Source organism: Maylandia zebra, linkage group LG13, assembly GCF_041146795.1.
Source record: "Maylandia zebra isolate NMK-2024a linkage group LG13, Mzebra_GT3a, whole genome shotgun sequence".
Taxonomy (NCBI): Eukaryota; Metazoa; Chordata; class Actinopteri; order Cichliformes; family Cichlidae; genus Maylandia; species Maylandia zebra.
This window is the reverse complement of record NC_135179.1, coordinates 14,597,593-14,716,310: the sequence shown is the minus strand read 5'-3', so window position 1 is coordinate 14,716,310 and position 118,718 is coordinate 14,597,593. Positions and strand designations below refer to the sequence as shown.

Sequence of the window (118,718 nt, the reverse complement as noted above, 5' to 3'; positions counted from 1 at the left end):
ATTTTTCTACTACAGAATGTGATCATTTCTTGCTCACCATAGTAGCTGCTTAATTGAGCTGGATGTGCGTCAATGATTTCACTTAGAGGGGATCATCAAGATTCAGACAAGCACCTGGTCTTTTATGTGCCTGTAGAAGGCTGGCAGGAAAAACGATTACCGGCCTCATTTGTTCTCTATAGACATTTGTGACCTTTCCAATTGGCACATCCTCTTACGAATATGACAGCTTTTCTTTCCCAAAACCAGGAGTGATCTTGCATTTAATATGCACATAAATTGCATTTTTGCCTATTGGGGAGCTTACATATACTGTAAAGTCAGTATGGTGGGGCTTTTTGACACTGGATGTGTCAGTTAACGATGAAAGTTTCTGGGAGTCCCATGGTGCACTCCTTTCAGCTCTGATGCTATTGTTATCCAATCAAAAGATTTCTAGTTGTACATGCACATGCTTATATACATAATTTACGGTCCATACATATAAATAACTGCAAAAGTTAATGTTCAGTGTGATGAATATATAAGAATAAGTACTAGCAAGCAGTTTGAATACAGATTTGAAGAAAAGACTGACTGAGAGTCATATGAGCAGAGACAGAAATGCACTTTTAGAGCTTTCTTTGCACTTTAAAATCCACTGAAAACTGCTAAACAGGAAGCTGCAGAAATACAAGTAACGAAGAAAAATACACACATGTGAGATACAAAGAAAATACAGCTTTTACAGTCCATACAAAAGAAAAAAAAATGGCAGCGTTTGTGCAGTGTGGCTAGATTGTATCATAAAATACATTTTTGCTGAAGAGTTTTGGACAGAAGCAAAGGGAGTGATTACCAAAATCCTTGTTTACCTGAATGGATCACCTTTCAGAGAAACTGTTAGGATGTGCAATCACTGAAAAATATCGGTGCAGAACGAGCTGACAGGATGATCAAAATGAAAAGCTCCAATATTGAGTGGATGTGTGATTTGGAAGTGTTATCATCCTCCGCAGGGGCCATGGGATTTACAGTAAATGTTGCCGTTTTTTAATGATCATAAGCTTTACAGTGTCATTCCACTTGTGTTGTGTTTATCAACTAAATAGCATTAGGTATTACTGCTTTTATTCTCAAATGCATTTAGTTCATTTTGACTCAGAATCATAGATTACAATTTTTTCATCTCCTATTAAGCTTGTTCTTGAAGTGCACACACTCAGGATTTTTCGGTCATGAAAAAATAGGCTTTAAATATTATTAGAAACTTTGATTAAAAAAGTAAAACATTAAAATTCATCAGATCTTCATATTTGACCTTAAAATAGAAGAAGTGAATGGCATCACAGCCAAGAAAATGTGGTGTGAGGCTGACCTACAGAGCACAGCTGACAAGTCAAATTACAAGCATGATACGAAAAACTATGGCTTGATGAAATGCTTTCTTTTTTTTCCCCACAGCACAAAAGAAAAGAATTCAATTTGAGCAGGTTAGAGCGAGGGATTCATCTTTCCGAATGTGAACAGAGAGAGAAAATGCAGAGGAATACATTTCAGGCACATTTTTGTCTCTCTGGGAGTGTTAATGCTGTGTGTTGTTGCCACTGTTTGTTGTACGGTGCCTGAGCTGATCAGGGTCTGCTGCCTCACAGATATCTCTGGTGACAGCGTTGTGAAGACTGTGTCTCAGATGCCCACGTGTACTCTCATACACAAATAAAGGAAAGCCCACACATTGAGTACAAACACGGAAAATGACTTCATGGAAACAAGGACACACACGCGCGGACACACAAAAATCTCACATGCTGTATTTCAGTATTTAGACTCCTTTTTCTTCTTCTTCTAGTTGCCATGCTTTTGCACGATGGATTCTGCTTCAAGATTTAATCCCAAGACTTCTTTAGTCATTTTATCCTAGGGCTCTTCTGTCCATCACTGCTTTCATGTCTTCAACCAAACTGGAGCCCAGTCTAAAACCGGGCCTTAGTAATGATGACCAGCGGCACACCAACCATCTGTAATGTGTCCTCTCCTCCCTTTAGGGAGCCGGAGAAGGATCTGCTGTCAGTCTGGCAGGGAAAACATCTGTTCCCATTAAATTACTGTGGCCCTGCCATGCAAGTTATCTCTACTGCACTCCATTTTACTGCCTGAGTCCTGCGCCTGTCGACAAGGGGATAAAACAAGATTAGTTAAATGACTGGGAACTGGGGAAGTAGTAAGGGACAGAGGGGGGAAAGGAGAGAAAACACGGGAGATGTCTCTTCCCTTGTCATAAGCTCTCTTACCAATTAGAAACTGGGGACTGTCCTCGAGTGAAGTGAAGGAGGGATATAATCGCCTCATCTATCAGCTAACTTGTTACCACATGGCCTAAACTCATTAAAGGAGTAACACAGCGAGTGGCCTCTGAGAAGAAGCTTTGATGTTTTACACACATATAGATGTTCAGACATTTGCAAACGCTGCACTGCTGCTCAGTTTCACAGCTTTGTGTTTTTGCTTTTAAATCTGTTGTAGTAGCGATGAGGCTGCTGCTGTTCCTGCTGCCGTGTTTTAGTACTGTACGACTGATGGAAAATGAGTCAGTCACTCGTGAGAACTTGCACCTAAGTATGTGGCAGATAACCATAACAGGCAATATTACCTCTCTAAAGCTGTGGCACATCCAGTTTTTTATTTTGTTTAAAAGGACACATACATAAACAGAGGAGAATCGTTTGGACAGTTTGTTCACTCAGCATGAATTAAATATAGCAAGGAGAGGTTTGTGTGTGTGTGTGTGTGTGTGTGTGTGTGTGTGCTCTCAGTGACTAACCTTTGTATCGCATTTCATTGTAGTTTTGACATTTTCATCTGACAGTTTTAAAAAGGCAGAACTGTCCTGATGTTTATGCATCTGTAACATATTCTGCTTGATGTGAAGCGAAGCAGAATATTTTTTGGATATGCTTTTGTTGTTATGTAAATCTATATCCTGTGTCTTCACACACACACCGGGTAGTCAACAAACACAGATGTGAGCCAAATTAAAGGCTGCTGTCAGCTACTAATGTAATAAACCTGCTTGAAACCTGAACTAAATATTTCTGCTGTCATAAAAGATTACTGTTCGTTGTTTAATAACAAGAAATATCACTACATGACACAGACAGTGGTATACTTTTTGGTGGAAGATTTCCTTTCCCCCCCACAGCTCTCAATTTAATCAGCAGTTAAGAAATTGGACAGAACAATGCTGTTTGTTTTTTTTTGTTTGTTTGTTTGTTTGTTTTTTGTCATGTGAAACAGCAACGGGAATATTGACAAGGGGAAACTAGAGTGCAACATAATAAAGTATAAAACTACAGTGCTATTTGAAATTAAAACTCAGCGACAGCAAATGCTGCAAACAACTGCATGTAAAACTGTGCTTTTTTTAGCTGTGAGGAGACGCCTTCAAATCAAGGAACATCAACAAAATGAAAAGACAGACAGACAGACAGACAGACAGACAGACAGACAGATAGACAGATAGACAGATAGATAGATAGATAGATAGATAGATAGACAGATAGACAGATAGATAGATAGATAGATAGATAGATAGATAGACAGATAGATAGATAGATAGATAGACCATCTCAGTTCATGGTTTAAGTGACTGTGAATGTGACTTGTTGAAATCAGGCAGGCTGGACTTAGTATTTCAGAATATATTGATCTACTGGGATTTTTCTGCATAACCATCTCCGGGCATATCTGCATGCACAACAGGCATAACTTGATGCAGATGGGCTACAGCAGCAGAAGGCCATGCCAACTGCCACTCCTTTCAACTAAAAAAAGGAAATAAGTTCACGCAGGCTTACCAAAACTGTACAGCAGAAGATTTGAAAATGTTTCCTGGTCTGATAAGTCTTGATTTCTGCTGTGACCTGTCACAGCAGAAATAGGGTCACACTTTTGCATTACATTGAAAGCTTGGAGCCATCCTGCCTTGTAACAGTTCAGGCTTGTGGTGGTGGTGTGGTGTGCAGAATATTTTCCTGGCATGCTTTGGGCCACTGAGTACCAGCTGAGCATCGTTTAGATTGCCACATAATGTCTAAGCATTGATTCTGACCTCTGTGACCACTCGCCTTCTGATAAAGTTTACACTGCTGAACCTTCTGGTAAAACCACAGAACCCTAATGTTTGTTTGCAGATTCAAGCCAACCCTAATATCTTAACAGTGACTATCTTCAATTCATATTTATCACCAGATTACCAGCACACAATTTAAATGTTTCACTAAGCAAGAGAACAACATCTTCGGCAAAATCTTTCTCATATAGCTAAGTTGGAATGAGGTATTTCATAATAATTAATAAACCTTATAATTATTCAGCGAAGCTCGGCGGGTGTCATAAAGCTAATAATAAAAACCAGCAGTGGCCATCATCTTTCACCCACACGGTTTAATTCTTAGCACTGTCTAAGTCTGATTAAAGCACTGCAGTTCATTGCTATGCTTTTCAATACAATAACTGGGAGCTGTGATAAACAACTTTTTTAATTGCAAATGCCTGGAGTGTGACCAGTGTCAGAAGTTTGCATTTTGTATTAGCATGCATTTCCACTGCAGCATTGCTCGCCTCACCTAACAGATGGCGAAATGTATGCCTGGGCTATTCAAGACATGAAATGCTGCTTAATTAATTTAATAATAGGCTGTTTGGTTTACTTTTTCCATGTTTTTTCTCTTTCTTTCTCATGGATTTGTTTGAACAGTAGCTTTCTTTGCTACATGGGCTGCATTCAACATAGTCTTTTATGAATGTGAGCACAAGCATCACTAAATATTCATTATGTAATCATTATTACCATCTTCAACATCCAATACATCACAAGCTATCCCTTCTCGTGAGCCCATAATTGGGGTCTGCAGTCTAGTGGGCTCTGGGAGACTCTCTGTCTCCAATTGGTTGATTGGTCTTTGGTGTCTTTGGTGCTGAATATTGATCATCAATGATCAATTACCCTTTAAATGTGAAGCAAAATGAATGTGCAAAGACAAAGAAGAAGAGGCTCAATCTTTCTATTGAGTTTTAATCACTGTGACAAAATACTGTTTTGCCCCCATTTCCATGTGTGAATAAATCAATGATATAAAAAGAGAGAAGGCAATCAGTCTCTTTTCTCACCCTGTCTCCCTCTTTCTCTCACTCGTCTCCGTCTCTTCCTTATAAATTGACTGGCCTATGACTCCTTCCATCACTGAGATTCATTTTATAGTATACTTTTACAAGAAAGATATCTTGGCTTGTAATAGGACAAATATAGATTTTATAAGTTTGCAGTGTATATGGGTGGAAGCATCCTCCCTGCTGTGATAAACACCATTTTGTAATATGCATTTCACCTTGAAAATGTTTTGCTGCATCATCACTGTACCATAAACAACAATTTGAAGCAGCCTTATCATTCCACTTCATAAAAAATACAAAAACTGAAAATAAAACATTGGGTATCTTGATAACAAAGCCCCATCCTGCTTTCAGCTTTCATGAATATATGTATTGAGGGAAAAAAAAGACAAAAACTGTTGTGTAATACAAGGACATTATGAAATTGCCTTCACAGCAAACTAACAAATGGCTTCAGGCCCTTTATGCCACACAGTGCGATGCAGGACATTCATCTGGCACACATGCATATGTAAGCATAGATTTTAAAGCATGTGCACACAGACCGTCCATGCAAAAACTCTGTCTCATTCCTGTTCTCATTTCAACAGGATGCCGCAGAGGAAAACAAAAAGAGAGACTCATAACCTCTGCTGTGGCTAGTCTTTGTAAATTGTTCCCTTTAAATTATTCACCACCAACATATTTGTCAGCCAGATCCTGGTCTGCTGTAGAGGCTTTTAAATATTGAAAAGATTTCACATCTAATAACAGCGGTGCACGAGCTCAACTCCAAAAAGTAACTATTAGGCAATCCGTGACTTATACACAGGTTTTGTCAGCAAAGCTCTAACAACAGAAGAGGATCCCGCTGCATATGTCAGCATCACACCCAGTCACACCCAGTGCAGCATTAGAAGTGGTAAACAGCGTGAGAGCTTCCCATTGAATCTACCTCCCACTCAGATTCTCTCTGCTTGGGTTTCTGACATTACACTGGTGGGAAACAGGGGGGTGGGGGTTAGAGACACTGTGCCCCCGCACTCAAGAGACCCATGAGTTCAGGACTGGCTCTAATTGTGGTTGCAGACTGGTGGAGGTTTTGACCTTTACTGATTTATTTACACACAAACATCTCTCATCGAGATGTGGATGGTCATCTTCCCGGTGAGAAAAGATCCTCTCATAACTAAAGGCCTTTTTTTCCTTTCTTTCTTTTTTTTTTTACGAGCTAATATAACAAGCACTGAGACACGCATGCCAGCATTTGCATGCTCTAGCGTACACACAGAAACTCAGGCTTACAAATGCGCACACACTGGAGCAGATTCTGAGCAAAGTCATTTGATGTATATATATATTTTTTACAGGCCATAGTTAAGATGAATTAATTAAATGGACTAGTTTGGGGTTACATTTACATTTTTTCTCAAAGGAACATATTCCTCAGGACATAATCTTTGCATTTTATTCAGGGATAACGATAACATCACTTCTTGCACAAACCCCAGTGAATATATTCAAGGTTGCAGGGAGGTCGTTAAGTAACGCTGTCTATTGGTCTGATGCAATCCCCTCAAACAGGAATTTCAACTTTTTTTTTACTTTAAGTCATTTTGTTTATTGTTCAAGTTGACTTCAGGATGAGGATGAGGCCTAACTGTCCTCTCCACAGAATTTTAATTAGAGGCATCCATTATGTTATCTCATCCGTACCCATGGATAAAACCTTAACTGATAATATCTATTATTAAGAATACAGTGCTCACTTTATCTTTATCTATATTTAAATTTAGTTTAAAATTTAGTTTAACTATAAAAAAGTAGATGTAAGCAACACAGACAAGTTTATGTCAGTCCTATATACCTGCTCATTACCAAAACAAATATTAGATAACCTTTATTGAGAGGAGTAGGCCTGCATGGAGCTCACTGAAGCAGGACTAAACATAAAGAAAAAGAACAACAACATTTTATGCTGTGTGTATTAGAAACATTACAAAAGCAAATGGCTGCAGCTTACTTTAAATAGTCAATACAAGTCAAACATTGCTATTTACTCTGCTCCTGTTGAAATGCAGTGGAAAATTCATTCTCCTTTGACATCCTTGCCGAGGTCAACTTTTTCAGCCTAAACCAAAATTCAGTAATGTATTGGTGATTGAAACTTACTGGAACATAACATTGCAAAATAGTGCAACTTGTAAATTTAGCTATTATATAAAATTCAGTTTTGTATTGTAACGCAAAACAATATTCCCAGAAATGGAAAATACAACTCAAACATAGCTAATAGCCACATTAGCGTTGTCAAGAGTTGACTAGATCCTTTTAAGAGTCAGAAAACTGTTAGTGAAGCATTCTTCTGTGTAACGTCTAGCGTCCCTCATCATGTCCTCTCTGTCTTTGATTTGAAGTTTTAAAAGGTTCGGTGTAAAACATGACCTGACACTTCTGATTAATATCATGTACGTATTGCAATTATCCTGTATTTAGCTGCTGAATCGTCATTAAAGAGCGTGTGCCTAATTTAAAAGTTTAGTAAGAGACATGCCATGATGACAAATTGAATATTGGTCATGCAAGGAACAATGTAATTGGATCCGGCAGATATTTTGCAAAAAATGATTAATTCATGAAACTGCGGCTTATAATGAGATGCAAAGAAACACCATCTTATGCCGATAAAGGCCTGCAAAAGTCTAATTACACAAACACAACAACGAGGCTCAGAACATTAACTGGATCTTTGTGTCTGCCATCTAGAATTCTTTGCAATCGGTTAAATTAATATTTTATCTTTGGTGATCTGACTTGTGAAATATTATACTGATCCCAGAAATAAGTCAGAGGACACAAACTGTAATCTGCAAAGCCTCGGCGCAGTTTGGCAGCAGAAATGGAAACAATGTCTCAGCGTGTTACCTGTACAATAGAAAAGTTGTTCATAGAAATTGGATTTTAATGACGTGGCTTCCACTTTATTTTGTGTACTGAAATTGGAATTTTACAAACAATGATGAGTCATCTTGCACTGTGGTGCACAGAGAACAACCTGCTGCTCAGTATCAACAAACCTAAGGAAAATGGAAAAAAAAGGAGTCTAAGACACTCCTGTTTACATCAATATTAGGTTGACCAATTTATATCAATATCACACAGATGATGTCATGGCCCACCCAGTACAGAAAGCTTACAAATAACTGTTTAATAAAATTATAGAAGACCAGATTTGTATTAGATAGAAAGCATTATAACTGCTGGAGTGTAACAGGTGATGAAAAGTATCCAGAACCACCATCTACCATCTGGAAAACAAGAGTATCTGCTGCCATACCAGGAGACTGTGGAGTGGTTTCTTTCCTCAGGCTGTGAGATTACTGAACTCATCTTCCACAGTTTAGCATTGAAAAATAACTGTGTAGTGCAGTAACTGATAAGATACAATAGTCTGAGAACATTTTGCTAAATGCTGAAATGACAAGCAGGAGCCAGTAGATATCTTACGGTTTGTATTCTCAAAAGACTTTGCAGCACTGTATTATACTGTGATTTCCTGTATGCCTTCACATTGTGTCTACAAGTTTAATATCTGAGCCATGAATGGAAATTAAATAATAGCCCCTTTCATTGGTTTTAAAATCTCCACTGGCAAAACCCTTGATTCATCACTGCTTTGGCTGTTGCAAAAGTTGTACTCAAAATCATTTAAAATGCATTCTTGATAACTCTGTCTGTTCCGATGAGACAAAACCAGAGCAGATGAAAATTAACAGGCAATACACTGAGGATTTCTCCAGCATTGCTCACCCACCATGTGTGGATCAGCCACAGGGGACAAAGTGAACAGCAATAAAAGAAGATGAGTGAGGGATCTGGATAAGTCACCCAGGATCACCCCATTATATGAGCTATTCCTTTTTAAACCCTCATCAGCATACCAGGGATTTCCAGTGGAGCTTTACCACAGCTCAGACAAGACGACAATCTCCCAGGAGAAAAAAGTGATTTTTTTTTCACTGCCACATGATGCAGCTGCCACTTATCAGCTCATGAAAAAAGAGGCTTTTTCGTTTATAAGATTTAAGAAATACCAGAGGCAACACCTAACATTTAGGTCATATCTACACTTGATTCCTTTTATGTACAGCAAGTGATCTTTAATGTAATTTGCAGGCAACTGTTTATCTGCAAATCCTGAAACGGTGTTGGTGTGTACAGAGGAGAGGCCGAGTGTACAGTGGATATGGAAGACAAAACAGTATAAAGCTGCCTGTTGAGGGAGAAAACGATTCTGTCTCAGACTCACTAAAATCTGCAGAGATTTGACCATACTTTCCTTCCTCTGTTCGGATTGTAAGCCATTTTCCAAAATGCGTGAACACTTAAGTGAAAGCTGTCTCCTCCCAGCCTCAACTTATCCTCCCAATTCCCTTCAACTACAATATGTGCTTTATTAATCACAAGGCTGTAGCATGGATTGCTTGTTCTAGTTAGATGTCATTCCTTCGGTCAACTGGTGTAAACAAGACACACACACCCCTTAAAAAAAAAGCACCTAGCTGTGCAAAATGCAGCACTCATGGAGAATTGAAAGCTATAAGGAGCATTGCAACTTGTTTACTTCAGGTCTTAGAAAAAGTTTTGCTTGGTAAGTTCATCCAGCATCCAGGATTTCTGGCCGAGCAGGGTTTGCATCTGAATACCTGACTGTTCTTGCTAAATATTTTAGGTGTTCACTTTGAAGAGAGAGGAGCTGATGACCAGACAAAAGTCCTTGCCACATGCTTGAGGTGAGATGAACTTTAGACATCTAACACAAAAGAAAAGAGGCACTTAAATATTGATCGGCCTTCTTGAGAGGAAAAGGATGTGGTTGACAGCAGTCAGCAGAACAAAACCCACAGATAAATGTTGCATGCTTCCTTTAATCACGTCAAAAATAATGAAATAATGCTAGCCATCAGTGGAGGGACGTCACTGCAGTTAAGTAACTTAAGAACTGGTCTATTCCCAAGTCTCTGAAGGAGAAGTACTGCTCTGCTGTCTTTAGTTGCACTTATAAGTTCATGAGAAGTCCAGATGTTGATCAGTACATGTTCTGGCAACTGGCCATTGATGCATCTAAGCATAAGGAATTTGTGCTGTCATGTTTCATTTGTTTTCCAGAGCAGCCACTGTCAGCATGGATGAAGGTTTGATGTCCTCAGATGGAAACTTGACAGGGATGCCAAAAAACTTTTTTTCCTCCTACAACTGACCATCTGTTTAAGCATGCCACCTGGCTAAAGCTTTCAAATTGAAATGTTGGAATACGATGGGAGACTTACTGCTTTATTTGGAACGACCTTTATTTGGAACAATGGGGTTGGATTCAAACAGAAGTACACAAAAGAATGCTTTTCTTTTCTGCTTTTCTAGCCAGCAATTACCAGCTGAAAATCACAACAGGAGTTGGCAGACTTTATCAGCTGACTTACCAATTAAGTTCCTAGCTGAAAAAGCTGAATGTCCAGCTGGTAATGGTAAAGTGTGGATGTGGTAGTCATGAATGGGCCATTTCATTACACATTCTAATTCTACAAACTAATGTAATTAGTTTGTTTTGTCTTTCCTGGATTAATAGCAGCTATACTGTACGGAATAATGGCTCAGTCAACCGACTTCAGGTGGTCACAGGCCTGGTCTCTGTCTTCAAAGCAACCATTTCTAAGGCAACAAATTGCAAGTTAAATGTTAAATGTTCACTTTGTTGGACAAGCAAAATATGTCAGATTAGAGCACAGTTTAATCCATTCCTCACACTTTTGCTGTTGTGTTTCTGATTTTGTTTGCTAAAAACAGACACTATGCTTGAAGTATCACTCTTACGTCACTCTTGCATGAGCAGAATTACAAAGCTTGACAAGTCGGCTCAGCTTACATTGGTTAAGCTATGATTGGACAATTCCTCCTCAGGGCAGCGATTTACTGAACATTCAGTTGCTTACTAGAATAATCTCTTTTTCCCCCTCTGGCAACTACAAGTTTCAATCAGTGTTCCACAGTACACTTTATATTACTAATTCATTTGTCTGAATTGTAAGTGTACAAATTAGACTCTCTGAGCCATTTTAGTTGCTCAACTCTACAGTATGTATATTGAGGGAAAAGCACGAGGGGTAATTGAAGCACAGTGGGCTAAACCACAGACTTTCAGAGCAGGAGTAAGGTACAGTGGAGAACCTTTATTAATTCTCTGTCAGGTAAACAGACCGCAGCGGCGAGACCTGGGTGCAGAGGTAGATGTCATTCTGACAAGCAGCACAGGGAGGAACAGAGCAGCACTGCTGGGATCAAGAAGCACCTGCTGCTCTCAGAAGAGCTCTTCAGCAGCACGGAAATATTGAGAAGGAAAAAAAACAAAACAATAAACTTGTTATACCGTGAACAAACAATTCTGGCTTAGCATTTGAGTAGCGCTCCTAATAATGGCTTGAAATGTGTTTCCAATTCTGTCTCTACTGAGACCATAATCACATTATGCGTAACATTTTCGCCTCTGAATACAACTGGCCCTCTTACCTGCACAGTGGGACATCACGATGTGTGCGGCTCAGTTTGCAAATACCAACCCCGCTCCTCTCTTTCAACCTCTCAAACATGGGTGGCACACACACACACACACACACACACACACACACACACACACACACACACACACACACACACATCCACGAAAAAACATTTCAAACTGTTACACAAACTATGTAATTGTGAAGTTTTACTTATCAACTTGCAGAGTACAAGTTGAGCCGTTCTACCAGATACATCAATTATATAGAAAAAGTTCAGTCAAATGTTACCTGAGAAACCACACAACAGCCACACACTAGCAAAGCAGAGACCTCACACTTAAACATGGGTCACTTCTGAAATTACAACTTACTGAGGCAATCAGAGTTCTTTCCCCAAATTGTGATTTTCCAAGTGCTATATGTGTTCCTTATGCTTTCTGGACACACCATCTAAGTGGGCTAAGTCCTATCAATTCCTCAGTCTCATCAACTAGAACCACTTCTTTTTAACTCAGCCAGTGGCATTGCACATGCATCACGGCTTCCATACAAATTAAAGTAGGACGCCTGCCAGACTCGTGCCTGTAGAATCCCTAAATGTTACATTAGCACTTCTATCAACTCTGCCATTCTAAAGAAAGAAACAATGTAAGCAAAGGCAAATAATGAAAGCGGGATAATAGAGATAATTATCCAGATTGCATGGTAAAAGATAATTGCTTTTTTATAGTGCTCAAATAATCTAGTTATATTTTACAATAACCATTTTCCTGCAAACCTTTGTAGTGTAGACATGAAAAACAAAGCATGTTCCTCTCGCGCACTCAAGCTATTCATGACATTATTATAGTATTGTTGTACTCCACTGATGGAAGGATTTATATTTTGTGGGGGGTTTTGTTTTTTTTAGGTATGGGCACAGTGGGACTGTGGTTAGCACTGTTGCCTCGCAGCACGAAGGGTTTCCATGTTCTGTGTGTGTGTGTGTGTGTGTGTGTGTGTGTGTGTGTGTGTGTGTGTGTGTGTGTGTGTGTGTGTGTGTGTGTGGCTTTTCTTCAGGCACTCCAACCTTCAAGCACAGTCCTAAGCAGAGCTAGTTATATTAAACAGTGATTCTAAAATTGGCCATAGGTGAATGGTTGTCTGTCTCCCTATATTAGACTAGCCACCTGTGCAGGGTGTGGGTCTAGCCCAGCAGGGCCTTAAATTGGATAAGCAGGATGGATGGACGGATGGATGAACATGGATAAATGGATGGATATTTTCTGGGCCGTAATTGCAATATCTTCAAAGGCTTACTAATAAACTTATTTACAAAAGAACCAAGAGAAATTGGACTGGAAAAGAGGTGCACTGAGGATAATGGAAATTGGAATTATATTCATATTAGATGAATCTACATTTCATTACTTACTGCCAATATGCAGTGCCAGTGCAGGGAAAGGGCGCCTGACTTTCATGCAGTGAGAGCACACATACCACACACCTGAATTTAATATTTAATTTTATAACTTTAACTTCAATACTTCTTAGACCCTTAAAAGGACAGTTCACTTTAAAAACTCCCATGGGCTGTATGGTTATTTAAAAAATACATTATTTTGGCATTTGTTCATAGTAGAGTCATCTTTCTCTTCTATTTGTATATTATTTCACTTACACTGACATAGTATATGATTATTTTAATAAGACATGTTAAGGAGACATATCTACTTTGACTAAAAGCTCTTGCAGCAATTGATGTCAAACACCTTTCAGTGTAAATTAGAGAAATTACAGAATACATGTTAGGTCATTCCTTCAAGTCACATGATAAAAAGACCGATTTCAGATTTAAATCACCAACATATTCACACCAAAGACAGCCCAGATTACAGATATCTACTCACAATCTACCCTAATAAAGCTAAACATACATTGTAAAGTCAAAATCTTTTCACTGATACCACTAAAAGAGAAGATTTGTAGATTAAGATTCTACAAGAGGGGAAAACCTGGTAATAGCGGTCATTAATCAGTGTAATGTTTTTTTCATAAGACACCAAAATGCCTGATCCAGACTGAAGTTTTTCAAAAACATTGTTATATCTAAGTAAAAAAAGAAAACTGGAAGTAAGTTGAAAACTTGCATTGTTATTATTAGTGTGACTTCAGCAAACATGGGTAGCAAAACAATAAGACAAAATGAGGGCCTGAAATGCACTGCAAACCTCTGGTTAATGGACCCTCATGCTCCATGAATGATTGTCTTTGATAGTGGAGAACACTATTACACACTCTCTGTTTCCATTCTTCAACACAAAGAGCAGGGGAAAGGTTGAGCAGTGTGAGAATGAGAAAGAAGAAAAGTCATTGGTTCTTGCTTTAATGCTCTTTGTTCCAGTGCATTTTAAAATTAAATGTAATGGCATGCATTTTACAGTGCGTTGTTCATTTTCCACTTTGCTTCTTTATAATACATCAAGTATTTTCCTAGGTATGTTTTTTTTTAATGGCTGCTGCTGTGTACATTTTTTTTTCACTAAGCCACATAAAGTAATACATTTAATGATTCAACTCAGACTCTCTGTGATGGATTTTTTGCATCTCAGCAGAAAAAAAGAAACACAAAATACTGTTAAAAAATACACACACATGGCCCCAGTTTTCTTCAGTCTATGCTCAGACCCAGTGCATGGACTAGCATGGACTATCTTGAATCAGTGGAGAGTAATGCACCTATAATGCCCCTGTCACGCACCTCTGCCTATGGAGTGGAGTGGAGAGATTGCAAGATGTCTTTAGGTTCTCTGGTTGTTTGGGAAGATGCTAAAAGCATCAGTCATGTGGAATTGCATTAAATCTGGATTCTCTATTAATGTTTTTGTTTTGTTTTTTTTAGAGAACTAGGGGAAAGAATGGGTATACAAAAATACAAAGTGCACTCAGAGATGGAATTTAGGTCTAAAAAGCCCAAACTGGAGCAGATTATGATGCCTATCATCTTACTAGTGTGCTCTGAAGACATTTTTCATTGAAGTAAATACATGTCCCACAAAATCCCCCTGTATTTTGATTTACAGAGGATTTGGGGAGTTCTAAAGGGATTATTCTCCATTAGCAAGTCCTCCCAGGTAAAGAGACTTAAAGAGAGGGAGAGAGAGAGCGAGAGAGAGAGAGAGAGAGAGAGAGAGAGAGAGAGAGAGAGATCTACATTTGACAGGGCTTAAGTGTTTAAGTGTTTGCATTCACTGTATCCAAGACAGTTATGAATTCACTTTTAAGGTCTTATTCATAATATGCAGCTAATGCTCAGATTAAGTTTCTGCTTAAATCATTTTATCTTCATACATGACAAAATGTTTATAAAATGTGCCTGATGCTAATCGTATACTAGCTATTATACCTTAAAATATACTTAACAGAAACTTGTGTAAAAACACCTAAAATATTAAGATGACCTTAAGCAAGCATCTTGTTGATAAATGTTGATAGGTTAAATCATGATATATGTTCATTAATGCTGAAATTGTGCAGTACTAAAACTGCACTACAAGGACACCCTCTTACTACTGTGTCTTACTAATTGTTATCAGAAAGATTACATGTTTGGTAGTGTTTGCGTGTGTGCATGCCTGTGTGCTGTTCTGTCTGTGAAGACAATAGCCCAAAATGTTTTGAATGCATTCTTAAAAACATTTTAGTGGTATGGAGAAGGGTTGTATTAAAGGTCCATAAAAATTTGGCTCATGTCCACCAAGGTCTTCAACGTAATGATTTATTGGTCGAAAAATGACAGAAAGCCTTATAACTTAGAGAGTAGGATTTTTAGAAGTATGGGTATTCTGTCAACAGAAAAATGTCACATTTGACCTCTGACCTCTCCTTCAAGGTTAATTGCTTGATCTGAAGTCCGAAGCGATGATAGCTAAAAGGAGCTATTTAAAACTATGATTCTTACTGCTGTTGTTTGTATTAACAACATGTAGGCATAAAGGGAATGGGATGTATGGTAATTCTCACTTTCATGTTAGTTTGACCTCTTTTTCAGGGTCAAAATTTCTTAAAATTTCTTTCATCTTTAAAACAACGCATTAAATTTAACTGCCTAGAATTATAGTTTGTCATATTTGACCTCTGAGCTCACTTTTATATTTCAAATCTTTTCTGTCAAGTTCTTTCAAAAATGCGTTATAACCCTAAAGGAAAGTATTGTCGGGAGAAAGAGAACGAGCTGTTCAGTCAGCAATACACTGCAGTATAATATATAATAAGCTCAAGTTATTCAAGTCCAGTTATTCATAAATCAATATTATCAATATTATCCATTACTCCTACATAATTTTTGTGTAATTAAAGTAAATATTTGTCATGCTACCCTCATTTGATATTTACTGCTGTACAAAAGACTTAAATTATATTTAAAGAAAATAAAGGGAAAAAAGCAACATATAGAAAATCCAATACAGTTCTGCCTAGGCAGAGATTTGTGATATCTGAGAGCATCTTGCTACATTTGTATTCTACTGCTAACTGCATATTTGGGGAAGCACAGTTGCCTGGATTGTGTTTTTCATTAAAATAATTTTCAAGTGAGGTGGGGGGGTAGCAAATGTACGGAGCACAGGGCTTTAATACTGGAGATCAGAAGTCACAGTTTCCTAGAGTTTTGATTTCGTCAAAAAAGAAAAGATTATGGAAGAAGACTGAATACTAAGTCCACAAGTATTCCCTGAAGTGCTGAGTGCCAAAAGATATTAACTCACACTGGATACTTTGAGTGGATTTTATCAGCGAAAAATGAGTTTGTTGAACATAATAAATTAATTTAGTTCCAGATCTCAATCCAATAGAGCACCTATGGCATGTGATGGATATTTGCATCACAGATGTGCAGCCGACAAATCTGCAGCCACTGCATACATGTCATGTTAATGTGGACCAAAATCCTGGCCTCCTCCCAGACCTCAATATTATTGAAGTAGTGTAGCACCATCTTGACTGAGAAAGAAACTAAAGACAGCCAACATCATAAGAAGAGCCTTGAATGTCCTTCAAGAAGCCTGGAATGCTTTCTGAAGAGTACTTAAAGAAATTACAGAAAATCTTGCCTAAAAGAGTTCAGACTTTGTTGAAAAGGGATTTACCCAAATATGGACTTTACAGTAAATTCATCAGAACTGTATGAATTCTGTTTTTGCATATGTTTCAATAAATGCCTGCACCTGTTTCCCATTTCCCAAACAAATATAAAGAAATGAGGGGTGGCTTGAGATTTTTGCTGCAGTTCTGTAGTTAAAGGTGGGTACAAGCAAGGGGTACTTAATAAAGTGTGAGTGCATCTAAATAAAGTTTCTAGGAAAATGTGACACAGCAGCATTATTTACTGTTTATGCCCCATAAACTTGGCTAGCAGGTAGCTCACATTTGGCTTCTCAACGTCAAGGTTTAAAATATGCATATTATACACAGTACGCTGCCCTACACAGCCGCATACAGAGTATACATTCCTGGAGGCTTTTCCACATAATACAAGATCCACTTCAAATATCAGCTTAAAAATTGGAAGTTTGGACTTTGGGGGAAGTTCAGCCCAAATATCCCCAATTCATAATTGCTGTGTATAAACATAATCTCCATATCAATGACATTCAAATAACTTTCATGCTGGATTCATTGCAATCACTAAAGGCTTGTGGGACGTTTGTCATATGTGCAGCTCTCCAAATAGTCCCTTTGTAATATTAGCCACAGGGAGAGGCTGGTGGTTATAATGAAGCAAGCACTTTGATGGCAGTTTAAAGATGTCAATGATGCAGGCGAGGCAGTGGTTTCTGAGTAGTATAGTCAGTTGAAAGCACAGACACTTAACACAACTCACATGTTAATCACCTAAAGTTAGTGCCAGTTAGTTCTACTCTGTCACGCCTGATGGGTTAATAAGAAAAAAAGAGCTGAATCTAGAATAAAAATAACACAGAGCGCACTCATATTTCAAGGATAACGTTTAAACCGGAGCATAAAGAGTTTTTGGCAGCAAGCATTTAGTTAGAGAAAAAGAGTGAAGAATATACAGCCACAGGTTGCATTTGCAAGTGATGTTCATTTCCCTCATCAGCAAAAAGACATTAGGTCCTTGAACTGATGATGTACCTTATTTCAGCTCAAATGCTGATGAGTTAAAAGTGTGCATAGCGAGCATTAACATACCTGCAATTCACAGCATCTTAGTTGTAAAGTGTGAAATGTTCTTAATTTTAAACCGTTTATTGTTGTGCATTTTTAATTGGATGTGTCATTGTTTATTACAGCCAGCTGCTTAGAAAAGGCAACCGACTCCCCTTCAAAACTGAAAAGAAGATCATTTCAAAACACAGGTGGCGTTTGGAATATGAATGTTTAGTTTAATTCAGCCTCATACAATTCTCATCATGAGCTTCGTTTCTGAAATGAATGAAGCGGCCTTTTAATGTGAGAATTCAGCAGTCCTGCGTTTAGAGCGATAAGGTTTTCCTCGAAAAATAAAATAACTTGTTAAAATTAGACACCAAGTGACTGCATTTTGGCTGGACTGGTTAAATGTGGTATAATGCTCTGCCAGCACATTAAAAGATAAAGGCTTATGATATACAGCCGAGGCTTGCCTGGCCCTGGTTTTTAATAAGGGCTGACTATGAGCTGCTAAGATCTGTGGCTGTGCATTTCCTCTGGGACTGTGTTGTGCATCGACCCTATGCGCTGCCTCTGCATACACCAGTGACTGAGTCCTGCTTCCTTTTTCCTCCTCGCCAAGCATTAAATGTTCAGCGCTTGGTTGCATTACAGTTTATGGGATGGAGCACAATAATTACTGAAATTAGAAAATGAAAGCATTTCTCTTTATCATTTTTGAAAAGCATCAAATGAGCCACACATTGTTAGCTTTTTTTTTTTAACATTATTGTGCTATATTAGCCATTATTTTTGACTGCAGCTTATTGCAGCCGGATATACTCAACTTGCTCAATATACGCTACATGTTATGCTTCTGTTTTGCTATTCAGAACTAGGCCATGTATTTTTCAAAATAACTGATTAATATTTTTTTTTACTAATACCATTTTTGTCTTTCTTTCTTTCTTTCTTTCTTTCTTTTTTACTATTCCCCAGATTTGTTCATACATGTTTTTTAACTGATGGCAAATCAAGATTTCAGTGACTATGAAGAGCTTAAAGTGATTCTGTTGTGCAGTCTCCACTGAAATCTCATTGAAGGCTTGGCTTGTCAGCCCATTTAAACCTGTTTGGACATTCTAGAATTTACTTCATCACTTGATAAATAAGAGAGGCTTAGCTTGCCTGAAGGGGGGACTGCTCCCTGTGCTGCATAATGTCAGGTACATCATGTCTTTTTAATGATAACACTTGTTTGCAAAACCGTGATGCTGACCATCATTAACCCAATTCTGTATTAGTCTGTGTATTTGGATGTGTTGTGTTTGCATTTATTGCACCTGCAATAAATAGTGGTCAAATTGCAAGAGGATTTTAGAGAAAAGCAGCCTCACTTTGTCTCTAATGGACAGCAGCCTTGCTCCACTGCTTTTCCAAATAAATCAAAGGAGCTTTGCATTTCAAAACATTTCAGGTTTGGCTGTTTGTATTAATTAGCAAGCATTTTAAAACTTACTTTCCTTTCATATGACATACATGTTTGTTTTTTTCAGGAAATACAAGAAGTATAGAAAGTAAGGAGCCCTGTAAGGGACATCGGAGTAAAAAAAGATCGAAAATGTACTTTTGCGAGATCCTGAGTTACTTTTGCGCAAAAGTCCATGCACTTCCAGGTCAGTACTGAGACCTTGGAAACAACTATAGTGATGGAAGACACACAACCATGCAATTTTTATTTGGAGCTTGGCCTACACTATAAAGACATTAAATCAGTTCTTAGCAGGAGACACGTTTTTTATATAAGTGAGAGATATCTGAAGAAAGTTCTTAGTTTAAGGGGACACCATCATCGTGAGGCGTACTCTGACCTCTTTGTTGACTTGATTAGCAACCAGCTGCAGACTCTGGACAGCTAGAAGTACGATTTCCAGGATCTTGCAAAACCTTTGCAGGATCTCACAAAAGTAACTCAGGATCTCATTTAGTTCATCTTTTCTTTCCACCTTGAATGTATCTGACAGGGCTCTGTAATAATGTACATGTCATCTTTACATTCATAGGATCCATTGTGCTGTTAAATTCGAGTAAAGATCAGTGTTGGTCATTAAGATATTTTTAAAATTAATTTAAAAAATATTAAAAGGTTTGATCTGAAATACTTTTTTCATTCTCTATGAAGTATATGAGGGATGTGACCTTTAGAGGTAGGAGGTACAATGGTGAAAAAAATTTGGTTCATGCCACAGCGGCCATAAATTAGTAGTAAAACTGGTACTTCCCGACATCCTTTCCATGTTTCCATAATGTTTGATCCAACAGTTTTATTATTTTTTAGAAAATAGAAAAAAATTGTTTTAGTGGTTGATTGTCATGCTTGATTAACTTCTTACTTCTTACTTCTCAGATAAGTTTGGGTATAAAAATGTGAATTCAGTTTGTTATTTGTCTGACAAATCAATCAACAACCAACAATATAATATGATTATGATATAATATTTCTTTTTGCTTTAAATTAGTTTGAAAGATTTCCAAAAAATTTGCTTTTTCTTGATTTTATGGCAGGTGTTCTAATAAATTTGAAAAGCACCGTGTTCATCTAAAAATGACAGGCTAAAGGGAAAAACATATGCTTTCAATCATATGAATAAAACATGTGGTAGTGTTTCTATCTTAAAGACATTGTTGTCGAGTGTGTAGTGCCTTTTCATGCATCATTATCGTCTGCACTTGTCAGTGTGATACTGATGTCATTTATGTTCTGTTCTGCTCCACTTTAGAGTCTGTTTTAAAGAAACTTACCAGCAGCTTTCACCTACAGGGTTTATTATTTCTTTATGACTGCTGCTCAAGCTCTGGCCCTTTGATCCCGCTCGCACATCTGAAAGTTTGTGTCTCTGCAGGATCAATAAAAGGTGCAGTGAAAGCTGCACTTTAGCAGCTAGGAGAGTGGACGGCAGAAGTGTCTGTCGAAATTGAAAATAGCAGATGTAGGATGAGAGAGAAAACAGAGACGCTTTTTCAAAACTCCAGACACCGACTTCATCAGCCTCCGTTCTGTCTCACCTGGAACATCTTTGGCGTACAGGATGAAAAAAGAAAAGATTGACAGATGAATGAAGAAACTTCAAATTCATCTTGAACATTTTTAAACAATTTTATGAGTGATCACATTCATAATTCACAATAATTGTTGCAATAAAACTGCTGTGTTTGCTTACGTGTATCAAATTCTTGTTATTTCAATATAAGCACACTGATGAGAATAAGATTTTGAGTATGCTTACAATTTATGCAATGTCAAGACGCAGCCCAATCAATATTGTTTTTTTCCACTGAGCTTTTTTTTTTTTTAAATTACTCATGACTTCTCCTGTTTTCTTTGAATATAAATCTCCCACTTTGCCAGAGAGTAAAAGAGTCCAACATGTGGTGAGCTGATCTAACAATCTTGCAGCCCCAGCAAGACCTAAGGGTTTGACATGAATAAAAAGCATATTTAAAAGATGACATTACATTCAAACACAGCAGAACTAGAATCAATTTATTATTCAGGAATGTTTCTGAATATACCTGATATCAGCTTATTTGTGCTTTAAGTTTCTTGCCATAAGCTTAAAGCAAAACTAAAAAAAATATACAAAATTACATAAAATATCTGAAAATGTATTAATATGGTACAATTATTGTCATGACCCTGTGCCTTCTCGGCTGACTCTGTATGGCTACAAGTGTTTTTGTTGTGCTGCATCTCCCTCTCTCCCCTTCCGCGCACTGCGCTCTACCGGGGCAGAGTCATGACGGCTCCAGCCCCTGGCTCGGACACCTGCAGACAATCATCTCACTCACTTCTTAAGGCGGCTGCTGAGAGTGCTTCCTCGCTGGATTATTGTGTAACACTCGTCAGTGTCATCACCTATCTGAGCCTTTTTCCGAGTTTCTGTCGTGCTACTACTTACCTGCCTTTCCTCTCTGTGCCAGATTTCTCGCCAGCCTGAGGACCGCCGTTCGGTGACCTAAAGACCGGAGCCCGAGCTACCTGAGCTTCAGTGGATTGTGTATATAGCCGTTCCCTTCCCGTGCCTGTGTTCCCCGGAGACCCTCTTCCTGTGCCCCCTCACTTGTATATACCCGCACCTGGTGTCTACGTGTAAATAAAATTGTGAACCTTAGTGACGGTCTGCCTCTGAGTCTCTCCTGAGCCTGACAATTATGGTTAAACACTGGCTTTGTTGATACAGATTCATTAATAAAGTAACAAAAAAATAGAGGAACTATATTTGTTGTATCCTTTGTCAGCTGATTAAGTGGGTTCTATTTAGCCATGGCAAACACTGCGCCTAAAGCTACTGGTGCTTTATAGCCAAATATTTTTCTTTCAGGGTCTGACCTTTTTAATTTATTATTACTGAAATAATACATTTGAAATTACACTGTATTAAATTACTGGAAATTCTCATTAAATCATGTGCAAATGAGATGAGAGCCCAAATATATATTATAAATATAAATCTAATTTAGGGTGGGCCATGCTGACATGATAGCTGCACACATCCATGATGCAAATCTCTAATTCCACCACAATCCAAAGGTGCTCCACATTAATGATCCTGCTTGAAGCTGCCATCAGAAGACTCATATATTTTGGTTATAAAGGGATGGAAATGGTCAGCAATAACATTCGGATAAACTATGGTCATGGAAAATACTCGGCTGGTCCTAAGCCGCCCAAAACACGCTAAGAAAATATCCTCCGCACTATTACACAATCATCAGTACTCTGAACCGTTGATGCAAGGCAGGATGGATCCTTACACCATACTCTTACCCCACGATCCACATGTCACAGCAGAAACTGAGAGAGTCAACAGAACACGCAACATTTTTCTCTTCTCCTAAATCAGATGTTAAATAATTATATAAAAATAAACTTAATCTGATGCCTACGCATGTCAGCAGATATGTGTACACATAGTAACACACTTCTACAGTGCCTATAGCTTTGCCTGTCTGCCTTTTTTAAAACCCCTCATGTATTACACAGGAACACGTTGTATAATTCAGATGTTTTCTTGAAGGGAAAGTCCTTGAAGTTAAAATGAGTGATTTATGAGCCAAAATACAGTCTTTGGGTCTTGTCAGATGCTTTAAAGTATTATTAGGTTCTTGATTCTCTAAGAGCTCTTCCTATCTTTCCTTTGGTGTGCCAGAGGAAGAATTGATCTATACAAAAAAATCATTAAGTTTGACGAACTAATTTGAGTGTTCTGGGAAAGGGCATGCTTTCATCTTAGGGTCTGAAGTGTTGTGTTGTCAGGTCCTATAAATTATGAAGGAACACTATGTCCCCTGAAACATATGCAGAATTAATTACTACAATGTTTAAGGAAAATTGAAAAGGCAATGCTAGCCACCAGATGTGTGAAGCAAATGTAACACTTCTTCTTCAGATATTGTGACTTCAAATGAACGATTACTGGTGCTGACATCTCTCTGTTTATGCAACACATTGTATCATGCATCAAAAAGTAAACATACTCATACATGCGCACTGTAAACAAGCCCATTAGCCTACATCTTCACATCAGCTCTGTGATGATGTGAAAGAGGTAAAATGTTTAACACTGCCACAGTCTTCATTTAGGATGCAAGACGCGTGCCAACATTTGCTAATTACCACTTTACATAAGCTCCAGCTCAGCTGATTGGGTTGTCAGCTGAGCTCATATAATGTCATAAACCAAATTCATACACAAGTTAAAAGTCTTACTTGATGACTGTTTCAGATAAGGGAGCATCAAATGATTGCACTGTATAAGGGCTGCATATGTGCACCACACTGCGTATCATGGGAATCTATCAGGAACGGCTCAAAACCACAAATGGTGGTGCAAGGAGAACATCGGGGCACTTTGAGTTATATGAGTTAGGAGATTTACAAGTACACCAATTTGTCCAACTGCTGAGATATTTTACTTTGCACCAGGCAACATTTAAATCCATGGTTCCAACATACTATCCTTAAAACTGCTTCCTACTTGGAATTTTGTCATTTTCATTGGCAGGTACCTTGAACCGTTTTTGCCATGAAGCTTTAAAGCAACATCAGTGAAACGGTGAAACCAAATATGTCAAGAAGATATTCAATCCCTGCTTTGAGGAACGAGTCTGAGGGGGAAATTTGGGGACACTGTGTGCTTTCTTTTTCTTTTTTTGTTTTTAGTGTCTATCTGCTGAACTGGATCCAAGAAGCTTGGCCTGCATCGCATTATCATTGTGAAGGCAGTCTCTTTTAGCCATTAACTCCATTCTGGATATAGTATTTAGTCTCTGTGTGTGGGTTTATGTGTGCACACACATGTATGGCATATGACTGACTGAACAGTGAGGTGATTTGCAGCCAAAAAAAGGAGCTGCAGTGATACTTTCTGGTAAGCTGTGGTTTGTTGGACTTGGAAAGAGTGTCCCTGGCTTAGACGCAGGATCAGACTGTTGTACAATTGATCTGTTTGACTGGAAATCCAAAACCTCAGCAGTAAAACATAGTCACAGTACACCGGAGCAGTGCACTCTTGGACAATGTTGGGGTCTTTATTTAACAAAAAAGCAGAGAAAGTAAGGCATTACTTATTTGCTCGCAGCAAAAATCTATTTCTTTCACTACTAATTACATTTATATTGCATTACTCTGCATCATGTAATCGCCAGGTAATGACAGAGTATAAACAAATGCATATGCCTGCATTTATATTCTGAAGAAATCATGCACAAGATTTTTGCACGTCAATATTTTTCCACATTTTTCACAATTTGCTGTAACTGCTATTTTATCTCACACACAAAGACAGCTACTGTATTTATCATAAAGGATAGGGTTGTTTTCTAGGAAAGCGGGTGTCCTGCACCTTCTCACAAAAGGAAGGCCATTAACCAGGATGACCTCAAAATGAACTAGTAACCTAGTTTGTGTAGCATAAACTATGACAGCAAATAAGAGCAATGCACATTCGTCTTGGAATGCATGTTGAGAAGTCATCTTTGAAGAAGCTACCAGCTGGGATTTATAGAAAAGCTGGTGCAGGGGGAATAACTATTCTTTGGACATTTCAAAACACAGATTATCACAACCACAGAGTTGTATAGTGTGAAATTGCTGAGTGGTGTAGTGGGAAGGATTCAGCACCTGAATAAAAAAACAACAACAACACAAAAAAACCCTCAAAAGTGTTACTGTAAAATCATGAGACATATGCCTTCTACTCTTATAAAGTCTATGACAATAAAGCGTTAGTTGCTTTGATAAAAGTGCTCTCGTGTTTTGAGACATATCAAACAACACTGAAGTGCAAGCTTTTAAAACTCAGCATAATGTAGTGTTGGTCTATATTTGCTGGCTTTTCCACTTGAAAAGTCATCAACTGAACTAAAAATATGTCTATAAAAATATGTCTATATTCTGTAACATATTTTAGGGTGTCACAAGCAAGAATGTTAATGCTACGCAGCTATATAAAACCAAAACAATGTAATAGGCAAAAACTCAAACACGCTACACTTGTCTTCGTTCTTCATCTCATCACAAATGAGAGTTTTCAGCTAGCTTATTTTCTTGTCTATTTATCCAGAATATCAGATGGGCTTAATGAAAAAACAACCAAACAAATCACAAATGTTTCACCGAGGCCAACTTTCAAATTAAAACATTCAGCTGGCACCTATCCAACAATAGATCAAAAACACAGAAGCTTCATTTTTGGCTTGTGTTTGGAAATCAACACCTGCATCACTGACAGTGATAAACCCACCTTACAAAAAGCTCAACAAAATAAAACTTCTTTACTTGCACTTCCAGCTGTCTTTCTCCTTTTCATCCCTCAGTACACTACTTCCAATGTTCAATTTGCTGGCTGTCTGCATTTGACACAAACGGCAGCCTTGAACTGCAAAAGAAAACAGGGACAGCAGGTCATATCTTGTTGAGCCAGTGTGTAAAACATTGATACTTTTGAAGTAAAAGACACACAAATGCCACTTTATTTACGTATCTTGATTTTTCGTGATATCACACATGTAACTCAATTTTTCTAAGGTCTCTATGTCACCAGGAAATACACCAGTAGATGCAGTTCTCTGTGTTAACTGTTAGAATCAAAGTTCTGGCCACATTACTCTACCGTGACATTTAGTACATCCCATAAGGGGCTATCACAGTCAACAACAGAACCCCAAAAGACAAAAGGTCAAATGGTTAAATGAATTCACATTGCTATCATCTACTGTTCTCTTGTTTGTAAGCACTCACTTGCCTAATGTCACTATTCAGTATCGCAGTAGAAAATGTGTGTTTTCTGTAGTGGCGTCGCAGTTTGAACGACATTTAAGATATCAAGAGAAACAATAAAGAAAAAATGATGTTAGCGCCCAGTGTCGATTCGGGGAACATGCAGCCTCTCTACTTTTAAGATTAGGTTTAAAACTTTCCTTTTTGAAAAAGCTTATAGTTAGGCCTGGATCAGGTGACGGTGGATCCTTTCTTAGTAATGCTGCAATAGGCGTTATCTGCTGGGGGCTTCCCGTATTGCACAAGAAGATTGTTTCTTCTTTGCTCACCTGTTTTCACTGTGTTAATACACCGCTTTGCATTTAATCATTAGTTATTATTAAAATCTGGCTATCTGACATATTGTGTCCTTAGTCCTCCCCTAAGCCAGTAGTGGCAGATGGCTGACCTTCCCTAAGCCTGGTTCTGCCAGAGGTGTCTTCCTGTTAAAAGGGAATTTTTCCTTCCCTGTGTTTCCAGGTGTTTGCTCACAGGGGATCATCTAAGTTTGGGGTTTTCTCTCCATTACTGCAAGGCCTTTACCTTAAAATATAAAGTGCCTTGCAGCAACTGTTGTTGCGATTTAGCACTATATAAATAACGCTGAATTAATTTCCGACACTACAGATGCTTTCAGACATATATGAATTGAGGCTTAATTTATAATCCTTCCATAAACCCAGCTGTCAATGGGAGAAAAGTAGCATACACAGTGTAGAGGTCACCAGTCCATTAGAGGCCCAAAGCAGTTTTATTCATCACAACTGCAAAGTGTAGCAAAGACAAAAACTGTAATAAAAGCAATAATACTTTGTCTATTTTGGTTGTGGAATAAATACAGATTTTAACATCTGTGAAAGGGGGGGGGGGGGGGGGGGGGGAACCCTTTCACGGCACTGTGACATAATGTATAATTTCAGTTTTTACTGACCACGCAAAGTGCTTTAGACTACAAGCCAAATGCAACCATAACCATTCATTCACAGATTACTTTATTCTATTTACTTGAAAGACTTTATGTACCACATCCATGACCGGTTTAGAATCATCATAGCACCTGGAGGAAACTCTCCGAGGCATAAACGGTACTGCATATGTGATGGTTTCACCTGCCAGGGTGGTGTTTGCCTTCCATGATGAAAAAGCTTGAGAGAATTTTTAGGTCACATGCCTCATATAGCTCATGATGTATTTGCCTGTCTGATTTTATTAATACGCCAGCATTTCCACCTTGGTGAAGCGTAAAAATTTACCCTTCCATCATGGGGTTAGGAGTCATTTGTTTAGACAAGTTGTGATCTTTTTAAATTTCTGTCCCAAATGTGTGATGTTGCAGCAGGAAGATAATTCAGTGGAGGAAAGTAAACATTTTACATCTGTATAAAAAATACAGCTTAACAACAACAAAAAAGAAATGCACTAGCTTTGCATAGTTACTTTGACATACACCAGGGCATAGACATGCGCACCTTCTTCATTTAAGCACAAACTAAACAATTCAAAATGCAACACTCAGCTTCATTGTGAAACACTTGCCAGTGGTTGTGTGCATATCCCTGCAGCCTCAGCCAAGAGAAAGCCCATTTATCAGGCTGCTATTTATCAGGCTGCTAATCAACCTGATAACCTGCAGCTGTGCCTGCTGCCTGCCTGAGCCAACCTTCACTCTTTACCCCCAGCCAGTGTTATACCAGAGCCCTCTGCTACACTGTCATAATTCTCACTCTCGAGATTACAAAGTGAATCTTTAGACAACCCCAAAGACTTTTGTTATTTCACCAAAGCAAACAAAGTGTGAATGATAGAGAGATAGATGGAGATAAAGAAAAGAGCAGTTTTCAGATCATTGCTACAGGATAAATCAAGTCAGGTACCACTGACTTACGGTGGTACCTGACAGACATGAGCGCGACAGATAAATATGAAGCAACACCAGCTTGGATGTAGCCCAGTTTAACAAGATCTGCGTCAGGTCTCCGTAGCCTGTATGTTGGAATGTCGTACGGACTGGAGAAGTGTAGTTGGATGACAACGAAGAGAGGGAAGGTAGTCAGAACTACCTGACTACTTAATCATAGAACTACCAGAAGGCAATATTGACATTTACAAGTACCTGGGGATCCCACAGGCAAATGGGAACCATGAAGAGGCCGCTAGGAAAGCTGCAACCACACAGTGCCTGCTGAGGGTCAGGCAAGTCTTGAGGAGTCAGCTGGTAATAACAAGATCTGGGCTATCAACACCTACGCCCTGCTCGTGATCAGGTACCCTGCTGGAATAATGACATCAAGACCAGGAAGCTTCTGACCATGCTTGAAGGGTTTCACGCCATGTCCAGCACCCTGAGGTGTATGCTAAGCGGAAAGAAGGACGCCAAGGACTGGTGAGTGTCAGCACCACAGTCCAGGATGAAACAACAAACATCCACAAAATACATCAGGGAGATGGCCCCAACCAATCACAGGCAGCAGAAACCCAAGAAAGAGGAGGAACCTTCATGGAAGGATAGGCCCCTGTACCACCGGCAGATAAAGGAAGTGGCTGACATCCAGAAGTCCTACCAGTGGCTGGACAAAGCTGGACTGAAAGACAGCACAGAGGCACTAATCATGGCAGCACGGGAACAAGCTCTGAGCTTGAGCCTTGGGGTCTATCACACCAGGCAAGACCCCAGGCAGGCTGTGTAAAGATGACCCTGAACCAATCCAGCACATAACAGAAGGGTGCAAGATGCTAGCAGGCAGGGCATACATGAAACACCATCACCAAGTGGCCAGGATAGTATACAGAAACATCTGTACCGAGTATGGCCTGGAAGTCCCAAGGTCAAAAGGGTAAACGTGGGATGGTCGAGAATGACGGCGCTAAGATCCAGATACAGACGGACTAAATGGTGGTGGCTAACCAACCGGACAAGGTGGTGGTAGACAAGCAGAAGAAGATGGCGGTAGTGATCGATGTAGCGATACCGAATGACAGCAACATAAGGAAGAAGGAACGCAAGAAGCTTGAGAAGAGAGGGCTTCTGCTGTGTGTATCCACCGATTTTGCTGCTGCAATTTGCCTTTTAGGTATGTGTAAATGTTGGAGTCAGGTATAGATTTTATGTGTATAATGAGTTTGTCATCTGAGGCTGCACATTAAATAGTATGTTCAGCCATGTTGGGAAAATATACTTTTGCATGAATTATGAATACGAGTTCTGTAATTGATCCTTCTTAGTGAGATCAACAGCATTTCAAATAACCACAATTTACAGAGGTATGCAGAAGAGGATCTCTGTATGCACAACATGTCAAACTTTGTAGGAGATGGACAACAGCAGCAGAAGACCACAGCGTGTGTCAGTGCTGTCAGCAATAATTTGCACAGACTTAGAAAAACATTGCCTGGTCAGATGAGTCTGAAATTCCACTAAAGCTTTTGGATGGTAGTGAAATCATCAAAGGACATCATGGACATACAGCTGACAAATCTACTGCAACTCTGTAATGCTGCCATGTCAATATTAGAGATGGCACGATACCACTTTTTTATGTCCGATACCGATATCATAAATTTGGATATCGGCCAATACCAATATGAATCCGATATAGTGTGTTTTTTAATCAATAAAACTGTTTTTTTAATATCTTGCTGCATTTTGTATAAGTTCATACTCAAGTTTAAAAACAAAAAAACACTAAAGCTATTCTGTTATACCTGTATGCAAAAAATACACTGCACCCAAAATATTTCATAGTTCAGCAATACTGATCAATCTAATAAACTTAAACCTACTCCATCCTCCCTATTCTGATATTTTAAAGAGTAAGCAACCTAACTAATAGGGTTGCAAACTCCCAGCAAAAAAAAAAAAAAAATAGGGAACCACCCCCCACCTCATGATGCTTAATCGACGTAATCAACTTTAATTTGATGCAAGGTGAAAAAAAATGCACAGAACTCAATTATTTTTCAAGAATAATTAAATAGATTCAACATCTTTCTTCAACAGAACTGCAGACTGCACAGATGGTACCTTCCCAAAGGAAAAAGTACTATAGCTTACTAGGGTATATTAGACTTAATAGTTACTATATACAGTAATGGACTACTATACATTTTACATCAGATTAAAACTTTGGGTGTAAGATTCAGTGTCAGGGCTCTGTGTGCGGGCAGGCAGAGATGAGGATCCAAATGCAGGACTCGGAAAATGGAATGTAACTCAAAAAACCTCAGCTTTATTGCTGGCAGGAAAACAAACATGAAGTGAGGACGGAACACTGAGACCAAGAACACACAGGCATAAACTGATGGTACGACGCGACACTGAGCATGGGAAAACACAGGGCTTATCTACACAGGGTAGTAACGGGGAAATCGGCAACAGGAGGGAGACACAGCTGGGAGAGATCAGGGCTAACGAGACAGGGGGAACAAAGCTGCACATACTAACATCAGACAGGAACAAGAACCTTCAAAGTAAAACAGGAAACAAAACACACTTTACTAAGACACAGACAGACTTGACACTGACCAAAGGCTACTAAATGATAATCATAATCACAACAGTATCAGATCATAAATCATAATATAGAAAAACAGCAAGATAACTGAAACACCAAGTACCAGAGAAACATAAAGGAAAATCCATGATGCAAAAGTACCAAAACATAATGAACTCAAAATACTGGGTCCAACGGACCCAGAACCGTGACATTCAGATAATTATTTATTAAAAGCTAGATATTCTAAATGAGAATAAGAAAGAAAAGTATGTCTTTGTGCCCCCCTTTTCCCTGTTCATGCCCTATCGGCCCCCCTGGCTAAACTTTGCTAGATCCGCCCCTGCACAGTTACCAGTTGTCAGCTTCATAGAAAAGGATCCTGGTGTAGAAAGTAATATTAAATAAATTCTAACAACAGATTATCAAGCTGCTGTTCAGCCGCTGGTTTCCTCTTTCTGGCACGAAGTGGGCGATAAACAAGAGAGACGGACTCGCGACAGAAAAGCCGATCATTAATCAGTTTCATGATTGAAGTAGCAGCAAGAGAGGGAAGGAGAGAGAGGCAGTCGCTCCATATATCGGTTGTTAAGCTTAATGCTGGAATGCTTTACAAACATTCAGAGATGAACTTACACACTTGCTTTACTTCTCTCTGGGATAACTTTCTCGGAGATAAAATGCTGGTTTGGTAGTGAGGCTCCAGATGCTCAACCAGACCGCTGACAGGTCTTGCACGCCACAGCCGCTCAATCACGTGACGCATACTGCTCCGACGTGCTACGGTTATGAGCCGAGTTATGCCATGTCGCAAGTTTTGTGAGCTGCTTTTGTGATATTTAATGGATCGGATTACATTTTTTATTTCTCTCCAATATCCGATCCAGTAATTTAGGTCAGTATCGGACCGATACCGATACGTAATATCGGATCGGTCAATCTCTAGTCAATATGGTCCAGAATCTCTGATGAATGTTTCCCGCACCTCGTTGTTTCTATGTCATGAAGAATTACAGCAATTCTGAAGGCAAAAAATAATAATTTATGTTATATATTTGGCCCATATTAACTTTATTAAAGGAAAAGGGCTAAGCTAGGTATATGTGTGCATTGTGAATGTGTGAAATTTTAAAGATAACTTTTAAAATATGTACTGTGCTCTAGTGGCTACTGTCAAGCTCAGCAGTGCCTGCAGAGCCACAAAGGTGTTTCCCGATTTTCTGGTTTATTACAGAGTCTTATTCACAGGAGACTATTTGAATCACCACAGCAGGGCAAGCACAGGTGTTGCTAATAAGATTAACAATGCCTCTGTTGTATTCAAGCCTCCCAGTAAGTCACATCAGCGTGGCAGTAAGCAAACATGAACAATACCAAGACCTGGGAACAGAGAGAGCTCACTGTAAATCTGCCACCATTAATTTAATATTTACAATACAAAAAGTGTTAGAAAGTGGTGAGCTCACCAGACCTTTGTAGCTGTAATCCCCATATCTCAGCTTGAGGACTGTTGCTTGAGGTTTCATTAGCTCATTCCATAACATGCAAACTTTCAACCAAATTATTGTGGGGTGACAGGTTCCAAAAGGAAGAAGAATGCACCGAAGAAAAACAACGTACTTGCATAAATTAAGTCAAGGTTACTAGTGGGAGCACAAGTCAACTTGTGTTTGTGTATGTACAAATATACGTTCATGAAAATGTCAGCTTCTAACTAATTCAGTGCATATTTTACCCAGTAAAGGCAGAAAAAAGTCAAAGTAGTGAATAATAACAGAGTTGAATTTCATTAGTGGCTTCAACAATGCACTAGCACAAATACAATTAACCCTGTGCTATCCACACAAGTCACTTCATTACAAAGTAATTGAGAACCAGTCCAAGAAAGCTTTTTGCACACACTTTCATTAATTTTTATAGTTGTAAGCTAGAAACAAAAGTCATCAGGGAAAGGCCAGTTAAGCTGGACAAAAACCTCTTTGAGAGATTTATTAGAGTTTTATTGTTGCATGAGTATATCATGATGTGCCTAGTGTATGAGTGCACTCTCACAAAACAATGAGATGTCATTCAGTACTGATAAACACTTTTGCATTGGAGAATAATGGGTCTTTTCACTGTGTCAAGTTGCTTATAGTGTCTATTGTGCTTTTTAAATATATCAATGGTTTCAGATGTTGTTTTTGCATTGCAGTGGATATCAATTAATATTCAAGGCATCCTGTTCGGAGTACACATCCATCATGGTCCACATGCAGGCATTTTGCTGAAGTCCCTATGGATTCATTGTCCTTCTAAGTACCCTTGGGTGCAGTCAAAAACAATATGGCAATCATCATTTCTGCATTAGCATTCTGATGCTGAGAAACATATCAGTGGCTGTATTCATCGCAGTATAGGCCATCTGGTGCCTCACACAGAAGAAGCATCATGCTAATATACAAGAAATCAGTCAATCAACAAACTCATATACCCATATAATGGCACAACATAGGCAAATAAGCCCACCAAAACCAAAGTGAATAGTGCTGCTGTTAGAAAACGTGATTTTTTTTCACACATCTAAAACTTACTAAATCCATCTTAGCGCTTTCCTAATCTGAAATAAACTTTAAAGACATGCTTACAGGGAATTGTATTGTAATTCACCATGTATAAAATATTAACATAGACCTGTCTTAGTGTATCTGACAAGGTAAAAGCGAATGGGATGTCCTAAAAGACACAGTTGTACCATTCTGGAGTATCAAAGACTAAAATGCATGATTAATGCCTGTCAGAACAAAGTGCTCACAGAAAGGTGCAATGGACTGTTAATACAGTGTGCTTAGGCGTAAAACTTTCCCAATGGTTGTGTGGAAGGCATTTTACGAATGAACTGGATTACAAACTTTAGACAATTTTAAAAAAAAGTTGTTTTTGTTTGAAAGGTCATAACCGTTAAAATATTATTAAATCTGATTCTTACAAGTTGCAGTAACTGTCAAATCTTACTTACATTTCATTACTACCATTATGCACAGTGTAACCATGTCCACTATGTGCAGACTGGATGGCCTGGCTGAATTTGGTATAAAGTAATACATTTAACAGTGAAGCAGCTCTTATACTGTTTTGATTTTTATTTCAAAGAAATATGTCTTTATTTGGTCTTGCTACTCAGGGCCTGTGTGACTGCGGTAAATGCTATTAGTGTTAATCCACGTCAAAAATACTTGATTTGAAGGGGTTTTTAAGTCCGCCTCCCATTTGGCATATAATGATAACAAGTACCTTCAATCTTGCTGCAACTGTACAAAAAAAAAAAAAAAAACGCTAGGAAAACGGAACTGTAATGAGATGACTGACGGATAGTGTAATCCAGGCCGGTTGTCCTAACAAAAAAGGTTAATAGCTTAAGTGTTTGAAGCTCTTAAGGGGAGAAAAACTGACCTGCCACAGACTGTCTGGGGCAGCCCACAGCCTAACTCAATTTCCTTGCAGGTGATCAGAATAGGATTGGATCAAGTTAACCTGATGCAGGTCAAGAGAAGAGCCAGCATCTGGAAGCAGAGGTGGGTCATGACATTAGAGCCAGCCTATATGGCAAACCAGAATTGTTTGGGTCTTCTTTTGAAATGCAATTACTGTTTTGAATCAAAATTACTGATCCCTGATATTCCAGCTCTTTGTTCACCATGAGTGAGTCTGCAGAAAGCGTCCAATAAAAAGAAGGCCTTTAGTGGTCAGAATGACTCTTCATACAGTGAGAGAGTGTGGTGATTAAGAAGAGAAATGATAAGGGGCTAATGTCCTGCTAGACATTAGCCCTCTTTAGAATTAGCACATATATATTGCAGCACACTGTAGAAGAGATATTTTGTTCTTAATGATTATTGGAGTCCCCCATTGTCTGCAGTTTTTAATGATATTTTACCTTTCTTGACAAATTCTGTCACAACTGAGGACATGATGACATTTCTAATTTACTGAAAGATATAAAACCTTTGATTGCTGAATAGTTCACTGCATATATCTAATACCAGACTGTGAGCCTGCGTGCCTTAAAGGTATGACACTGCACTGCAGTATTTAACTTTTTTCCCCCAATGAATTCGCAAGGACAGTCAAAAAGAAATAAAAGCAAATACATCTGCAAACCAAGTGAGCATTTGCAATCTGACTCTGGAAATTGCTGGAAATGTTTTTGCACGCTACCACTGTTGAAGAAAAACATAACACCCATCCACAGTAAGCAATATTGCTCCCCTCTGTTTGATAGTTTTGCAGCTAATAGGATTATGCAAGAAGAGGCTGCATGTGATGGAAAGGTGGGGAGACTTCCACGATTTATAAGCCTGACAGGGACAATTAAGAGGGCACGCTCACTGGGCTATTACTCAACATGCACAAAATGAAAACACTGCCTTTCATTTACATCAATGAAGCCATGAGGAGAGCAAGTGGAAGTGTAGCTGGAAAGAAATACTCTTTGTTTCAAACTAGGGAGCCCATTAAAAGCAAGCGAGCCTCTGCATTTATGTTTTGAATGATAAATTCAAGCATTTTTGTCACAGACATAGCACTTTTCCCTTGTGTAGTATCCTAATAATTGTCTCTTGACACAGATTGAATGCTGCAACATGCTACAAGTATAGATGGCTGCATTTCTGTTGCTCTTTATTATCTGAATGTGTGTAACTGTCATGTGGTAGAGTGGACTACAAGTGATAGAATGATACTTAACATGACAAAATACAGGATTGTATTGTTGTCTTTACACAGCACAGATCCTGAGATTGGGCATGGGTAAAGGCTTTCAATGTCAATACAAAATAAAGAGAATGATAATGTCAGTTTTACAGCAACAGACGAAAATAACACGAGGTGATCAGTATCCACACCGATTTGTTTAAGAGGAGCCTGTATCCACATCCATTATCATCCTTCCTATATAACCTATCCTGGCACTTCCATGTAAGAAATTGCAGGTAGATAAAAGTATACAAACAGGACAGCACAGCAAGAGGCAATTAGAGCAGCTGCAGCATCTCTAGGATGGCCTGATGGGTCACGTGTGAGTGCAGCAACGAGGGACTTCAAGAATCTCCCATCCCCACATCTGCTGAATAAATGAAGAGATCTCTCCAAAAAGCACAATATTCGTTGACAACTGATCAGGGTGGTGGAGAGGCATGCATATATATGTCTTTGCTCGTGGAATAGATAGAAAGGTGGGTAGCGTGCAGCTCACTATGACAGGCTGTGTTAACAGTATGCACACAGACTGAGGCATAAACATTAGGGTGATCAGAGCAAAATTAAAATTTTTATACACTATCTGGAGAAAATGGATGTCTCACCCATACTGTTTTTCTTTAATCCCACTCCCACAGCCCCTGCAGGATTTGGGGCTATTACCACCCGCTCTTGCAAAAACACCATCCGTTCCCCTTGATCCTGTCTAGATTTTCACCACTGCTATTTTTGATAGTTTTGTATAAAAGCAATCCAACAAGAAATACCGTTTATATGTAGCCTTTATGAATTTCTTTAATCTGAGACAATCATGGTTCAGTTACTCAAATGTTTAGCAAGCCAGTTTTATAATATATAAGGAAAATGGATGTATTGCTTTGACAACCAGGCAAGTTGCATTTAAATGCATGTCTGTCCAGACTCATATAGTGAAGACCCTGCAGGGATTTAATAGGTGGGCATCAAAGATTAATGACACAGTCATGTGAAGTGCATTTACCATTTCCCCTTTTCTTTTCCTAGGTATTGTGGCAGAATAATGGAAAAGTATTGATGATATTCAAGAAAAGTTAACCCTCACTCAGTCAATTTATTGGTGGGATTTTCTGATACGTGGCCTACTTATTTATATTTATTTCTTTTAAGTCAAGTCAGCTTTGTTTGTTTAGACATCAAGTGCCGGCCAAAGTGCTAAACAGAAGGCCAATGTAGACACAATAAAAGAAAGAATTTTAATAAATGAGATCATACACATACATATACATATATGCACATATATACGTTATCTAATAAGATAAAAAAACAAATCAAAAGAAGTAAGACAGAATTGCCCCCAAAAAGTGGCCTAAAAGTAAATAAATAAACATTTATTTATTTATTTTGTGTTATTGCTTTCAGGTTCATGTGAACGTGGTAGCGGGTCATGAAACATTCTGTGTAGTCTTGTTGCCGTGCATGTGTGTTGTTATCATTCTGCTCAAGTAACAAATTGTTTCCCATGTAATACTTAGAAAATCAATAATATGTTATTTTCACATTTTTGTACAGTCAGCCATGCTAACGCCTTCTTTTATGAATAGCACTTTTGGTTTGTGGGCTGGGATTGGGGTTAATTGAGTTGCATGTACACTGTACTATAGAAGGATGAAAAGCACCTAGAGAGGTGGAATTATGCTTGGAGCGAACAGGGATGAAAGTAGGTAGAGAATATATGTGCCGGAAAATACAGGACAACTGAATTTTGCCAACAGGCGAAGCCATCTACAGCAAATGGGGGTGTGAGAAAGAGAGAAAAGACATGGTGGCACGGATGGAGACTAACTGATGAATTACAGTTTTTGCTCGTTGCTTGAACACTATAAACCCATGCTTAGACTAAAGTAACACAACTTGAAGCTTTTGTTACCATACCCCAAACACATGTACCCATACCTTAAACAAAAGTGCTGCTTTGCACTCTGGTTGCAATTATGCAACACACTTACTCCTTTATGCAACACACATGGTCCTGCATACTACACTCTATTTCATACATAAGACACTTCGTTCAAAAATGAAATTTCAGGGTGCCATTTGGAAAACACATGTATCCAAAATACAAAACACATCGGGTAATTGCAACCACTCAAATATACACCTGAAGGCACTTACTTGCAAAACTGAACACCAATTAGCCAACCACAAAAAGCCCTCAGTTTAGCCAATTCAAGAACTTTGCAAGCATGGATGGAGGGAGAGCAAGAGGAAGAGGAGGAGGAGGTCAAAGAGGCCATGCACGGACCCATATTTCTGATGATATAAGAGCAACTTTGGTGGACCATGTCATCAACCACGGCCTGACTATGAGGGAAGCTGGGCAGAGAGTCCACCCACATCTAAGCCGCTTCACAGTGGCATCTGTAATAAGAAAATTCCGACTAGAAAACAGGTCTGTCTTCATCTCACTGCCTTCTACTCTACTCAGATGGTTTTCATAGTACTGTTCTACAGTTACCATATCAAGTGTACAGGGTATTGCAGGGTGCTAATGCTCCTTTTGCAGCCAAAGTGGTAGTTTCTGTGAAACATACCATGATTACTTATATTGAAGTACAGTGTTGTACAGTGGATGATACAGTATATACAGTGAAGTACTGTAAGAAAAATAAGCAAACCGATGACAATATGTGGTTGTATTTCTCTAGAATGACTCGAAGACCTTCTGGGGGAGGACGCCAACGCCTGTTCACACAACGGCAGGAACTTGCTGTTGTGGACCTAGTGAGGGCAGACAATGCCATCCGTCTCCACCAGCTACGACGGAAAATACTTGCAGACAGGCGAGTGTTCAGCAACATAGACCATGTGAGCATCACCACCATCAGACGCATCTTGGGTAAACACAGCATCACCATGAAGCAGCTCTACAGAGTCCCATTCGAGAGGAACAGTGACAGGGTCAAAGGACTTCGAGCTGAATATGTACGGGTACGTGTAACTGTCCCTTACATTTACAATAGAGTATTGGTGAAGTCCAGTAGCAGCTGAATATGTACCATATCAGTACCACATGGATCCATTCTGAGAGCTACACAGGTACCTGTGTGATGGGGTGAGGGTGCTGTATGTGTAGCACTGTAGTACAGTGATATGTTCCCCTTTTTTTCAGAGAATCTTGGCCATGGATGGAGCTGCACAGCCTCATGAATACATTTTCATTGATGAAGCTGGATTCGACCTGAGCAAAACAAGACGACGGGGTCGTAATGTAATTGGCCAAAGGGCAATTGTGCACGTCCCAGGGCAGCGCGGGGGAAACATCACATTATGTGCCGCCATATGCCTTCGAGGGCTTCTGCACCATCATGCAATACTGGGTCCATACAATAGCCAACACATACTCACATTTCTAGATGCTCTCCATGATATAGTTGTACAGAACAGACCAGATCAGCCCAGGTTTGTGGTGATATGGGATAATGTCAGTTTCCATCGGGCTGCTCTGGTCCAGGCCTGGTTCTCCAACCAAAGTCAACTTGAAGTGGTATGCTTGCCCCCTTACTCACCATTTTTAAACCCTATAGAGGAATTTTTTTCGGCTTGGAGATGGCGTGTATATGACCGCCAACTACATGCCTGCATGCCTCTTCTGCAGGCAATGGAACAGGCCTGCGGCGACATTCAGGTGACAGCAATCCATGGATGATTTTGACATGCAAGAGGATATTTTCCCCGGTGCCCAGCGGGAGAAGACATTGCTTGCGATGTTGATGAGGTCCTGTGGCCAGACCCCAACAGACGGCGGGATCCATGAGCCCACGTATGCACAATTGTCATGATTTTTTGTTTACAGTATAGTGTTTTTTCTATTACTGTATTATGGGGGTTTTTTTGTTTTGGTTTTTTTTGCTTTATCTGAATTCATGGTACTGCAATGTACAATATTGAGTAGGTCTATTTGCTTTTTTGGTTGTTTGCAAATGTGTCTCCTGAAAATATGCCTTCTGAATGAACAATGGAAATCAAAGACTGCAGTGCTTTATATAAAGTAGACTAGTGTGTTCCTCCTGCTCTGTAAGTGTTTGCATATGATGCAAGTATGTGTCATTTTGTCAACAGAGTTACATTTTGACAAAGGAATGTTAGGTTTTGATAGCAGAGTTTAGGTTTTGAGAGTAGAGTTTCAATTTGGTGCAGATGTGAATGGTATATTTCCCAGTGTTGTGTCATGTTTACTTGTGTTTAGGGTTTTGGCACAATGAGCAAAGTTTTGCAAAATGTGTTCAGGCAACGGGCAAAAACTGTAAAACAGAAGGGCTCCAGCAAGAGTGAAAAGGGAGACAATAGTGAGATCAGCTATGTATACAAGTACTGCTAATGAAAAGGCATGAGCCACAGCTACAGGCAGGGCAGTGAAAGATGCTCAGATTTGTGTTGGGAATGACAAAGATGGACAGAAACAGGAATCAGTATTGCACACCTTGGACTGCTAAGGGAAGAAGTAAGAGAGGTGAGCTTGATTTGGGTTCTGGGCATACTTTTAAAAGGATGTTGAAGGCCAGGCTACCAGTAAATTGAAGAATGGGAATGTCAAAGAGGAGGGAAGACATTTAAATTTTTTGATTCACAGAAGATGCAGAGGACAAGCTAGAAATAGAAGTGGATAATCCTCTGTGGTCACCCCCTAAAGATGTTTAACAGCTCTGAACATCCATGCTACTGTGACCTGACATGACCAGCAAACCTAAGAAATACAGGATCACACAGCCTGTGATAGACTCTCTTACTTTACAGCACTTGAAAGCTTTTCCTCTACCCCTGCGTCTGATTGGACCAACACACTCTTGTTGATCTTTAAATAGATTTGAAGCTTGATTCCTTCCCCAGCCTTATTTCCTCAGAAATAAGTGAAACATGTACAACCTCCAAACACCCCATTACACGGCAGTAGCTGAGGTCATGTAACCACCTGAAAAGGTCAGAGTTTCTGCATCCACTTAATTTTACAACCACAAGAGGTGCCTCACTGCCCAAACCCTGACCTTTTCCCAAATCTAACCAATTTTATTTTCAGTGCCTGAAGCGCCAAACAACAACTGAGAACGAAAGTATTAAAATGAGCTGAATACTGAAGTCAGCCATATTAAAAACTATGATCCAACACAGTGCATGTCCTAGAGTCCTAGAGTTTGATCCACTTTGTCGCTACATCCTCTTCTGTTGTTGCTGCACATTAAGCAGGGAATTTGCGTACCCATCACAACAAAGTTCCATGACAATGTCAATGAAAAATTCACTTTTTATTGGCATTATTTACCTGGTGCGAACATCTAATTTTAACACATTACTTTCCACTTTTCACCTCTTCACACAGCATTATATTGTGATGGTTTGTTAAAAGTGTCATTTCATGTATTTCTTTGAGATCAGTTGAGCTTTCCAATGCTGGACTGTTTCCAACCATTTCTGCAACATTTTCTTTAACCAGGAATCTGACATTTATACCTCCATCATGCAGTGATGGGTCTTCAGTTGTCAGGAGCCACAGTTTGAACCCCTCTCTCTTTGTCTGTCTTTTATTATTTGTTACACAGCTATTTCTGTTCCTTGTGCTGGGGAAAACAGACTCGCTGAATGTGTGCACCATTATCCCTGGATTTAAATTATATCTCTCCCTACCTCTAATGACCAGCTTTTTACATTGCCTTTGAGTTCTGCCATTATCTGCATTATTTCCAAATCCATGCAAGCATTGTTAACGGGAGCAGTTAGTAGGAATCACTGGCATTTGCTGTGCTGTACCTGCCACAAGCTGAGCCTAGCCATTATCTGTTTGGTAGCTTTCTCTCCTCAGAGGCCTTTCACATACTCTTACATTTTAACAGTATGCAATCAAATTATCTCCATGCTGCCCAGTTTTTTTCACTGGGGCATATTAATAATCACTTATTTTGATTTGAATGTCCAGCATTTATTTTCTCAAAGCAAGATTTTCCCATCTAAATAAACAGATTTGATCAATCAGACCACTACATTTGGCAACAAGTGTGCTCATAGTTCAAAATGTGCATCAGTACTGAATATAGTCTTAGAATCAAGCTGGCGTGTCTTTGTTTGATTCTCAGTGTTTGTGGTACTTCCTGTTTTATTTTGGTAGTCCTTGTCACATGTGCATTTTGTTCAGTTTTGCTTCCCCTGACTTGTTATGTCTAATTTGTTCCTGTTGTGTTCCCATGTGGTTCCACTTCTCTAATCTCCCCTCAGTGTATATACTGTCTCTGTTTTCCTCTGCCCTTTGCCAAAATGTTTGTTTATCTATGCTTGTGTTTTCTTCGGGTTTCATGGGCTCTGTTACTAGCTTTTCTCAGTTTATGTTCTCTGTTATGTTTTCTTTGTCAAATAATTGAAAAATTAAAAATCAGCCTTATTAAATGGCTCACTTTCCACCTCCCAGCTTCACTGAGTCTGCACACCTTGTAGATTATGACACATCATTGCATGATGCCTGATTTTGACTTCATTTTTTTCGCAGTGCGTTTTTTGAGGAATTTTCTGCAAGAACAGTTTGGGATGTCATGCTGCTTTTATGGAACAAGCTACATACTCATAGTGTTTATACATACGTAGTGCAGTATCAAAGACTAAAAAGCCTTTATACTTAAATATCTGTGTGGCCTCACTGTCACTGACTAAAAGTGAGACAAAAAGAATGTAGTTCTCAATCATCAGTGCTCAGCAGAGATGGGCAGTAACGCGTTACTGTAATCTGATTACTTTTTTCAAGTAACGAGTAAAGTAAGGGATTACTATTGCAAAAACGGTAATTAGATTACCGTTACTTCCCGTAGGAACGCTGCGTTACTGCGTTACTAAAACCGTGATTTCTTTGCGAGAATGTCTCACGACAGTGACAACAGCTGTGTGCAGATCAACAATGGATCACATATCGATTGTGGGAGAGAGTATGAGCGTGCAGCATTTAAAGCGTGGAAGTACTGACCTTACTTTGAGTTTGATTCCATAAAAAGTGACAAAAACATTAGCGTCCATCGTGCATGGGAAGAAAACTTCTTTTTACAGCGAAAAAAACCCCTAAACTTCCAAGCAAGCACCGAGTGCGCAACGGCGTAATGCACAACTGACCGCGGCACACCTGCACCAAGGTAAACCTCCGCCTACCCCTAGTCCTGCTTTACAGGTGAAAATAGAGCAACAAGACCGCTGAGTCTTTGACTTTATTTTTTTTCTGCTGCGTTTTACTTGCATCTATTTGAAAGAGTGAGTGTAAACACAAAAAATATTTTATTTTATGTGCTGGAATGTGTAGAAAATAGGTTTAAATGTTAAACTAATTTATTCAAGTCAGAGAATGTTGCATATAATTACATTTTTGCTTGATGCATAGAGTTAAAAGATTAAAACTGATAAAACAAGTTAAAAAAAAAGAGACTTTTCCATTTGATTACATTTTGTATGATGGATTATGCAGAAAAAGTAGAATTGGGCTGAAAGATCTATCGCTTTATCACCTATTCAGGTTGTAAATCGTGTTTTTAAAAAGTAACTAAGTAACTAAGTAATTAATTACTTTTGAAAATAAGTAATCAGTAAAGTAACGGGATTACTTTTTTGGGGAAGTAATCAGTAATTAGTTACTGATTACTTTTTTCAAGTAACTTGACCAACACTGGTGCTCAGTGATCATCAGGTAAAGATGTTTTGAACATAAACAGTGTAAAAGATGAGTGTAGCTACTGTGACATCATACATTGTTTTCTGAAGTCTTGTTTTGAAACTTTGAGATGAGTGTTTCCTCCATTGCAATCTTGATTGCTAAAAAATCCCCACTGTCACAAGGAGGAACGGGTATGACTGTGAAACCACATGCTTTTTGGCTAATGACTTGTGATTGACAACATGTTAGCCAATATGCATGTGGTTCAAAATGACTCACAGAGCCTAAATACAGAATAGAAAATCATCTGTCTGATAAAAACGATACTGAGGTGCATTATTGACAATATCATGAACTTTTCTGTTGGTAAGTGCAGCTGTTTTTGCAGCTGCCTGTATTAATGGTAAAAACGCATATATAGTTTGACAGAATTATTTGTCATATTTAAATGAAAAGTAACTACTTATAAGGCATACTATGTATGTTGTTACGACCCTCTCACACTCATGAAAGCCATGGCCTGCTTTTTGGTTGGCCTGGGAGGATCGTCAGCTAATGTCTTGCAGGCTATCAAAGCTGGCCCAGGTGATCTGCTCAGTCTCTCTTCCACTCCATCTGAAATCAACCTATTGGTAAACTCTGTGTCTTGGTTAGGTTACGTTTAAATTACTTTATATTTGAGTAAACATGTTTTGTGAACACCTTTCTTATCACCTGCTCTGAGCCAGTTTTGTGACAATGCAGCTGGTCTCTAACCATATACATAAAACATGATTAGGCTTAATGACAATGGTTACCGCGGGCAGGGTATTTAAGATGGATGGGTTCCACAAACTGGTGCCCGCTCCTGTGTTTTTTTTTTTAATGGATTAATTCTAAGTAACCAAGTTCTAATCGACAGATTAAAAGCAATACAAAACACCATTCAATAATCAAACTAGCAATCAACCAACAAGTTTTTAAAAAGCCACATATTAAAATAAAAAAAAACAGTAGTTCCTCCAATTTATAAAAAAAATAAGGGTTTCTCATTAGTACACATCAGCTTAAAGTACTGCTATCATCACTGCAGTGAACATTGACAAAGTTTTTTTTCATCATATGCTTTGTGTAAATACATGTTTCCTAAGTCCACATGTTGCACAAGCTCACCTGTTTGACTCCAAAGTGACATTTTGATGTGTTACCAGGTACAACCCACAATCTTCCTGCTCTCCGATTATAGAACTTTGTGATAAAATCCTTTCATTGCTGAAATAGAACTCTTTACAGCTGACTTTCATGAAGTTTGAAACTTGTGTCACCCATGTTGTCTGTTATGTTACATTGTGAAGCTTAGCTGAAATACCTTTTAGCAGCACTTTAGTGCTTTTTCAAATTGATTTCTCAGCATTCACAAAAATCCTCAACACCTGAAAAGTGTTTACTGTTCTCCTGTTTGATGTGCAGCCAGTGTCTAATGTTTTATATGTAACTCATAATTGCAAATACAGCATTGTATACATGTGGGGGCAGAGGAAAGACGTAAAGGCTGGGGAATACGTTGCTGTTATGGTTATATAATTGGAAACCTCCTGCTGCTTGTGCAAAAAAGCCAATTTACTTGTGACCCGTGTCACACAGCCACAATTACCTCCATCCAATTAGAGACAGATCTTTAGCTCAGCCTACAGCAAGTACTTTCAATTTTCTTTGCCAGGAATACTACATTTTGTTTTCAGATCTCTTTTCATAAGGATTGTGCCTTCCATAAAAATCATGGTTCCTGCCCCTAAAAATTAAATTGTTGAGGATTTTGCTGTGTCACAGCAGCAGGAAGGAAAATGTGGACGTGTGTGTGTGTGTGTGTGTGTGTGTGTGTGTGTGTGTGTGTGTGTGTGTGTGTGTGTGTGTGTGTACTGACTGTCTGGAAATGACTGACAATGAATGATATTTTTTCCCTGATTTGTTCTTTTTTTTTTTATCTGTTTTTTTTTTTATTGCTTCTTCTTTTTTTTTTTTTGCTTTTTTTTGCTTTGTAATTGCCAGATAGTGCAGCAGAATTTCTCAATGTGTAATATTGTTTAAAGCGAAGGCTATTGAGCCACCAGTCAATGGGCATTTCGATACAACATCGAAACATTCAATATATGTCCAGTCTGCAGAGAGATCAGAAGTGGGTGTTGAAGAGCACAGTGTGTAAACCCAGTGATGAGTAAGCACTTCCACTATTGCTCCTGACACATCTGACAGCTTCTCTCCACTAATACCGAGCTGCAGCTTCATCTCAAGGGTGTATGAATTGAGACAGATTATTTGGGGAGTGATTCAGAACTGTCATTATTAAGTCCTCAATGCAATATGGTGCGATTCTATGGGGCCGTTTTGAACAAGACAAACCACTCATTCTAATGCCTCTCGTCCAAGCGGCATTTCCAGAAGGGATGTAAAGACCATGACCACAGAAACCAAAGAATGCAGAAAGATAAGGTTTGAAAAAAATGATGAAATTGCAAGAGAGTTAGAAAAATGATAGGGAAAGTAGTTTCAACCCAGGAAGAGCTGATACATTCATGAATCACTGTGATTAGAATTTCTATTCTGCTACTGCAGCCATTACAGCAATTTCTCTTTTCCACATAATTTGTGTTTGTAGATATTTGTATTCATCGTGGCTCCATGGACTCTACACTTCACATTACAAAAGCCACCTGGTTTGAACCGGAAGGAGACACAAACCCAGCCTGGACTGGCTAGCATATTCCTTTTGCCAGTCTCAAAAAAGGATAAATGCATCAGCATAAAATCTGCACCAAATCTGCATCTTCTGCATCTTGGAAATAGGACAGCAGCCAAAATCCTAATGTGTATTCAGTGACTGCAAATAATATTATTAGCAGTTACTGGTATTTAATATCTTATTGCATATAATAATATATACACAGTTTGTGTGTTATGTGTTTGATTAGGGTTAGGGTTAGCCAAGTAGTGTATATTGTTAGAGGTGAGCAAAATTAATAAATAAACCATTGTAAAGTCCTCGGAAGTGATGGGAACATCACTGCAGTGTGCTGTGCTCGATGCTCATTAGCTGACTATAAGTAATCACACAGCATATCAGATTTCTAGTAGAAACAGATGGCCACGCGGTGATCTGAATATTATTATCGTTGTGTTACTGTGGATGTATCAGAAGAGGTTTTTTTTCATTTTATACACAAAATTAGAGAAAAAACTGTTTCAAGCAACACAGATGTTTAGCTTATTATCCATTACACTACCTTCAGTCTGATTGGTGCCAGATTCCTTCTGCAGCATGACAACAAGCCGAAATATACATACAATATTAAGTCGTAAAGAACTGTCCTCGGCTACAAGAAGAAAAGGAACAGATGGTATTGTTCCCTTGATCTTACATCATTGCATCAGTCTGGGATTACATTAAGATACAGAAGCAACTGTGACAGGAGAAATAGTAAGAAGAGAAGAAACAGTACATTCTTAGCAAGTTCTCATAGATGCGTGTAATACTTAGCAGAACTTCTGCCACATTTTAATTTAATATAGGATCTATTTCTGCAGTTTCTGTGTAATAAGCAGAAACAGAGCTGGAAATTGCAAAACTGCCTGTTTCTATTTAATAACATAACCTATTAAAGCAAACTTAAAAAGTGTGTGATTATTACCTGGAAACACTTGTGGTAGTTTCTGTGTAATAAGCAGGAAACAGAGCTGCAAAATGCAAAGCTACCCGCTTCCATTTAATAAAGTCCTGAGCAAGTTTTCAAGGATCCAGACTTTCATGTAACTTTTAAAGGATCTTGAGTGAACTGTAGTTCTCTGGGATTTCTGAGCATCTTTCAAAGATTTTCCCTGGACATTGATGGCTTTTCACTCATTTTCAGTATCTGACCATTTTTTGTTGTTGTTTTTTTTTTTTTCTTGGCCTATCTCAGTGTCTGTGAAGAAAATAGAGACGTGGAGGACAAAAGTGCCAGGCGTAAAAACAAAAAAGTGCATATTTACAACAGATGAACAATATCTGAAAGTCATTAAGTAGCAAAATAACAACAATAACAACAACATCCAGCAAGACACGACACAGGACCTCAAAGCTGCATGAGGTCCCTTCAGCTGATCCATCTACTGTTTGCTGAAGTCTCATTAGAAATGTTAGATATGGTTGCAGTGGAAGGCTGGCTGTCAAGTAAGGCTGGCAGAAACTCACTGGCAATAGGTGTCATGGAGTGATGAATCCAAATTTAAAAGCTTAGGTTGAAATCATGGTCAGGATGTACTGAAGAGGTCAGGAGTGTTGGGACATTTGTAAAACATTGTCATGGTTCGGGGCTGCATTTCAGTCAGTGGTATTGGAGGTCTAATTAAAACTGATGGAATAATTAACGCAGACAAGTACAGTCTGATTTTGACCCATCACACAATACCATTGTGAAACTATTTGCTTGGCTATCATTTTTAAGCATGACAATGACCCCAAACATGTTGCCAATGGAGTGAAATATGTGGAAAAGATTACAGAATGGAGTCTGTCTTGGGGTGAGAGGCAGTGTCCACCCTGGACAAGTCACCAGTCTGTCACAGGGCTAACACATAGACAGACAACAATTCGCACTCACACCTATGAGCAATTTAGTGTTTCCAATTAACCTATCCCCCCTAACTGCATGTCTTTGGATTGGGGAGGAAGCTGGAGTCCACAGCGAGAGCCCACGCAAACACAGGGAGAACATGCAAACACTCAGAAAGATGGTGGAATTGAACTCAGGACCTTTATGCTGTGAGGCAACAGTGCTAACCACCGTGTCACCAGTATATATGTGATATGTATTTTGTTAATGTAAAATGCCCAAAAGCCAGAACGGTATTTCTAATTTGAATACTTTGCCACTGAAGTCTGACCAATATTCCATCAACATAGTCTTTATGCTTGGTGCACTAAATGACCAGTAGTGTTAGTTACCACTGAGATAGGATATGAGCTCAAACGGAAAAACTGATGAGTAACAGTGATTTAATTTGAATGGGCAGAAATGACATCTTCATGCATGAGGGAACTTCAAAGCCATATTTGGTGAGTCACAAATGATGGCAGGAATGATGAAGTGTGGTTTCCTGGAGATCTTATATTAGCAAGATAAATCAAAGCTGTAGCTTCATGTGTGATTAATATTTTTTTCATCTACCCTATTAAATATTGTTCGAAGCACCACACAGAGCATATCTTTTTAGACTAATTCCACATAATATGTTCTGTTCATCTGTGCTATTCTGAGAAGCTTTTTTTTTTTTGATGAGATAAAACCACCGCAAAACTAATGCATATCTGAAAATATCTGATTAGTCGCAACAATATGGGCTACCATGGAAACAAAAAAATCTTCCAGTCTAAAGTAGCGCAGAGTGGAAAGACATGAACCCAAGCACATCCAGCATCACTGGAGCTCAGAGATCATTTCTCACTTTGAAGTGCGCTGTCGACCAGTGCCTGCAGTTGCTGTTGACACAGACTGGAAGCAAACAAAATCTGGGCCATTATGTATTTAATGATGGAAGAGGACATACCCAAGAGACCACAACTGTTACTCTCTAGGCTCTGTGGACAGCAGGCTGTTAGAACTACTGCACAGACAAAAAATAATAATTTGACAATTTTAAGATCTTGACGTGCAGATACTGAAGTGGCTGATATAAATAAAAGTGTACCTAGAAATGAGCGTGATTAAGCTGCAGCGCTCTAGATTTTTTTCACACAAAATTCTGATGAATTTTCTTTACAGAAATTTTCTTTACAGGAAATGTAAAGACTAAGAAGTTTATTCTTAGTAGTAAATCTAAGAAGGAATATACATTTATGTATTGTAGGGCAGATGGATCAGATAGTAGAAGTATGACTCTAGGCAGTTAGTCAGTCAATCAAGATCACTTATTTGTAACAGGAAATCAAGGACCGTGTTGGGGATCATTAATCATGAATTGCAATTCTCTAACTTTTCCTCATTACCAGTAGGTCAAATGCTTAAATAAAAGGTCTTGCAAAATTTGATGCACGTATTAAGGTGTCCCAAAGGAAACATAATGACTTTAGTGAGAAATGCTATCACAGCAAACTTTTTTGTTTTTGATGTAGGGCGCCAACAGCGAATCAAAACCCGACTATACATCCCTGTAAATATTTCTTGTAAAAACTCCCCCAAAACATCATAGAATAAAAATGTACAATGTACCATACAATACTGAAACCAACTTATAAAGCTGTGCAAACTTCTTTGCTTCTGACAATGGGAGTAATTACAAAAGCACTGTGGTTAGGATGCATGCATCCAGTAAGGAGAAGCCACACTGTTTGTCCTTACCGTCGATCGCATCCAGCCTGTAAATTACTGCCATCTCGTGGCTGCAGTTGGCTATTGACTCTGGAAGCAGGATTAACTCTGCCTCCGAATTCACTGAAATCTGCAGTCTTGACTTCATGGACAGGATAAAAATTACTAAATCTCTCTCTAACTCTCTCTAACAAAGAGTTATCTCTAACAAACAACCTGTCTAACAGTACATCTTAAATAGCTATTTTTCTAGGTATTTTCAAAGTGTTTTACTTCTACTTCTACTTTAAATGAATGGTTATAAAAACACTCGTTATTGACAACTAATGGGAAAACATTTAGATGACAACTGAATACTTACCGTTGTCTTGTTGATGGTGGTGGTAGTAGTGGTGGTGGGGGGTCTGTGAAAGTCACCACACATCACTGCTATGTTGCTAATCTTGCTCCTTTTGTCAACTCTGGCAAAACAGTCGTTTCTGGTTGATACATTTCTACCAATCTGCCAGCAGTAATGTAAAATGCAGAGCAATAGAAACATTTTCCCAGCAATTGTAGCATTATTCAGCATTGGGTAAATTTGTTTTGCAAAGGCTTGAAAGTAATGGCTATTACTGTATACATAAAAGTCACTTATTCCAGCGCTGACTGCATCATTGAGGATATCAGTTGCAAATTGCTAATTGTCCTAAAACTAAAAGGGACATTGTAAAACACCAAAAAAAAGATGCTGAAGAGAGCTGTCTGTGTCTTCCAATTGTTGATCCAACAAAAGCATGCTGGTCTAAGTCTCCAGTGACAGATTATGTGTGTTTGAATACGGTCTCAGGAGACCTGGGCACACAGTGAATATGCAAATAAATCTACAGACAACCAATTACGCTGAAAACTTTTCAAACAACTCTTCAAACCACAAGGAAGAGACATGTTGCAACTTGAAAAACACAAAGAGAGTAAGAAGTGAGAGAGTGAGAGTCACAGTATGAAGATATTTTGACAATGTATGAGTTTACATTCAACACTAGATTATAATGGCAACACTTTAAAACACAATGATAAATAATATAAAATAGGTACCCAGTAATCATCTATCCAATGGAAAAATGATGGGTTATGTAACATTTCTATATTACATTGATTAGTTGTGTGTTTACATGCCTGTGTTGGATAATGGAAATGAGTTAAGCAGAATTAGCGTTGGCTTCTCTGTGGGAGTTTTTTACAGATAGTAAAGCCAATTTTCCAGTGACATTAATAGTGATTAATAGTGCTGTGTTGTCAACGCTGTTTGATCGGACACAAGTGGAGAGGCAGTTTGGTGGGAAGATTCCTAAAAAAGAGCCAGAGTCAACACAAAGACATGCTATTTGTTTAACAAGAACTATAGAAGGAGACTGACCAGCAGCTGGATGAGTAGAATAGAAAATGAACAGAAATAGAATAGAAATATCCTTTGATGTCCCTCATTAGGGAAATTCAGGTGCGTGGAGCATGCAGATTCACACAAAAATAAAAATAAAAAGGAAAAAAATGTACAGTTATTAAAAATAGCATACTCGGATCCAAAGAAATGTGTAACTGAGTAAGAATCTTTTTTAAATGTGCAAAAAGTGGTGTATATTTGTGCTTTATAAACAATGACAGACTATTTACAGAAAATGGAAAAACTGTGCAAATGACAGCAGGGATGCAAACAACTTTTTGTGTTTGTTGGGAGCAGTGATGGTTATAAAGTCTAACAGCTGCTGGGAGGAAAGACCTGCGATAACACTCCTTTGTACACCTAGAATACAGCAGTCTGTCACGGAAGATGCACTCCACTTCTGCAACAGCTTTATGCATGGGTTGGGGACATTGTTCAAGAGTGATGTGATTTTTGCCAAAGTTCCTCTACCACCTCCTATAACCTGCACTGGGTTGAGGGGGAATCCTAGCACAGAGCTGGGCTTCCTGATGAGCTTATCCATCTGCTTCCTCTCAGGTGTAGATAAGCTGCTATGCATTAATTAGGGGAGTCTGCATAAACTTTCATGGTAAATTAAAAAATTAAAATGGACTCCAGAAGACCAAAAAGGTGGCTTGCGATATCAGGAAGCACAACTCTATCAGCAGGTCCTATAAGTCCTGATGAGCCCCAGCTGACATGCTGTTTGGGAGATGCTCTGACACAGTAGTCTAGCAATTACACTCTTGTTTAACTGTATAGGTGCTTGACACTTGTCCATTTCCAGTGCTTCCAACATTAAGTTCTAGTGCTCATCCAATGCAGTTTCATGAATGTAATAAATGTTGTTCACCTCACCTGTCAGTGTTTTTTAATGTTGTAGATGATCGGTATAATCACCATGCTCAATATTTTTATATCTGAAGCAAAAATGCTGTTCTCTTCAGCTTCCCAACAGTGCCAAAAACTGTTTTCCTCAGGTGCTGAGAAGATGTGAGAAAGTCCTTGTTTATTCATGTTTCCAGCTATCTCTAGTGATCTTACTTGTTCGGATCCCCATGAGTTTTCTGCATACAGTAGGAAAATCCTTATGAATAATTTAGATAAAAGATAAAAATGTATGTTTACTGCTTTGGCTGCTTCATATGCTAATCCAAACATTTCTATTTCACCTAGGGATCTTCTGTGGATCTGAGAGAGGCGTTTGACAGTGCATACTCCCCTCACCTTTGAGATGTTGGAGAGCTCGACAGAGACCAGGAAATCGAATGGAAGAAACAGAGCAATGTTTGTGTCTCAGCCTCAACATTACACCTCAATCTTTTATGTAAAATCTGCTGTTTTCCATTTCATACGCTTTCCCTTTCCAAGCCTTGATTTAAATTGGGCATGGCCACTTTAAAATCTTTGCATTTACTGTACAGTGGCCCAGAGGCTCAAGCTGTCCTCTGGGATCCAAACCTAATGAATGGTTAAGCTGACAGTCATCAGCAAGTAGCGAGCACTTTTTTGCATAAATCTGGGCACTCCCCTCACAGCCTTTGGCATGTCAATAAACGGAGTAGTAGAGGAGGAAGGATTGTGGCAAGCGGTGGAGGGGGGGATTTTTTTGTACTTGTCAACTCTGTCTTGTTCCACTCATTAAGTACAGTGAGATTAAGCTGGTGTTGAGACTGAGGGGGAGCTGTGGTTCATGGCAGGTTGAATTGGCATGCATGCAGTGGGCTCAGTCAGAAGCTCATCATAGGTCTATGAACAGGCAGGGCTGGGAGGAAAACAGACAATTAAATCAATAATTCGGCAGTCAGGAGATCACTGCACTGGCTGCTGCTCCCTGTCAGCCTTTACGAAGAAAAAGTAATATGAAGAAGACTTTCTTCTCCTCATATTCAAGTTGCTTATATAAGCTAAGAATGATGAAACCTTTGTCCTGTGTCAGGAACCTCCTATGACATCTGTTTCCCAACTTCAACCTTTAACTCTGAAATAATCAAAGCATATGTAACAAGCTGTGCTTTAAAGGACGAAATTCACTTTAAGACACATCATAGTTTGAAAACTCCTCCTTCATCACTAAATAAAAATCATAGAACTTACTCTAAAATTTGCAGTTAAAGTGGAGTGTACACTGACAAAAATTTAGTCTATGACAAAACTGACTCTCAGTTGGGGTTTTATCATTTTATGTTAACCAGCAGTATTAGAAGCTGTGGAGCCCCTCGAGATTCAGCTTCTTTTTCACAGCCCAAAGTTGCCCAATCATATTGAAATATGGGGAAATTTGAGGTGAACGCGACATCTTAAAGTCTTTGTTACGTTGTTCCAGCCGTTATATGTAACAGCATGCAGTTGTGACACCACTGGATTCAAGTATCTGTCTGTGCCCTGTTGGGAATGAGAATAGACTGTTGTCGTTTCTCTGAGGCCAACTTTTGATGCTTTGGAGCCAGCGGGTGGGTGCTTTTGATCATGGACATTGCCTTTGTTGCCCTTATGCTTCTGGTCACTGAAGTCTAGTCTATGCTTTGTGTTTTGTCGTGGACTGCAGAATGAAACTGGGACAACCCAGCACCTCTGTGAATCTGTTGTTGACAGATAAGAATTGATTATGCAGAAAATAAGCCTAAAAGTTTTTGCACAGTACTGTTGGCATCCAGTAAACGTAGACATAGAAATAACTGTCCTGGCACAAGCTTGGCTAATAGAGGCCACTTCAGGTTTTCTCTCAATGGAATTTTCGTTTCATTGCTTTTTAAATGTTTGATATTCTTTACCAGCAAAAGCGTTATAGATCTTTTACAATTTTATCTGTATCCTGCAGCATTTCACCACTTAACTTTGGCAAAACTTCTATTTACAACATTTTTTGGAATACCAGTCAACAACTAAATAGAAGAAGAAGAAGAAGAAGAAGAAGAAGAAGAAGAAGAAGAAGAAGAAGAAGAAGAAGAAGAAGACTGGTACAGTGTCTGCAGGTTTCAGCGACTGTTAAAAGAGACTTTACTTAAGCATGAAGCAAGAAGCAGGAAGAGGTAAAAACAAAACTAAAACATGTATATAAATCATAACAAGATGATAATAATAGGATCATATATACATGAAGAGTATTTTTTGTGTTTTGGCTTTGATCAGTTTGGACAGCTTTGATGTAACTTCCTCCCCCTTTAAAGCAGAAACCCTTTTTCTCCAGAAACAACATTTAATCTTTTTTCATATTTATGTGTTTTCTCTGTTAGAAAACAGGATACAATATATTATTAATCCTCTTAACTTAAAAAAAAAGTAGAATAATGTGAGAAACTTAAGAAGTCTGGAAAATCAATATTTCTCTTTCTCCAGTGTGGTATTTTTCTATCTGTGCCTCTCTATTACTCCCTCCCGTCATTTCATTTTCTGTGTTGTCTCGGATTCTCATTAACACCGCTGCCCTGTTGGCTCTTCGCCTCCCCGATCGCCCCTTTGTGAAGCTACATAGCCACTTCTTTGCTTGATTCAGCCCATCTCACCACCTTTCATAAACAATGTGTCAGATGTATGAAAGTAATGGGGGGGTAGGAGACATCCAATTAAAAGCACAATGCATTATTATTTCACAGCTCCCCGTCTCTGCCATCTGCAAAAGCCCTTCATATTATATAACAGCTCCGTGTCAAGAGAGCCAGCCTGTGGAGGACAAGTTGAGGGGGTCTTCACCGATGATGCAGCTCGCCAACTCTGGACTTTCCTCAGCAGCTTGCGTACTACCCCTCACTCCTCCCCCTTCTTCCCTTTGCCATATCCACCCACCCATCCACCCACCAGCCCACCCTCTCCCTGCCTTTCTTACGCACACATACACACATACACTCAATCACGAATGCACAGGGATTGCAGCAGCAGCAGCAGCAGCAGCAGCACTGCGAGATGGAGATCTCCGCTGCGTGTGTGAGTGCCTGTTCCCGGTGAGTGCAGGGACAAGAGCAAACGAGTGTCAGTGATGCTTGAATGAGGTGTATGAGGGAGAAGAGGGGGAGAGATCGGTGTAAAAGCCAGGAGGGGGGTGTCAGTGAGGACCCGATCAGGTTTTGAGGCAATGTCTGTCTGCTTCTTTCCCTCTTCTATCCCTATAACCTGAATCTTTGCCGGATGTGCCACAACTACTCCAGCTGTCACTGCACCGGCTGCCTCTCTCTCAGCACTCCCGCAGCCTGTGAGAGCTGCTCCAGTGGCTGGACGGTACCCTGGCACCCACTGAGTACATGGATGAGCAGTGGATCTACAGGGGATCTGTGCTATCTTGTCCTTTGCACCTTTGATCTGTTTCTCAAGGTAAGAGTTACTTCTTTTTTTCTTTCTTTTTTTTTGAGTTGCACACACATTCACAGGTATTGTGATAAAAGTGGGTGATTCATTTAGTCTGCCTTTTAAAAATGTTACTAAATCAAAATGTCAAAGGCATGCACGTATTCTGATAGAAATTGGTTAAAGTCCTTGTGTTGCATGCATGTGTATATCCCTGCATGCATTAGATATGGATAAATTAGGGAGGGGGCATTTCTGCATCCAAGCATTTCAAGGTTTTATGACTAATCAGGAGAACACGTCAAAGGTTTTTCTCCACATCTGAAAATGAAGATGAATAGTGATGTAATTCGACTTTGATTAATGTACTTATCATTATGCATATCTTTGCAGCCTCTGACAGACATGCAGTATTTATCCAGTGAGGCATAGGCTGATTATCGAGATTGCTGTACTTGGGAATTGTCTGGGCTTGATAGTGAGGAATATTGATGAGCGCTCACTAATAGACTAGTGTAAAGACTATTGCATATTGTCCTGTCAGAATGATGATCATTTACGAGAAAGCACCTATTGTAAGTAATGCGAACTATGTAAGAAATTCATATGCGGCGACTGATGTCCTCCTCAAGGCTGAATTTGATGAAAGGTGGATTCAGCCTTATCATGACTAAGGACATGTGTGATCTCGGAGTCTCTTGGGGTACTGCATCACATCCAGAGCTGCACTTGTATTTGGTGTCAGCCGTAGCCGCCCCCCCTCTCTCTCTATCCCTCTATTTTCTACACGTCAGTCCTTGACTACCAGAATTCACAGGAAACGTAGATATGGCACGGCTTTAAGGCACCCCGCACAGAAGCAGCTTGTCTATTTAACCATCGTTTTCACTTGTTGTCTTGTACATGACACCTGAGTTAATCATCAGGTTTACCTGAGTAAACACGTATGCCCAAATCCCAGCCAGTTATTAATCAGTGAACTCATTAGGGAGATGTACTATAGATTTAACTGTCAAAGGAAAAGATGGACTTTGCCATTCCTTCATACAAGAAGAAGCCCACCCTGGCAGTAGAGCATGTGATTGCCAAAAAAAAAGACCTTCTTCATGTCACCCTCTTCAAACTTCCTCTTCCCAAGGATCCATTTCACAGCCCGTGCTCTCAGAGATAAAGGGATGGGAGCTTTTTTTAAAAAACGCTATTCGTCTATAACAGAAAGTGCTTCACAGTGATAAATTTTTGAAGCCAATAAAGTCATAAAGCAAACTTTTACAGGTGTAGCCTGCAGCCAGTATAGATACAGATAGCTGGACGACAGCAGGAATGAGATGGTGTGCGTGTGTGATGCTCTCAAAACGGGCTGGGATGTCTTTCAAAAACTGAGGACGAGACTATATATTCCACCAAAGCGGCCTACAATGTTGCTGGAAGAAGAGGACTATTGAGAAAGCATTACTCGAGCGTGGACCAACTAAAGGCAAAACCTGTACACAGCCTAAAGGACTATCAAAGGGAAAGACTGCGAGGTGACATCTCGCCCTTTACATTGTGCTTATTAAGGCAAAGCTGGTGCAATGTCATTCTCTTTAATTTATGCTAATAGTGAGTAAAAATTCCTCATTTAAAGTGGATGCATTGCACAGTAACGACGCACACAGTATAATACACAGTGAATGATGAGCACAGCAAAATCCCATCTTATAACAAAAACAGGGGATTTACTTTGCAGTACTCCAGTGTTTTAGAAGTCATTAGTAAAATCACAAGCCATAGCATCAAAGAGCATTCACTGTTTATGTTGCGTTCAGTAAATTCATGTTTGAAGAGTAGGAGGCTACGATAGTTACTCAACCATTAATGAGAGTGGCCAGACAGTATTCTCATATGTAAATATCCCACAGATGCACTTCAGTAATTATTGTGTTGATGCAGGCTGACAAGGATGTAAGGCGATCCGAGCAAAGCCGTCTCTTTCTCTCTGCTTTGCGTTGGGGCATAAATCATGAGTCAGCAGTATTGCAGGCCTACTATTGCACTGAAAAATGGATCCAAACACCTATCAACATTCTTCATTAACAGTCATGTTTCTACCGCATTGTGATCACGATAATCAATCATGTTAGTGTAGCTAAAGGTGAGTTTTGTTTTGAGTTTTTTTTTTCTCATACATGCAGTATTTTAGGTTGAAGAACTGAAGGGCAATTGGAACAGACAACATGGTCTGCCAGGGTACATAAGGAGATTTCAGAGGATTACTTTTGCAATTTTAGAGTCAATGCATTATTCATAATCCTTTGGATAGCTGAGGCCAAATCAGGGAAGGACCTCAGGTCATTAGCAGAGATAGCTTGCTTTGAGGAGGACGAGAAAGAAGATGACGAGGAAAAGGAGATTCTCTTTCAGCTGTTTGAATATATCCATGTGTGACAACAGTCTCTCTCTCAGCAGGGCTTTCGTCTCGCTTTCACTCTGCGTATCTGACTTCCAACAATAATAAGTCACTGAAGAGCTTTTCTAGAGTCCCTTTATGTGAATTACCATTTAACTCCTTAGCATGCCTTACATGACTGCATAAGAAATTGTATGCACTTATAAGAGACTTCCTGCAGATGTGATTACCTTTTCAGCTGTGTGAGATTGGTATTTCTGAGTGTGAAATAGCATGAGCCCATGTGAAACAGCTGTGAACAAATGCTTTTTTTTTTCCCGTAGAAATGCCTCTGACAAACATCTCGCGCTCGAATCAAAGTGCATACTAAGCTATGTTTCAGAACAAATACCAGCGTCCAATAAAATTCATCTGCTCCATACTCCAAAACAACTGTGCGTAAATTCATGACACAGCAGACCATATTGTTTTTGTGCAATGAGACTGAGCTCGTTGCCTGCTTTTATTTATTTATTTTTGCCTTTCTTTTTCCTCGTTTGGCACCGAAAGCGTCGCACTGACTAAAGTGACGCTAAGAGCTGTTGGCATGTATTGTTTTCTAGCATTGACAGGAAGCAAGATGAAACATAGTGTCCTCTAAATATATTCCATTTCACCAACAGTTAGAGCTGAGGGTTAGGTTAAAGTGGACACTCAGCAAGGTGAAGCACATGGCACAAGTCCCAAGAAATAAGCCCTCGTGCTTTGTGTTATCAGTCTCTCTCTGCTTTGGTGTTCATCTGTGTGTATGCGCCTCTTAGGATTCTGGCAAAGGCCTCTCTTTGAAAGGTGACAACAAGGCCAAAATACACTAACACTCACACACACACTCTGTCTCTCGTTCTTTCACTCACAGACAAGTGAATGAAAGTCAAGCACACACATATAGATGTTTAAGTAGATCTATATTCTATATACAAATGCCCATGTACATGCAAATAAAATACAGGAGCGACTTACATGGAAAACTCTTTCCATCGTTAGAAAGTATGTGTGCTAGTCATATTACACTGAGTTATTCAATCTTTTGTAATTACTTTTTTGGTCATTATGTCACTGTAACTCCACATGAACTGTAGTTGTAGATCAGCTGCGAATGGGAAATGAACAATAATCCAATCTACCCATGCTTTTTGTTTTACAAATTTCTTGGGAGTAGTGAAACTGACAGTAAGGAAATGTCTCTTCAGTATAAATTTCCCCACCACAACAATCACATTGATAGATTTACAATGTCGCTAAATGATAAAACATGATTACTTTCCGAGAAGCTGCAACACCATGAATAGCTGGCTTTTGTGTGGTAATAAATGATTCATTGGAGTTTATTTATCGCGTGCTGTCTTGTCATATAAAAATGATTAACCAGCTCATTCTGATGTTTCCTTTCAGCCATATCAGACATCATTTCATTTCCTTGTGCTGCTTGATATATTTCATGTTCTAGATGTGAAATGTGTTTCATCACAGATGAGTCAGAAAATGTGTCATTTTTACTTGATCATATTGGTCTTATTTGGTCTTATTTGCACAGAGATTGGCATTAAGAGTAGTATTTATTTGGTTGTTTGTTTGTTTTTTAATTCAGTTTGAGCTCCTCTGTGTGATCAAGACAGGTTACGATGTATCGCAGCATGAGGTTACGCAATTGAAAGTTAAATATCGATCTGCCTACAGTGCCGGTGCATCATTTGTGTGGTAGCAGGTAGATGAGATGCATCTTATGAATTAATGATTAATTACACTCTTTCAGTGTCACTTTACAGATACGAGATGTAAATATTTATTTTGAGGAACTGCAAAAACAAAAAACAAAAAAAAACCCTGAAACCACATAAAAATGCAGATCGAAAGCTGGAAACCAATCATTTCAGTTCAGGTTATTAAACTGTTGCATAAACCTATGTAATATTACCAATATGCTAACACAGCCAGTTAGGAAATATGCACTTTATAGCACTCTATAGTGTGCTATAGGATCACACTTAATATAGGTGATTTTCATTCAGAAATATGCTCAAGTAATATAATTGAATCTAAATTTGTGATAAACAGCAATCTGTAAACATTAAAATCTGAAGGTCAGTTCACACGGACGACTCACATGAAAGAGATTTCCGATACGATCGCAGAGCATCTCTAGGCTCTGACCTCGTCACTCCGCTTGGCACAGCAGCAACCAGGGAGTGACGATAATAAATTTCTCCCTACAGAGTTTAGACTCAGACCTGCAGGTGGATACAGGTGGAGGAGCCTAACGCTAGCTATTAATGCAGAGTTTAATATGTGTGGGCCACAGCTGCTGTGTCACCATTGCTTCTGGTATCAACCTCAGACCACAAGAGGAATATATATAAGCCCTGGGCTAAGCACCAACCACTCTGTGACCATTCCTTAACAAAACACCCCCAACTGTTGTGGGGAGAATGTTATCAAGCAACATAAAAGCAGCAGCTCACAATGACATGTTGTATGAAATGTTATATAGCGTGGATAGCGGGAGGAGTGTGTGCATGGATGTACGGTAAGCATAAGGCTGGCAACGAGTGCGGCTGAGTGCATCGGTGCAAAGCAGAGAACAGCCGTTTAGATGTAATTATGATATGAAGAACAGTAAAACAAGCTGTCATGCAAACCCATTTGTTTGTATTGGAATGCCTTCCCAATAGGAATAAAAATATGATAATTGTATTTGCAAACAAAAAAAATAAAAAGATGAGCATCTCAATGTGAGTCTCATGTTTATATTTATTTCAAATACTTTTTCAAGGAACTAGCAGCAGATTTCACTTGAAACACCCCATATAAAAGTATTTCCATTTCACTGCTACATAAATCAGTGACATATAAAAGGGGTGTCATGCATTTGTAAAGCAAAAGGCAAAAGATAAAAAAATAAGAGCAGCAATTCAAAGTTATCATTCCCAAGTGAATCTATGGCGCAGCAGTAGCAGACAGCAGCCTCGGCAATCCTATAGGCTGACGCTGATATGAAGCAAACAAAACCTAAACACATTAATGATGCTTACTTAAAATGTATTTCATAGCCTTCACATTAGCCTAACTACCAGATATTTTGGTTACTGATCTAAGTCAGTGATCTGGCATCTAAACTGCGGTAAGACATCAAGTTAACAGAAAAACTGTGCTTTTAGCTTGAGGTGTATATTTAGGCTGACAACTGATATAATGAAGAGGCAATAAACAGAGTATTGAATGATGGCAGCAGCAACAAGGAGAGCAGTGTGAACACAATTATTATTCTAAAAAGGTCTCTTGAAGCAAATTATCAAACAGTTGGCAGGGGACCGTGCTTATGAAATGCTACTGTCATGGCTGCAAGTGTTAGCATGAGGTGTGATTAAGAAACATTAACACAACGGAACGAGAGTTTAATCGAGCTTCAGTCGTGATGGTGCAAAACTAAATGGCACGTGCAAAGTAAATGTTATTTTGTATCCTAAATGAGTTTGATTTTAGATTCTGGATCAGTTTTGGATGAGCACCGCTGGCCTGTTCGATTTTTCAACAGCACTGTTGTGTTTGGAAACATAATATTAAAAATGTTATTAAAAGAACAAAAAGTACCATTTTTGAGTCATCAGATACAGATGAAATATGATCATCTTTGTTCTTATTTTTACAGATTTCCTCCATGTTTAACACATTTATGTTGCAGATTGGTGCATCACCTGTACAGCATGGCAGCGGGTAGATGAGCTGCATCTTATGAATTAAGCACTTTGATTGTTATTTATTATGCTGAGAAATACAGACACTACAAGTGCAAACTTTACAGAAAAATTGTCAGGAAATATGTACTTTTTAACACTGTATTATAGTTCTTCTCTATATATTTGGCTGGTTCTCATTGTATTTATTTAAAGATATCAAGCCGTTTGTACATGTATTGAATCATGCATGAATCACTGGAGTCTTTTTCAAGTTGTCCTTATTAGTTACAGTTAAAATACGCTTATCTAATTTTTTCTATTATTAAAAAAATAAATAGCAAAAATAAATATTTTAATCTCAGTTTTGGGTTACTTTAATGGAGGTTTACAAGTTATATTCCAAAAAAGGAGAAAGGCATTAGGCCATCTGCCACAGTATCTTATCAAAGTCATCGCATGTGAAAAATTGTCTCCTCTAGATTAACACACACTCTCTCTTTTTCTGTTTTGGCTGTTTCAGGAAATATGGTGAGCAAAGAGGACACCAAATGCGTTGTTCTCTCAAATTCAGATGAATCGGATTCAGAAACAGTTCCCTCACACAGCATTGACGCACAGTCCGGCTCCGAATCTGGCAAACAGCAGGTGAAAAAAAGAAACAAGGCTTTACAAGTGCGTTTTAAGGATATCTGCGAAGCTCAGAAAGAGCATCGTGCCAGACGCTCCAGGTCCATTTCCTGTAAAGTTACCCACAGAAAGTACATGACAATGCCTGCCCGGCGATCTATTCCTAACGTGACCAAGAGTACTGGTGTCCAGACTTCACCAGATCTTACAAAACGGTACAAGACTTTCCCATTTGAAAGGAAAAAAGGACACACCTTTAAACATGCTGCTTTGGTGGAAGAGTACAGAGGACAAAACAATGGATTTTTGAGTGACATAAAAGCAGTAGGAGATGATGGACAACCTACTGGGGAGTCATCTAAGTACAAGGGTAAGATTGTGGGGCAGACAAAAGCACTGCTTCACCACACTGATGACAGCAGTGATACAGAGGATTTGCTTTCCAGTGCCAACTGTGTGGACGGACCCTCACATTTCTCAGAAGAGGGTCATCCTACCAGCTCTCCTTCCAAAAGTGAACCAGAATACAAGGTTTGTGGGACAAGGACCAAACACAAAGGATTACCCAAAGAAGACATGGATGCCGGCACTTCCTCAAAGCGCCAGCTAGCTGACTCAGAGTTTTCGCAGGACAAGCCAAAGGGCACAGGCCCTGTTGCATGGAACTCTTTGACACAGGTGGAGTCTTTAGGAAGCCCCTCTGTGAGCTGTAAACGGAAAAAGGATACACAGCTAAATGAGCAGCAGTCTCAGACACTTCCCCATAGTGCCAAATGTTCTTTAAAGTCGCAAGGGCAGTGTCGGACAAGGCATGTGTCAGCCTCCTCTAAACTCCAGCAAACACATGGGGGTGACGAGGGCTTTCCTCTAGGAGCCACGGGCATCGGGAGCAGCCAGCAGATAATAACCTTATCTGGAGACAAGGATATCAAAGCACAGCTGCAGGCCATGGAGAGTCTCATCAGTTCAAGCCAGGAGACCATCAAGGTCCTTCTTGGAGTTATTCAGGAGCTGGAGAAAGGTGAAGCTCAGAGAGAGGGGTGAGTAGAGTAATGTTTACAGTGAAAATGTTTGTGAAATGTTTGTGAAAGCTCCACATGAAACCTATATAGTATATCATCAAGTGTATCATCCTTATACTGCCTTCTGTTTGGATGTCAGTCACTATCTGATGTGTAGCCAAGTGCACAGCCATTGAGGTTACAGTGTTCCACACATAATTTTTTGACTATCAACACTATGCCACCCAAGATCTTGGTGAATCACATTTTGCAATAGCTATCAGTGTGAATGCACATTTTCTTCAAAAATATGGATGTGACTAAGAGGTTTCTAGAACAATATATCTCTGAATATTTTAAAAGTAAAAAACGAGAGGAAAACAATATCTGGTGTGTTTTTAAGAAATGTGAACGGTGTTATTGGGAAGCATGAACTTGCACTACTCTTAGGTGTGGTAACACTTGACTTTTGGCATTAAACAGAAAGTTCAACTGTAGTTGATGGGAATGCCATTAGTCCTTCAGTCACTTTCACAGCAGCACAGTTGTAAAAACCTGTGCTCTATCCAGAGCGTTCTCACTCCCGAGGCGTAACATGTCGACGTTTTGTCACGTCCCGCGGCGTTCCTGAGGAACGCGAAAGGAGACCTTCGGCGTTCTTATGGTACGCGGCGGGTTATGGCTGGAATCCAGTGCAATGACGCTCCCGCGGGAGTAGACGTTCCAGCCCTGTATTCCAGCCCTAAACCTAACCTTATCCCTAGCCCTGACCATAACCTTATTCCTGACCTTAACCAGGACTTTAATGATGTTAAATAGCGTGTTTCTAAGCGATTTGAAGAATAAGAGCGAACATGTGTAGGTTCAGTCCAGACGGTTCTCATATTTCCTCTTTTTCCGAGGTCGTCATTTAGGAACGTGGTGGGTAGCCGAAAACGTAATATGGTGACGATTTGTCACCTAGCGTAAAATGTTACGCTTTGGGAGTGAGAACGGGTTGACAACACAAAGCAAATTGTATTTAAGTTTCATCCACATCCATTGGTGAACAAGGCACCCTGGTGTGACTCTGAGGAGCTTGGTTTTAAAGGCCCAATTAGTACAGCCTCATAACACGTTGCCTTTCATCTTCACAAAACTGTGCCTGCTGTAGTGATTTCACTGTGCTGTGCTCCAGCATTGTGCTCAAGTGTTATTAGAGAAGTGCAGTTACGGGACACAAAACTATTATCCTTATTTTGTGTTGTTTGTGTCAGTTATGCTTCCTTGAACCAAAAAGCAACTTAAAGTTTCCCCCTTTTTTAACCAGCATATATAATGTCCAACACAATGTCTGCTCTTTATTAAACCTGTACTGTATGTCATTTGTGGTTTTAGCAAGGTGTTAGAATAATCTACTCACTTTTTATTTACTTTTCAGCAAAAGTAAAGTGTTTTTGAGAAGCGACTTCACGGTTTACTCTGGAAATAACATTATGGCAAAAAAAAAAAAATTATTATTTTTTTTTTTGGAGGGGATTTTACTTTCTCTGGGTCATCTGTTCCATGAGACAATCCCAAACATAAACCAAAAATATGCAAAAGTACACTAGGAGCTTTGATTGATGCATTTCCCCGTGATCTGTTTCACATCTTCTTAATTTTCATGATATCACAGTTTATTCTGGATACTTTTCAATGACAGCCTATGAAGAGGAAGTCCCATCAATGCCACATGTTTCACTTCTCTTATGGTTTTCCAGACCTTAACCTCAGTGACATGTGATGCTTATTGTTAAACACTTATGAATGTGCTAAAAAAAAACACACAAAAAAAACCCATATTAACAGTCAGAATATATAGCTCAGTATTTTTCTCTTATATTAATCTAACTGTTATAATATTTGTCTACTGGCTTCATACAGTTCCGAAAGTCACTTCCCCAGCCTTGTTCAGGAAACACTTTCATTTCTCCACACAAAGATGTGTGTAGAACACAGAATAACACTGTATATAAAAAGTGGCATTTGAAACATGGTGGCTTGACCTAGTGAAGCTTCTGTTCGCATGTTATGCATTTCTCAGGCAGGCAGAGCAGCAGGCACGTAGGCAGGGGGGTGTAGTGAAACTAGAATGATGAGGCCAGGACATATCCCAGGACAGCTGACGTGGGCAAACAACACAGCAGTGAATCTGTGCCAACAAGCAGTCGGCTTAAAGAAAGACTTTCAAAGGTGCCGGGTTTTTTTGTTTTTTTTGGTTGTTTTTGTTTTTTCCATGAAAAATCTATGAAGATCTTTTCTGTGTCACTGTGGTTTAATACAGAATCACAACAGTGAAGCGTGAACATTAGACACTGAATACAAAAAGGGGTGTTGTGCTGAGCACATGCACTGATTGTAAATTTAGGTTAATACACTTTTATTATTAAAGCAACTCTTTTTAATGATATGGGAGTACATGAAAACCTAGGCAGCAGTGTAGCACTAGAGTAGATCTTTTTTCTGTGTAGTCAGTTACTGCCCTTGCTCACAGCTGTTCAAAGAGACTTTACTTGAGAACAGGGCAGGATGGATGAACTCAGTGACCTTGAGCTTCCATCAGCATTTTCGATCCATGAAGAAGCCCTTCTGTCTCCTCCGATGAGGTCACCTTTCATGTCACGGTGAACATTTGAGGTGCAGCTCTTCCCCGTGTCATCCATCAGGTACAAAGGGCTAGCGTGACAGCAAGCAATTACATGTGTGGCTCGAAAACAAAATATCCTATCATTCCCATCCCACGCGGTCCAACAGTCTATTCAGCGACATATTGCCAATAACAAAAAGCCCACCTGCATGCTCATCTAAACTCAAATGATGAAACAGAAACTAATGAAAGTCAGAGAACGCCACACTAACAAAAGTCATTGGATATTTAGTGTGTCCTCTTTAGCATGTGCACATTTTGTATGAGCCTTATGTGCCACCTGGCTTGCAGCTGGTGTTTGCAGAGGGCTTCCAACATAAAAACAACAGACAACACAGCCTGGGGGCAATACACCTCAGCCACAAACGGAGCAGATACAGTGCTGTTTATTGCATTTTGAAAAAGTGTGTCTGTAACAAGTTGACCTTTATGGGAAAGATGTACTGTGTGCTGTAGCACATAATGTAAAGATATCGATTTTTTTATTACACAAGAGCTGCATTTAGTTGTTTCCTCCTATTGCCTATAGACAATTCAAAGTATGTCATGGCAAAGCAAGGTAATCCTATTATGTTAAATCAGCAAGTCTACACGCTTGATTACGTAGCCAAATCTGAGAGAACTGCAGGATCAAAATCCCCGCTGCATTTTCAACTGTTAGCAAAGAGCAACCCTGAGTGAAAACAAACCTGAGCAAATCTGTGTGATAGCCGATGCCCACAGGTGTTGAAATATGAAGGCGAAGCCTGTCACTGGAGCTCACATATATCTTTCCATCTCTCCCTTCACAGGCTCTCCTACCGAACAGGACAAGACACAGCAAATTGTGACACTTGTCGAAACAGCGCCTGCATCATTTACAGGTGGGCTTCTTGCACTGTCTGTACAACGCATTGAATCAATTTGAAAGGGGTCCTTACGAGACTCATCTGGCGCAGTCATGCATTAGTGTCCAGAAAATGCAAAATCAAATATACTGTATGCACAACATTGCATCTAGAGTGGTTTGACTGAGGCAGAAAATCTGAAGAGTACTGAAAATGTTAAAGTCAAATCTTTTAGGTGTGACATTAAATGGAATTCAGAAGAGAGGAATCATAAAATACACATCAAGGTCACGGAAGAAGTACAGATGTAATACCGCTGACAGTGCTGTGTATTGGGTGTTGCTTTGTTTTACAATACAGTGGATGATGGCTCCAATATTATTTGCAGAGGTTTCTGGGAAATATACGAGTTGGTATGACAGAATGAGTAACAATACACAACAGTGGGAAGTGAGTTGTATATAAAGTAGGAAATACTGTGATCCCATCACAGAGTATGTGAGGAGCTCAAATAAAACATACTTGGAAACTCCGAATGCTTTCTTCCGAGTCCAAAGTGTATGTATTCTCATACGTTCTAAGTGTAAAAAAAATGTCTCAGAAGCATGAGGAAAATCCACTCGTGTCATTTGTCACTTCTATCTAAAAGTGTCTACTGCTACAACTCGCTGTTACCTTGTTCTCCAAAATTGTGAAACATGAAAGTGTTTGGAAAATGCTCTTATCCCCAGAAAACACACTGACCTCTGAGACCTCCCAGTTTTTTTCATATAGGCATGAGTCAAAGAAGCTTAAAAAACAAACAAACGAAAAAAACACCATCACATTTTTTGCAGATTTCAACTTTACCTTTTTTTAAAAAAAAATATATATATAAAAGTTTGTTGCCATATGGAAATGTTCCTTCCCACTTCTGCTTCATACTTCCCCTTTTGGACAATAGACTCTATACATAAGATAATGTTGGTAGCCCATTTATACTCCACTGATCTTCTGAATTATTTTGAATATGTTCCTGATATTTACAACACCAGGAATATTTGAAAGTGATTTGGACAAAGAATTAACACTGCCTTGGACCGGATTTTCTCTTTGTGTAACATTTCCTGCAAAATCATACCAACTCTGCTTATTTGAAGAGTGCATTGTGTCAAGTTGGCCCGGACTGTGGTGACAGGACCTAAAAACAGGAACTTAGTTACATGTAGGCTACTAGAGGAAGAAAAATAACAAACAACAACAAAAAGGCCCTTTAAAAAAACACATTAGTTCTGGACTGGCATTCAACAGTGTCACATTCACATCACCAGTTTGCATATGCTTAACATTTGATAAAAACACAAGATATTGCTTGTGCAATTGCAGATTTATATTTCATTCAAATTATCATATCTAACATTTTGCAAAAGTCCAGAGTCACCCCTCATATCTATACAGTGGTCTTGAACAACACTTCTCCAGCCTTTCTAAAGAGGTTTTGAAGTTTTTCTTTGCTTTTTCGTTCATTTTCAGTCTATTTCTTGTACTTAAGAAGAATATATTTTTGCCTGACCTGTGAATCATTCAAACATAAAAAAGGCACCTAACTCTAGGGACATACCAGTGTTGTGTCTACACATAACAGACAACCCTATTTTACATTTTTATCTTTAGGCACTTTATTGGTAGCAGCCTGTCACAAAAACGCACAGCTTGCTCCCATATCTTAAGTTTAATGTATAAAAAATGTCAAAAGACACAGTTTGACAGGCATAAAAGGGAAACAGCGATAAAAGGCTGGGGAGCGCCAAATTACACAAGGTCTTACGACAGGTCTTACAGAAGTATAAAAATTATGAACACAAAAAAGTTCTGTCAGAAATTTCACCCCCCACGCAACAGCATCTGGAAAACACCTGATTGGCATCGATTTCAGTTTTCACCAAGACAAGGATCCTAAACACCCTGCCAATACAATTAAAGCATACCTGGGTAGAAAAACACATACTGGTACAGTATCAGTCATGGACTGGCTTCAACTTTATTGAAGCAGTAAGAGTATCTTGATAGAGAACAGAATAAAATGTCATTCAAATCCAAAAGAACTTCAAGAAGAAAATTGAGTTCAACCCCATTTCTCAGCAGATTATTAGACTTTAATTTCATTCACACGTATGGTAAATTGATAGGTGTCAGCAGTTAGAATTTTAAGGCTATCTTTATTACATCTGACCTGAAGGGAGCCTTCAGTCTCATTTATTGATCCTGGAAGGGATTGTGCATGCCAGGCTAAGTTTTTGCAGTTTTTAAACAGATGGTCTTCAGGGAAGGACACACACTACTCATCCATGCATTTGTATAGCACCTAAAGAAATCAAATTAAACAAGACCCAACTGGCTGGTAAGAGAAGAACTGTTGTCTTCCCCCAAACACTTCACTGCCCTCTTCCTCTTTCCACTCAAATTCAGACCCCTCTCTTAGTCTAAAGCACTTCACTGAGCTAGAAAATGGAAGAGGAAAAAAGAACTGAGTCATCTTTCTTCAAAGAGAGGAGTAAACAACCTCAGAAAAAAAATCAGTAAATATGAGAAACCCTGGAAAGTGTGGATCATTTTGTAATTTAAAAACAGTTTTATTAGGCTAATAAGTAGGAAGATTTTGTCTCATACTGATCTAGTAGAAATACAGGCAGCTGATTGTCTTGTAAACCCCGCCAAGCCCTGGAGCTCTCTCTTGCTTCATGTTTTCTTTCTATGATTCTCCTTCTTTGGGAAGGCTCTTCTTAGTTATTCTAGGAAATACTTTCCGGAAATCTGCAGAAAATCTAGGTGCCAAGGAAAACACAAGTGCTATCCTCCTATTGTTTCGGTTTTTAAATTAAGCTTGAATTTTGTGTGCTGCGGCTGACAGGATTACATAGAATGAATAAGGCTTGTATTACTCTATAGCCACTACACTATGCAGTCATTATTTAGTTCAAGTAAAATGAAAAACCAGTTTACTGTCAGATTAAATTAGTTAGTTATTGGTGATCTTTAATAACAATTTAAATTTCTGAAGTTTATATCTCCTTTTATCACTAAATGAATGCCAAAGTCACTATTTCCCTCAAACGATGTTTGTATTTGTTCTTTGTGTTTTAGCACTTTGCAATACTGGCATATTCACAATACTAGCAATAGTAACATTGCTGACAAAGTAACATATAATCAAATAATATAAGTAATATATACCTTCACCCTCCAGTTACAGTTCCATAATCTTTAAATTTTAGTGAGACAACTTATATTTAAAATTAAGTAGCGAAAACAGAGTTTGGCATCTAAGCTCATCTCTATCTCTCCCTCTATTCAGACACATTCAGACTAGGGAGTTATAAGCAAACATCCCCTGGAGCCTACAGATAGATATTCGGGTGGTGGAGGGGTTGAAATAGCAGATGGTGGGATAGGTTGAGGCATATAAGTCTGTGCGAAGAGAAATGAAGCTGAAGTTGTCTAAGCTAGTCCATAGACTTCACCCCATAAATCCTACATGGAACGTACGGGAAAAACAATAAATGCTAAATAATTGAACATCCTCTGGTTTTAAGAGGTTTACAGAGAGTAGTATAGATCTGTCATTTCTATTATTCTATTAATAGATCATTACTACAAGTCTATAAATGTAAAGATGTATATGAATTTTGCCATATTATGATGAAGAACGCATCATGGACTCATTCAAGATGTGAACTGAGACAAAGACAGATTTGTAAACATATATCATCTTTTGTTCATCCTTCTAGGTACATACACTAACCAGACACTTTATTAGTTACACTTCTAGTAACAGGTTTGACCTGCTTTTGCTTTCAGAGCTCCCTTTATTCTTTTGGGATAGATTCAACAATTTGCTAAAAACACAGTCAGAGATTTTGGCCCGTGTTGACATGAAAGCATCACACAGATGCTGCAGATATGTCAGCTGCACATGCATGAAGTGAATCTCCTGTTCAACCACATCCCAAATGTGTTCTTTTGGACAAAGATGTGATGTCTGTGGAGGCCATCACAGTGAACTCATCGTCATGTTCAAGAAATCAGTTTCAGATGATATGAGCTTTTTGATAGGATGAGTTATCCTCCTGGAAGCAGCCATCAGAAGATGATATACTGTTGTCATAAAGGGATGGACATGGTCAGCGAGGCAGGCAGTGGCATTTAAACGATGCTTGCAGGTAAAAGTGGCCCAAAGTGTGCCAAGAAAATATCAAAAAAACGATTACACCAAAAGCGCAAGTCTAAAAAAATAGATATTAGGCAGGGTTGATCCCTGTTTTCATGTTGTTTATGCAAGACTCTGATCACATCATCCAAATGTCAGAGCAGAAATCAAGACTCATCAGACAAGGAAATGTTTTTTTATCCCTCTTACCAAGTTTAGGTGATCTTGTGAAATTGTAGCCTCAGTTTCTTCTTTTACACTGACAGAAATGGCACCACTATGGTCTGTTGCTATTGTACCCTATCAAAGTTCAATGTGACAAATTCAGTGATGCATTCAGAGGTGTTTTGCTGAAAACTTGGAACAAGCTGTTACTGTTGCCTTCCTATCAGCTTAAAGTATTTGGGTTTCTCACTAGACAAACTAGTTTTTCTTTTTTAGACCATTCTCTGTAAACATCGAAGATGAAATGTCCCAGTAGATTAGCAGTTTCTCAAATACTCAGACCAGCCATTCAGGTACCAAGAACTGTGGCATGTTCAAAGTCACGTAAATCACCTTTCTTCCTGATTCTGATGCTCGGTTTGAATTTAAGCAGGCTGTCTTGATCGTGTCTACTTGCCTAATTGCATTGAGTTGCTGCCAAGTGAGGGCTTGTTATTATGATTATTATTCTGGCTTCACTTTTTATCATTAGCACCCAGCTGAACAGATGTGAGTGTATGTATGGTATTACAGGTGATCTCTTGTGGTAAAGCCTTTATACTGCAGTGTGTATGTCGATTTGTTTCTTTATCGACTAGACAGGCCTTTTCATTCATTTTAACTACAGACTAGTCTCCCAGGCTAGTCCAGGAATCTTCAAGCTGCGCAGTGAAGGGATCTCCTGTGACTGACACATAAAGACACATGGTCAGGCAGTGATTTAGGAAGAACTTGATTTGCTTTTGCATTGCATTTTAATTGGCAGAGCAGCAGCATTTTAAATATCGCTTGATCATGCTCATTTAATTGTGGGAAGCTAAAATCGTGATCAAGATTAAAATTTGGTCCATTATGCAGCCCGAGTATCTAAGTGTGAAGCAGGAAGGCCTCTGCATAGAAGAGCAATTTGAACTGTAGAGCATAATTTCTCTTTTTTAGTTCACTGATGGTATCTCGATAAGACAAAGTTGTGGCATTTCTATATGTCAGCGAAGCAACTTGGCTTAATTAACAAACTCTAAGAAAAATTAAATGGCAAAAACATTGTCTTCAGCCTATTGTCAGTAAACCAAAGCAAGCAGTATATGGTAATAAAGCTGCAATGATGATGCACTCTGCAGAGTGACGGTAAAACGGAAGATTATCATTTCATCTGTGCACTATATCATTACATTTAGTTTGTTTGTTGTTGTTTTTTGGTTAATCTAACTTGGTTAGTTCTGGTGCAGAACTATAGTTTGAAGGCAGGTATTGGGGAACTATGTCATTCTGCAATAGTATTTATTGTTAACCAGGAAAGCTCAAATTTTCAAAGACAGTATTGTTTTCTTTATCCCTTTATTCTTTACCTTCAAGTGTATTTTGCCTTGTCTCCTCAAACTACCTCATTATTCAAACGGCTGAATGATCCCATCACAGCATCCCTGTTTTTTAATCTGCTGAGTTAATCTGCTGCTAAAACAACTGCAATCACGATGCCGGACAAACTACTCTATGTGACACTTTGATAAGAAAGGCTTGGGTACAGTGAGGAAAATTAAAACCAGGCAAGAACAGCAAGTTGGGACCAATTACCCCTCAAATTTAGACAACTAGTAACTGTGTGCTGGAAGTGAAACCTGGATTATCAGCCGCTGAAATGCTTGAGCTCAGAGTGCTCCAGCATATCCAACGCATCCAATAAATTCAACCACTCTAGTGGATGCTGAGATGAGGTAGTCAATCTGTGCATCTTATCTAGGCTTCAGCTCTCGCTCTCCCACTCTTTGTATAATGCCGCATCTTACTTATCACTGCAACAAAGATGGCATATGTATGTATGTATGTATGTATGTACGTATATATATATATATATATATATATATATATATATATATATATATATATATATATATATATATATATATATGGCAAGTAAAGAAACGCTAGAGAGGCTATGTCTATAGACAAAACAATTACAGGGTTGTCTCTTTATTAAAATCAAACTACCATAATGTAGTACATTTCTTTGTAAGTGAGCAAACTTACAAATTAGGGCAGGATATCAACTAATTATTTCTTTCTGTGTGTGTATATCTATACGTGTGTGTTTGTCTGTTTTATAGCAATCGCACCGTTGGAAATTTGGAAAGCAGCATGTTTTGAACAGGTCCAAAATGGAGGACACTATGATAGCTTATTAGCTGTGTGGTATCGTAGCTTGGGCAGTACAGTGTTGCAGTGGTTAGCATGTTCCCTTATAGCAAGAAGGGCTTCAGTTTGAATCCACCAATCAGCTGGGGCCTGTGGACTTCCCTGTGTCTCTGTTCTCTTTGGGTATTCCGGCTTCCTCCCACAACTTTAGCAGCCTGTGAACGTGAGTGTGAATGGCTGTTAGCTCTGCACTACAGTAGCGACCTGTTTAGGGTGTACCCCGCCTTTCACTGGGATAGGTTCCAGCATTCCTGTGACCTTGAATTGGATAGAGGGAAGAAGATGAATGGATACCTAGCTACTAGCAGTTAGCAGGTTTGCTAGCTCAGATAGCCTTTTGTTGTCCTCTTTATTAACTCTTCATTCAAGGAAATACCACAGAGAATCAAAAACATGAAGCCTTTACACAACAAAAATAACTCAACTCAGAGATGCAGACAGCTTCAACGCTTTATATTTTCTTGCTATACTTACCTGCGTGTGTTCAAAGAGGATTTACAAGAGCATCAGTTGCAAATTATATGAGGCCTACCACTGAGTCAACCTAGACTACAGCAGGAAGCCCATATCAGAAAAAACATGCTCAGATCAAAGCATTAACAGCTTCTATTCCTGCCACCGCTGTGTTGACTAAGACCCAGCATTTGAAACAAAAGTATATAATGTAGTGTTTCCAATTTGGAACTAACAATGACTTTGAAGAACAGTTAAGTTCAGGAAAAAGCAACTGCAGTTCAATATGATGAGACGCAAGGAGCTAATTAGCACTTGTGTCCCATGCTGAGATAGCGGAGCTGTGGTTGTTTTGTTGAACAATTGTCAAGATTGCCTGTTCTATGCTCATTAATTAGATTGTTTTTTTTTTATTTTTCCATGCATCTTTGAAGCAGAAAACAGTGTAGCACAACAGCAGAGGCTTTTATTTCCGATATACATGACAGGGAGAGACTTTCTACATGTCATTTACTGTAGTAAACCTGTGGGAAGTTAGTTTCTGCTTCAACTGTTGCCTGTCAGCAGAGGAAATGACTGTCATTCTCTGGTGATTTATCTATGATGCCCCATCATGCAGTTCTGAGGATGTTACACTGCTGGGCCTGAACCGCTCATTTTGTCAAGTGGAGAGTTTGAACTGTGAATGGCCGAAGGGGAAATCATAGGAGGGGAAATGACTTTACATTGAAAGGTGCCAGCAGCAGAAAGAACAGAGAATAGAAGCAAGCAGGTGTACACTGCTGAATGAATAGACTGTGCTATGCTAAAAAGACATCTCACGGCTGCAGTATCCCTCCCAGGAGCAACAATCATTGAATGGTGCTCAGCACACCACGACCGCAGACAAACAAACTGCTCGCCACTGATCAGAGCAACAGCTACTCACACTGCATAGCTAAAGAGATGATTAATCTGCTTTGGTGAATGCCCTAGAAAAGCTTCCCTGTCTCCAGCCGCTTCAATCTGTTGTGTACAGAGATGATCTTAGATATAGGGCTTTTTGTTTGCTGAAGCACCTGCTCCCCAGTGCCACCCGCATCGTACGGCGCTGCCTCTGGCTTCCCATAGAGGCATTTGTCCACAGCGTGCAGTAATTGTAGTGATCTGCCAAGTGATTAATTGTTTAATAATTTCTGAGGCGATTCTGTGTTTCGCTGTTCTGCTCTGCTTTCTGTCAAGTCAACATTATTTAAACAGCACTTGTAAAAGTTTTTAACATAAAACAAAAGATACAAATAGAGATAACAGAGAGGAAACGAAACAATGGATGATATAAATAAGAGATGCTCATCGCATACTGCTAGAAGCAGCAGTTTTAGAAAGATAGAGGATAGTCTTCCCTTTGTGAGGGACTCAGTATTTTGGAGACCTGCAATTGCTAGCTTTCGTTTCCAGTGGAAATAAGAAAAAGTGCAACTAAGAGAGCACATGCTTAAAAATATATTTTTGGTATTAATAATGATGTTAGATTTTAGAAACTCCTTATTGCTTGCTTTTCATTAAATTTAACATATTGATTCATTGGAAGTTCAGACCTGCCAAACTACTATCCAGACATCCATCCAGTTTCTCCCCCTGAAGGCTTTAATAGAGCACTGTTCATAACTGACACTTATCTTAAGGGTAAGGACAGTTCCCAGGATTCATTATGTCAATATGAGTAGAGCATATCCTTTAGGCAACTAATTACACTGCCCATCAAAGCGCTTACCAAATTGGGCCAGGCTTTGCACCTTACCGTCAGTTTCTCTGCATGCAGACAAGGAATGGACCTCATGTTTGACCTTGACTTGTCGGATGTCATCTCCTTTGGCAGCTCTAGTTCTCTCACCCAATAATCCTCTTTACTTTGACATGAATGAGCTTTGTAAGTCGTAGTATTCCCTGAGTCTTTTAAAAGCAGCGTGTTGAGCAATTTTAGCGATAAAAGAAAATGAGGATGAATAAAAAAAGAAACTCCAAACCAAAAAGCAATTTAACATTCGATTACCAGGTAAGGGTTGCTGCAGAGTATCACTGTCGCAGGTACAGAGATTAATTATCTTTGATTTTAACTATGATGCCTTCAGAATTTATCGCATGCCCTAAGAATAAATACATGCCCTCTACAAATCAATAGCAATGAAGTGAAAGGAGATGGCGTATAATGGTGCATTTATCTCCTGCTTGAATACATGCAGTTAATCAGGGTCTGCTTGGCCTCTCAGTGGTTTCATTTGGATGGGATTAATCCCCACATTCCTCTCAGGCCTGAGAGATTTAATCAGAGAGAGGGTTGAACTATGGTGTCGGAACGAAATCAGACGATGACCGGCCTGGGATTACACTTGCGGATGTGAAAGTCTGATGTCAGGAGCAACCCACATTCCGTCTCTTTTTTTTTTATTATTCCAATATAATCTATTCATTCCAATATAATCTAAAAGCCCTTTGACTGTATGCATTAAAAAATGCAAAGATGAAGTAGAGGAACTCTATTACTCAGAGTCGTCTCAGAAATATGGATATGTGCCGCAACTAATATGTGCTGCCAGGGTGTCTGTCAGTGCATTTGAACCTCGGCCTCCCTCCCTGCCTCCATCTGGCCGTGGATTTTTATGGATTACTAACATAAAAAAATAAGTCAAAACCTGAGTCATAAATATTATAGCCACACAACTTACAGACCACTAACTTTTTAAATGGAACAGATGATTTTTTCCAGCATTACTTTAAGTGAAGAATTACAATAAATAAACTGAAATATTTCGTAATTCTACCTGATATGCTTGTGTTACAGTGTCGAGCTGGACTTTAAGCTGCAGGAGGACAAGCTACAGCCTCTGATGAAGAGACTTTGTCCCCTGGACAGCCAACAGTGCCCTGCTCTGCCTTACTCCAATGAAGTTTTCACATCTACTCCGAAACGCAAGTCGAAGACAGAATCCAAAAAGCATGCTCGATGGAAACTATGGTTCCTCTAAATAAAACCTGAAGCCTTTGGAAACGACCATTTTCTTGGGCACGTTAATACCCCTGTTATTCTCAAAATTGCTGAAGGAATATTCAGATGGGGTAATCAACACATGGGAATGGAAACCACGTGATTTAAGGTTCTGTGTTGAGATTCCACACCATGTCACCTGGGGACTTAAGACCAAAAAAATAAAAAATAAAAACATTTTAGATTCAGTCTTACCTTTTCTGGCATGTTTGCTGGACAGGATCGACACACATCTGCAAAAACTAGGTGAGCTTTGACATACATTTTTGCGCATATATTTTTAAAATCTGTGTAAAAATGGCCGTTATTCACGTACTGGCTCAATGCACCTCTCACTTTATATTGAAATCTCTTTGTTTCACCTTCCAATGAATGCAATGCACTTTGGTCTTTTCCCCTTAGAGTATATTGCTTGGCAACAAGAGGAGGAGCCATGTGGAGGGTCTTTTAATGGGTGAAGCTCTAATCTTTAAACGGACATCAGCCCCCCATCCCCCACCCCCACTTCCTGAAAGCACAAACATTTGACTTTTGAGAGAAGCATGTGTAAAAGACTGAAACGCTATATGACTTTATGTCAGCGCTGTTCTTATAACCCCTACTATCCCCTCCTGTTCCTCCTTATCTGTTAGCATACTGTGTAATTTGTTTGTCTGACAGAACATCTCCTTGCCTTTGCTAATAACTCCTCCTTGTCCTTCCTCTTATTGTAACACCTTTATCTCTTTCTCTCTTTTGTAGCTTTTTATTAAGCTTATGGTGCAACTGACCATCTTTGCTTTAGTCATTCTGTCATTTTCTGTTCTTGGAGTGACACGAAATATTCAGAGTGTATACTTTGGAATATCTTCATCTTTATAGCAAAGTACTGTGAAATGAATTTTTAAAAATATGTATGTTTGGGCCGCTCCTCTTGAAGCAGGTACAATAGATAAAAAATACAGTATTCTGGGTTAGATTTTTTTAAACAGCATATATAATGTTTTGACTACTTGTATGGCAGAGTATTTTCTATGATAACACTGTTTGCTTTTTATTTTGAGTATTTCTTTATTGGCTTGTTTTGTTTAACAGTTCAGACAGAAAGTAAAAGCTATTTTGACATTTCTCTTGAGTCCAAGAGTTTGTCTTGGCTCTCAGTCACAGCAAAGATGTGAAATCTTGAAACAAATACATTTTAAGCCACTTGTCTCATGTCCAGTTAGCTACTTTAACAATCCAACTGTTGTTTTGTAACATTTATTTATCCTCATCAATTTAGTAAAATGGGAAAAAAAAAACTTTTGAACGCCAAACACATGTCCGCCAACCCACACAAACAACTGTGCACTGAACTTGCAGCAAGAGCAGAAGGGCTATATACAGTGCTAAAGAAGTAATGGTAGCAATCTTACAGCAGAAAAGACTTGTGTCCACCAGCTTTGGTCAACTAGGGGAAAAAAACAGAAATAAAACACCGATGATGTAGCAATGACACTAAACTTGCACGCTTTTATAAAGCAGGCATTTATTAAATTTCTCTAGTCACTTCATAACAGCAGCTGTCATGTAAATAATTGAATGGAATTGTACAAGAATTGTCAGGAAGACTCACACTGGCCTCCCATTGTTAGATTACACTGTAGATTACATTATTCAGGTCAACAATCTCCATGCAAAGATCTGTACCTTGGAAAAGTGCAATTTAGTGATTATGTGCAATATTATGCATTTTTCTACTGTTTCTACATCATAATTAAAACATTTTCAAATGAAGGTGATTCAGTGTTCTCTTACTGTATGTCTTTTAAATGTTAGATGGTTACCCTAGCCCTAACCGTTCTGTGGCTTCACTCACACAGGCCTAGAGACCAGTTGGCAACCCCCTGGCAACCTCCGGTCGCTAGGAAAAATGTGTATTCCCCTAACCAGTTGGCAAGAGGCTGCCAGAGGTTTCTGAGTTAAAACCCTCATCGCCATTGCTTTGGTTCTTAGCCATGGTTGCCCACAGTTTGCTCCAAGAGGTCGACTTGTCTGTAAACACTTGCTGACTACCCACCAAATGGCAGTGAAACCTGAAAAACTGTGATGCAAACCAGATACAGAGGATTTTCACCCTCTAAGTACAAGTTGCGATTTTCTGCTAAAACCAACATGTTTCAAAAGACTCAAACTTCACTTTGAAGGTAAAGGTCTCTTCTGGTTTGGGTTCACTGTTTCACTACTGTTTAGCAAGTAGCTTCCAAGTCTTTGCTGAAAGGTCAATGTCTTCCATGCAAATAACAGGCAAACACAGTAATTTTTAGTAACCCAAGGAATTGCAGGTTTTCAATCATTTTCAGTGCTGCATGGAATATCTCATTGCAAACAATTTTACCAAGCCACTGCCAGGACCCTCCCGCAACTACAAACAAACCAGCTGACCAGTGGTTGAAGTGGGAGACAGGGGCGATTCTAGGATCAGAGCTTTGGGGGTGCTGAACACCCAAAGAGCTGCCCAGCCAGGCAAGATAAACTTTACTCGTCACGATGAGACATCTTCCCTGTGTCTGTCAGTCCCTGCATCCTTAAATGTCTCCAGTTGTCCCGAGTTCCCTCTGACTGTCTCCTTGGTGCATTTAAACCCCTGTTCCTCCCTGTCCTCATCGTCTGTTGTCTTCGTCTCCGTTATCAGTCATAATTTTACCATCTCTGAGTAAGTCTGCAAATTTATTTATTAAATCATAAGATTCTTAAATTCACCAAGTCTTTCTGTGCCTGGGTCCTCGTCACAAAACATGACATCACTGTTTTGTACATTTTAACACAATTTAATCCCCATATTTGGGAAAGAAAAGCAAAACACTATTTTAAAAGTCAGTAACAAAACCATCAAATCAGATAAAGGTTATTTAAATGCTGCAAACGAAGAATGGATTGAAATAAAAAAAAAAAAAATACATATCCTAACCTTAATTACTGGGGGAAAAGGATGAATGATGATCATAGTGAGTAAGAAGTAAACCGAGTGCATTTTTTGGACAGAGACTCACTTTTAATGTGTGTGTATAATACAATACAGATATATAAAAATACACTCCAAAAATAGAGTCCTTGAAATGTACGAATGTACAAAATATTGATAAATAAAATTATAAAAATGGAGGCAACTTTGCCTGTGGTACAATCTATGAAAAGATCTTTACTGCAGATACTACTATGGCTCTGCAGATTTTTTATTTTATTTTAACCTATGTCGCCTCACCTTGAGGTTGGCAAATCTGTCTATCACTTTTTTGGTGATCAACTCTATCAAGCAATTTAACTGTTTCTGTTTTGCCTGTCAATATTCCCTGTCTGTTTTTTTACCTGGTTCTTCCTGACCTTGTACTTTCTCCTCACTTTCCCCTCTTTCCTCTCTCCCTCTTTGGACTGACAATCATACACAAATAGATTGTATTCAATTAGATGAAAAAAATTACATTAATATGAAAAAACAAATACTATTAAGATCACTAATAAAAAAAAAAGTCCTCTCTCAGTTTACTTTCAACCAAAAGGCAAATAACCAAACCACATGAACATCTAATAAAAGATATAAATATTGAAACACTGATTCAACATTATTCTTGATTGACGGATCATTTGATCTTACACTTTTACCTGAATGTTGTTCCTGGGTTTAATCTTGGCACATGCACATATGACAAAATAACCAACTTCTCTCATTCCATTTCAAACAGGACAGTGGCAACAACAGTAAGCTACTGTTTACTTTATCTATACTTTTGTTGTTAAAATGTTATGTCTCAAACAAGTACTGAATGCTTTTTATATTTTTAGTAGTGTGTCACACAAACAGTAAATATTGTCAAAAAAGTAAGAAATCTTTGGGGGTGCTTTGATTCAAAAAATGGGCTAAAATCGCCCCTGGTGGGAGAAGTCATCAACCAGTCTCTATACTCTATAGACCTAACTTTTTGACCATATAATTTGATAGAGTGACCATATAAAGCAACACTGAGGGTTTCATTAATGAAAAAGGGAGTAGAGAATGGAGGAAACACACTTATTCAACAACTACCCCCTCCACCTTGCAATTCTGTATAAGAGAGTTTGACCATCATAAGGCCTCAGCAACTATTCAGTTGAGCTAAAACAACAAGAAACAAACAAAACAATATTAGGGTTCAAATGCATACAAGCACAATTACACTTGAAAATAAAACAATCACCACACTTAGTGCCTCTCTGTTTCATAGTCTGTTTTACTTGATTATGTAAAGGATTATATAAACATAAAGTGTGCTTTGATTAGTAGGTTTAAAAGCTTTTAGTTGCCACAAACATGATGTAACAATGGTACCAGTCATTGGAAATAATTATTTCCACTAGTTTGCACTACTCTGTAAGCTTACAAGAGCATTGTGGTAAAAGTTCATATTTTTTTTACTTTCACCACTCCACACTGTGACACCTGTGAAGCCAAAACAAGCTAGGTCTTCAGGCAGACACGGAAGGTCATTGGAGGAAAAGTTGAAAATGTGTGCTGCTGGATTCCCTAACTATATGTCATTAGTTTGTTTTTGTCCTGTGACCTATGGAGAAACCCATTTCTTAGAAACAGGTTTACTTCCAAAACTGTGTGTTAATACTCAGGGAGCTTTTTGTGTGTATGTGATAGGTGTAAACATAGCTCAAGTTTGTCATGCAATTCTCCACGAGAAAATGTATTAAAAAAATTGTTGATAGTAGTATTAAAGTAAAGAGGTACAGTTTTCAAACAGAATACTTTGTTAATGTAGTGACGTATTCGTGCTAGAAATCATCCATGACACCATCAAAGAGTGAAAACCCAATAATCATTTATCTAAAAAAATTAAAGTTTACTTGAAGATTTACTAATGTCAGGGTAAGTGCTTGGAAAATTCAATACGGATGAAAAGATCTGGCTGATTTGAATGATGGTGATATTTTTTGTGATTTAGAACTACATTTAGAGTGTTGCGTATGAAAAAGTTTTAGTTATAATACATATTTTTACACTGTTCAAAAATCCTGGATATTTAAACCGATCTTCAAATCAGTTTTATTTATATAGTGCCAAATCACAACAACAGTTGCCTCAAGGCGCTGTATTATTGTAGTATCTTTACCTCTTTTGTACGGTAAAGGCAATAATACAGAGAAAACTGATATGGACTGGGTAATAGGGATGGGAATCACGACAAGAACCAATTCCCAGAGACAGATACTTTATGCTGCAACATCGGCTGTTTGCAAGCACGTGCACAGATAGCAAGCTAACATTAGGCTAGCCAGACAGAATGCTAACACTAAGCTAGCCAAGAACCCAGAGTGAAAGCTGAGCGAATGCCAACCCCAGGCCAGCAGTGACCCTGAATTTCAACAGTTAACAAACTGATAAGAAGTCAGGCAGCAGCCTCCGTTTCTACCTGTTCAGGTTTCTACAGTAGAATCACTATGGCGATCGTTTTGAAGTGTCTTTGTGCTGATTTTCATTTTTGCTTTGTGTTTTTGGCTACTACCTGCATACTTTCACGCCCTGAGGCCAGGCATCGCCATGCACCAGGAGAAAGCCATAACCCACAGTGGAGGGTCTGCCAGTGGGTAAAGGATTTTATCCCAATACCTAATGGCAGTCATGATGCTGTTGCCTAGCCTGTGGAGGTCTGTGTGTGCAAGGATGTGACTCACCAGACCATAAATGATCCACCACTAAACTGGTCATGCTGAACAATGTTACAGGCAGTATTGCATCTCTAGGCCCTTTCACCTCTGTCACATGATCTTAGGGCTAACCTACTGAAAAGCACAGGGCAGCACCATTCCCACCAGTGGCCTACTGCAGGTCATTTTGATATGGGAGTGCTCATCCTGTTCCTTGCACAAAGGACATATATCAGGCATATATATATCACCTTCTACAACTCTGTCCAAGTCTCCTAAAGTAACTGTATGTCTCCTGGAATCTCCTCCATGCAATTGAGACTGTGCTGGGAGAGACAGCAAATCGTCTGGCAATGGCTCGCATTGATGTGCTGTCCTGGAAGTTTTGTACTAACAGTAACGTGGTGGCTCTTACCCTAGCCAAATGCAAAACTACAGAAAAAAACATTCAGAGAAGATGAGGAGGGGAAAATGTTAGTGTCCTGCACCTGTAAAACCATTACTGTTTTGGGGGTTGTCAAATTGCTGCCCCTCTAAAGCACCTGTTAATTTCATTAACACAAAAGCAGCTGAAACTCATTAACAACCCCCTCTGGTACTTAACTGACCAGATCAATATCCCAGAAATTTAATTCACCTGATGCTATACTCTGAGTTAAAAATGTTTCTTAAATTTTTTTGGAGCAGTATATATGTGCCAGGAAATACACTGAGGTTTCTAGACTATGATAGTCTCTCTAAAATCAGTGCCTTTTGAGTGGTGTTACGAACACTCTTAAGGAAGACCATGAGGTTGGATCCACCAGTCCCAGTGGTGTTGAGTGCAGTACCCACACCTCTGAATGGACAGCCCACAGATTGCGCGTGGTTACCAGGAATAATGACGTACTTGGTCACAGTATTGAGGTGATAGTTTCGTAAATCCACCAGTGCGGAGACACAAGAGTTGTAGGCCTGACAGAGGTCAGAGTTGGAGCAGGACAAGATGAAGTCTCGCAGCGGTGGACAGACGGAGAGCGTTTCTATCAGCTGACGGTGGGCAGGAGGCATGTAGTCTCTCATGCGTGTCAGGAACGCTCCTAGATTGAGAGAATCCGTGAAAGGGACAGAAAAGAGACCTTGAAAGAATGAAAATAATTGTCTATCCTGGAAACATTCTCATTCAAAGCAATCAGCTGGCTGCACAAATGTGATTTATTCACGAGAGCCATCTGAAGGGGTCAAAGGTTGAAGGCAATGCATGCTTACCTGTCTCTTCCTCATGCTGGATGCACAGCAAAGCATCAAAGCATTGAATAGCTGAACTCTGGGCAGCACTCCCACCTGATAACAAAATAGGCTCATCGCTCACACCTTCATACATCACCCCCCTTGGAAGCATTGGGTTGTCTCTCCATCTAAAACAATTCAAACAAAAAACCTATACTGCAAACCTCCTTTTAATAGATGTACATGAATTTAAATATGTATGATACGATTTCAGATGTTATCCTACAAAATATAAAGTGCACCAATAGAAACAGATAAAAAGATAACTTTTACTGAGATAAATCTGCATGAGAGAAATACTGAAACCTTGAAAACCTTAGTTTGGAGAACACTGTAGCAGTGCTAAACTCACCCTGAGACAAAAATTCTCAATTTTCCATGAAATGCAGCTGGCTCCACGTGATCTGGAAATAGCACAGATTCAGTTGTCTAATTACCTTGAATTTCTCTGTCTTCATAAAAGAGCACAGCATGTAAAGTGATTAAATTCATGTGAGCAAGCCTTAATTCAAACTTACTGTGCATAAATTTGAATTTTTCCTTCATCTTCTTTAAAGACTGAGTTACTTTGATGAGGCCATTTTTTATCCCAGTGAGGTCAGAGACTTTAATGGCGCGCATCACCTCCAGCGCCCCCTGGTTAAAGTCAAAGGTTTAAACAGCATTACCAAGTTACAAGTGGCAAAAGCACACACAGTTTGTGGACCAGGGAATAGAGAAATTGAAAACACCAAGCTAATGTTCAGAAAGACTTCAAAAGAAGTAATACTAACCATTATGCCGGGTGAAGCCGCCATCTCAACCAGCAGTGACACAATAAAAAATCCCCTGCAAGTGTCACCACCAGGGAAGGAAAATATCAGGTCCATGTTCCTATTTTTAAAAATAATATTTAGCAAACAAATGAGTAAAAACCACATGACACATGAGATTACATAACAGTCCAGAGTGATACTTACCCAATTCTCATATCCCTGAAATGAAAGTAAAAGAAAGAAGTAGCAATTATTAGAATTTCACTGTGAGGTTATTATTGCATTTAACGAGACTGCCTAATATTTTGGCATTAAATAAGAAAAAGGATTACCCTGTGGGATCCTTTAACTTCCAGTTGGCTAAAACTGAATCTGCATATGTCAGGATCGGTGGAAGGCCAAGTCTGCGTGATACCAGCCAAAAAGGCAGGGCCAGAGCCTTTGGAAGTATCTATCAAACAACCATAACAGTGAAGTTTCAATCCAGCAGGCTCACTAAGATTTCAGGGATTGTAGTGACTATCTTTTGGCCGCGCCAGCAGTTTTGACCAGGCTGATTTGTCTGATGATTTCCCTTTCTACTTTCTATTTAACATTAGCTAGTGAAAAGTTTCACTTTTGCTGTGAAATATGTCACCTCCTGCTTAATATAAATTTGGTTTAGTCATGGTCAAATTAAGCCCTGCAGCACCATTAGTCAAAATGTAAATGTGCCTCTATCTACCACATTGATGACATTCCCATCAGTTTTAGTTTATGTTTTGTTAACAAATGCTTATTTTTTGTGTTATGAAATAGCAAGATAAAACTGTGTCAATTTCTAATAACGACACACTATTAAGCACAAGTAATGGATTCATTAATAGTTTATTCGTCATTTATGAACCATTAATCCACCTGCGTATGCCATTTATAAACATAGATATAAACGTTAAATCTTTAGTAATTCATGGTTAATTCAAGCAGTTAATAGTTGTTAATTAAGTATTGTGTGTTATTTCATCTAAAATGAGGACACTCTCTACCTTGCAAAGCATTTATAAAATAATCTCATGGTCACCAGGACCTTAAGAATCAAACACATCTCATCTGTCTTCACAACAGAAAAGGATACAAACAAAGAGCAAAATGATACAACATGCTAATATTTAATGGAAGCTGCAAATATTGCTCACTAAATATTTGCAGAAAACTGAAATGTGAGCAGCACCAGAGTTTGTAGGAGGGTTTAAGACAGCAACAGAGTACTTTAACTTATATTGAAACTTCTGCATATAAAATAAAACATTTTTTATTTTATATATATATTTTACTTTATTTTTAGTTTGTTCCTTGAGTTTATCTTCGCTTTAGTTTGTAGTCAGCTGTAGTCAGCTAGCTAGCTTTAGCCAGATAAGCTAATGCATTAAAAAAAATTAAAAGGAGTTGGATGTTTTCAGCAGTGGCATGGGGTGGTATGTCCCACTCCAAGTGTCACCCTAGTTTTGCATGTAACAGTGTTGTTTATTTTAATAATAAACCTACTGCAGGCTGGCTGTGTTTGTTGTTGTCAGTAGCAACCGATGTCTATAATTATGCAAGAGCACATTTTGTTCCAACACCAAACAAAGGCATTTCAGACAACATTGGTGGTTGATACACTCTGGCAACGGAACAAAGGTAAGCGTCATTAACCCTCTCGGTTTAACAGATGTGCTTCACCTGTAAATGACCTGACCGAATAAATCTGACATAGCAAAAAGCTGCACCCACACTGAGTCATTGCAAAAAAAAAAAAATACATATATAGGTTTATCATGAAAAATGTGTCCATGACCATGCAGATTTCTGGCATTTTGTGTAAATTTAAGCATGGAACTATTTTCTTATTTCCAATGAGTAAAGGAGTGTGAAACATAAGTTAGACGTGTTTGTAAATGAACCACCCCATTTTGTGTAGCTTTCTGGATTTTATACTTGTTTCGTTACATACTTATTTAGTATAGGCTGTATAGTACATAAAATCAAAACTCACATTTTTTATGTAATTGAAATGTTTAATTGTGTGGGCTAAAGGAAATGTGAAACATGTGTATACTTACTGCATTTGATATATTTTAACCATATATCATCATATTACAGAATGTAACATCTGCATATGTGTAAAAAAAAATGGCTTTGATTGTCCCACCCCATTTGGTTTCCATGACACCCTCATGCCACGCTAAGAAAATTCCTCTAAATCCACCTTTGAATGTTTCATAAAGAATGAATTATGCATCAACTAATACCTTACTGATGCTTAATAGTGTTTGGTTATAAAGTGTTACAAAGTCTTCTTTTTCCTTGTCCGTATATAAATGCATAAGCTGAATTTCTGAAAGTTCACTCTTAAAGGACTTTTTAAAAAAATCTCCATTTTCTGTGACCTAAAAATGCAGTTGACAAGTGGACAAAAAGTAAAAATACTTCTATGTGTGCATGGGGCACTATACTTGTAGGTCAAACAGCTAGAGCACTATTGATTGAAATGTAAACATTTTACTGTCTGTCATTTGTGTGTCTTACCTCAGCAGGTGCATGTTGTCCTTCCTGCCATACATATCCCATGCTGATGAATCCTAGTGCTAGGTGAGCGAGCCTAAGCTCCCGATGGTCACTCAAAAGATCTGGACTCAAGACCGGCATCTGAATTGTGATTAGATTTTCTGTTTAAATCTATTTATTTTTATTGGGAATGGTGATCATCATCAGGTCTCTCAAAAATACACCTGTACACATTTACATGTATGGCCTGTCAGTATTTTTGTACTTGGAAGGCTTTGCTCATTCTGACCTTATCAACCAGATCCCGTAGTTTACGTGATTCTATCAGATGTATGAGATTATTTGCGAGGTCCAGCCACACCTGATAATGGTCTGGGAGGTGAGTCTAGAAAATAATAGGAATAAAATGACTTGCTCATTGGGTTTTGATTGTTTTTTGCGTGGTGGATTTTCATGTAGAGTGTAATCAGTAACATCATCAGCTCATGTTTTCCATGGTGCCTGACCTGCATGTCAACAAATGACTGGAGTCATCAATCAGCAACAGCAAGCAATTTAAAAGAGGCCATAATAAACAAGGCAACGCCCTGCCAAGCAGAAAACAGGGTCCAAAAGGGCGGGGAGATGGAAACTATAGGCTATACCATAAACAGAAACAATATTAGACTAATATTTTTTTTATGAGCGTCAGAGATTAATGCTGTTACATTTTGCTACATTTAGAAATCAAACCCAAAGAACTACAACTATCCAATTTGAGAAATATGTATCAATAGTTTCTATCAGTTGACTTATACAACTTAGATTCAATTAATTCTATTAAATGCTGTAGCAGACTTAAAGACTTAAAGAGACAGGCTCACAACAGATAAGTAGTCCTTCGTTATATTTCTAGAAAACAAGCATAATTAGGCCAGAGAGACTGTTATCTAGCTGGACAAACGTTTAAATTAAGGCTGCTGCTAAGGTATGTGTGTGAGGATAAACAACATATACAGCATAGTCAATGTTATATTATCCTTCAGTTTCAAACCTCCTTGATTTATCCAGTATATGGCAAAACAAAATGTGTCTCAGATGAGAACATTGCATCATTAGAAGAGAAAAGATAAGGGTGAAACCTACCAGTGGCTCTTCAAGTAGAAATCCAAACTCTTCAGAAATATCAAATACATCAAAGTCTGCTTGTAGTGTTTCTTTGCTATTAGTCTCCATGTCTGCTGGCCTGTGTAGCACTACAGTAGGCTGAGAGACATCAGCTGTTAAAACTTGCACTGAGCCTTTTTTCACTCCCTTTGTCACTTCCCTTTTTATTGCACTGAAGAGCAAATAGCCAATCACATTTCCCTGTCCTTTATGTCAAGAGCTGACAGACTGAACAGTTAATCGGCTAATCTTCCTCTTTTGGTCAGTTAATTTAAAAAATTGAAAACAACACAACTGCCAAATAACAGAAACTGTTTAGAATGTTCTTGAACACACACCAAAATGTTTTTAACACGCATACGCCATGTGTAAAGTCAACACATGGTTTGTCTGTATTTTGCTTGTCTTTTTGTTTTAACTTCTTATTTTACTTTGGTATCTGCTCTTGATTATGTCTCACCTGTGCCTCAACTTCCTGTCTTTGCCTTCACTAATCATTCTGTGATATGTAGCTCGGTTAGTATACACTTAGTTACTTGTGTTCTTTTTGCTCTGCTTAGATTTTCTATTTTAATTTGTATGATTCTGGATTTTGTTAACAGTCATTAAAGGTTTGTGGGGGTTTTTACTGCCTGACTTTTCGGCCTACATGTAGGTACTTTTTACAGTTTTTATACAAAGAATGGCACATCTCTTCTACTGATAAAACTGGCTTTAAACATGGTGACACTGACATTTGTATTTTTGCCTTAGAGGAAATATGAGATATAAACAATAAAAACAAACCACATTGTTGATTATTTGGTAAAGTTTCTAGGTATGAATCCTGGTTTTCTGGTATACCCCAGAAACAACGCTAATAAATAGGGGTAATTCTATATCTGGCCCTGTTCCTGGTGCTCTGTGTAATAGACTTCTGCAGGTTGGTATCTTGTCAGTTTTTATTGTCATATTTATTTATATGATTTCTAGTTCAGTTAAATTAATGTGGTGGACACAGTGTTCCCAAGTGATTGGCAACGATAGCAATTCAGCCACAAAATGTCAAGGTCACTGTTAAGTCTAATTGTTGAATGTTGCCATTGTGTTTCTTAAATTTGTACAGTCTTAGTTCAAGCAGCAGGATCAAAGCCATTCCTTTGATCCTGACCACCTCCCCAACCACTCTGTGCTGGGGGAGGTTTTATTGTAGATACATCCTATCTGAAAGATCTGTTTCTTTTGATGTAAGCTTCCTGGGTTTACGACCCTTTGGTCAGCAGGAGGTCACACATATACATAAAATGCTTTGTCTTAGAACCAAGGGGGCGTGGCTTTGTTCTGACGTGTTTTGTGTGAACTGTCTCTCAATAAAAGGTAGCAGGAGGAGGTCAGATCTGGGGGTCATTTTTCGTGGTGGACACAGACGAGGCCTCCCTTGCGCAAATAATCGATCGATCGACTGTCTTGTTTTCTTCATGATGAATAAGTCTCTAGAATTAGCGGGGTTTGTGGAAACACAGACCCAACAGTCACCTTAACCCACAAAAACTTCAAGAACTGACTTGTTGCATCCTGTTATAGCGCCATGCCAGGTTTTCAGAATGCCTGCAAAGGCAGTGTGCATGTGTATGCATATACATAAACAGTTTCTGTAAATTTCTTCCCCCACAATTTACTGCAAGTGGTGTTATTATAGAGTTAAGCATTATGAACCACAGCAGCTCAATCACAAAGTGGCGGAGCACGTGAACATCAAAAAGTGGGGAGCTCTGCTGTACCAACACTCGAAATGTCTTCTGGCATTATCATTAGTATAAAATCTGTGCACCAGGAGCTTAATGGCATGGGCAAAATTTTTATGGCTTTATTTAGTTTTCCCCTCTGGACAGTGAGTCTGGACAAACCAACATGTGTTCCTGTTTGCAATGCAGGGCAATGCAGTTGTGCTGTGGTAAGAGCTGATGCCTTACAGCAAATCATTCTTGTCTTAAACCAAGCATGGACACAAGCATAGGACATATAAATTCAAAGTTAAGTCAGTTTATTGCAGACACATATTGCAATATGTCAAAACTAAATTCGCCACAATTCCAAGAAGAGGTTTTCCTCCAAACTGATTTCTCTTCCACACAGAAATTTCTTGATTCCATTAATCTTTCTTCACAGGATTTCCTGAGGCTGCTGGCATCAGCACCGAGGAGAGAAGGGTAAGTCCAGTCACAAAAATTGGTCACAGAACAGTTGCAACAGACCGCAACTTACCTGTGTAACAATGGGCATTGATTCAGAACTTTCTAGAACACACAAGTAGGGTTAGTACAGAGATAGGTTGAATGTGCAGGTTGTCTAATGGGTTTGTAGAGTGTTCAGGGAGGACAAATGTGCTTTTCATTTTCAAACAAATTCAAATGGGATGTCTTTTTCTAAACTCATTTTCAAAAAGTACACTTGTAGTCAAGACCACCTAAACCAAGACCAAGACAGAACAAGATAAAGTCAAGACGAGACCGAGACAAAAAAGTCTTTCAACTGCAGCCAGATGCTGCTTCGTTTATGGGTGTCAGGCATAGGGATGGGTATCGAAACCCGGTTCTTGTTGAGAACCGGTTCCCACTGTTTCAATTCCTTGGAATTGTTTGGCATTTTTGCAAACGATTCCCTTATTGATTCCAGTCGCCCCGAATGACGTCACCACGTTGCGGAGCGTCATTTACCTGGCAGGAAACACGGCGCCTAAGCGGCTCAAACACTCAAAAGTTTGGTTATACTTTACGAGAACGGATGACAACAGGGCAACTTGCAATACTTGAAAAGTAGATATTTCATTTAAGGGAGGAAACACTACGAGTATGCAAAAGCATTTGCTCACAAAACACGCGATAACCTTAAATGAATGTCATGTTTTTAATTCCGCTCCGGACTCGTGAATCTCAACCTAGCAGCAGCGGTAACGTCTGCATGTCCTCTGCCGTTAATGCGGCAGGTAAATAATCAACTAACAGTGCATATTATGTTAGCGCGATCTGCCTTATTACAAAACCTGCCATTACTGTGCATTTAGGTGACCATGGTGAGAGAGACAGAGTCTGGCTGGCTCAGATGCTGGCAGTTCTCGCTGCAGTCTACCGGTAGCATTTCCTTTCAGGCCAAGATAGACGAATGTCACCGAGCAGTGACTAAGTTTGTGGTAAAAGGCTTGCACCCATTTGCCAGAGCAGATGCCCCCGATTTTCAGTAAGTGAATGTGTTTAATTGTAGGCAGGGACATTACTGGATATTCTTGTGTTAATTGCTACAGAATAATTTATGTTATACTTTGTTATTGCTACAGAAGAATATTTATTTTATTATTTTACATTTACAACTTTTGTTTCCTGGGGACCCTGTGACACCCCATCGAAGAGCCATAGGCTGTGGATCTCTTAAGATCTCACTGTTGGGTTTGTAAGGCCATGTTACTCCTAAATGTCTGTCTTGTTCAAAGAGAAGATATCAAACAAAGTTCTAAGCTAATCAACCTTAGTGTTCTCCTTTTTTAAAAATAAGAATCGATAAGAGAATCGATAAAGAATCGAATCGTTAAACAGAATCGAAAATGGAATCGGAATCGTGAGAATCTTATCAATACCCATCCCTAGTCAGGCATATTTATATGTTTTTGCGATGCACTCACACAGCCCTCCTCATCGCTGTGTACTGTCTCACTCACTTACTGAGAGGACAGACGCATGCTCCACTTAACTGTCGCATCTCTCACCCTCTCTGTTTTTCACATAATGATATTATCCTATATCCTTGCATGTGATTGGCCACAATATGGAGGAATTGGAGCATAGCTGAGCCACTATGTGAGAGCTGAGCAGCAGCTGATTCACTACAAAGCACTCTCTAAGCACGGCTCTTAGAGCTTTTGCTTTTGCTCATGACACATTATCGAACGTTACGTTGTGTGACATGGATACTGTTGACTTCAAATCTCCCAACCACTATGTCGATCGGAGACAGCAAGACCGAGACAGCGAAACCAAGACAAGACCAAGACCAAAGTCCGTCGAGACCAAGATAAGACCAAGACCACATAAAAGTGGTCTCGAGACCGGAGACATCCAACTCTACTAACCAGGAAGACAAATTCTGACTGCAAAAATTCAAATAAAGATGGGTGCGATGATTGATCTGTGGCTTCGAAATTCATTTTTCACAGTGTGATGTGGATTTTGAAATCACTGGTGTGAAGAGTGCATACTGGTATCATTTCATTTTTAGACCAGCATATAGCAGTCATCTTTCATGTGATAAGGATAACAAATGGTGCTGCATGGTAGGCTATGCAAAAGGAAATATGCTAGGTCATAAATGTAAAAAGTGCATAGTGAATACCTCTCCCTTTAAGGCTTTAAATACCTGCATACTGCCCACCTGTAGCACTGCAACAAAAAATGATGCTTTTAGTGATTGTGGCTGCTGCTGCTGAAACCCCTAGAAGATGCAGCACAGATCAGATGTTTGATCATCTGAATTGAAATAAAATTTTGGTGGAAAAATGTTTACTTTCACGCCATCATTCTTCTATGACTAGGTAATAGCATTTATAATGTAAAAAGTAAAAATACGAGATACACACAAATTTAATTCATATACATTCACAATTACAGAGAATGAGAGCCAGTTGAAGGACCAGAATGACACTAATGTCACGGTCCTGGGTCTCCTGACCCAGCGTTTTTAGTTCTTTGTGTGATGTTTGTATTATTGTACTTGTGTGAGTTATTCTATGGTTTCTAGTTTCGATCCCTTGCCCTTCATGTTGCTCTGTGTCCCCTCTGTTCTGTGTAAGTCTGTGTCTGCATATTTGAGTTCCCCTCTGTGTCTCTCGGTTCTTAGAGTCCTCTGCCTTATAGGTTATGTCTCTGTGTTTCTTAGTTGCTGTCTCCACTGTCAAGTTCGCGTCTCTGTGTGATCCTTCCTGTTTTACTTTGAAGGTCCGTTTCTTATGTGAATGTGTCCTGCTTTGCTTGTCTCGTCAGTCCTGATTTCTCCCAGCTGTGCCCTCCTTCTGTGTCTCATTCCCCTCGTTACTCCCCAGTGTATTTAAACCCTGTGTTTCTCTGAGTCAGTGTCGCGTTGTCCCTCATGCTGTGTGTGGATCTCCCTGTGTCTCGCTGTGAGTTCTTAGTTTGTGGTTTCCCAGTTTAGTTTAGTTTGTATGTTTGTTCTACCGGCAAATAAAGCTGTGTTTTGAGTTCATTCCCTCGAGTCTGTGAGTCCTGCATTTTGGGTCCAACTCCCGCCTGCCGCACAGCGATTCATGACAGTACGACGCGACCAGATATGGACCCAGCAGCACTCAACCCACCAGAAGAACTGCGTCTGGACATAATCTACTCCGTGGAAAGACTCCTGCATCTGTGGCTCGAACATGAGGGGAAGGAATTTCGCCGTGCTGTGGAAACCAAACTACAGCGTTTAATCTCTGGTCTTCCCTGGCTACTCAGTGCGCTCCACCCACTCGAACAGGATTTAATCCAAAATGAGCTCCACCTTCATCCCCCAGCTGCTACTGCCCACCTGCCTGAAGGGCCGGATGTGGAGCTACTCGGCCCGTCAGAGCCATCATCAAAAAAGAAACGACGATCACGCCGCCAGCGCGCCACCCCACAGCCGGACATTCAGACTTGTACATCGCCGGCTGTGGTGAGTAAGGACTCTTTTTCTGTGTCGAACCGTGGGACTATTCGTTCAGGGGTTGTGTTTTGTGCTACGGATGGTAATGTGAACAGTTTATCAGCTGCCCAGCCTCCTGAAGCTCTCTTAGCTGCCCAGCTACAAGCTGCGTCTCCTGTGTCCCCGCTAGCACAGCCATTAACTCCACTACGCGCTCCATTTTCACCTCTACCATCGCTTCAGTCATCAGTTCGGTCTGCCACTCAGTCGCCCTTAGTTCCATCATCCACACTACCACCTGTTTCCCTTCCACCACCACCATCACTACACCCAGCCATTCAGGCTGCTACTCAGTCAGACATTCAACCCATAGCCCTGCCGTTAATACACTCTGTAGCTGAGCCACTAGCCGCCCGACCCGCAGCCACTTCAGCCACTCCTCCACCCGTTACACCTCCACTACAACCGTCACTGCAGTCTCTAGCGCAGTCTCCGGCAGCCTCCAGTGTCCCCAGTGCAGCCTCCAGTGTCCCCAGTGCAGCCTCCAGTGTCCCCAGTGCAGCCTCCAGTGTCCCCAGTGCAGCCTCCCTTAGCACGGTCATCCACTCAATCACCAGCTCCACTTCCCCCCAACTATCACTACCACCTCTAGTTCAGTCTCCCGTGCAGTCATCTACTTCACCACCATCAGTAGCTCAGCTCCCACTCTCACCCGTGTCTCCAGTAGCTCAGCTCCCACTCTCACCCGTGTCTCCAGTAGCTCAGTTAGCTGCCCAGCAGCCACTCTCTGCTCAGTCTCCTGTGTCGCCAGTTTTGCTCATTCACTCCATGCAGGGAGGTAACTTGATTTCTACTCAGGGTACTTTTCATGGTTTAGCCGCCGTTGGCACAGTTTGCCACTCCAGGGCTTCCCCAGAGGCTAGGTCTCAGTCCCCAGCTGATTCTGGACCCCTGAAGTTTAAGCAGCCCCCTAAGAACTGCACCATGTTCGCATTGCCTGGGCAGAGTCAGTGCTCAGTGCAGCGCCAGTTGTCCTCATGTCAGCCAAAGGACTTCATGCCTGTTGGCTTTGTTTTGGCCTCCGCTGGAGGGTCCGAGGGGCCCGTTCAGCCTCCCGTCTCCGCTGGAGGGTCCGAGGGGCCCGTTCAGCCACCAGCTGCTCCACCGGCAGCCTCATCCTCGCCTGCTGCAGCTCCAGCCTGTGCTTCGCCTGCTGCAGCTCCAGCCTGTGCTTCGCCTGCTGCAGCTCCAGCCTGTGCTTCGCCAGCTGCAGCCTCCGTGTCTTCATCCACGCCAGCTGCAGCCTCCGTGTCTTCATCCACGCCAGCTGCAGCCTCCGTGTCTTCATCCACGCCAGCTGCAGCCTCCGTGTCTTCATCCACGCCAGCTGCAGCCTCCGTGTCTCGGCTCCGGCTTCAGCATCGCCCACGCCTGGTCCGGCTCCGGCTTCAGCATCGCCTGGTCCGGCTTCTGCCTGTGCTTCTGCTACGCCTGGGCCGGCCTCTGCTTCAGCGTCGCCTGGGCCGGCCTCTGCTTCAGCGTCGCCTGGGCCGGCCTCTGCTTCAGCGTCGCTTGGTTCTGTGCCCTCCAAGCCTCGGCTAGTACGCCTGACACTGGAGAGCCGCCGCTGCCTTCCGCACGGCCGGCCTCCTGAACTGCTCTGTCGTCCCCCTCGCCGCCGCCGCTGCCTTCCGCGCGGCCGGCCTCCTGAACTGCTCTGTCGTCCCCCTCGCCGCCGCCGCTGCCTTCCGCGCGGCCGGCCTCCTGAACTGTTTCCGCGCCGTTGCCTTGCGCGCGGCCGGCCCCCTGAACTGTTTCCGCGTCGCCGCCGTTGCCTTGCGCGCGGCCGGCCCCCTGAACTGTTTCCGCGTCGCCGCCGTTGCCTTGCGCGCGGCCGGCCCCCTGAACTGTTTCCGCGTCGCCGCCGTTGCCTTGCGCGCGGCCGGCCCCCTGAACTGTTTCCGCGTCTCCGCCGTTGCCTTCCGCATGGTTGGCCCCCTGAACTGCTCTGTTTGGGTTGTTTTCTTGGGCTCCGGTGTTTTGCTGTGCTCTTCTTTTGTTTTCTGTTCCGAGCCCTCCGTCCTGGGCCCCCGCCGCCCGCCCTGGGTTGTTTTCTGTTTGGTTTGGTTTTTCCGTGTTTGGGCTGTCTGGAGCCAGCCCTTGAGGGGGGGGTACTGTCACGGTCCTGGGTCTCCTGACCCAGCGTTTTTAGTTCTTTGTGTGATGTTTGTATTATTGTACTTGTGTGAGTTATTCTATGGTTTCTAGTTTCGATCCCTTGCCCTTCATGTTGCTCTGTGTCCCCTCTGTTCTGTGTAAGTCTGTGTCTGCATATTTGAGTTCCCCTCTGTGTCTCTCGGTTCTTAGAGTCCTCTGCCTTATAGGTTATGTCTCTGTGTTTCTTAGTTGCTGTCTCCACTGTCAAGTTCGCGTCTCTGTGTGATCCTTCCTGTTTTACTTTGAAGGTCCGTTTCTTATGTGAATGTGTCCTGCTTTGCTTGTCTCGTCAGTCCTGATTTCTCCCAGCTGTGCCCTCCTTCTGTGTCTCATTCCCCTCGTTACTCCCCAGTGTATTTAAACCCTGTGTTTCTCTGAGTCAGTGTCGCGTCGTCCCTCATGCTGTGTGTGGATCTCCCTGTGTCTCGCTGTGAGTTCTTAGTTTGTGGTTTCCCAGTTTAGTTTAGTTTGTATGTTTGTTCTACCGGCAAATAAAGCTGTGTTTTGAGTTCATTCCCTCGAGTCTGAGTCCTGCATTTTGGGTCCAACTCCCGCCTGCCGCACAGCAATTCATGACAACTAAATTTTGTCCACCTAACTCAAATACCTCAGAAAAGTCAAAACCATTCTTCCAGCTCATTGACTGAGGATAAAGTGTATCGTAAAATCAATGTCAATTCATACAGTTTTACTGAGTGTTTCTATAACAATTAACAGCTGACATGACAGACAATCTTTAAAGAGCTTTAAAAAGCTGTCTCACAGGTCTCCTAAACTGCAATAAAGAAAGAAAATAAATAATGCAAATAGAACGTCTCAACAATTAAAGTTGAACAGTTAAACCGGTTGGTTTTCCACATAATAAGATGATTTTGATAATCAGCTGTGCTGAGATCAGACAGATCTCAGCACAGCTGCTATTTTTACTTCACTGCTTATTTGTCCCCTTTAAATGTGCGCTGTGAGCAGAGACCAAACGGTGACTTCTGCTTCACACTACTGCAGATTCCTGTGACATCATGTAGCATCTGAAGGAGATGCTTCAGAAAGAAATAACGTTACCATTTATTACATCATAAAGTAATGTGAAAAGGAAAGTTTTTAACAGCCTCTTTCTACACTTTCTGGAAGTCTTCACCTCTTGCCACTCCATCCTGGCTGAACTATAAATTTCTTAGTCATCTAACTATTTACTAACAGGTGACAATGACGAGTGGTAGATGAATTTTATAGAACTATTGCTTTAGCAAAAGAATCAGTAACATATCACCTCACTACACATAAAACTATATTATGGGCAAATTTGACATAAAGTATAAAAATAAAGTATTTAAAGAAACGTGTTTCTCATCTGTGCTGGATCATTATTACTGCTCCAGATGATTGAGACTGTGCTCATTTTATATTACTTTTAGTTTAATCTGCAGTAATTAATCATATTCTATAAAATCATGTTTATAATAGCTGTCCTGTGACGACTATGGCAGCTTTTAATCAGAGACACACTGTGTTTTAAATATATTTATGAATAAAAAAATTACAATTAAATTAACAGACTTGAGTACTGTGCAACATGGTTATCTGTATACATCTACAGGGAGATTAAAAATGAAAAGTGAAGCTGGTGTCTTATTAAAATAGCTGGTTTCACTTTCCACATTTAGTTAACCACATTTTTCTCACAGATGCTAATCTGAAAGTCACGGTGGAGTTGTTTCGTTAAACTGGACAAGGCTGGAGTTCCCCTCTCCAGCATTAACGCTTTCATTTCTAACATGCTAAACAAGGACATTGGTCCAGAGGTCTTGTGGTTTGTTCAGATGCAACTTGCAAGTTGTGCAGCCATGTTCTTGTTCTTCTTCTTTTTTTAGAGAGAGAAGGGGCTTTCTCCTTGGAACACTTCCAAACAAGCCACGGTTGTTTGTTCATTTTATAATTATACCTTCATAAACCTAAACAGCTAACTGAGGCCTGAGTCTGAAGCTCTTTATTTCATTTTCTCCAAGCACTGCATGGTCTGACCATGAGTTAAATTTGCTGGGCCGTCCACTCCTGGTAAGATTGCGGCACTGTGTTAACACACACCTGAACGTCCTAAACAGCAAACTGCTGAAATGTCTGCTTTTATAGAGGTGCTCAAACTTGCTGATGGTCATTTAATTAAGTGTATTTGATTAGCAGCACCTGACTGCCATTTATCCTCATTCCTAATGAACCAGCAAGGGTCGACTTTCCCTGTGAAACAGTCCTGTTTTCATGGTCCTGGATCATTTGACCAAGCACTTTGAGTTTGAAAATATTTTGATGGTTTATGATTTATGTTTAAGTTCATTTAGTTATCTTAAGCTCATTCTGTTTTCCCTAGGTTGCCCTGTTACAGTCCATTGTTTATTAGATTCATGTGTTTCTGTAATGTTTTTGTCTCCCGTCTCCTCCTCTTGTTTACCCCTTGTGACCCATTTCTTCTGTCATGTGTCCCACCCCAGCCATCATGTTCTGTTTTTGCTTAGTTATGTCCATGTCTCATCTCCAGTCCCCTTTTCCCTCTGTTAAGTCCGCATCTTAGTCTGTCATGTATTTCATGTCCGTGTGTTCTATGTCATGAGGCTCACGTTGCCATGTCTGCGTCCCATTATGTTTCGTCTTTTGTTTTTGAAGAGGTCTGGTGTCCAATGGTCATTGTGTTTAGTTTCACTTCCCCTGTGGTATCATTATGTTCATCCCAGTCAGCTGTGTTCCCCGTGCGTTTCCTTTTCCCTCGTCACCTTTGTGTGTAGTTATGTGATCTGCTATCATGCATTCATGGTCAGGTAGTCTGTTGTTTCACGCCATGTTTCCAGGTTTCATGTATTCATGTCCATGTCAGGGTTTTCATTTTAGTTCTATTTTAGCTACTGAGTTATGGTTGATGTTTGCATCGGTCGATATATTGTGTTTTCTACATTTGAAATGCCTATAATAAATGGACAAACACATCTGCGGTGTCTCTAATGTGAAGACCCAGTGGGATTAAACTTGTAATGTTGACCAAGCCTGTGTACCAAATGTGAGCCTTTGAGAATGTTTTGATGTATTAGTGTGAACTTAAATTTCCAAAAGGCATGATCAATTTATTTTAATTTATTATGTGTAATTCTTATAAAAATGCAAAGCTGGATTCTCAGCTGTGCTTATCATTGTGTGCATCTGACCATATGTAAGGACGTACTTAATGTTAAGATAAGCAGTTTGAAATTATGCATGAGCTGGAACAATTTTTATTCATCAACATGAAATAATACTGGAATGTACGCTAGTCTCATACATGTGACTGCTTACCAGAAGTTTCTTTGCCCTCTGTCAGCAGGAGATCCTGGGTAATTTCTCAAGCTTTTTGTTCATGGCTCCTGTTTAGAACCATATGTAAGCAGCTTTATCAGATGATTGCATCACTGTAGTATTTACAGAGCAAAGAACCCCCCCACCCCACCTATCATACCAGCCCTTGGTTTCTGCCTCCCATTGTCAGCATACTTCTCTGCTACTGCCAGAAATCTCTCAAACTATTTAACCCTCCAAAACGGCAGGAGAAACCAGCAGGAAGGAGCGAGAAGCTGGAGGGATGAAAGCTGTGGAGCTCAAATTAATTTCAAGACCACTTACCAAGTCATCAGACACAGGGGGCACAAAGGGGCAGTAAATTTACTCAAGCAAGGGGAGAAGTAGATAAATTGGTAAAAGGGACTTGAAATCAAGACAGCATCTGTGGAATATTATACTTCTAAGTGAGAAAAGGGAGGCTTCAAGAGCAGAGAGGCCCATCTTTTTGTGATTTGTGCAATCTCTGTCGCAAACCCCTCAGTTCTTCTCATTTCTTGCTCACCGTCTGAGACTCCCCAACTCGTTTTCTTTTCTCTCCCACATGCACATTGTCTGGAGGCAAACGAACAGTATCCAACTGGCACATGAACTGATGGAAGAGAATCGCTCAGAGAAATGCTTTCCTTCATCTGCTCCTTTGAGTGTTGTGTTTCACTGTGTATAAAAATGAGAACACTATGTAGTGAAAAATATTTCTTGTTAATCGTTTTAGAACAAATCACAGAAAGTGTATTAATACTAATCTAGCTCTTTGTCAAATGCAGATAGTATTCGGACAACAGTGACTTTTTGTAATTCTGCACACAACCAGAGTTGATTTCAAATCAAAGAATCGAGATGTGATTGAAGTGCAGGCATCCAGTTTATTTCATGGGGTAAAATAAAACTATTGCATTAACCATTTGGGAATTATAGCAATTGATGTACCTGTGTGCCTTTTTTAGAATAACGGAATGGGCTAAACACTTTGTTATCTCATGTGTAGGGTTTTGCAAATTGCCTTATTTGTAATTCAATCAAAAATAATTCCCCATATACATTCCCCCTGGCTTCAGGCTAACTAAGCAACAAGACTACGATTAAGGACTTGTCTAAATATTCACCTAGAAATGTGTCAAATAAGGCACCATCCAAGCGTCAAACATACAGTAAGCCTATTTAAGTCTGACAATCCCATTCTCAGGGGCACATTTTAACATGTTTACCCAATTCCCGTTTTAGCTTACTGCCCATACCCCATATGATAATAATAAAAAGCCAGTTTCACAGCGAATCACTACACACCACTTTACTTGGCTTTTACCATGACAGGTGAAAGTGGTTAGTGCCTAAGTGAGTCCAGCAGCATAGTTATTGCATTGTACTCATTAAGTAAATCCTGGCTGACGCTTTTCAGATGTGCAAAAGTTTTCTAGTAGCCCATCAAGCTCCACAAGCTTGCTGCTGCTGTAATAATTGGCAAAGTTTTCAGCATCTTTGTGTTCTGGGAAAGCCTATGAGAACAATTACACCCCGAGATTTACAGCTCACCCTGTTCAGCATGCAGAGAAGCACTTAATTGGGGTTAAACTAGGTCAAATAAGGGTATTGTTCATATGAAACTCTGTGGTTAAAGTGTCATAAAAAAATGACACTTTAATAACTGTAACTAGCCAAGTCAATCTCATGACTTTGCATATTTATAATTGAGTAATTATATCACTTTAAATAGGTGTATTTAAGAATTTTGTGTGAACAACTGTAAAAAAACAAAAATCATAGAGAGCACAGTTTAGTTTCATGATCACATTCTCACATATTGATTTTTATGTACATGTGCATTACAAACAAGACTAACTGCCATATGAAATGCATGGCTAAATGAAGTGCACAATGACTACTCAGAGAGTGTGGTCCCCATGGAATAGAAATTAAAAAAAAAAACACTGTATCTCATTATAAATGTTCATTCTCTTGGTTTGCGAAAGTGGAGGGAGCACCATCAGATTTCCAGCCACTAAGAGCAGGAAGCATCGTCAGTGGCATTTGTGGTGCTAATGCTAACTATCTGATAACCAGTGGAACAAACCAACATTAAAAGTGTCCTGGCCTTGTTTGCTATATGTTACTATTAAATATTTTCTACTGCGGTACACACTATTCAAACTCTCATGTTTACTATTACCACTACAAAAGACAATCTAAAAGGAAGAAGGAAGAGACAAAAATTGCTTATTTCAAGCATGGTATAAAACATTGGCATAGCTTCTGAGTTGGAAAAATGCAGCCATTGTGGAAGTGCTTTAAACTGGTATTTTATCCATGGGCCACCAGATGGCCATAGCTGTTGTTGCCAAAAGCTTTCTAGTCCAATGGGAAAACAGCCTTCTGTCTTGATCACTTTAGGTTCCTGTGCTCAGGTATGGGCTCAGTTTCTCATTGGGTCATGTTTAATAGACATTTTTTTTTCTGTAAATCTTAAATGTTACCATGTTTAAAAATGCAAATTTGAAATTTTTAACAAAAACGTACTGGCTAACACTTTGTCAATCAGTCAGACCTGCCATTCCTCCAACCAGCCAAGATGGCAACAGTAAAAACGTTGATGTCAAAGTTTCAGAAACCAATGGGTGATGTATTGGTAGCTAGCTACAGCTTTTATACTTTCAAAGATTTTAGAATGCAGATGCATTTCCAAGCATTTCACTACATATCGTACTGTGTATGACTGTGTACGTGACAAATAAAATTTGAATTTGAAATTTGAATTTGAGTCTGCAGCAATGCCCACTGTTGCATAAATATGAATTTTTTTGAACTGTGAAACATGATAAACTACTGCGGGGTTGAACTGTTGAATCACAGGTGTTGGTCCCCTTCTGTCAGGTCAGAGGTAATGAGCGGACCCAAACGTAGAATAAAGAACCGGGAGCGGAACTTCTCAGGTGAAGCTCGTCCGTACCAGCTTCACCTGAGAAACATGAAGCACATTGTGAAACTTCATGTTGCGAGAAAGACTCAGTTGAACAGTTACTGGGTTGATTATAGATTGTATTTCAAATAGGCCAATGAATCGAGGTGATAGTTTTTTGAATATCCATCCACAGTGGAATGTACCTGGAGGAAAGTCAAAATTTCTGGCGACTTGGTAGGCTGGGGCCAGAACATGACGTCAGCAAGACACTTGTTTTGTTCCACTAACCTGAGGTAAGCAGCCCGTGTGGTCTGCCACACGCAATGGCAGCAACGCATATGGTGCTGCATGGAGGGTATGGCCAGTTCTCCCTCCCTGATGGACAGTAGAGGAGGTTGGTAACTCAGGGATTCCTCAAAAGGAGAGATTCCAGTGTCAGCCAACGTATTAGAGTTCTGAGCATACTCCACCCACGCCAATTGAGCATTCCATGTGGACTGATTTGAGGAGGCTACACAATAGAGGACGGCTTCCAGCTCCTGATTAGCCCTCCCCACCTGGTTGTTGGTCTGAGGGTGGAAACCAGAGGACAAACTGACTTGGGCCCCCTGTTCCAAACTAAACTCCTTGCACACCCGAGAAGTGAACCCTGGTCCCAAACAATATCCTATGGGATACCATGCAAATGGAACATATGATTGATGAGTTTGGGGCGATCGTGGCTCAAGAGTTGGGAGTTCGCCTTGTAATCGGAAGGTTGCCGGTTCGAGCTTGGACAGTCTCGGTCGTTGTGTCCTTGGGCAAGACACTTCACCCGTTGCCTACTGGTGGTGGTCAGAGGGCCCGGTGGCGCCAGTGTCCGGCAGCCTCGCCTCTGTCAGTGCGCCCCAGGGTGGCTGTGGCTACAATGTAGCTTGCCATCACCAGTGTGTGAATGTGTGTGTGAATGGGTGGATGACTGGATATGTAAAGCGCTTTGGGGTCCTTAGGGACTAGTAAAGCGCTATATAAATACAGGCCACAGGCCATGAGTAATTTAGCCATTTCCAAGGCTGCGGGTAGGCAAAGCAACAAAGTAAGCCGCCTTGGAAAACCGATTAGTTATGGTGAGGATGGTGGTATTACCTGAAGAAGGTGGCAGGCCTGTGACGAAGTCCAGAGCAATGTGTGACCACGGCCTCTTGGGGGTAGGCAGTGGTCAGATCAGGCCCGCCGGCAGGGTGTTCGGCACCTTGTTCTGAGCACAAACCGAGCGGGCCGCTGCATATTCTTGAGCATCTTTAACCAGTGACAGCCACCAAAACAGACGTTGGAAGAATTGGGTTGTGCTGTTCTTACCTGGGTGAAAGACCTTACCCCAGACTGCTGTGGGAACGTACAACCGGTCGGTGGGACTAGACCCCAGGTCAAGTTCATGCTGCTGTGCCTCCCGGGTCAGCCTCTCTATCTCCCAGGTCAGGGAACCCACAATGGATGTAAAAGCAGAATGGGCTTTTCCTTCTCCAATGACTCCTGATGTGGGCGAAAAACAACACCCACCTGGCTTGCCGGGCACTTAGCCACCTTCAGATACGGCCAGGTTCTTCTGATCCGTCCAGATCAAGACCAGGTGCTCACTGCCCTTCACCAATGCCACCATTCCTCCAGGGGCAGCTTTATGGCCAATAGCTCGCAATCCCCCACGTCATAATTCTGCTCAGCCTGTGTGAAACAATGGGAGAAAAAGCCAAAGGAATGTAATTTACTTCCTACTTGTTGAGACAGGATGGCTGCCACGCCTTAGTTGGAGGCATCCACCTCCACCACAAAGGGTCAGTTGAGGTCTGCTTGGACAAGAATAGGTTTCGTCTATGGAAATCCAAGCGTTCCAGGACTCGCAGGTGATTGGCTGGCCAGGGACCTATGCCCGCCCAACTTCAGATCGGAGTGTGGCAGTCCACACACACCATTGGCTGCTGCAGGATCCTTGAACACGGTGGACCAATGATGCGGCTGCCTGCGTTTACCTGGGAGTATAAAAGGCTGAGGATCCTTCATTCGTGGGGGACTTGTTGATTTGAATAGACTGTGCAGGCTGTCCCTCCTGCCTTTGCATTTGCCTTTGCCTTTGCATTTGCCTTTGCCTTTGCATTTGCCTTTGCATTTGCCTTTGCATTTGCCTTTGCATTGCTGCCTTTTGAACCTTTGTTTTTTGAGTAGCTGCCTGTGAGATGTTTAGATGATTAGTGTTCCACTAGTGTTATTAGTGTTATTTGAATATATGAGTTTTTTTGTTTGTTTAAATCACCCCATTGCCTTGTGAGTTGTTTCACTAACGGTTTTCAGTTGTGGTAATAAACCTTCTGTTTTTCTTTTTATCTAACCCTCCTGCCTCTGGGCTCATTTATGTTACATCCTCTGTCGCCTAGCAGAGCCGGGTCGTAACAGGAGGAGAACAGCTGCTTGAGACGGTCGAAGGCCTGTTGAGCAGAGGAAGACCAGTGAAACAACACTTTAGGAGAAGTAAGCTGACTGAGGAGATTACCACTTTGCAGTAGTCTCTTATGAATCGCAGGTAGAAATTCGCAAATCCCAGGAACCTCTGTAGTTCCTTCCGGGTCTTGGGCTCGGGCCACTCCACCATGGCCCGGACCTTGGCCGGATCTGCCCGCATCCGCCCCTGTTCCACAATAAACCCCAGGAAGGACACTGTCTGCACTTGGAATTTCTGTTTTTCTCCTTTCACAAATAGACGACTCTCAAGCAGTCATTGCAGGACGAGCCGGACCTGTTTCACATGATCTGCTTGATTCTTGGAGAAAATGAGAATGTTGTCCAGGTAGACAAACACAAAGTGGTCAATGAAATCTCGTTCACCATGGCCTGAAAAACAGCAGGAGCATTGGTGAGACCGAAAAGCATTACAAGATACTCAAACTGACCCAGATGAGTGTTGAATGCCGTTTTGTCAGCTGCGTCCATCAGTATCCCTACCACTACTGACAGGCAGCATCTTTTAGCTGGGAAGGACTGGTATCTGCAAAATATCCCTTATTCCCACAGGCAAAACCTGCCACATGCCTTCTTCTCTGATCAGAGAGGGTGAGCTTGGCATAGCCCAGGTGCACGAGCTGTTCCTCATCGTCAGGTTGCTCGTGTTCCACCATATGCCATTCTGTAAACTGAAACCCCGTCCAAGAGCTCGATTCTCTGTCAGCCCACCGAGGGTCACTGGTTCGTTTCCCATACTCATGCATAAGGTCACTGTCAAGTCAAACCGAGTAGGAGGTGGAGAGCCCTGAGGAAAAAAAGTAAACGTGACAGACTGGAGGGCGGAACTAATCTTGTGTCTGGGTTTCTGTCGGGAAAAAAAAAGAAGGCGAACTGGGGAGCAACAGGAAGTTGCCACTTTCGGGAAAAGCCCAGCATAATTCTTTCAATAAGTTGTTGCCAACATGAATATTGTGTGGAACTGAAGTATCTACAAAGCCAGGGAGGCAGCCGGTAAGGGAATGGTTGCTGACTATGGTAAAAGACTTTGAAGCGAGTTGCTAAAGAATCGCGGCTGCCGCTAGCTTACGTAGCATTAGCACTGTGCCGTGAGTTGGTTGCCTGTTTACGAGCGGCACCATTGTTTATTGTTGGTCTGCATATGGAAGACTGTTAATGCTTGCATATGGTTAAGAGAAGCTGGTTATAAATACTATTGTTACTGCTCAAGTTCTAATGCAGATTGATTATTTAATTTAGCACTTTAATAGAAAGCAGTATTTCTCAAGGTGTATGTACAATTGTTAGTGAATTACGTAATTTGAGCATTTAAAAATACTCAAGCAAATATTGTACTACAAAGCTTATGCACTGCATTGATGTGTTTAAAAAAAAAAAAAAAAAAAGTGTTTGGGATTGTTTACAATATTTGCAGATGTGTGATAACAAACATAATTTGTATTTGGGTTTTTTGGTTTGTATTTAAAGGTTTTTCACCTATGGCTGACTGTGGCCGAAAAGAAGATTAAAGAAAAGGAAAACAAAAGATCTGCCTGGTCATTGAGTGAAACCCAGTTAAACACCTGTGGTAGATGCATCAATCCCTTTCAAGCGGGGAAGCTGCACAAACTTAGAGAGCTTGACAGTGAAAAACCGGGAAATCAAATCTGGGAAAAATGACCTGGAGTCCTGGGATAAGGGAATAATTAGTGCAAAGAGGAAATTCGGAGAATCCCTCAAGTTGCATGTGCCATTCCCATTAGTAAATAAACCCCAGTTCAAGCCTGAGCACACAAAAATGGCAGACCAAGCTGCTGGAAAGTCAGTTGAACAACTCAAAGGAGTGAGGGCAACAGCCAAGAGATCATTCTCTCGTCTGGTTAATAGCATTACGAGGACGCATGAGGATATGACTGAAGAAGAACTCAAAGACAGTTTCAATAGACTGACAATGGAAGCAGAGAAAGTCATGGAGGCCAATGATGATCTAGAGGCCGGTTTCATTACAGAGCTAGAGGCAAAGCCTGACACAAGTGAAGCAGCTGTGCTGACAGAACAGCAGAGAGCCGACTTAGCAAAGACTGCAAGTGAATGTGAGTTAAAACTGAAGGAAATAAAAACCCTAGTCAGAGAGGCTCTCTGGGCCAACTTTGGAAGTGCAGAATTGTCCACAGCACTACAGGCAGCAGAGGCTGAGTGTGAACATGTTGCTGCCATTACGCCTGACGGTAATTATGAAGTGTATGATTTCGTTCTTGGCCACCTGAAAGAACTGGTGGGAGTGGCAAAGGAGAGGTATAGCAAGTGGAAGCATTGGATCCCATCAGATATTCGGAGAGATCTTCAAAGCAATATACAGAAGCTGGAACTCTGCGTCCCCAGGCTGGTTTCCAGAAAAGCTGACTTTCTGGAGATGAGAATAAAGGAGGATGCTGATCACCTGTCATCATTGCCAGTTACCTCCAGCTGCCCCATGCCAATCATCAAGCTGAAACCAACAGCACTTCCTAAGTTTCTTGGAAATAAACGAGACTTCCACAGATGGAAGAAGGAATGGGAGGTTCTTCAGGGGCAGGCGGAGCCATCTGGTTCGAAAGAGATCAAAAAGTTTCAGCTACTTGATAGTGTGGATGAGAAAATAACGAGAGAACTTCGACTCACCACTTACAACACTGCAGACGACATCTTTCGTGTTTTGGAGAATCGGTTCGGCAATCAAACATCAATTGCTATTGAAATAGTGGAGGAGTTACAGAGAATGCCAGCTGTCGAGAGCCACCAGCCAAGAAAAATAGTGGAATTAATTCAAGCTGTGGAGAAGGCACTTCAAGACCTGGTTGACCTTGGTGACACGGGGGCCATAAAAAACCCACTGGTGACAAAGTCAATCGAAAGTAAACTTCCGGAAACACTCAAAAAGGAGTGGCTTATTTATGTTGCTGACAGTAGAAACACGGTCACCCCAGAAAAACGATTTGATAGTCTTCTGGAATTCCTCAAAGAGCAAGAAACCATATATGAACAGCTTGATCATCTGAGAGAGGAAGAGCCAAGTAAGCGAGAAAGAGTGGAGCTGAAACATTCCAGAACCAAATTCACCAAATCAGGTAGTGATGAAGGGTGTGTGGTCTGCGGTGATGGAAAGCATAAAAAGAAACTCTACTTCTGCAGGCAATTTAAGACATTAAAGCTTGCAGAAAAGAAGGCCGCAATTAAGAAACTAGGCGCATGCTGGAGTTGTCTCGACGTTCATGACAAAGGGTCATACTGCAAACCCACTTATCTGTGCAAAAACCCAGGCTGCAAAGAAGCACACGCTGTGGAGCACCATTACTACTTATGCCCTAATGCTGAGGTGAGGAAGGGAAGTGCAGCAGGGAGGCAAAATAGATCTGATCCAGAGGGAGGAAAGGTCAGCAGGAAATGTACAGAGGATCAGGAGGAGTTCCTCAGAAAACTGTCACCTGAACTGGCAAGAGAATGCAGGGATGCGTTTTCAAACACTGCATCTAGGACATGCAGCACCACCAAGGAGCAGCCAAGCCTCCTATTTGAAGGTGGGCTTCGAGAGCTGCCAGTAATCATGATGCTCCTTGAGGTCACAGCTAATGCTGGGCAAAAGATTGGGACATTAATTGACCTGGCTTCTGACACCAACTATATAACCCACAGGGCTGCAAGCAGTCTTAACCTAAGAAGTGAAGAAATCACTCTGGTTGTTCATGGAGTAGGGGCAATGAAAACGCACGTGAGAACAAGGCGGTATCTTTTAAAGATCCGAGTCAGAACGCCTAGAGGCACCCTTAGGTCACACCAACTGGTCTGCTATGGACTCGACAGCATAGCAGAAGTCCACAAACATGTCACACCGAGTCAGCTACAAAGGTTCTTTCCGGATATACCACTCAACGATCTTGTAAGACCGAAAGACATTCATCTGCTTATAAGTCATAAAGAAGGTCGGCTAGCGCCTCAGAGGAGCAGAGTCATCGGTGACCTTGTGTTATGGGATGGGCCACTTGGAAAGACAGTTGGGGGAACTCACCCTGAGCTCTTCGAGGAGCTTACTGTCTCTGCCCACATGTCCAAGACACACTTTGCCAGGTCAATGAGAGCAGCAGCTGTCAAGTATGAGGAGCTCATTGGCGAGGCCTCGGACCAGTCTTCAACAAGGAAGCATGTTCCTGCTAAGCTTCAGAGGTCAAGTACCTCAACCACCAGTCGAGGATTCTTAGAGTGGTGGAAGTGGGATAGTATTGGTGCTGCATGTGAGCCAAAGTGTGGGGGTTGTCGTTGCGGAAATTGCCAGCCAGGTGGGAAAGAAATGACACTGGCCGAGGAGAGAGAGCTTGAAATAATAAGAGAAGGACTCACCTATGTCACGGGTGATGGCCACAGCGACGAGCCACACTGGCATACCAGATACCCTTGGGCTGAAGATCCAGTATCCTTACCAGATAACAAAAAAGGAGTTGAGAGCACATTCCTCCGGACAGAGAAACAATTGGCCAAGGAGCCTGAATGGAAAGCTGCTTATGCCGCTCAGGTGCATGACATGGTGGAGCGTGGAGCCGCAGTCAAGTTGTCCAAGGACATGATCAGTAACTGGGATGGGCCAGTGTGGTACGTGAGCCACCTCATTGCTCCGAATCCCCACTCTGTTACAACTCCAGTGAGGCTTGTGTGGAATAGCAGCCAGAGGTTTAGAGGTGTGAGCTTGAACGACCTGCTAATAAAGGGTCCAGATGTCCTCAACCAGATTCGAGCAGTTCTCCTCAGATTCAGGGGCGGAGTGTACGGAGCCCTTGGTGACATAAAAAAGATGTACAATTCAGTTTGGTTAGAAGACAAAGAGATGCATCTGCATAGGTTCCTCTGGCGGGACTCTGAGGATGACGAGCTAGAGGAATATGCCATCACAAGGGTGAACATTGGAGATAAACCGGCAGGATGCATTGCACAGCTGGCAATGCGTGAAACTGCCAGCCTTTCTACCTTTTCCCACCTCAAGGAGGAACGTCGTGTACTCCAGCAAGACAGCTATGTCGACGACATCCTTACCTCTCACAATGACATGAACCAACTAAAAGTCATTACGGAGAACATTGAGCAGATCCTAAAGGCTGGAGGATTTGAGCTGAAACCTTGGGTCTTGTCTGGTCAAAGTGGGAGGAGGAAGCGCAATGACGAGGGTGAGAAAACAAGAATGAAAACCATTGTCCTACCAAACCAAATGCGTGACGAAGAAAACAAAGCTCTTGGTCTGGGTTACATAGTGGAAGAAGACAAGCTTCATGTCATGGTAGCAATCAACTTCTCCAAGAGGAAGAAAAAGATGCGAGTTGGCCAAGACCTTGCCCAGGAGCAGATTAAGACCCACACGCCAAACCCACTGACGCGAAGAGAGCTTCTCAGCCAAGTGTCAGGGTTGTATGACCCAGTCGGTTTGGTCACTCCTGCAAAGCAAAAAGGAGCAATCTTAGTTCGCAGGGCATTCCAAGAGACAAAAGTAGAAAGCTGCTTGGTCAAGGACACTTGGGATATGGCGCTCTCAGATGCCCTGAGGGAGGACGCCATTAGGATTTTTGAGGAGTATGCCCAGCTCAGCAAAGTCACATTTGCAAGGGCGCTAACTCCCCCGTGCTTCACCGAAGAACCCTGGGCAATTACTTTCTCCGATGGAAGTGAGCAAGCCTATGGGGCAGTGTTGTACTTAAGGTGGAATTCAGATCAGGGCCCAATCATCAGGTTGGTGGAGTCCAAAGCTAAGTTAACACCATTGGACCACAAAGGGGATGTTGTCAAAGCAGAGCTGTGTGGGGCAGTGTTTGGCTCACGCCTAAAGAAATACTTTGAGGCGCAAAGCCGGATTCAGGTTGAGAGGTGGTATCACTTTGTCGATAGCCAAACCGTCATTGGGGCAATACAGCGGGAGAGCTATGGGTACCAGACCTTTTTTGCAAATAGGATTGGAGAAATACAGAGCAGCACAAGGATTCAAGATTGGTGGTGGGTTCCTGGCCCTCAGAACATTGCGGATGTAGTCACAAGAGGAGCTAGTCCCAGGGATCTAGATGAAGACTCAGAATGGCAAAATGGTCCAAAGTTCTTGAGTTTGCCGGTGTGCGAGTGGCCAGTCAGGTCAGCTAAAGAGTTAGCCGCCACTGCCAAAGAAAACGTCAATAAGCTGCAAAGAAAGGCGTTTGTCGCTGCCTTGACAAGGGCCGAGATAAAAGGGCAAGAAGAAAAGCGAAGTCGGGCTGCTGAGGCCCAGGGAGAGCAGCGAAGGCCACCTGCGGGGTCAGTCATCAAGAACCTTGTAGATGTCAAGCGGTTCAGTGACCTAACTCGACTAGTTAGATCAGTTGCTTGGACTTGGAGAGCAGCTAGAAAGTTTCTTGGGGGACATCCAGCTGCTAATGACCCAAAGTGGGAGGCAGTCCCGTTGGTAGGAGTAATTTCGGTGAAGGAACGTGAAGATGCCCTAAGAGACATCTTCCTTGCAGCACAAGACAGCGCTGTCTTCCCAAGCACTACTACAGATAGACTGGTTGTATACAAAGACCCAAGCTCTGGGCTCTTTGTTTGTGGCGACCGAGTGCAAGCTTTTAAGAAAGACCAGGTTAGTGTTCCCATCTTGGCTTATGATGCTTGGATCTCTACACTGTTGGCTCGGGAGGCCCACAATGAGAGTCATGAGGGAGTTGCTGGGACCCTGCTCAGAATGAGGAAGAAAGCGTGGGTCATAAGAGGGAGAAGGATTGCTCAAAAAGTTGTGGATGGTTGTGTGGTTTGCCGGAAAGCAAAAGCACAGAGTTGCCGGCAAATAATGGGCGACTTACCTCCGGAAAGAACTCAACCTGCTTTACCTTTTGAGTTCACAACAGTGGATCTCTTTGGACCCTACCAAGTGAAGGATGACATCAAGAAAAGAGTCATGATAAAGGTTTGGGGGGTTGTATTCTGTTGTATGGCCAGCAGAGCGATTCACACGGAGTTAGTAAATTCCTTGTCGACTGAAGGCTTCTTAATGGCTTACCAGAGATTTACAGCAATTAGAGGACATCCAAGAAAGATCTGGTCAGACCCAGGTACTAATTTCGTAGGAGCAAAGTCTGTCTTGAAGGAACTTTACGGATTCTTGGAAAGTCAGAATAAGTTTGTCTTGGAGGAGACTGCAGCAAAGAATGGAACAGAGTGGATGTGGAAAGTAAATCCGGCTGATTCCCCACATAGAAATGGAGCTGCTGAGGCTGCTGTGCGCATTGTGAAGAGAGCACTCCAGAGTCTTGGAAGGGAGTCTGGGCTAAGTTACAGTGAGTTCCAGACAGCTCTTCATGTGGCAGCTAACCTTGCAAATGAGCGCCCGATTGATGCCAGAGTACAGAGTCGGGAAGGTTGCATTCATTACGTCACACCCAACAGTCTTTTGCTTGGTCGAGCATCTCAAAGTGGGGACTTCAAGATGTTTGACTTTTCCGTTTACCCCTATAAGAGACTTCAAGCAATCCAGGCAGAAGTGAGCAAGTTTTGGAGGTCCTGGAGCCAACTTGCTGGCCCTAATTTGTTTGTAAGGAGCAAGTGGCACACTGCACACAGAAATGTCACTGTTGGAGATGTCGTCTGGTTAAGTGATCAGAATGCGCTGAGAGGGCACTTCAAAATGGGCATAGTTGTCAGCACTAATCCAGACAAAAAGGGTATTGTGAGGGACGTCAATGTCCGGGTATGCCCAAGTTACAGTGGTTCTGTGGCTAAGTCCTTGAGGGCGGAGGACTTAAGCTCTAGTTCAAGAGGAGCGACTCCAGTGGCTCAAGCTACCATCCTTCATAGAGACGTCAGACGTCTAGTTGTTCTGTTACCTGTGGAGGAGCAAAATGGGACCAAGTCGTCAGTGTCATGCTTAAATGGGATGAGTTAAACTGCGGTTTGCTTGTGAACTTGGCGATCTCCTGTGTTCCAAGGGAAGATCGAGTGGGAGGTGTCAAGTCAAACCGAGTAGGAGGTGGAGAGCCCTGAGGAAAAAAAGTAAACGTGACAGACTGGAGGGCGGAACTAATCTTGTGTCTGGGTTTCTGTCGGGAAAAAAAAAGAAGGCGAACTGGGGAGCAACAGGAAGTTGCCACTTTCGGGAAAAGCCCAGCATAATTCTTTCAATAAGTTGTTGCCAACATGAATATTGTGTGGAACTGAAGTATCTACAAAGCCAGGGAGGCAGCCGGTAAGGGAATGGTTGCTGACTATGGTAAAAGACTTTGAAGCGAGTTGCTAAAGAATCGCGGCTGCCGCTAGCTTACGTAGCATTAGCACTGTGCCGTGAGTTGGTTGCCTGTTTACGAGCGGCACCATTGTTTATTGTTGGTCTGCATATGGAAGACTGTTAATGCTTGCATATGGTTAAGAGAAGCTGGTTATAAATACTATTGTTACTGCTCAAGTTCTAATGCAGATTGATTATTTAATTTAGCACTTTAATAGAAAGCAGTATTTCTCAAGGTGTATGTACAATTGTTAGTGAATTACGTAATTTGAGCATTTAAAAATACTCAAGCAAATATTGTACTACAAAGCTTATGCACTGCATTGATGTGTTTAAAAAAAAAAAAAAAATGTGTTTGGGATTGTTTACAATATTTGCAGATGTGTGATAACAAACATAATTTGTATTTGGGTTTTTTGGTTTGTATTTAAAGGTTTTTCACCTATGGCTGACTGTGGCCGAAAAGAAGATTAAAGAAAAGGAAAACAAAAGATCTGCCTGGTCATTGAGTGAAACCCAGTTAAACACCTGTGGTAGATGCATCAATCCCTTTCAAGCGGGGAAGCTGCACAAACTTAGAGAGCTTGACAGTCACCCAACCAAACACAAATATAAATAAGAGCATCTAAAGTCTTTGGCAGTTCTTTTGTGGCCAACTCACATTTTATTTGCTCATTCAGGCTGTTCAACAATTCTCCACAGAGCGCTTTTTCATCCCAGCCGGTCTCCTCGGTTAAAATCCAGAAATCCACCGAGAAATCTGCCACGGTTCTCCTCCCTTGCTTAAGGGTGAACATCCGATGCACGGTCATGTCAGGGCAGGAACCTTTGTCGAAAACACAGTGAAACTAAGACAGAAAATCCTGATAGGAAAGTACAGGATCTTGAAATTCATGATTTCAGCGCTTGTCCCGTCAGCAGCTCAACCATAAAGGAAATCTTTGCACAATCTGTGGCATAAGCTCAATTCTGCTGCCTGAAGACCAGAGCGCACTAGAAAATCTTATGCAATTTCCCTGAGAATTTCTCCGACACCGGTAGTGGGTGTTCCTGAGGTTGAGGTGGAGGAGAGGGAGGGAGAGGGCAGGCAGCAGCAACACTTAGCGAAGGCAGAGAAGATGAAACACTTTCTGCTCCACCGCAGTGAGGTTGAAACATACCTTTAGGGTCAGTGACCACCTGGAGCTGCGCGCTCTGTTCCTTAGTGATGTGCTGCAACATCTTCTCGTGGCGTTCTAACAAATCCGCCAGTAGCAATAACTCACACTGAACGGGGCTCAAGTCCTCTGGGTCCATCACTGGGTGGATCCTTCTGTCAGGTCAGAGGTAAACACAGAACTCCTCCAAGAAAAGAAAGTGAATTTATTTATGGTGTAAAACAGTGTAAAATACAAGTCCCAGCACTATGGCTGCCGTGGCAATTTCTCCCAAATCCCACAGTGCTCATGTCCGTGGTGTGAATCGTGAAACAGCAACTCCAATTCCTAACAGTGGCTCCGCTCCCGTGAAAACAACTCCGCTCCTGATTCCTAGTGAAGAAAAACACACAAGTGATGACTAAGCAATCCTCTAATAAACAACGTTTTCTCAACGTAATCCACGGGCGTACCAACGCATTCAACTCAGCGATCCAGCATCGACTGAAGCTTAACCACACGGTTAAGTAGGGATGCTGCCGATGATTGTAATCAGCTCCATCTATGAGTGGCAGCCAAGCCGCAGGTGTGGCTGACTCCAGCGAGTGAACACTTCCAGGTCAAACAATACGCACCGCCAAAACGTCCGGGGATATGAACATCCCACACAAAACACCCACAACAGGGAGAGAGAGACGGGAGGGGAGTAGAAACAAACACCGCACTCGAACACAACAGGCAGGTCGAGTGGTGAGGACTGCTGGACCATGACACCTGTCATGTTGTATCAAATATTTTAAATATTATAACATTGTTTATAAAATTTTGTTATAAGACCTTTAAAATGGTATTTTTATGCATTGAGAATCTTTGTAATTTGTAAAAACTCTGAACTTTGTTGAAGAATGAGTCATGACAAATTATGACAGACAATATATCAGTCTCAGTGTCCCCCTTAATCCACTCTAATATATTTCCAGAAAGTGTCACATAAGGCAAGAACAGAACCCATTCTGTTCCTGGTCATTCCTCTAACATAAGAGACAGAAAGCCATGGCTAGATATAGTTCTTACCATATGGTGAAAGAATGTCAAGACACACATATAAACAGGCATGCACACATACACACACACACAATCCCCAGTGAACCTTTCTCATCCATATGCTGCAGCCGTCTGAATGGCCACAGGAAAGGGTAGGTCATTAGTCAAAGCTAGAGGATGAGTTTACTGTGTGTGTGGTTTCTATTCTGCAATATAGTAGGATTACCTTCTGCCTCTGACTGAATTAGTATTGAACTGATGTTGGGATAGACAATGAATGCCTTCTCTTTATGTTTCTCTTGAACTACATCCATATTTCAGCACAGCTGTCAAAGAGCTCAAAGCTGAGGGCACTACTGGAAGCAGCCACTAAGGTTGGGACTGCTGCTTCTGTTTCTTTAAAAAGGAAGTGTGAAGTGATCACTCAAAAGACATAAATAAATAAAACCTAGAGATATTTTGAGAGTTTGAAGTTACCACTAAATTAATAATTACGAAAGTTGTAACTAAATAATCTGCCTCAGATAGGTGTCAGAGAGGTTAATGGCTCTATTGAAGTTTCTTACAGTATCTGGCATTGTGTGCACATTGCTTGAGAGTTAGCGACCATATTGGATGTCACCTTCACCCAGCTGTTCCCCCTCCTCTGGTAGGCGCGGACCCCCACGCGCCTCATCCACCACCTCCGGCTGCCGAGGTTCCCCACTGCGCCTCCACTGCTTTCCCTCCACTGCTTTCCCACCGTCAGGATACCCCGGTGGGGGTGGCGGCCACAAGGTCACCCAGGAATGGAGCAGCTCCTCCATCCTCCCTAGGTGGCATTCGCACCTCCGCCGCCTGCTCCCACTGGGTGGCCCCCATTTCGGCCACTATCTGGGCCAGCTCCTCCCTTCCCTGGACTTGTCGTGCCACCTCCTGGGTTTCGGCACCAGTGTGGTGTGAATTAGACACGGCGGGTCCAGGGATCAGTGTTTTGAGCCATCTTATTACACGCGGCTGCAGCTCTCAAGCTGCCAGCCGCAAATACACCACACCACAATAACTCACCAACCCCTAAGTCCCCGTGTTTTAACAGGCAGGCATGATTTCAGATGCCGTGCAGGTACGTCCGTACAGCACCGCAGACCACGCCCGCCACACTGGTCATGGACCAGTAACTTGGCCTGTGTGACTAGTGTCTTATCATTTGATCCTACATTGTCAACATGACTGTAACATGTCCAGAATGTAAGACTTTTAATGTCACATGAGGGGGGGGGGGCTATAAGTCAGAAGGTTGTTCGATTCCTTGCTGCTCCATTCTCCAGTCTGCATGCCTATGTATCCCAAAAGGTTCAGAATCCCACGTTGCCCTTTGATATGTTCATTGGAATATAAATGTGTGAGAATGTTAGATAGAAAGTACTTTGGTGTAGAAAAAGTACTTGTGTTAATGGGTGAATGAGGCACGTTGAATAAACCACTCAAGTAGAGTAGAAAATCACTCTGTAAGAACCAGTCCATTTACTATTTACATTTACCGTTTACCATGATTAGTTGTCACCTGTCTGCAAAACCATTTTTTCCAGTGTCCAGTTTTTAATTATTACCCACATTAACCGTCGCTACAAGCAAAAAATATAAAAGTCAGGTTGTTAGAAAATAAGTACCTAAAGCTCATTTTGTTGTGTTTTGGGGCTCTGTTGTTGTAGTTGGAGTGAAAAGAGACAAAGAGAAAACAGGAACAGTGACAGGGATTTAAGCAAACAAGCTATGATTCGGCCGACTGGCATGTGGTATGTGCCCTAAACATTCAGGTATTTGGTCACCTCATGACACATTTTAAGTAGATAAGGAAGGTTTTTTTTCTCTTCATGACAATGACAGTAGCATTCCTTGTCTTTTCCCCCCCTTGGAAACATATGCACTATCCCAAGTATTATGAGTGCAATACTTTTTCACAAGGATGCACTGAGGTGCCCCTTAAAATGCAATTGTTGTGGTAAAGATGGTATAACGTTGTCAGCATACTTATCATATTGTTTTGTAAACTTGCTCATGATGGTGGGAATTATCAAAAATCATAAATCTATTGTAAATGCAGAAATTTGAAATGCTAAAAAAAAATCATGCAGTTCTTGTGTTTTCTCGTTTAAAGGCTGAATGGGTACAAATCCTGACTTATTATGTACAGCCTAAGAAATGTATCTACCAGACAATCAGGAATGCCATAACAGATAACTGCAGTCTTAACGGTTGCCCTTGAATATACACCAGCAGTATAAGATTTATGCATCCAGAAGTCACTGTATAGTGTTGATTATAATCCACAATGTGAAGAGTATGATTCTTTCTCTTTGTGCTTTGCATTTGTTGTATCAAATGGCTGCAAGTTGTGATAAAGGGAACGTCACACAACAAGATTTTTGGCTGACTTTCAGAAGAGTACATAGTTCCTGCAGCATAAACAGAAAAATCACAATCAGCGCAGTGAAGGGTTCCATTTATAGAGCTATTAGAGTGAAATACCTCTAAATGACCTTAAAAAGAAAATGCATTCAAGGTTATCTCTCACTTTGAGAAATATCTATTCATCCTGATTGTTTTTCCTACACACTATATACATATCACTTTATGCACTCAGTGTCATCTGGTCTGTGGGTTTCAGCAGAGCAAAAGATTACATCTGAAACCGGGATTGCGTCTTTCTAAATTTAGTGACACCGTCACAAATGATAATCCCCTGACTTGCTAACAGCTTTTGCTTTCCTACTAAACTGTGGTTTTCTGTATTTCCTGCCAGAGAGGAAATGCAGGAAATAAAAAAGAATAAAAAAAAATTAAAAAGCAGATTAGGGGATAAAGTGAACATTAATTTTTCTGAATCTTTTAACCCTTGCCTGCACTGTTATAATTATTGACTTCCAGGTATTGTTTATAGGGCGAAAGCAGCCCTGAGCTGCTGGATGATGAAAGTTTGTTGTCTGGGATGTATCACTGTTCTGCCTGTCATCACTGATACCTGGAAGACATCATACCCTCAAGAGGACCACTGGACCCAAGATACTGTCATTTCAACATAAGACTGGCAATGCTGCCAAAAAGAAAACAACACCAATGGCTACTCGGTGAAAAAATGGAAAAAGATGCAGGAAGTAGAATCTTGAAATTACAGGTTCAAATCGTAAAATAATTGAATAAATAAAACAAATTATTTGTAGTCTAGGCAAAGAAAAGAAATATTGATCAAAAATAACAGCAAATAAAAAATTATACAAGATGAGTTTCCACTTGTAATTGGAAGATGAAATAGAGAACATGACTCTCATCTGTGATTCAATAATCTCAAATGCATGCATGGACAGTGGGCAAGTTAATTCTAGCACCTCATGCAGTCCAAAGCACTCGCATGAATTTATTCATACTTTCAGTGGTGACAGCAGGCGCTAAATAATCATTTGGCTCATACAAGTAGTGGAAGCATATTGTCTAAGGAATAGATTGCTGTCTGAGATTCCTCAGCTGTCTTCGTGCTTTAATTCCCAGACAAATGAGACGTATGAAAGTTTTGACGGATTGTCTGTCATTCAGTTTGTGTCAGTTTGGAGTGCATGCTCGTGTTTGTGTGTTTGTCTGGATCTGGTGGAAAATATTCCATCAACAACAAACGCAACAACAAAAAATGTCAACTAAAACGAACGTTTCCTTGCTTTAAAAAGTACCTCGAAAGAAGACACGAGTCAGTTTTAACACAACATGGGTAATCTATTATTTATCGTTATGGTTTGTTATTCTGAGCCAGCACAGAACACATACTCTATGCAAATGGTAAATGGCCTGTATTTATATAGCGCTTTACTAGTCCCTAAGGACCCCAAAGCGCTTTACATATCCAGTCATCCACCCATTCACACACACATTCGCACACTGGTGATGGCAAGCTACATTGTAACCACAGCCACCCTGGGGCGCACTGACAGAGGCGAGGCTGCCGGACACTGGCGCCACCGGGCCC

General features: G+C 40.5%; 3 protein-coding genes across 7 annotated transcripts; 2 read left to right on the top strand and 1 right to left on the bottom strand.

Moving 5' to 3' along the window:
- Positions 1–37,256: 37,256 nt before the first annotated feature.
- LOC143421857 (uncharacterized) lies at positions 37,257–39,723 on the top strand. The gene is made up of 4 exons (XM_076891980.1): positions 37,257–37,794; positions 38,051–38,333; positions 38,515–38,804; positions 39,633–39,723. The coding sequence occupies exons 1-4, from the start codon at positions 37,589–37,591 to the stop codon at positions 39,721–39,723; spliced, it is 870 nt and encodes a 289-aa protein (XP_076748095.1). The 5' UTR covers positions 37,257–37,588.
- Positions 39,724–54,527: 14,804 nt separating this feature from the next.
- On the top strand, positions 54,528–78,109 carry LOC101479720 (inhibitory synaptic factor 2A). 3 transcript variants are annotated; one of them, XR_013101357.1, is made up of 6 exons: positions 54,528–54,728; positions 54,933–55,095; positions 61,691–62,837; positions 66,258–66,329; positions 76,151–76,600; positions 76,757–78,109. XR_013101357.1 is itself a non-coding variant. In XM_076891612.1 (5 exons), the coding sequence occupies exons 3-5, from the start codon at positions 61,696–61,698 to the stop codon at positions 76,332–76,334; spliced, it is 1,398 nt and encodes a 465-aa protein (XP_076747727.1). In that variant the 5' UTR covers positions 54,528–54,728; positions 54,933–55,095; positions 61,691–61,695; the 3' UTR covers positions 76,335–78,109. The 3 variants fall into 3 exon arrangements, 1 of the variants encoding a protein (XP_076747727.1); XM_076891612.1 differs by having other exon boundaries at positions 76,151–78,109; XR_013101358.1 differs by lacking the exon at positions 54,528–54,728 and having other exon boundaries at positions 54,740–55,095.
- On the bottom strand, positions 65,238–87,808 carry LOC101479436 (indoleamine 2,3-dioxygenase 2-like). 3 transcript variants are annotated; one of them, XM_076891613.1, is made up of 12 exons: positions 87,679–87,808; positions 86,843–86,938; positions 86,575–86,694; positions 84,360–84,478; positions 84,232–84,246; positions 84,046–84,145; positions 83,791–83,908; positions 83,625–83,676; positions 83,252–83,400; positions 82,893–83,082; positions 66,156–66,263; positions 65,238–65,495 (listed from the first exon to the last, which is right to left on the bottom strand). In XM_076891613.1, the coding sequence occupies exons 1-12, from the start codon at positions 87,766–87,768 to the stop codon at positions 65,318–65,320; spliced, it is 1,335 nt and encodes a 444-aa protein (XP_076747728.1). In that variant the 5' UTR covers positions 87,769–87,808; the 3' UTR covers positions 65,238–65,317. The 3 variants fall into 3 exon arrangements, with proteins under 3 accessions (XP_076747728.1, XP_076747729.1, XP_004551584.1); XM_076891614.1 differs by lacking the exon at positions 86,843–86,938; XM_004551527.4 differs by lacking the exons at positions 65,238–65,495; positions 66,156–66,263 and having other exon boundaries at positions 78,872–83,082.
- Between the last annotated feature and the right edge of the window lie 30,910 nt (positions 87,809–118,718).

What these genes read in the sequence shown, in the direction of transcription:
- LOC143421857 (XM_076891980.1), top strand. Translation starts at nt 37,589, where the DNA reads ATGGATGGAGGGAGAGCAAGAGGAAGAGGAGGAGGAGGTCAAAGAGGC. An exon ending in AAATTCCGACTAGAAAACAG is followed by an intron (nt 37,795 to 38,050) that starts GTCTGTCTTCAT and finishes GTATTTCTCTAG; the next exon opens with AATGACTCGAAGACCTTCTG. An exon ending in AACAGACCAGATCAGCCCAG is followed by an intron (nt 38,805 to 39,632) that starts GTTTGTGGTGAT and finishes AAATGTGTTCAG; the next exon opens with GCAACGGGCAAAAACTGTAA.
- LOC101479720 (XM_076891612.1), top strand. Translation starts at nt 61,696, where the DNA reads ATGGTGAGCAAAGAGGACACCAAATGCGTTGTTCTCTCAAATTCAGAT. An exon ending in GGTGAAGCTCAGAGAGAGGG is followed by an intron (nt 62,838 to 66,257) that starts GTGAGTAGAGTA and finishes CTCCCTTCACAG; the next exon opens with GCTCTCCTACCGAACAGGAC. An exon ending in AGCGCCTGCATCATTTACAG is followed by an intron (nt 66,330 to 76,150) that starts GTGGGCTTCTTG and finishes CTTGTGTTACAG; the next exon opens with TGTCGAGCTGGACTTTAAGC.
- LOC101479436 (XM_076891613.1), bottom strand. Translation starts at nt 87,768, where the DNA reads ATGGAGACTAATAGCAAAGAAACACTACAAGCAGACTTTGATGTATTT. An exon ending in GACAACATGCACCTGCTGAG is followed by an intron (nt 84,479 to 86,574) that starts GTAAGACACACA and finishes GTTGTTTGATAG; the next exon opens with ATACTTCCAAAGGCTCTGGC. An exon ending in TATCACACAGATTTGCTCAG is followed by an intron (nt 65,496 to 66,155) that starts GTTTGTTTTCAC and finishes CTGTCACGCTAG; the next exon opens with CCCTTTGTACCTGATGGATG.